General features: G+C 41.3%; 4 protein-coding genes across 6 annotated transcripts; 1 reads left to right on the forward strand and 3 right to left on the reverse strand.

Moving 5' to 3' along the window:
- Nucleotides 1-14,025: 14,025 nt before the first annotated feature.
- Nucleotides 14,026-45,456, reverse strand: LOC140069534 (protein regulator of cytokinesis 1-like). Of its 2 annotated transcripts, XM_072115359.1 has the most exons (14): nucleotides 45,253-45,455; nucleotides 39,812-39,944; nucleotides 38,508-38,630; nucleotides 36,506-36,739; nucleotides 35,138-35,308; nucleotides 30,068-30,217; nucleotides 28,774-28,921; nucleotides 25,636-25,772; nucleotides 19,989-20,084; nucleotides 19,744-19,890; nucleotides 19,539-19,634; nucleotides 18,631-18,726; nucleotides 17,083-17,187; nucleotides 14,026-15,425 (listed from the first exon to the last, which is right to left on the reverse strand). In XM_072115359.1, exons 1-14 carry the CDS (start codon nucleotides 45,273-45,275, stop codon nucleotides 15,360-15,362), a joined length of 1,725 nt encoding a protein of 574 aa, XP_071971460.1. In that variant the 5' UTR covers nucleotides 45,276-45,455; the 3' UTR covers nucleotides 14,026-15,359. The 2 variants fall into 2 exon arrangements, with proteins under 2 accessions (XP_071971460.1, XP_071971469.1); XM_072115368.1 differs by lacking the exon at nucleotides 17,083-17,187 and having other exon boundaries at nucleotides 45,253-45,456.
- Nucleotides 45,457-47,135: 1,679 nt separating this feature from the next.
- IDUA (alpha-L-iduronidase) lies at nucleotides 47,136-110,673 on the forward strand. Its single transcript, XM_072115402.1, has 14 exons — nucleotides 47,136-47,389; nucleotides 53,608-53,745; nucleotides 90,732-90,814; nucleotides 94,128-94,235; nucleotides 96,900-96,995; nucleotides 100,309-100,511; nucleotides 101,228-101,407; nucleotides 103,770-103,986; nucleotides 106,328-106,540; nucleotides 107,661-107,782; nucleotides 108,078-108,203; nucleotides 109,113-109,189; nucleotides 109,429-109,529; nucleotides 110,528-110,673. Exons 1-14 carry the CDS (start codon nucleotides 47,166-47,168, stop codon nucleotides 110,626-110,628), a joined length of 1,989 nt encoding a protein of 662 aa, XP_071971503.1. The 5' UTR covers nucleotides 47,136-47,165; the 3' UTR covers nucleotides 110,629-110,673.
- LOC140069547 (sulfate anion transporter 1-like) lies at nucleotides 59,597-87,368 on the reverse strand. Of its 2 annotated transcripts, none has more exons than XM_072115389.1 (3): nucleotides 87,168-87,368; nucleotides 67,600-68,246; nucleotides 59,597-61,378 (listed from the first exon to the last, which is right to left on the reverse strand). In XM_072115389.1, exons 2-3 carry the CDS (start codon nucleotides 68,218-68,220, stop codon nucleotides 59,861-59,863), a joined length of 2,139 nt encoding a protein of 712 aa, XP_071971490.1. In that variant the 5' UTR covers nucleotides 68,221-68,246; nucleotides 87,168-87,368; the 3' UTR covers nucleotides 59,597-59,860. The 2 variants fall into 2 exon arrangements, with proteins under 2 accessions (XP_071971490.1, XP_071971482.1); XM_072115381.1 differs by lacking the exon at nucleotides 87,168-87,368 and adding an exon at nucleotides 74,693-74,779.
- Nucleotides 110,674-111,475: 802 nt separating the features above from the next.
- On the reverse strand, nucleotides 111,476-118,399 carry LOC140069565 (purpurin-like). The gene is made up of 6 exons (XM_072115412.1): nucleotides 118,250-118,399; nucleotides 117,076-117,193; nucleotides 114,889-115,025; nucleotides 114,616-114,728; nucleotides 112,563-112,775; nucleotides 111,476-111,799 (listed from the first exon to the last, which is right to left on the reverse strand). Exons 2-6 carry the CDS (start codon nucleotides 117,190-117,192, stop codon nucleotides 111,789-111,791), a joined length of 591 nt encoding a protein of 196 aa, XP_071971513.1. The 5' UTR covers nucleotide 117,193; nucleotides 118,250-118,399; the 3' UTR covers nucleotides 111,476-111,788.
- Nucleotides 118,400-137,257: the final 18,858 nt, after the last annotated feature.

Raw genomic sequence — 137,257 nt, forward strand, 5'->3', positions numbered from 1 at the left:
TTCTCCTCCTCTTTGTACAGTAAAGCAGAGGAAAATGGCTATTTTTTGACAGGGCCCACTGGCTCTTGCTATAGTACTTCATGCATTTAATTTTTCTGGAGGGCCACCTACCCGGTCCTCTGTTTGAAACAATTTTTGTGAGTGCCACATACAGGCACTCAATCTATTCCATTTTTCTGGAGGGCCACCTACCCGGTCCTCTGTTTTAAAAAATTTTTGGGACTGCCACATACAGGCACTCAATCTATTCCATTTTACTGCAGGGCCACCTACCTGCTCCTCTGGTTTGAACAATTTTTGGGACTGCCACATACAGGCACTCAATCTATTCCATTTTACTGGAGGGCCACCTACCTGCTCCTCTGGTTTGAAACATTTTTGGGACTGCCACATACAGGCACTCAATCTATTCCATTTTACTGCAGGGCCACCTACCTGCTCCTCTGGTTTGAACAATTTTTGGGACTGCCACATACAGGCACTCAATCTATTCCATTTTACTGGAGGGCCACCTACCTGCTCCTCTGGTTTGAAACATTTTTGGGACTGCCACATACAGGCACTCAATCTATTCCATTTTACTGCAGGGCCACCTACCTGCTCCTCTGGTTTGAACAATTTTTGGGACTGCCACATACAGGCACTCAATCTATTCCATTTTACTGGAGGGCCACCTACCTGCTCCTCTGGTTTGAAACATTTTTGGGACTGCCACATACAGGCACTCAATCTATTCCATTTTACTGCAGGGCCACCTACCTGCTCCTCTGGTTTGAACAATTTTTGGGACTGCCACATACAGGCACTCAATCTATTCCATTTTACTGCAGGGCCACCTACCTGCTCCTCTGGTTTGAACAATTTTTGGGACTGCCACATACAGGCACTCAATCTATTCCATTTTACTGCAGGGCCACCTACCTGCTCCTCTGGTTTGAACAATTTTTGGGACTGCCACATACAGGCACTCAATCTATTCCATTTTACTGCAGGGCCACCTACCTGCTCCTCTGGTTTGAACAATTTTTGGGACTGCCACATACAGGCACTCAATCTATTCCATTTTACTGCAGGGCCACCTACCTGCTCCTCTGGTTTGAACAATTTTTGGGACTGCCACATACAGGCACTCAATCTATTCCATTTTACTGGAGGGCCACCTACCTGCTCCTCTGGTTTGAAACATTTTTGGGACTGCCACATACAGGCACTCAATCTATCCCATTTTACTGGAGGGCCACCTACCTGCTCCTCTGGTTTGAAAAATGTTTGGGACTGCCACATACAGGCACTATCCAAATTAAATTGTCTCCATAGCAGCCTCCACACGTTGTCTCCATTGCTACCTCCAAAAGTCGTCCATATAGCTGCCTCCATACATCGTCCCTTTATCAAACGAGGTGTGTCAGGCAGAAATTTGGGTTGTTTTCATGGATTCCACATCAAAGTTGTTAACTTTGTCACCACCCTGCTGTGTAATCCCCAAAATATACTGGCAAACTTTTACCATTTAGGGATATTATTTCAGCGCTTCTTGCGCATCTGTTTACATTCCCCTCACCCGGCATATCCTAAACTTATAAGAACGCTACTACACTTGATCTTATACAAAAGGTTCTTAGAAGTGCTGTTTGGGGAGTAGCCTAGAGACAGGGGCTTGGATTGGCGAAAGCTCGCCTGGCAGCGGAACGCCAGCTCCATGCGCATCATGCGCTTCTTGCGCATCTGTTTACATTCCCCTCACCCGCCATATCCCAAACTTATAAGAACGCTACTACACTTAACTTGGTGCAGGCTGGGACCGAGTCTGACCCTGGGGCTGGTCATATACTGCCGACGCAGAGAATTGCGGGGCCTACCTCGGTCCAGGTCTCAAAGGCCTACTATACCTCCTCCCACCCCTCCTCCACCTCCTCCTCCTCCGAATTACCATCCGTGGGCATGGCGCCATCAGTCGGTAGCTCTAGGCACAGCAGCAGTGCCGTCGCTAAGCGACAGCAGGCGGTGCTGAAACTGCTGAGCCTAGGCGATAAAAGGCACACCGCCCAAGAGCTATTACAGGGCATTCCACATCAAAGTTGTTAACTTTGTCGCCACCCTGCTGTGTAATCCCCAAAATATACTTGCAAACTTTTACCATTTAGGGATATTATTTCAGCGCTTCTTGCGCATCTGTTTACATTCCCCTCACCCGGCATATCCTAAACTTATAAGAACGCTACTACACTTGATCTTATACAAAAGGTTCTTAGAAGTGCTGTTTGGGGAGTAGCCTAGAGACAGGGGCTTGGATTGGCGAAAGCTCGCCTGGCAGCGGAGCGCCAGCTCCATGCCAAGATCCAACTAACATAGTTTTAACTGCCGCACCTTTAATCTACTACTAGTTCACTGCCTCCATACATGGTCCCCTTATCAAACGAGCTGTGTCAGGCAGAATTTTGGGTTGTTTTCATGGCTTCCATGTTAACTTTGTCGCCACCCTGCTGTGTAATCCACAAAATATACTGGCAAACTTTTATCATGTACCGATATTATTTGAGCGCTTCTTGCTCACCTCCTTTGGTTCCTCTCTGCCACCCATTGGTTTGAAGCCTGAGTCCATTTAGGGTATGTCGCCATGCCACTCTCTAGCCTGCTGCCGCTGCCTCTGCATGCCGTCCCCTATAGTGTCAGGGTCAATTATTGGATGTTTTAGATGCTATCTAGCTTCATTCTGTCACTCTGTCATGGCCATGCTGTTGCCCATAATTTTGGCATAATGGTGCGATTATGCAGCCTCAGAGGCATCCATGCATGCTGCCCCTGCTGTTTCCTGTCCATTTCCGTGGTGTTTCCATCCTTTTCTGAGGTTCCCAGGTGTTTGGCCAAGCTTCCCTGTGCAGAGCCTTGGTCCCCTTGAAAAATGCTCGAGTCTCCCATTGACTTCAATGGGGTTCGTTATTCGAGACGAGCACTCGAGCATCGGGAAAAGTTCGTCTCGAATAACGAGTACCCGAGCATTTTAGTGTTCGCTCATCTCTAGTAATTACATAATATATTGAAATGATAAACGTATGTTCAAAATCACAGTGCATTTCTGCACGCACATTTTAAAAAATTATGTTTAGGGCACCCAGCTGATCCCAAATTGCAAAAAGCAGGACCAACATTCAAATAAGACCTCATCCCCTCAGGTTAGGCATGTGTAAGTGTTCTCTCTAGAATTCCTTTTATGCAAAATCTCAGCTGTTTACCTAAAAGGTATCAGCTCCAAAGTCATATATGCAGGTGAAAAGAGCCAGAAATGAGCAACAGGAGGCTAAAGAGGGTGTTTTTTTTAGCCTCCATAATGCCTAGAACTATGCTTTTGGTGTCATAATAAAGATAAGAAAATTATCTTAATCACTTAAGAGTTGTGTATCTGTGAGCTACATGTAATTTTTCTCTGCAGTTTGCATTTCCAACTATGTATTTAAAATATGAGGTATCATTGAGGAAGATTCACATTATCCTGTTCATCAAGCCACCCATATCCATTAGTTACCCCCAGCCTCAGCTTAATTAGTCTAATGGAGCTGGCTAGAGTTATCCAACACTACAAAGGCTGCAGAGGAACACTGGCTCTGTAGGGGGTAGCTATTAACTAACACCTTTTGCAGCCATAGTGTCACAAAAAAGATTTGAGCAGATTCCCCCTCCCCCTCCCCCAATTTCAAACAAGAGACAGTGGGGCAGATTTACTTACCCGGTCCATTTGCGATCCAGCGGCGCGTTCTCTGCGCTGGATTCGGGTCCGGCCGGGATTTATTAAGGCAGTTCCTCCGACGTCCACCAGGTAGCGCTGCTGCGTTGAAGTTCCCCGGAACGCTCTGGAATACACCGAGCCGGACTGAGTGAAGGTAAGTGCAAGCTCCGCGACACATTTTTTGTTTTAAATGCGGCGTTTTTACCGAATCTGTCGGGTTTTAGTTCGGCCACGCCCCTCCCGATTTCCGTCGTGTGCATGCCAGCGCCGATGCGCCACAATCCCGGTGGGCAATTCAGAGGAAATCGGCGCAAATTGGAAATATTCGGGTAACAGCTCGGGAAAACGCAAATCGGGCCCTTAGTAAATGACCCCCCCAAAAAAAAAAAAAAATCAGACCAATATGTTGGTTAGGGACAGTTGTGGAGTGATGGTCCATCTCAGCCCAAGGGTAAATACATTTTTGGATTCGGTATCAGGGAATCACAGTGCCCCAATTCCCAAGGCTCTAGCACCCTTGGGTCCAGAGATATAACTATCTCAGGATGAGACCATAGCAAATAGGTCAGGTTTGGTATGAATGCAATCAAGGGATTCACCCATATCCAATTATACCAGATCCCTGACCCTATGATTTCCCTTTAAGAAGCCATGGCTTCTCCACGGTTCTGGTGTGGACTATCATGTGTGGGCCTAATGGAACCTAAGGAAACCACCATACGGATTGATGATATATATATATATATATATACACACACACACACACACAAATCTTGTGTGCACCGTTTGTCTAGTATGATCTTTGCAAATAAAAGAGCAACACGGGTTAAATTTTGTATCTCGATACATGAACCCCAGCGTCCGCGTCTGTTATATATATGCTACCAGGTTGGTTCTTCACCCTATATAATCGCGTTACAGACCGGACTTATATTAAAGGACATCTGCCACTAGTCCTGTCACAACTACTTGTTGGAGCAGCTCACAAGGCTCCATTCCAGCCTTTATCTAGTCAATTCATACATTAATCATTAAAAAAAAAAATTATTATGTAAATGAGGCTAGTCACATGGTCAGAGGCAGTGATGTCACCCCTCCCCTCTCTCTGCTCATGTCTGTGTGTAATGTATAGTAAAGCATTGCCAGTGTCTGTGCTTTATCTGCTGACATGTTCTGTTATACACATGTGAGAGACACAGACATCAGCTACACAAGTTCCTGGCATGTTCTGCTATAATATGGCTGCCTGGAGCTGTTGTATCTCTCCTATACACACACAGAAGCTGCAGGGGACAAGGCCGCCAGCACCAGGAAGCACATGGAGGAGCCATTACATCATTATACAGACTGTCAGTCAAGCACTGGGGGGTGTGGCTGTGTCTCCCACTCATGAGTAAGCTGGACAGCTTGAATATGATAATGACTCATTGGACATCTCACAGGTCATTTGCATACAGCTTTAGGACCTATTGTTTAAGTTTACAGGCATGTAGAGGGACAATGAAGGGATACAGGCAATGCTTTAGAATAGCATTTATATGAAAATATATTTAGTTTAGGGGGTTAATTTGCCTGTCGGGTTCTCTTTAAAGGAGAACTAGTGGAAGCTTAATTGGGTTGCTAAGGTTCTGTTTCACCGAGGCTAGCGAAAGGGGTCTTACAGCCACTCGGGGTTGTGATTTATTGTTGTGCCATATCCGGAGGTATTGTAGGCAACTTAATCACTTCCTGCACCTCTCAGAACCTGGGTGTTCTGGGTCTGTCTACAAAGGATAATTTAGTGACCTTTAGGGGTCACGGTTTCCTTTACAATTAGTACATCACAAGTCCATTAACCCCATAGCGCAATAAGACGTACCCTTACGTCTTACTGCGCATGGGGGAGTATGAAGAGGGCTCACGGGCTGAGCCCTCTTCATACTCACAGGGCATTTGCTTCATAATGAAGCAAACGCCCGTCGCTAACACCCGCGATCGGTGCTTGCACCGATCGCGGGTGTTAACCCTTTGATCGCATTAAAGAGCAGGCGGCGCGTGGGCGCCGCCATCTTGGCTCCAATCGTCACTCCCCGTGACGTCACCGGGGAGCGGCGATCCGTTGCCATGACAGCCTGGGATCACACAAAGATCCGAGGCTGTCATGATCGAGGCTATCTATTACAATGTGCGATCTGCACATTGTAATAGATGGTATGCAAAATCCCCATATACTGCCATACTGTAGTATGGCAGTATATGGTAGGATCAATCAGACAACCTAGGGTTAAAGTACCCTAGGGAGTCTGAAAAATAGTAAAAAAAAAGTGAATTAGTCTCACCGGTAATTCTGTTTCCATAAGACCACCATGACGGCACCTGGAGGTTGCACCTTGACCTTTGGTAGGGACAGGATGTTGCGAAGTTTAAAAGGCCCCTCCTCTGCCGCTGTTCCCCAGTGTCTTCCAAATAACCACCGGAGGTTCCGGTAGAGAGCTAGAAGATATTAGCCAGACATCATTAATAACACAGGGCAGGGTATATATAGCCGTCATGGTGGACTTATGGAAACAGAATTACCGGTGAGACTAATTCACTTTTTCCATAGCGTCCCCCATGACGGCACCTGGAGACTTACCAGATAAATAGACTAGGGAGGGACCACGGCCTGGAGAACTTTCCGTCCAAAGCTCAGGTCATGGCTAGAGGGTAGATCCAGGCGGTAGTGTTTTGGGAATGTCGATGTACTTGACCACGTAGCTGCCTTGCAGATCTGGGAGATGGATGCTCCCCGTTTCTCTGCCCAGGAAGTAGACATAGCTCTAGTCGAATGGGCTGTTATGCTTTCTGAAAGACTCACATCTTGTAGCTGGTAGGATTTAGAGATAGTCTGTTTTATCCACCTAGCAATGGTGGAACTTGATGATTTCTCTCCTTTATTTTTTCCTCCAAACTGAATAAATAGGTTTCTGCACTTTCTGAAAGATTTGGTTCTCTCTAGATAAATTATGACAGCTCTTCTGACATCAAGAGTATGCCAGAGTGCTTCCTTCTCATTCCTTGGGTTGTTACAGAAGGATGGTAAAACGATTTCCTGACTTCTATGGAAGTCTGAGACTACCTTTGGAAGAAAAGACGTATCTAATTTCAGAACTATTTTGTCTTCCGAGATGATCAGGAAGGGTTCTTTGGAGGATAGGGCCTGAAGTTCTCCAATTCTCCTGGCGGATGTTATGGCCACAAGGAAGGAGGTTTTGAGAGAAAGGTCCTTCAGGCTGCATTCCGAGAGTGGTTCGAACGGAGGCTTCATAAGGGAGTTTAGGACTAGTGATAAGTTCCACTTAGGTATATCGGATCTGATTGTAGGTCGCAGTCTTAAGACTGCTTTCATGAACATCTTCACCCACTTGTGCTCTGCTAAGGGGAAGTCAAAACAGGCGCTTAGGGCCGATATTTGGACCTTAAGGGTGTTAGGTCTTAACCCCTTAGAAAAACCATCCTGTAAAAAATCAAGAATTCTAACGATATTTGGTTTGCCTGGAATCGGGGGAAGGTCCTCGCACAAAGATATATACTTTTTCCAGATTTTGTAGTATATTTTGTTGGTGATTGGTTTTCTGCTTGCTATTAGGGTCTGTATGACCTGGTGAGAGATTCCCTTAGCTAGGAGCAATTCCCTTTCAGGAGCCAGGCCGCTAGGTTCAGAAACTTCGGGTCTGGGTGAAGAAGAGGGCCCTGGTGTAGCAGATCCCTTCTGCAGGGAAGGAAGATGGGTCCTGAGATTGTTAATTTTAAGAGAAGTGGAAACCATGGTTTTTTCGGCCAGAATGGTGCTACTAGGATCACTGTCGTCTGACTCGATTGAATTTTTTGTAAGATTCTGGAGATTAGGGGAAATGGAGGGAAAGCATATGCTAGATTTGTCCCCCATGACTGGCTTAAGGCATCCAGTCCTAGAGGGTTGTCCTTGGGTGAGATGGAAAAAAATACCTCTATTTGAGTATTCTTTTTTGAGGCAAACAGATCTATTGACGGAGAGCCCCATTTCTGGGTTAGAGAAAGGAAGACTTCCCTGTTCAGGGACCACTCGTGTGGGTCCATCTTTTCTCTGCTCAAGAAGTCCGCCGACTGATTCTCTGACCCTTTTAGGAACACCGCTGTTAAGGAATCTAGGTGATTCTCTGCCCAGGAAAAAATCTTCTTGGTGACCTCCATCAGGTCCGAGGATCTTGTGCCCCCTTGACGGCGTAGATAGGCCACTGTAGTAACATTGTCTGACAGGATCCTGATATTTTTTACCTGGGTTTTGGGTAGCCTTTTTAGTGTTTCCCACACTGCCGATAATTCCCTTAGATTTGAAGATTGTCTTCTCATCCAAGGGGACCATGACCCCTGAAGGTAACGGTCTGGTAGAACGGCTCCCCATCCTGAGGAACTGGCGTCCGTTTGGATGACCAGGACTGGAGTCGGGTTCCATGGTATTCCCTTTTTTAGATGTTGCTGGTGTTTCCACCAGTTTAGAGAATTTTTGACTTCCAGAGGAATGACCTTCTTGAAGTCTAAATGTTCCAAGTTCTTGTCCCAGATTTTTAGTGTCCACGCCTGTAGTGTTCTTACATGGAACTGGCTCCATGATACACAGTTTAGGCAAGCTGTTAAGTGACCTAGCAGTCTCATGGCTGAGCGGACACTGCATGATTTTTTCCTTTGGAATTTGTCTATGAAAGAGGTAAGAGATTCTCTCTTGTCCTGTGGGAGAAAAGAAGTTTGGCGCCTGGAATCTAACATCACCCCTAAGAATCTTGTCTCCCTCTGGGGGTCTAGATGAGACTTTTGGAGATTTATAATCCAGCCCAGATTTTCCAGGGTTCGGATTGTCCGATCTCTGTGGTTAAGAGTCAGGGTCGAGTCTGCCACTATGAGGAGGTCGTCCAGATATGGAATAATGGAGATACCTTCTTTTCTCAAGAATGCCGTCACTTCTGCCATGACCTTTGTGAAGATTCTTGGGGCTGATGAAATTCCAAAAGGCAAGGCTCTGAACTGAAAGTGGCAGACCTTCCCTTGTGGCGATTCTACCGCGAATCTTAGGAATTTCTGATGATTTTTGTGTATGGGGACATGATAGTAGGCGTCCTTTAGGTCGATGGTGCACATTTGTGCGCCTGGAGGAATTAGTGGGGTGGCTGTCTTCACCGATTCCATCTTGAAATATTTGTATTTTATGTTCTTGTTTAGCCGTCTGAGATTTATAATAAGTCGAAGGGTCCCATTTGGCTTTTTCACAAGAAATAAGGGGGAGTAGAAGCCCTTCTTTTCTTCTTCTTTGGGAACTGTAACAATTACCTTCATTGTTAACAGTTCTTGAAGATTTTTCCATAACTGTGTTGTCATTCTCCGAGATGTTAGGTTGGAGACAAGAAATTTTTGTTGTGGAGGGGAGCTGAATTCTATCTGGTAACCTGATTTGATGATACTCAGGATCCACTTGTTTGATGTGATCGTCTTCCATCTGTGGAGGAAGAAAAGAAGACGCCCCCCTACCTGGTAGTCACTGTTTTTTTGATTGATGTGGAAGGTTGGAGAATAGATATCCTCGACCTCTTCCACCTTTGTTGAAGGGCCAGCGGCCCTGTTTTCCTCTGCCTCTGGAGTCTTTAGGATCCTTGGAATTCCGAAAGGAAAAGTTTTTCTGAGGTTTTTTAACTTCCGGGAACCCTTTCTTTTTATCAGAGGCTTTTTCCAGGAGAGTATCTAGTTCAGCGCCGAACATGAAGTCTCCTGTGAATGGGATGTTGCAGAGCTTCGTCTTGGACTTTACATCCCCTCCCCACTGTCTAAGCCAAATAGCTCTGCGGACTGAATTAGATAGCGCCCCTTCTTTTGCTGACAGTCTGATGTTTTCTGCTGAAGCATCAGCAAGAAATCCTGTCGCTGAACGCAGCAGCGGTATCGTCTGTAGAAGGAGATTCCTGTCCGCATCTGTCTTAAGGTGGTCTTCTAATTCTCCCAACCAAAAAAACAGAGTTCCCGCTACCGAAGTAGCGGCTATGTTAGACTTGAGGCTAAGCATGGAAGATTCCCAGACTCTACGGAGTAGGCTATCAGCCTTCCTGTCCATGGGGTCTCTTAATTGGGAAGAGTCCTCAAAAGGCAGGTCCGTTTTTTTCACCACCTTAGACACTTGGATGTCTACCTTGGGGGGGCTGTCCCAGGTTTCTGTCTCTTTGGGGTCAAAGAGTAACCTGTTTCTGAACTCTTTAGTGATGTTTGCCCGCCCCTCAGGATTCTTCCATTCTTCTTGGATGATATCCTTTAGGGTTTGATTTATGGGAAAAACTCTTTTCCTTTTGGATTTTAACCCTCCAAAAAGTTCATCTTGAATGGATTTAGGCTCTACCACCTCTTCCACATTAAGCGTATTGCGTACGGCTTTAAGGAGGTTATCCAGTTCATCATTAGAAAAGAGGTATTTTGAGGTTCCTTTGTCCTCAGATACCAAGGAGACGTCTTCAAGCGAGTCCTTCCAAGAATAGGTAGGAGCCGCAGAGTGTTTATCATAGTCAGAATCAGTATCTAGAGATCTAAGTCTTTTAGGAGCTGGCTCTGGATATAAATCCGGATCCTGGTCTGGTTCAGGATTTGGCTCAGGACCTAGTCCCGGTACCGCCCGGTTTAAATTAGTAAACATCATAAGGGAGGATTGGAATTCCTCCCGCATGGCCACTTTAAGCTCATTTAACTTTGACTCCTTTTCTTGTTGTAAGGCCCTGGCTAGGCATTCAGAGCATAGCGATTTTGGATATAAATCTGATAATCTTATGTTACAAGAAAGGCATCTTTTTGATTTAGTAACACATTTTCCTTTTTTGGGGTCCTTGTCTTTCCTCTCCTTGTCCTTAGGTCTTGAAGGGTCGTCCTAGGACAAGGAGACAGACTATATTAAAATCCACAAAATAATGCACAACAAGATTTTTCCCCTTCAAGAAAAGTTTTTTGGTTGTACTCACGGTACCCAGGACAATGGGGGAAGAACCAAGGTCGTCCGCCATAGTAAAGGATTATTTCCACAGCTTCAGTAGTGCACTCGTTGGTGGTATAGAGGCTGACACTAAGCAGGAAGCACTTTTAAGCTTCCCGCCGCCCCCTAAGCCAATCAGATGGCTTCTCTAGCGATCACGTGGCTCGAACCCGGAAGTCGAGCGTACTGCGCATGCGCGAACCGGCCGGCGATACACGGCCGTCGCGCAGTACACGCCGGCGTTCTGGGGGGAAAAAGCTGTGGGAGGTAGCTCCCGGAGGCCGGGAGGCACCTCATCCAGGGTCCGGAGACCCGTGCCCCCCTCGGCTTTAGCTCTGGGCCGCAGGAGGAAGGGGGCCAGGACCGCGTCCTGCAGGACACCAGGCCAGGAAGGGAGGTAGGACCCCCGCTCGCGACCAGTCCTGGGGGGTTTCTAATTCCATCCCCCCCCCCCCCCCCCAAGGGGAGAGACGAGGTCTCGCAACCCTGACCCTTGGTAGGGACAGGAATACACTGGGGAACAGCGGCAGAGGAGGGGCCTTTTAAACTTCGCAACATCCTGTCCCTACCAAAGGTCAAGGTGCAACCTCCAGGTGCCGTCATGGGGGACGCTATGGAAAAATAAATAAAAAAAAGTAAAAAAAAAAAAAATTATATTAAAAAAACATAAAAATTGAAATCACCCCCCCTTTCCCTAGAACTGATATAAATATAAATAAACCGTAAAAATCATAAACACATTAGGTATCGCCGCGTCCGAAAATGCCCGATCTATCAAAATATAATAACCGGTTTTTCACTGCGTTTAACCCCGTAGCGGAAAATAGCGCCCGAAGTCGCAAATGGCATTTTTTTGCCATTTTGAAAAATAGAAAAAATTCTATAAAAAGTGATCAAAAGGTCGCACAGTCCTAAAAATAGAAGCATTGAAAACGTCATCAGAAGTCGCAAAAAATGACACCACTCACAGCTCCATACACCAAAGTATGAAAAAGTTATTAGCGCAAGAACACGGCAAAATGAAGAATTTTTTTTCTGTACAGGAGGTTTTAATTTTTGTAAATGTATGAAAACATAAAACCTATCCAAATTTGGTATCCTCGTGATCGTATTGACCCAATGAATGAAATAGACCTATCATTTGGGGCGCACAGTGAAAGCTGTAAAAACCAAGCCCACAAGAAATGGCGCAAATGTGTTTTTTTCATCATTTTCACTGCATTTAGAATTTTTTTCCCGCTTCCCAGTACACGGCATGGAATATTTAATACCATCACTACGAAGTGCAATTTGTTACGCAGAAAATAAGCCATCACATAGCTCTGTACACGGAAAAATAAAAAAGTTATAGATTTTTGAAGGTGGGGAGTGAAAAATAAAAACGCAAAAACGAAAAAGGGCCTGGTCCTTAAGGGGTTAAGGGACTAAGGAGAGGGCAAACTGGTTTACTGGCTCAGTTGCTATGACAACTTGGAGTCTTTAGAAGAACACAGAACCAGTCACTGCTGACTGTGGCACACTTTAATAGATCTGTAGCAATTTCCCCATATACAATGCAATTTACAGTAGTTGAAGTAAAAAAAAAAAAAAAAATTAACCTAAGAGTTCAAATCGCCTGCGACTCCATGTCTCAACAGTCCTAGATCCATCAAAGTAAAAAAATTTATCCCCACTGTTGCACCCGGTAACAGAAAATAGCACCCGAAATGTACACTAAAGTATAAAATAGTCAATAGGACCAGATGGTAAAAACATATTTTCTTGTACAAAAGGCTTTAATTAAAACAAAGTCTGTATGCATTTTGTATCCCTCCGATCGTACCAACCCAAAGAATAAAAGGAGGTGTGTAATTTGCATAGCGATGGCCATAAAATCAGAGACCTACGAGAAAATGGACCAAATGAGGCTAACAGATTTCACTGCATTTGGATTTTTTTTTTGCCCCACTTCCCAGTACAAGACATCAAATATTTAAAATTAAAAAAAAAAAAAAAAAAGTCTCCACAGTACAATTACGGAAAAATAAAAAATGAGGAGAAAAAAAATGGAAACTTAAAACTGAAAAAAAAAGGCATCATGGGAAGCAGTTAACTGCCTATATTGCTGGTTCTGTAGCTCATAATCCTGTGATTTGACATAAGAGTTTTTAATTTTTAATATAAAAAAAGCATTGTTCTGAGTATATTGAACCCAAGATAAGAGCATCAAAAGTAATGGTCCGCCTTCAGCACGTAAAAGTAATTCATCAAAAAGACACTCTTCTCTGCTCATTTGGAGCTGATATTTTAAAGGTAAACAGGCGAGATTTCACATAAAAGAACATTTCATAACCTACTTGAGGGGGCAAGAAGTTTAGAAGCTGGTGATCAGTTCCTTTTAAGAAAAAGTACCATTATCGTACCAACTAGATTTTATAGATGTTTGAAGTTGCTTTACCATTATTATTCTAAGATAAAGAGGCTTGTAAGACAACAAGGTGAAGTCTTATGTGTCACAAAAAGCGACGTGCCTCAAGGAGAAAATAATCACAATGGCAACATAAAATCTACTGACTGTGCACAGCGCCTGGATGAAAGGTGTTAATAGCTGTATGAGGCATCTTGTACTTCAACACAATTTAGCCTGAGGCAGACAAGTTTTGTGAATTTAAAATGGATTAAAATATAATAAATTGAGCTAATGAACCACTTTTTTCTACCCAGAAGGATATGAGGTTTGTAAATAATTAAAAAAAAAAAAAAAAGTCTTAGTGAGTTACTCTCATACAAATCCAAAATGTGTTTAAGGGAGAAATAAGACTCTTCACCCCAGTTCTCATAAGATTAGTCATTCCCTAGGCTACTTTTGGCTATTTGCACACATACCCGTATGGCTGCACATTTGAGACCTGTTCACACAGATTGGTGCAGCAGTGCCTATTTATAATGGGGTCCGTTGAGTTTTTGTTAAGGTGGGTGCTGTGAGTGTAGCCCACCTTGTCATTTATACATTTAAAACTTTTCATTCTGGCTTGGAATACCAATGATATACCTCATGTTTTAGTAGGACCTTACTCCAAACAGAGGTTTCAATAAAATGAGAGGTTCTCCACAATCTATTTTGATAGAGAAATATCAGCTCCTCCAGATCCTTCTGACTTGCATATACATTTGGTCTGGGAGACCAAGCAAAATGTACAGACTTAAAAGCACATGCATTGCTTTCTAAAATCTATTTCAGATCTTCAACATGGACACAGCACTTCAGGTAGCAAAAGACCTGGTAACCCAGATAAAATAAGTAGGGATAGACTAGCCGGACATGAATGCAATTGTCTGTTTTCTTTATTTCAGTTAAAATAAATGTAGAAAAACAACGTACATGAGAACAGAGTGAAAAGATCACAAGAGGAAGGAACCATTTATAAGAAAGATTTACAGTTGTATGATTACATCACACAGGGAACAGATAGGTTCACAAAGACACACAGTGGCCTAGTTAAGAGCAGCTTCTTAGAGATGCCCTACCCAGTAACATCACACGCTCAGCTTCTTAATTTAGGACACATTGTGCGTTATCTAGCTGCCATCCATACACGTTAACAAATTCTCAAGAGTGCAAACTCAGCAAAATCCTAAAGGCTATAGACATTACTCAGACACCAGAATTAGCATTAGAGAAGATGGTGAAAACACAGATTTATACAATACTGGACCAAAATGATATTTACTTTATACCTAATGGGCATCATTCCATTTATAATCCTAGTGATTGACAGTAATGAGCTAAAGAATATTATATTTGGGAAGCTGTACAGGGCAAGTGTGATACAACCATCTTATCCTGCATCTTCAAACTCCTTGACCTAGCTCTGCATGTAAATTGTCCAGACAAATTGGATATTTTTATAGTTTCAGGTGAAAAAGCAGTTAGGTTAAGGTAGACATTGTTAATTGGATACTATTATATGTAAAATACACACTAAAACTATAAAAATCCTGAATTTTTTTTTTTTTTAAAAGTTCCCCCCTGTTATTTTCAGATCTCAGTGTTTATTGTTAAATACAATTATCTGAACCATAAAAAGGGTTAAACAGAAAAAAAGAACAGGATAAGGAATGAATTATTCTCTTTATTTACAAACATACGAAATGAACGCTGCACCAGGCATCTAAGAGGATCTGTTCTAAAGTGACCCCAATATATACAGAATTCCCCAGAGCAATAGATATTTGCATAACCGCACATATAAAAATGTATTAGACATTAAAAAAGGGCATATTTACAACAGGGCTGCATAATTTATCACCACAGCTAAAAAAAGTTAAGAATCTGTCACAATGTATTAGCATAGCAGCATAGAATACAGCAGGAGGGGCTGAGTGGATTGCGTATACTGCAATTTATTAATCTGCTCAGCTCCTCCTGTTCTATTACATGCTGCCTGGATAGAAAGCTACATGTACAGAGTGATAGGTTTCTTATAAAGCATAATAGTTGCTAGACACTGAAAAGGCTACAACGTTGCACTTTGGTAACAAATGCCCTTGGAGCACATGGAGAAATATCAGCATTATTCATAAACCATATATTCAATTATATATATGCACTTTAATAAAATAGGCAGAAAAAGCAGCTGAGGGAATCGGAAATGAAGTTTAGAGGTTTTCATTGATGGTGGAATTAAAAATGGTCTCTTTACTGGATTTCTTGGATATTTCCTCCTGTAACAAAATCAAGCAAACATATTTTAGCTGCTACTAATATACCATGTCAGTTTAGAAAACCAAAAAGTGACAAAGGTTACCAGCAATTGAACCCAAGATACAAGTTGATCCAATATGAAGAGTTACTTTCTATAACAATTCTTCAATTACTGATCAATGACAAGAACAGCAGCCAAGGTGCTAGATATGGCATGCCATCCACTTTTCACATACAAAAGGCACTGTAGAGAATCGGGCCAGTGGACAGGCTTTTCCCACATAATGCAACAATTTCCTTATTTACTGCTTTGGGATCTCTGTTTTCGATGTAGTGCGTTACTCCTGGCAATAGGGGTGCTGTTAGGCTTCAGGGTCCCTCAACATGTGGATGCAATGTTGCGCTGATCACTAGGAGGTTCTGCACACAGAGCAACTAAGAGGGTGCTGTCAAGGTCAAATACTTTATATTCATTTTTAACAATTATGCGTGCACATTGTACATGTGATTTAAAACAAGTTCAGGTTGACTTACATTAATAAAATTATTGGAGGGGGGAAATTTCTAACCCGTAAGTTTATTTTATCTTGCATTCTAAAAATGATCATGAAAAGTAAATAGTCCCATCCCCCCAAAAAAAAAATCATCATGAACACTGTAATATAATATTAAAAAATATATAATTATATATAAAATTATAAATATATATTTATTTATTTACTTGTACATTGAGACAAGTTGTAGTCCAATAGTAGTTACTAAATTTACATGTGGGCTTTTTTTGAAGAGATATATATATCTCTTCAAAAAAAAGCCCACATCCAAATATAGTTCCCAATTCGACTACAACTTGTCTCAATGTAACTGATATTAACTGAATTGTGACCGATATTAACTGAAAGCCTAGTCCATCATTTTAAACCATGAAATGCTAATGCTTACAAACACTATGACTTAAGATATGTCCAGTTTACCTTCCATTCATCATGATGCTAGTATGAAATTAGCCTAACTGTGCAAGAGTCAGGAAGCAAGAGCTCTCCTTGTAGGCATGAGGAGGCATATAGCCATTGATGCTCCACTAGGATTCTGGGAAATATGCACATATGCATATGCAATTATTTTCTCATTTCCCACCTTGGGAAATATGCAAATGTTTTCCAAGTTTTAACATTAAAGAGTAAATCCTAGGAAGGATATTTCATACCCTACCTGAGAGGGCCAGATGTTTAGTGGGGGTAAGAGTTGGTGACTGATATACTTAAAGGGAATGTTTAAAGGAAACCAAATTCTGGACATCTTACTTAACATTTCAGCATACTAAGCATTTCAAAACACGCCAGGATGTCTCTCTAATTCAGTGGTTCTCAACCTGTGGGTCGGGACCCCAGCGGGGGTCGAACGACCAAAACCGGGGGTCGCCTAAAGCCATCGGAGCCGCAATTTTACTGTGTTTTTTCTGCGAGTTGCATGGTTTGGGGTCACCACAGCATGAGGAACTATATTGCAGGGTCACAGCATTAGAAAGGTTGAGAACCACTGCTCTAATTACTGTTTAGGAGAACATGTGCTGAATGCGCCCTCTTGTGGTAGTTACTCTATTTTCTAAGGAAGCTGAATATAGGAAGGAAGCTGAATATAGGAAGGAAGCAATGATGTAGAAAAGCATGTATTTACCTTGAACTCTGAATAGCTGCCAGGCTGGCTGGAGAATGCCACTGTTTGTTTGTTATTGTCCTGCAATGGAGTTCTCACAAGGGTATCTCTAGTTTTCAAAGGAGTCTGCAAAGCAAACTACAAGATTACACTTGCTCAAAGACTTAAGAACTGCTGAGAGCAAAGGGCTGCCACATAATACTCAATTTCCTAGAAACCAATGATGGACACAATAAGCGTTTGGAGGCATGTAAATGAAAGCAGACCCAAAGTAACAATTCTTGACTGAACAGGATATAAACCAGTAATACTAACATGGCTGAGAATTTGCACAGTTACTTGTGCATCTGCAAATAAAATTCATTTTCTAGGAAATACAATGGCCTACCTTGATCATCAGGTCACACATTATAGAAGTTACCCAGTACTGCACTTAGACTTCCCCTTCAAGCTTAAAGTTGCTGAAAGGGGAACTCTATAGAAAATAAATTCATGCCTGCCTACTGTTCTTCCCCATAAAGACCAAGGCTGTTGTATAGAAGAAGCTCAAGCATGTATTTAGTAACAGCAAATCTCTAAACACCTCTGTGATTGGTTTTGAAGAGATCCGGCAGGGTAGATTCACAAGAACATGTGCACACGCCAGCGTGCTGGAAGAAAGAGGGATGAGAGCACAGGGCGCCTGCCACAACATGTCAAAATATAGGACATGACTGGTCATGGTGTGGTGGGACAATGTGTCCTCACTGCATGGTAACCGGCACCATAGATGTCAATGGGGACCGACATGCGGCCACATATCGGTTTCCATTACGTTCGTGAGAGTGTGCCCCTTTATACTCATTGCTTAACCAATCACCCAACCTACACCTGAGCACTAAGATGACACTCTTCAATGGCTTCCTACAAAGTGGGTATATTACCTTATTTAAGATGTGATGAGCGAGATAGAGGCCTTAAAGTTAGAGGGCAGAATAGGGATATTTTTAAAAGGTAAAATTTAGGAACAGCAATATTGGCTCAACTTGTATGATCGGTTCTTACACTGGCAACGACAAAAGCCTACAACACAGTAGAATCACACATATTCAAACCAAGTCATACTGAATCATTCAAATTTTACAAAAATAATTAACATATTGTGAGCCCATACTTATTTGTATGAAATTATAGGTCAGTTTTTCCCATTCCACTGCTTGGTAGAGGGCTAGCTGCTGTGACTCAGAAGCTCAGCAAGGCATCCATGACTTAACTCTCCCTCCTACATAGAGGTACTGCTTTTCTTGCTAGTAAGATGGTGAATATTAGTTTAAATAATATCTCATTAGAGTCTCCTTTACTTTTCTGCTTGAGTTTCTTTTATTTACTACTTATACAAAGTTATTATTTTTTTATAAAGTTACTGCCTTTTAAAAATTGAGCAGCCATTTTTAGAACCCAGTAACACAGTGATGCTATTTTGGAGAACAACAAGTGGTTATAGGAAGGCAAGTAAATCCATACTAAAATATTTATATCGACTGTATAGCACTGAAGAAAGTGACACAAATACTACATAACATTTGTTACCTTAATTGTGGCAAGTGGCACTTTTCCTGTGGTCAGACTTGCACTAGAATGTGTTACATTAGTGCGAGACATCGTTGAATTTGTTGTTCCATTTAGCTACAAAGAAAGCGGAAAATACTGAATTGTTAGTAAGTGAAATATTACAACATATTCTAAAGGTGGTGAGAGACAGAGCTTTGTGGTGTACAAGTTATTTTAATGTAGGGCAGGATTTCTGAAGAGCAGAGTTAAATCCTGACAGGATCCCTGAAAACCCCATCCACACAGATTGACAGCTTTTCCTTTATCAGTGTGTGGACAGGTTAAGCAGGTCCTGACTGTCTCTACTAGGACTAGTGAAATCATAAACCTCATATAAAGCAACACAACACCTGAGGGTCCCACTTATAGTAGCCTATGTCAATAACAAAGTCATTTCTCTCCTAGCTGAATTGACACTAGGCCGGGATTAATAGAGCCATTTCTTCTTTTCATGAGATTAGCTCCAGAGAGTTATCGTTAAATTACTTTAGGCTCCTAGATTGATAATGTGTAAGCATATTGTTCCATCAGCACTTCTGTAGTATACAAGGACAACCAGGGCCAAAATACTGGTCATCCTTTCTATAGATCATTTATATAAGATTTGGGTTCATAAACATTTTAGTAATATATTTAATAAAAGGAAAACGAAGTTCATTAACAAGGCCTGGTAGTCAGTCCAAGGCAGTACTTTCTGGATAGTATATGCTCTATAGGTCCGGAAAAGGACGTATGGCACCGTGGGATAACGGGAGCACCGGAGGAGGCAACTAATATTTTTATTGTTTCATAGTCTACTGAGGCATATATCATTTTGTTTTGTAAATCGCCTTTAAGTGATGCTTCTAAAAGCCTACTAAAACAGTATGCATTTCGTGTATACTTGCCTTTCTGCTTTTGCTACTTGGAGTAACCTGTGGACATGGTCCGCCTGGCCTCTTAACTGGTGTTTTAAATGGTGTAGTCTCTTCCTTTTTTTGTGCCTGTAAGAAATAATTATTTAAACTAAATACACAAGTCTTGGGCGAAAAAAAAAAAAAAAAGTGTAATAATCCAGAATAATAATGCAGGTAGTGCTGCAGAGTAACTCACCCTATCTTGTTTCTCACGTTCCTTTTGGTGTTTCAGCAACTCCCACTGAGTCGCAACGTAGTCCATAAATTTACTGCCTTTAATTAAAAATGGACGCCCTTGCTCAGCCTCCCACGTGTCTATCCGAGATTTTAGCTCCTCCTCCAACTGAAATAAAGAAAGAGTATAAAGTGTTTTCTTTATAAACTTACTGAATTACTATGAAATAGTGAATAGTGTATTTTAATATGGCAAGTGCCAATTACCTTCGACAACAACTTTTGAAGTTTTGCTCGCTCTTTCTCCTCCTTAAGTAATGTCCCTCCGCGGTTTGAGAATCTGTTGGGGTCACACGCTTTTTTCTGAATAATTAAAAAAAATATATATAAATAATAATAATGGGACCCATTGCCATAATAGCTAACCTTGTTTAATTCAGCAATACCTATGAAATACTGTAAAAGACCAGAGATGAGTCAGTGCATCTCAGGCAGGATCAGATTATGGCACAAAAGAAAATAAAAAAAAAATAAAAATCTGTTGGGGGGAGGTGGCATAGCTTTATTTACACAATGCAAATGTGCCCACTGCCATTGCAAATATTCCCTGACTCTTCTCTATAAATTATGCTCTTTAACTACACAACGCTACAATAGTAGTACCACAAACAATCAACCAGCAAAGATCTTTTATATAAGCGAGCTGACATTCAGATCTTTTAACCCCTAAAGGGGGTGGTGCTTAGTAGAAATTAAACAATGGTTTAGCTTAGAGGACCTGTCAGATTTTGACCCTGCAAATCATTTCTTAGCCTCTTTGTACTTAGGGACTGTCTGCCAATATTAAACTTCAGATTAAAGGTCTATGTAGAGATGGGAAATAGTGTCAAATTTTTTTTACACTATGCCTTGTGTTACATTCATGACATGTGACCAGTGACATCATCGCATGTCCTTTAGCCCAGTGATTTTCAACCTGTGTGCCGCGACACATGGTTGAGTGTGCCGCGGGGAAAATTCCCCGAACTATGGTGCCCCTGTGTAATGCTGCCGCCGCGCCCCCGTGTTTCTGCCCCATACTTACCTACAAGCCCAGCATCGGCGATCCGCCCATCTTCTGTAGCTCCTGCACCGCGCGGCCCATGTCACGTGACTTACGCGACCTGACGTCACGTGACCAGAGGCGCGCGGTGCAGGAGCTACAGAAGATGGGCGGATCGCCAACGCGGGGTGGGCGGATCGCCATTAGGAGTGAAGGTACGCGGAAGAAGACATCAAGGGTAAGTATATAAGGTTATTATTTGTATAGGGAAGGCAGCTAGGGTCTTTTTTTTATTAGTAAAGGGAGGCCTCTAGGGCCTTTTAATTAGTAAAGGGGGGGGGGGCTCTAGGGCCTTTTAATTAGTAAAGGGGGGGGCTCTAGGGCCTTTTAATTAGTAAAGGGGGGGGGGGCTCTAGGGCCTTTTAATTAGTAAAGGGGGGGGGGCTCTAGGGCCTTTTAATTAGTAAAGGGGGGGGGGGCTCTAGGGCCTTTTAATTAGTAAAGGGGGGGGGGCTCTAGGGCCTTTTAATTAGTAAAGGGAGGCCGCTAGGGCCTTTTAATTAGTAAAGGGGGGGGGGGGGGGGGGGGCTCTAGGGCCTTTTAATTAGTAAAGGGGGGCCGCTAGGGTCTTTTAATTAGTAAAGGGAGGCCGCTAGGGGCTCTTAATTAGTAAAGGGAGGCCGCTAGGGGCTCTTAATTAGTAAAGGGAGGCCGCTAGGGGCTCTTAATTAGTAAAGGGAGGCCGCTAGGGCAGGGGTCGGGAACCTATGGCTCGCGAGCCAGATGTGGCTCTTTTGATGGCCGCATCTGGCTCGCGGCCAGGGCCGCATCCATAGATCGCGTTAAAAAAAATGTACTCATTTAAAAAAGCCCCGAGTGTATATATGAGCTTGGGGCTTCTCTCCTCCCTCAGTCCTGGCAGACACTTACGCCCGAAGGATGGTCATGTGACCGGAGCCAGTAATTGTGTACATAACGTTGTTGCTCCGGTCACATGACCACGAGGTCTGCCGGGATTGAGCCTCGCGCTGCTGGAGCTGTCCCTCACCCTCTACTGCAGCAGCAGCAGCCGACTGTGTGAGGAGGGGGGAGGGGCTGAAGCTCATGTCTGCCGGGATCCAGCTCAGAGAGCAGACACTGAGCTTCCTGTGCAGCCTCTGTACAGACCCCTGCACTGATATCCTGAGGGATTTGGGATCTATTCTGAAGATGTAAGTGTGTAGAAATAACTGTCAGTGTGTATTGTACTGTGTGTGTGTGTGTGTGCAGTGTCAGTGTGTGACATGTATTGTACTGTGTGTGTGTGTGTGTGTGTGTGCGCGCGGTGTGTGACATGTATTGTACTGTGTGTGTGTGTGTGCGCGCGCGGTGTGTGACATGTATTGTACTGTGTGTGTGTGTGTGTGTGCAGTGTCAGTGTGTGACATGTATTGTACTGTGTGTGTGTGTGCAGTGTGTGCGGTGTGTGACATGTATTGTACTGTGTGTGTGTGTGTGCAGTGTGTGACATGTATTGTACTGTGTGTGTGTGTGCAGTGTGTGACATGTATTGTACTGTGTGTGTGTGTGCAGTGTGTGCGGTGTGTGACATGTATTGTACTGTGTGTGTGTGTGTGCAGTGTGTGCGGTGTGTGACATGTATTGTACTGTGTGTGTGTGTGTGCAGTGTGTGACATGTATTGTACTGTGTGTGTGTGTGTGCGGTGTGTGACATGTATTGTACTGTGTGTGTGTGTGTGCAGTGTGTGACATGTATTGTACTGTGTGTGTGTGCCATGTATTGTACTGTGTGTGTGTGTGCAGTGTGTGCCATGTATTGTACTGTGTGTGTGTGTGCAGTGTGTGCGGTGTGTGCCATGTATTGTACTGTGTGTGTGTGTGCAGTGTGTGCGGTGTGTGACATGTATTGTACTGTGTGTGTGTGTGCAGTGTGTGCCATGTATTGTACTGTGTGTGTGTGTGTGCGGTGTGTGACATGTATTGTACTGTGTGTGTGTGTGTGCGGTGTGTGACATGTATTGTACTGTGTGTGTGTGTGTGCAGTGTGTGCGGTGTGTGACATGTATTGTACTGTGTGTGTGTGTGTGCAGTGTGTGCGGTGTGTGACATGTATTGTACTGTGTGTGTGTGTGCAGTGTGTGCGGTGTGTGACATGTATTGTACTGTGTGTGTGTGTGTGCAGTGTGTGCGGTGTGTGACATGTATTGTACTGTGTGTGTGTGTGTGTGTGCAGTGTGTGACATGTATTGTACTGTGTGTGTGTGTGCAGTGTGTGACATGTATTGTACTGTGTGTGTGTGTGCAGTGTGGTGTGTGACATGTATTGTACTGTGTGTGTGTGTGCAGTGTGGTGTGTGACATGTATTGTACTGTGTGTGTGTGTGCAGTGTGGTGTGTGACATGTATTGTACTGTGTGTGTGTGTGCAGTGTGGTGTGTGACATGTATTGTACTGTGTGTGTGTGTGCAGTGTGGTGTGTGACATGTATTGTACTGTGTGTGTGTGTGCAGTGTGGTGTGTGACATGTATTGTACTGTGTGTGTGTGCGCAGTGTGGTGTGTGACATGTATTGTACTGTGTGTGTGTGCGCAGTGTGGTGTGTGACATGTATTGTACTGTGTGTGTGTGTGTGCAGTGTGGTGTGTGACATGTATTGTACTGTGTGTTTATGTGTGTGCGGTGTGACATGTATTGTACTGTGTGTTTATGTGTGTGCGGTGTGACATGTATTGTACTGTGTGTGTATATGTGTGTGCGGTGTGTGACATGTATTGTACTGTGTATTTATGTGTGTGCGGTGTGTGACATGTATTGTACTGTGTGTTTGTGTGTGTGCGGTGTGACATGTATTGTACTGTGTGTTTATGTGTGTGCGGTGTGACATGTATTGTACTGTGTGTTTATGTGTGCGGTGTGACATGTATTGTACTGTGTGTGTGTGCGGTGTGCGGTGTGACATGTATTGTACTGTGTGTTTATGTGTGCAGTATTAGGCCACACGCACATGTGAATTTTGCAGTGGGGTGATAACATCTGATAACAGTGGGGTGAATGGTACTTATCTCGCCACTGTCCATCGTAAGTGACTGTGTGGGATGCAAAGACGACAGGTCTTACTCCTGCCGTCTTTGCATGTATGAGGAGGTTCTGCAGCAGCTGAGGCTTGTGCGTAACAGTGTTCCTCCCTGCTGTGCTAAGCCACCACTGGACAAAAATAATGGTAATTCCCTGTAAAATAAAAACTAGATAATTTACATTGGAGCATGTGATGCTTGACAATTCTTCCAGGACTGTGGCTTCTTCTTTTTAATGGGCATGACTGGATCTGGCTTCTTCCCACCTGATGAGAGATGCAGCTTTCAGGCATGCGCAGAAGAAGGAAGAGTGCTGGGCGAGATGTCATGCATCACAAGCGCGAATGTAAATTATCTGTTTTTTATTTTAAAGGGAATTACCATTGTTTTGCTCCAGTTGTGGCTTAGTACATGGGGGAGGAACACTCCTTGTTCTCCTAATGATTGCTGGAGCGATTGTTCTGTCAGTGTCCCTTTAAACATATTGTACGGCTCTCGCAGAATTATATTTTTAAATATTTGGCGCTTATGGCTCTCTCAGCCAAAAAGGTTCCTGACCCCTGCGCTAGGGGCTCTTAATTAGTATAGGGAGGCCGCTCGGGTCTTTTAATTAGTAAAGGGAGGCCGCTAGAGGTTTTTATTAGTAAAGGGAGGCCGCTAGGGGTTTTTTATTAGTAAAGGGAGGCCGCTAGGGGTTTTTTATTAGTAAAGGGAGGCCGCTAGGGGTTTTTTATTAGTAAAGGGAGGCCGCTAGGGTTTTTTTATTAGTAAAGGGAGGCCGCTAGGGGCTCTTAATTAGTAAAGGGAGGCCGCTCGGGGCTCTTAATTAGTAAAGGGAGGCCGCTAGGGGCTCTTAATTAGTAAAGGGAGGCCGCTCGGGTCTTTTAATTAGTAAAGGGAGGCCGCTCGGGTCTTTTAATTAGTAAAGGGAGGCCACTAGAGGTTTTTATTAGTAAAGGGAGGCCACTAGAGGTTTTTATTAGTAAAGGGAGGCCGCTCGGGTCTTTTAATTAGTAAAGGGAGGCAGCTAGGGTCTTTTAATTAGTAAAGGGAGGCCACTAGAGGTTTTTATTAGTAAAGGGAGGCCACTAGAGGTTTTTATTAGTAAAGGGAGGCCGCTAGGGGTTTTTTTATTAGTAAAGGGAGGCCTTTTATGACTGTTTTAGTGTCATTTTGTGCTATTTTGGTTGGTGGTGTGCCCCAGGATTTTCTAAGTATAAAAAGTGTGCCGCGGCTCAAAAAAGGTTGAAAATCACTGCTTTAGCCTTCTAAGAACAGAAAACTATACACCATTTATGTGATTACATGAGATCACAGCAGCCTCTGATCACATGACCTGAACTTTGACCAGTAAGGAGGCATAAGGCATGGGGAGGATTAGATAGGAGTGGCCAGTTGAGAAGGAAACCCCACCCCCTCTGTTGCCAGGTAATACATCCATATAAATCACATTTTATGTTGTAAGTGAAACAATTTTTTAGCTAAAACAAGGGTGTCAGTCAGTTGATAGGGCTCTATAGAAACCTGTCACTGGCTGTATATGTGCAAAGGTTTCGTTTAATGTCACCTGGACGGAGCTCACGCCTTGTGACCTCACTGGTCCATGAGGTGGTTAAGTGTCGCTAAATACTCTGATAGAATCCCTTTTTATATTTCATCTCTACATTATGAGACTTAATTTATACTATTTATTCTTATTATTCTTTTGAGAGTACAATAAATTGTGGAAATCCACCAGAGCTGCAAAGTTCATAAATAATGGTCACCAAGAACGGTCAACATAACCAAAATATGTCACCTCCAATACTACAAACTGTGTCCAGCTGGATTCCCACTTTGCCACTGCATCCAGAATCAACTTGCATTTTTCATAGAGCAGTTTCATTTTCACCACCTCTTCATCATGCTGGCTTAAAAGATCTTCTGTAAATTCATCTTTAACAGAAAACAGAATATAGGTTGGTCCTTTAACACACTCGCATAGCGGACCTAACCCTTTCAGGACCACAAGAATTTGTTTTCACACTTGTTTTTCCTCCATTGCAAAAGCCAGAAATCACATAACATTTTATCATTTAAAGAGCTGTAAGAAACCAGTGACCTGCGGGACATCATTTAATATTCTGTGCAGCGTACTGGGAAGCTGGAATAAAATTCCAAATGCTAGGATTTACAAATAAATGCAGATGCACCATTTTCTTGCAGGCTTTGTTTTTATGGGTTTCACTTTGCAATGCCACCGACTCATCCCTTTTACATTTTTTATGGTATTAAAACATAACTAAACTATATAAGTTTGTGTGTGGTCATAATGACTAAAAGAATATATGCTTTATTAATTCCTTGTATCACCACAATCTGACATCCTTAACTTCTACATACAGGCAGTCCCTGGGTTACATACAGGATAGGTTCTGTAGGTTTGTTTTTAAGTTGAGTTTGTATGTCGGAACTGTATACTTCATAATTGTAACCCCATTCAAAATTCTTTTTTGTCTCTGACAATTGGATTTTAAAAATGTTGGGTTGTCATAAGAATCAGGATTAACAATACAGTTTTATTGCAGACATCTTTGATAACTGTTATAACTGTTTCTAGTAGCCTAAGGCTAAAATACAGTAAATTACAAACATCCAGAGGACAGTTTGTAACTAGGGGTCGTCTGTAAGTTGGGTGTTCTTAAGTAGGGGACCGCCTGTATTTCAAGAGAGTTGTGTAAGGCCAACAGTTATTTCTTAACGAGTTACATTGAATATTCACAGGTGGAAATATGGCAATTTAGCCATATTTTTCTGTTACATTCTGTTATGCATGAGGCATTCATATTTTACATATGACATTAAGAGGAGGAGGGACAGGGGGTTTGGTCACATTATGATATGCTGCTAGGAGGGAAATTCAGTCACAATAAGAGGAGCAGCTGTTATGGGGGAAGTCACATTAAGGCTGCATGCACACAAACTTGTGTGCTGGAAAATGTTCTATTTTTTTCGCGGCCACAGCACAGCGAATTTCGTTCCAAGCCTGGGCACCATAGACAAATGTGGGGGACATTTAGCCAACCGAAAATTTGTGGCCCTATATACATCCCCCCCATACGTTTGAGTGAAAGTGAGCTGCAGATCTCAGGTGCTACAAAAACCTTGAATTCAAATGTCCACAGCATTCATCACACTTTGCATCTAGAGGGGTTTTTTTTCAGATTCACAGGTCAGAGCTCTAGAACCCAATTGTTAATCAAGTAGAACCGGATGGATGCTAAGCGTTTTCCCAAGCACGCATTAATGGAGTCCAAAAGAACATATTAGGCATCTACATCCCTCCCACTTACTCAAATGCCATGTCAATTTAAATGGGAGATCTGAACTTACTACACCATCAACACCTGGATAGACAATACCCTGGGAGGGCCCCACAGGCTGACTCAACATCCTCTACCTTGATATTATTCTTAGAGGAAATGGGATGGGTGGACTATTGAGGAAAGAAATTTCCTGCAACCCAGGCCTCCATTCACTCCCTCTCTCATATTGACCACATTCTGGGATCTGCATCACTCTTGACTTATATCCAGTCTTTACAATATCTGCTGTGCTTTGTGGGAGGGCCAACTAGGTCAGTGGCACACAAAATTTGGATTCATGTCTTTTGGCTGGGTGTTCTAGGTTCACAAAATAGAATCCCCTCACAATTCAAGCTGTCCAGCTTATTCATGAGTGGGAGGCACAGCCACACCTCCAGTGCTTGACTGACAGTCTGTATAAATGGTGTACTGGCTCCTCCATGTGCTTCCTGGTGCTGGCGCCCCCTGCAGCCTGTGTATAGGAGAGATACAACCGCTTCAGGCAGCCATGTTGCAGCAGAACATGTCAGGTACTAGTGTAGCTGATGTCTGTGTCTCCAACATATGTATAACAGAACATGTCAGCAGATGAAGCACAGACACTAGCAATGCTTTTCTATACATTACACACAGACATGAGCAGGGGGAGGAGAGAAGATGGGTAACATCACTGCCTCTGACCATGTGACCAGCCTCATTTACATAATAAAGAAAATATGATTTTATAATGATTAATGTATGAACTGACTAGATAAAGGCTGGGATGGATCCTTATGAGCTGCTCCAACAGGTAATGATGACAGAAATAGAGACCTGTTGTCAGGTGTCCTTTAAAGCAAACTCAATTTTACTACAAACAAATAGCCTTTGAACTAGGGAACCAATTTGACAAACTTTTAGTGCATATAGTTACACAGAGCTCTGCTTCACCACCTATTCTAGGAATAAGGGTCCTGAGACCCTTCAAGATCAGAGTACTGTGGTCAATAGATTAACTCAACTGTACACAGACCGTTACTACTCTACAGTAGATAAATCACCTGAGGAGATCCAGCTTTACTAAAAAGACATAGAATCCCCTTCTTTACTGAACAGTTGCAGGGCCTAGATGCTCTCATATCCAAGGAGGAGATAGATACGACGCCATTCTACAGGCACTGGCTGCAGACAGCTCTGTGTCCTGATCAATTGTGGGGGAAAGACACCTGGCAGGCAGTTTAAATGCCGCGGTCGCACTGACTCATTTAGCGGGCTAAACACCCGTGATTGGAGCCCACTCCGACCACAGGTGTTACACTGGGATGTCGGCTGTTTGTTACAACAGGCACCCCATGTATCCCGATGCCAGCTCAGCTCCAATCTCGGGCTGAGCTGGCATCAGCTCTGCATCCAATATATCGCACACTCAGTGCTAAGTCACTGCACTCAGCGTCCGATATATCTGACGCAGAACATTAACCGGTTAAAATCTGTATATGCAATATTGGAGGATTTCTTGTTATCACAGTACACAACAATACTGACTATTTGGAACTGATCATTTCATAATACAAAGAAAACCTGAGGCAACACTGCAGATGTGGGTAACTTACCACAATAGTATGGGCCAAATTCTTTTCTTTGCTCAGGGCTATAAAAACATTTATCCCAGTAATCCTTTAGTTCTTCTCTTATCTTTAAGATGACTTGCTTCAAATTGGCCATCTTTAGCTCATCAAGTCGTGCTAGCTCACTTTCCCACTAAAATTCAGAGGAGAACTGGATTAGTTCTATCATAGGAACAGTCTTAAGACAGAAATCAAGTCACAGCAATATTCTGATCTCAGGGTGAAATAGATTTGTTGTCTGGAAACGTTCCAGTCACTTAATTGACTAAATGGGGCCATCAGAACTCTATGTGGTTGCCACCAAAAGAACATTGTATGGCGAATTAAACCGATAGAAACAGACATTCACATAATGCACTAATCAGTCGTTTCTAAGCAAATTTTATATAAACTTTATTATTCTAGCCACAAGTGTCCCTACTCTACTCAATATAGCACCACTTGGTGGACCACTAATATATGCTTTGTTATCTGGTATCTCAATAGATAGACTAAAAAGTTGTGACTGAAGTTGTTAATGGTTTTGCATAGACCAGTGATGGCGAACCTATGGCACGGGTGCCAGAGGTGGCACTCAGAGCCCTTTCTGTGGGCACCCAGGCCATCACCAGAGATGACTCCAGGTATCTTCCTGCAGTCCCAGACAGCCCAGGACTTGCTGTGCACAGAGCTATTTTAAAGTGACAGCTCTACCTGGGACTACTGGAGGTGTGGGAAGGTGTGTACAGATCTGGATTATCATTGTGGTTCCTGCCCCGGCCCTGACAGTTTTTCCTGTTTATGGGACCCTGGAGGGAAGCTACACTGATCATCCAAATTTCTCCTATTTTCTGCTTTATTGGTGTCCTCAGGGGCTGGTATCAATGAAAACTGTGACAGAGAAGGGAGTATAAATCACAAGTTAAATTTCCGTGTTGGCACTTTGCGATAAAAAAGTGGGTCTTGGTTGTAGTGTGGGCACTCGGTCTCTAAAAGGTTCGCCATCGCTGGCATAGACTAACAAGACTCTTTTTTGCTTATAGCAATAGATCATTGTATGACATGAGCATGTGCTCCAATTCTCTTCTAAAGAAATATCCAATGTTATTGCCAGCATGAAAGGCACTGTAAAAAGTGTGGAATGAATGGCTTTTTCCTTAAGACTCTGCTGTATCAACTGGGTTTAGTCTTCTGTACATCTTATTTTGTAACCTACTATTGATCGGAGATAAATGTCATCTTTTAACAAATAGTTGCATCAAAATGTATAAATAAAAAAGTAAATGAATAGAAAACTTACCATTCTTAGTTCTTCAAATATGGACATCCCAGAAATCTTTTGGCATGCTTCTCTCTCCTCCTGTGTAACTTGCAGCAATTCCCACAAAGACTGAACCTTTTCTGAAACGGTTTTCAATGTGGACAGAAGCGCTTCCTTTTTCAGTTCAAGCTGGAAATACATATAGCCAATAGTATGAGATCCAGCTTTGGATGAATGAGATTGTACCATGATTTGATCCGTGCACATCAGGGGCGTGAATAAATTATAAGACCTTCTACAATAAGGATACTCAGGACAGTAATAAACATTATATAAAGCTTAGAAGTCAGCAGTTTGGGATGGAGGAGGATAAGAGGTTGCTTAGTGGAATGTATATTATCAATAAAATCCTTCTCTTTCTCAAAAGTATCTTTAAAGAAAATATAGAAACAAGAAAATATATTCATACCAACTTTGTCAGCGACATTGAAAGACAAGTTCAGAAACAGGCCAAACCAGTAAAACTTTCATAGTCATAGTTTATACGGTTGAAAAAAGACACTTGTCCATCAAGTTCAACCAAGGAAGGGTAGGGATTGGATGAGGAAGGGATTTAGGGGAAACAATCCTATATAGCATAACAATCAATGTTATTTAGGTGTAAAAAGGCATCTAGACCCTTCTTGAAGCTCTCCGCTGTCCCTGCTGTGACCAGCGCCTGAGGCAGGCTATTCCACAGATTGACCGTTCTCATAGTAAAAAAGCCCTGTCGCCTCCGGTGATTAAACCTTGGTTTCTCCAAACGGAGACAGTGCCCCCTCGTCTTTTGATTTGATTTAATCTGGAATAACTTACCACCATATTTTTTGTATGGACCATTCATATATTTATATAAATTAATCATGTCCCCTCGTAGTCGTCTCTTTTCCAGACTAAATAAATTTTGTTGTTTTAATCTTTCCTCATAACTAAGACCCTCCATACCCCTTATCAGTTTTGTGGCTCTACGTTGAACCCTCTCCAGCTCCAGGGCATCCTTTTTATGGACCGGTGCCCAGAACTGCACAGCATATTCCAGGTGTGGCCGAACCAGTGCCTTGTATAGTGGTAATATTACATCCCTATTACGAGAGTCCATTCCACTTTTGATACATGACATGATCCTACTAGCTTTAGAGCCAGCTGATTGACATTGCATGCTGTTATTCAATTTATGATCTACTAGTACCCCCTGGTCCTTCTCAACAAGGGACTCTCCCAGATTTACTCCCCCAAGGACATATTTTGCCTTTGGATTATTAGCCCCCAGGTGCATAACATTACATTTATCCACATTAAACCTCATTTGCCAAGTGGATGACCAAACATTCAGTTTGTCCAAGTCACCCTGCAGCCTATGAACATCCTCCATAGACTGTATTACACTACACAGTTTGGTGTCATCTGCAAAAATAGACACAGTGCTATTAATTCCTACCTCTATATCATTAATAAATATATTAAATAGTAGTGGGCCAAGCACAGAACCCTGAGGTACACCACTCATAACTGGTGACCATTCCGAGTAGGAATCATTGACCACAACTCTCTGGATACGATCCTTCAGCCAGTTTTCAATCCAATTGCAAGTGATTTCTGCCAAACCAATAGCCCTAATTTTACCCATCAGGCGTCTATGAGGGACAGTGTCAAATGCCTTTGCAAAGTCCAAGAACACAATATCCACAGCTGCTCCTCCATCCAGGCACCTGCTCACCTCTTCATAGAAGCAGATAAGGTTAGTTTGACAACTTCTATTCTTAGTAAACCCATGCTGGTTATCACTTATTATTCTATTTGATGTCACATACTCCAGTATGTAGTCTTTTACTAACCCTTCTAGTATTTTCCCCACAATGGAAGTTAAGCTTACAGGCCTGTAATTGCCTGGCGAAGTTCTAGAGCCCTTTTTATATATTGGCACCACATTTGCCTTGCGCCAGTCACTTGGCACCACACCAGACATTATGGAATCCCTGAAGATTATAGACAGTGGTACAGCAATAACAGAACTGAGTTCTATAAGAACTCTGGGGTGTAACCCATCTGGTCCAGGAGCTTTGTACACATTGATTTTATTGAGCTTAGATTGGATAATGCCTACATTCAGCCAGTCTACTATATTACAGGGTGAATGACCCGCACTGGCACCACCCAAGTCAGAAGTTCTCTCTTCTATTGTATAAACGGAGCTAAAAAACCTATTAAGTATCTCCGCCTTCTCTTGGTCTCCAGTCACCGATGCCCCATTTTCAGAATAAAGGGGTCCAACCTGTTGTGACCCATTTTTTTTTTGCATTGATATACTTAAAAAATTTCTTGGGATTTGTTTTGCTATCTTTAGCCACCTGTCTTTCATTTTGTATTTTGGCTGATTTGATTTCCTTTTTACAGATTTTGGTAAGTTTTTTGTAAGTATTGAAAGCCTCAGGTGACCCGTCAGATTTATATTTTTTAAATGCCCTCTTTTTCTCATTAATTGCCCTTTTAACTGTAGCTGTAAGCCACGCGGGGTGTAATCTAGCCCGTCTATACTTGTTGCCTATTGGAATAAATTTAGAAGTATAAAAACCCAGGATAGATTTGAATTTCTCCCATTTAACATTAGTATCACCATGTGACAGTATCTGATCCCAGTCTATATCCTGTATTGCAGCCCTGAATTTTTGGAAATTAGCCCTCTTAAAATTCAAAGTTTTCGATTTTCCCACCTGTTTCGGATTTTTAAAGTTTAAGAGGAAAATAATTATATTATGATCGCTGTTCCCAAGGGGTTCCCGGATACTGACATTTTGGACAATCTCCGCATTGTTAGAAATCACAAGGTCCAACAATGCGTCACCTCTTGTGGGATCTTCTACAAGCTGCACCATAAAATTATCCTGAAGAATGTTCATAAAATGTCTCCCCTTCACAGATGAAGACGAGCCCTGACCCCAATTTATATTTGGAAAGTTAAAGTCTCCCATTATCACTACGGTCCCATTCTGTGCAGCCCGCTCCATCTGTCTATATAGGTGACCCTCTATTTCCTCAGAGATGTTAGGGGGTCTATAAATTACACCAAAAATAATTTTCTCAAAGCTCTCTTGGCTTTGAATTTCAACCCACAAAGTTTCAGCCTCCTCACACTCTGAGACCACTGACTCATTCACAATCGCTTTTAAGTCTCTTCTGACATACAGACATACACCACCTTCCCTCCTATTTGCCCTGTCTTTCCGAAAGAGTGTAAAACCTTGAATATTAACACCCCAATCATGCGATGCATCAAGCCATGTCTCTGCTACACCAACAACATCTAACTGTTCTTCTAATATCAGAGCCTCAAGCTCGCCCATTTTGCCTGTAATACTTCTGGCATTTGTGAACATACAATTTAATTTTCCACAGTTATTTATCTGATTTAAAGTAATTTTACTGGCACATATATCCTCACCACTGTTCTGCAACTTGTGGATCTCCTTATCCACTGCCTTAGGCCCCCATACACCGCCCACCTCACCACCCACCAACATAACCTGCCCCCTCTCTGACCTGTCTACCCCTTCAGTGTCTTCCTTTCCCTCCTCCCCCGATCCTAGTTTAAATACTCCTCCACCCCTGCTAGGATCTTCTCCCCCAGCACAGCAGCCCCCCTTCCATTTAGGTGCAAGTTATCTGCAGAAAACAGCTTGTACCCCAGTGAAAAGTCAGCCCAATGCTCTAGGAACCCAAATCCCTCTGCTCTACACCAGGATCTGAGCCATGCATTTAACTCCCTGAGCTCCCGCTGTCTGCTCTGTGTAGCGCATGGCACAGGTAGGATTCCGGAGAATACTACCTTGGAGGTCCTTTTCTTAAGCTTTGAACCTAATTCTTTAAAATTATTTTTCAGGCTCCTCCACCTACCATCTATTCTGTCATTGGTACCAACATGGACCACGACAGCTGGGTCATCCCCAGCCCCTCCCAGTAATTTATCCACCCTTTCCACCACATGCCGAACCCTGGCACCAGGGAGACAGCAAACCATTCGGTTGAGGCGGTCTTGGCGACAAATTATTCTATCCGTCTTCCTTATTATAGAGTCCCCTACAACCACTAGCTGCCTTGGCTTACCTGCACTCCCATCCACCCTACTACTAGCTGGTCTGCTCCCCCGGCTGTAAGGGAGAGCAGGATCCGCTAGGGCTGCCATTTCTGACACTGACGTCCTTACATCATTGCACAATTTTGCAATTTTGCTTGGATGTTCAGAGTCAGAGTTGGCCTTCCTTTTCTTTGACCCCTTCCTGCCCCCTCTAGTTACAGTAACCCAGCTACCCACCTGGCCCTGCTGGCTTTCCTCTCCACCCTCCACTTCTACCCCGCTTATTGCTTGCTCAGTGAGCAGCATACTCCTCTCAAGATTGTCAATTGCTCGCAGCCGTGCAATATCTTCCTCCAGATCTAACACGAGCTTCTAGTAGAAAAATATGGGCACATCTGTCACAGCGGTATTCACCCTCGAACTCTTGCTCCAGCAGTGTATACATGCGGCAGAGTGTGCACTGGAGCATACCACCAATCTTGCTAGCCATATCCTAGTAACAAAACAGTGATAAGTATATAAATCAAGAGATATGTAGGTTACTTACAGTTCTGTGGACTTCTCTTTTTCAAACTCCGCTTTTTTCAACTCCACTTAAAATCACTAGCCACTTGAAATCACAAGCCAAAACTGAGCGAGCTCAAAAGTGAGTTGCTAGACCTTAACTTATCAGGTGTGAACACTAATCCCTCCTCCCAATTAGCAGACCAGGCAAAGAAAGGAAAAAAAAATCTATTTAAATTGTGACACTCAGAAAAGTGCCTTGCTATTACCTATATACTCAGTCCACAATCACCCAAACAACAGATTCACTCTTAACACACACAAAACTCCGCTTTTTTTCTACTCCACTTAAAATCACTAGCCACTTGAAATCACAAGCCAAAACTGATCGAGCTCAAAAGTGAGTTGCTAGACCTTAACTTATCAGGTGTGAACACTAATCCCTCCTCCCAATTAGCAGAGGGATCAAAATTAACATCAAAATACAGACAAACCTGCGCTTTGAGAACTGTAAGTGCTTTGATATTTTCCGGCGTAAGGAAGAAAGCCTCTTCATCCTCACAAATGGCATCTTGTTCCAGAGAATTCTCTGGTTGGCGCCCCATTTCATTTAGACACTGTCTAATTTCAGCTCTGAGGGTGGAAAAGACCTGAAGACGCTTTCTCTATGAAAGGAAAAGATCACACATTGTGTAAGCTGCAGGTTAAATGGACTCCCCAATAGAAGGAGTAGATAGCCTCATGCTCAAAACAGTCATTCGTAAACCACATTACCTACATAAATCAATGTCCCTCATCCATCAATTTTTCTTTTATCTGTTGGTAAAGTAAATACATACTAGCTGTTGGCCGATTTGTATACAATTTGCATCCAATTTTTTTCTGTTCTTGGGGAACAGACTTCCCAATGGGGTTCTGCAATGAATTCTCGTTCACAAGCCCATGTTCATGGACTGCAATCGGATTGGTAACTTTTATGAAACGTTTATGCTAATTTTATTATGCGGCTACTGGGGCGTGGAGTAGCCGCATCTGAGGTTACACGAGGTGGCTACTCCACGCCCCGGTAGCCTCTTTTCTCCTCCTACTTACCATCTTCGGCGCGCAGCTGCTCTTAGCTGCGCACCCTCGTCCGACGATCCTGCAGTCTGCACTTCGGAGCAGTGACCGCGCAGGCTCGGGCCTGCTGTTCTGCGCATGCGCAGACTGCCGGATCGTTGGACGAGGGCGCGCAGCTACGAGCAGCTGCGCGCCGAAGATGGTGAGAAGGAGGGGTAAAGTGGCTGCCGGGGCGTGGAGTAGCCGCCTCGAGTAACCTCAGATGCGGCTACTCCACGCCCCAGTAGCCGCATAATAAAATTAGCATAAACGTTTCATAAAAGTTACCAAAAAATTGCGGGGACGTGAGGATTAGCCCTTAAAAGGGCTATCCTCACGTCCCATTTATCCACCTACCACCCGATCTACCTTTATAGGTAGATTTGTGGTGGTAGGTGCCCTTTAACGTCTATTGTACACACGGATCAGTGAGAACAGTTCAGACTAGGACATACTCTACTTTTTCTTTCTTTTTACACAGAACAGACACAATACAGCCTGATACTACTGAAAATACCCAATGATCAGCTTATCCAGACATCCACAACATACCACATACAACATACCACCATGAAGGATTGTAAATTAAACACACTGACATACTGGTATGAGCCCCCTCTAGCAGTATCTGCTGGTCTTTAAGCTTCCCATGCCATCTTTTTTAAGAAAAAAAGGCTTTTAAAATTAAGTAAATCAGCCTGAGGTTCTCTGGGCTCCATAGATGTTATTTACATAATTTTAAAAGCCTTTTGTATATTGTATACCTTTTCTTCTGTCTGAACTTTAATGTGCTCTTTGAGTTCTTCTAGCTGTACAAGACTGGGAATGCTTCCCGATGGGATATAATATGGGGTAACACACAGATCAGAACACAGCTCTTGGTCTTTCTGCTGTAGTATTTTTAATTCTTCCAGTCTTTCATTCTTCTGTTTTGCAAGAAGTTCTAATCTCACTCTCAAGTCTCTCTCAATCTGAAGAATAGTCATATTTTCATCTATCTACAAAATAAAAGAAAAGTGTTATCAAATGCATTTAAGGGGGTTGCATTCCCCAAGACAAATTACTTCAATGACAGACAGTACACCAGGAACCTAGCTGTCATGCCAAGACTATTGACTGACTAGCATGTCCCATGGGGCTGTAAAAAAGAAGCAAACAGAAAGCAAAGTAGACCCCACACTTACCGTATATTTTTTTTTATTTCAATAAATCAAGTAATTTTGGGATGGGGAAAACTAACATGTTAATGATTTTATATATTCCTGACAGGTATCCCGAGCAAGAGGCTCTCGGGTGTTTGGCCATCAGCCAGAGCAAATACTGTGCTGCCGCTGTGGCATGGTCAGGAATTTATACACATCATTGTGCATAAAGGGGTTTAATAGCTTATCATTAGATTAGACTACAACTCAATGACATCAATGGTATACAGGGCCAGATTATAAACTGGGTGGGTGCTCCGGAACCCCCATCAAGTGTGGGCAATTTAGACAATTGCATGGCCACACAAATAGCCCCCTATGTGTTTGCGCCAGGACACCGACATCCTGAGGGGGTATACATATATATAACATATACAGTCCCAGGGTTACCTACAAGATAGGTTCCTTAGGTTTGATCTTAAGTTGAATTTGTATGCAAGTCGAGACTGTATATTTTCTAATTGTAGTCCCAGACAAAAATTATTTTTTGCTCCAGTTACAATTGGAGTTAATTTTTTTTTTGCTGTAATGGGACCAAGGAATATCAATAAACCTTCATTACAGACACCTTACAGCTGATCATTTCAGTGGGGGACTAAAGTAAAGCATCCAGAGAGCTTCACCAGAGGTCACAGTGGGCAGAGGGGTCCGTCTGTAAGTTGGCTGTCTTTAAGTAGGGAACTGCATGTATACATACAAATATATATATATATATATACATACATACATACATACATACACACACACAGGTGGTCCCCTACTTAAAGGCACCCAACTTACAGACGGACCCCTCTGCCCGCTGTGACTTCTGGTGAAGCTCTCGAGTATAAGTAGATTCTAAGCAATTTTTGTGCTGAAAATTCCCCTCGGCTTATACTGAGTACTTACCATTTTGATGCCCCGAGCAGCTCATCTTCTGTCTTCATGCGGGCTGCAGGTCCGCAACAGCCCGGCCAGCACACAACTGTGATGTCAGCCACTACTGACATCACAGATGTGCGCCGGCCGGGCCCTGTGAATGGAGCCGTCGCGGACCTGGCACCAGCGCACATGAAGAATTAAGAGGCGATGCCCATGGAACTGCCAGGGGACCTGTCGCACACAAGGAGATAGAAGAGGTGCTGCCCAGGGCTTTGGAGTGGTGAGTACTCAAAGTATTTTTTTGGGGAGGGGAGGGCTGGCAGGCTATATACCGGGGACACTGTGACCAAGGCATTTCCCACCATCGGCTTATACTCGAGTCAATAGGTTTTCTCGGGTCGGCTTATATTCCAGTATATATATTTATATATGCGTGTTACTGCGGTTGTGTTGTATGCTGGAGAGATGGAAATAATCATTACTAAGGGGGGAGGGGGGTGTTATATATTACTAGCAATATTTACTAGGATTAATCCAGCTATTCACAGTCTCTGATTAGCGTACGATATATTGCAACGCACTAGAGCTTCATCATAGATGTGACGAAGGCTAAACTATAAAGCTTCTAAGTTTCCAGAGCCATCGCTGTGGGAGATTACAACATTATAATAGGATGCCCTGGTTTTGAACATACACTGCTCACCTTATACTCATCTATAGATAAATCGTGGCAGAGTGTTTTTAACTGCTTTCTGCAGAACTGAATACTCTTCTCAATTCTGTCTTTCATTTCCCTTTCTTCGTGTATCATTCGGTTAAACAGTTCCTACAAGACAATTGGGAAAACAAAAAAAAAAAGAGTAAAGGTGGCAAACATAAGGGAGCTGTGCTTAGCATATTTATACTAGGGACCCAAGCAAGGAAGGAGGCAGCACCTCCGTAAACATACCCTGCTGCAGTGTGTAACGCTGAAGATATGGAATTTATGCCTACGGTATACAGAGAATTTACGTCTCCTTTTGTATTTTTAAAACGCAGTTGAATAAAAAGGCGTTTTCACATATCAATGAAATGTGGATATAAAGTGTTGGTCGTATACAATGTTGCAATGTCGAGAAAGGAGTGAGAAGTCTCCTAATTGTGCACATGTGCTAAACACAAAGAGCAATTTTTTTGAAAAAGGTTTAACTCTTGTATCCAACCATTTGGGTGGGCAGTCACAAGCTCATATGAACACTGTTTAAAGGGAATCCGTCACCACATTTTTACAAATGGTGAAAGGTTCCTATAGAGCACTATTAACTGACAACTTTCTTAGCTAAAAATTGTTTCCCTTAGAGCCCCATAAAACTTTATCTTATATTCCCTGGCATCAAAGGGGTGAGTCAACCGACCCCTCCCATCTACTCCTCCTCATGTCTCAGGCCTCTTCTAAGTGACTCGGGTATGTCATCTAAGGTCCTTTACCCAGTTACATTTGCAACCATTTACATGGGGTAGCCTGTGCAGATGTGAAAGGACCTGAGACCACGTCACCCTGGTGCGATGATGTAACAAAGCTCTCTCTATGTTGCACATGGCATCCGTTCTGTAGCAGTGAGACCTATCAATCATAAAAAAGTGGCAGGGCAAAGCAAGTAACCAATAAATATGCAGGGCATCACTGGACTCACATCAGGTGAGTTGCATACAAGTTTACAAACTGATTTTTTTTTTTTTTTTTTAACATTGCAGCAATGGAAAGGAACCATTTAGAGATAAGGGCAATGTTTTTAATCATAGTTTTTAATGAAGTATTTATTTTGGGTGGGTTAATTTGCACGTCAGGTTCTCTTTAACGCTACTTCATGCCTTGACCAAGAATTGCATAGATTCAAGTACCTTTCAATGAAGCGCTATAATGGTTTTTAATTATGTAGAATAAAGATTGTACTTTTGCTTTGCGCTGGATCTTGCCTTTGGATTTTTTGCACTTTTTATACCACAAAGCATTGAAAACCCATTTACCTCAATGTGTTTTTTCACTTCTTCAATTCTCTGCAAACGCATCTCTTCTTTGATTCCCAGGCCATCCCAAATGTCCATAAGAGTTGCTAGGGCTTGGTTTGTGCTGGAGATGACTGACGAAGCCAAAACCTCGCTATATTGGAAAGAATCAATATTGTTTTCAGATTGAAACGAAATTTAACAATATCCTAGAGTTCTGATCCAGAGGAAGACAAAAAAAAAAAAAAAAAAAAAACCTAAAAACAAAACTCATAAGGCTACATTTGTGAAAACACTCATCTGCCCTCTGTTAGGCAACACACCTGTAACCCCAGCAGTACTCCTACTAGGAGATAAAAGAGCAAAGGTTAAAGTTTAGAGTTTAGGAATAATTTTGGGCCAGGCTGGGACGGGCTATTTAAAAATAATAAACGTGTACTTACCTCCTCCGGTGAGTTTTGTTTTCAAGGGCGCACAGGGAGCTTCCGGCCAGCCAGAAGCTCCCATCCAATACCATCTCCGCAAACAAAGGCACGGATCAGATGGTCCGTGCCAGACATCTGTGGCGCCGGAGGACGTAAGTACTTGTTTATTATTTTTAAATAGCCCGCCCGGCCCCAAGTAACTTCTTAAACTCAGATAACCCCTTTAAAACCATTGTTTAGTCCAATTTATAGCTTTAGCGACTAGAATTCACTTAGCAGCTAAATGGAAGAACAGAATCAACCTACTGATGCTATTTGAGAGAATTGAGGCAACTAGGACAGACACCTTACCACTGTTTGGAGGGATCTGGAACCCCTGGATCGCTTCACAAGGCTCCCCCACCTTCAAGAGAGCTCTATCCCTATCCCCTTGAAGGAAACCTACCACCACGGATCTACCTATAGAGATATAGGTAGGTGCATCTGTTGGACGTGAGGATTAGCCCTTAAAAGCCCTTTCCACAATGTTTTTAAAAGTTTTATTTCCCTAATATGCAGATTTTCTAAAGAGGCTACTGGGGCATGGAGTAGTTGGAGCTGAGGCTACATGACGCAGCTACTCCACGCTCCATTAGCCTCTTTGATCCTCCTACCAGATATCTTTGGCGCACAGCTATGAGGATCTCCGCACCCTTGTCTGCGATAAACAATTACACAACGGTAACCCAAATAATAAACTATATATCCATAAACCAAGCTAATGAGATAACTAAAATCACTTTTAGATCTGCACCATTATCACGTTATAGCCACACAACAGAAACTTTGGCGGTTCATAAGAAAAGAGTAGAACGCCACAACATTGGTATAAATAATGGAGGATGCTGTAAAATAAAAACATTCAGGAATGTGTGCGATTTTCATGTTAAGCATAACTTTTTGGACAAGTTCTGGGTCACAGTTCCAATACATAGTCACATTAGGCGAGCAGGATAATATATTACCATATATACTCGAGTATAAGCCGACCCGAGTAGAAGCCGAGACCCCTAATTTTACCACCAAACTGGGAAAAACTACTGACTCGAGTATAAGCCGAGGGTGGGAAATGCATTGGTCAAACGCCCCCCAGCGGCAGCATACAGCCAGCCCCCCAGCGGCAGCATACAGCCAGCCAGCCCCCCAGCGGCAGCATACAGCCAGCCAGCCCCCCAGCGGCAGCATACAGCCAGCCAGCCCCCCAGCGGCAGCATACAGCCAGCCAGCCCCCCAGCGGCAGCAACATACAACAAGCCCCTAGCAGCAACATACAACAAGCCCCTAGCAGCATACAACAAGCCCCTAGCAGCATACAACAAGCCCCTAGCAGCATACAACAAGCCCCTAGCAGCATACAACAAGCCCCTAGCAGCATACAACAAGCCCCTAGCAGCATACAACAAGCCCCTAGCAGCATACAACAAGCCCCTAGCAGCATACAACAAGCCTGCCCCCATGGCCCTTAAAAAAAAGAAACTTATATACTCACCCTCCGATGTCAGCGCGGCTCCCCGATGTCCCTGATTTCAGAGTGTCCTGTCTTCTTTCTTCTCCGCGGCTCGTCTTCTCTTCTTTCTTCCGGCATGGACACGGCCATGTTTTCTTCTAGCATGCACATACTATGACGCGGCCGCTGCTGACGTCATAGTATGCGTGGCCACGAAGAAAACATGGCCGCATCCATGACAGAAGAAAGAAGAGAGAAGGGGAGCCGCGCCGACATCGGAGGGTGAGTATTTAAGTTTATTTTTTTTTAAGTGGGTAATTTTTTTTTGCAATAGACTCGTGTATAAGCCGAGGGGATGTTTTTCAGCACATTTTTTTGTGCTGAAAAACTCGCCTTATACACGAGTATATACGGTAATTGTTTCACTCAATTTAAGTAAAAAATAGATCACCCAATAGAGTAAGTGTGCTCTGGGAATGTTCTAGGTAGGAGAGGGTTAATGACAGTAACAGTTAATATTATCTATTATCAAAATTTGACATATCAAGTCAATATTTACTTTATCGGCCCCCTCCTCCAAACTCACCCTGCTGGCTAGTATTCTGGAGGGGGTACACACTTCAGAGACCGATAACTTCGGCGCCTAGAATCTCACTTTTTTCTTCTAAAAGAGAGTAACCTACTCTTTAATATGAACCTAACCTTTCCAGGTGCCAGGGGACCAGAGATATTTACTTTTGGTGTGTCTTGGGGAGTGATATATACTGAAATTCTCAATTTAAACAAATATCTCTGGATCCCTACATGTCAGAAAAAAAAATTGAGAATCTAGGTACCATGGATCCAAAGTTATTACTCTCTGAAGGCCTCTCAGGCCTCCTTGTCCTAAATGGGTCCCTGCATGTTTACTTTTGTGAGCAGAGGATGCATTGCTCCTTTAATACCCTTGGTTGAATGCCCGGGTGAAGATACTTATCACCCATCTACTGTCTATATATCTAGCATCTGTCTAGTAATCCATCTCCTATATATTTGTATATTTTCTATCTAGCTTTTGTCTATCTATTTACCCATCTTGAGGCAGTCCCCAGGTTACATGATAAGGTCTTTAAGCTTTCTCTTAAGTTGTATTTGTACATTTTAGAATTGTAACTCCAGAACATTTTGTGCTGTCATGGGACCAAGGATTATCAATAAAGCTTCATTACGGACATCTTACAGCTGATCATTGCAGCCCGAAACTTCAACAGAGGTCACAGTGGGCAGAGGGGTCGTCGATATTACCTATCCATGTATCAATAGATTTTCTAGCTCGCTTACTGTACCTATATATAGATCGATAAGAAATAGATAATCTACTTTATGTTTCTGCATATATAACTCTTATCCATCTATGAACTTCTATTTCATATTTATCTTCTATCAATTTACCTATCATCTGTCTATCTGCTATAAAATTCTCCTACAGTCCCATATTACAACCTCACCATACTACTGTCGATTACATAATGTTACTGTTGTGCGAAAGGGAGCAGGTTACTGACTGTAAATGTTCATAATAGTTTTAGTTTGGAGCCCCACTTTGTCTAAAAGCAGCCCTGTTCAACATTCTACAAAACTCCACTTTTATTCTGCCTCACTCATAGCAAAGTCATGGAGGAGAGGATCTCAACTGCAGTAATGCGCCATCCACAGGGGCTGTGTAACACCCACAGGTGCAATGCGCCTGATTATAGCACTGACATTGCTCGTCTTCTGCTGATGTCACAGGTGCACTGCACGAGATCTCAGAACATGGAGAGCGTGATGGTAGACAAGGCAAGCGCCCAATGCAAGAGTCAGGGGTTCCAGGTGTCGGGAGATTTTTTAGATTCTGGTTATTGATGACCAGTAGAGGTCCAACATACTGCATTCCACCATCTCTATGTCAGATGCAGAAAAGGAGGTAAACAGAAGAGATCCACCTTCTGTGTAGTGGCTGAGTAATGTTACTGCAGCCCAGGATTCACTTAAAGGAAATCTACAATCAAAATTCATCATGATAAACAAGGGGCACTTACTCATAGATCGAGGCAATCTTATATTTGTTATACAAGGCCTCCTTCCTTCTAAAGTAAGCTTTTAAAATTATGCCAGACTAAAGGGCTCATAGGGGTTTTGCAAGAGCACCTCCATGTTGCATATTCAGCTGTAACACAAGTTCACACTACCAAGTTCACTCTATTCTTTGCTTTTAATAAAAGCAAAGAATAGAGGTTTAACGTATCAATTAAAAATCCCATTAACATCAATATAAATTTGATGTCATCGGTTATGTTCAGTTTAGGCAGGTATCTTATGCAATAGTTTTTTGCATAGATAAAATGACGTTGGCTGCAGTACCTTTTCTCCGTTTGAATAAAAGGCATGGATCACAGATACTTACCAAACTGACCATGACGGATGGTATAAACGTCAGATTTATGTCGCCCCACGGCAATGAGCGGATAGTGCTGTATGGAGTGGTGTGCGACACCGGATCGTTTTGTAGCCGGGAAAAGATAGGGACATGTCCTATCGTCCACCAGAAAGGATGCACGGATGTTTTCATACAAATATTATTTTGGTAGTGCCTGGTCGTATCCAGTTTTGCAGAAAGATGCGCCATATTTCCATATGGAGAGCGCCACTCACCCTTTTCTCTTCCTGGTGCCACCGCGTGCCCGCCATTCTACTGTACGTCAGGAACACGTTCGTCTGCATACAGCCTTAGGCTACATTCACACACGTGCGGCACCGTACCGCTCCGTAGCCCGGGAAAAGATAGGACATGTCCTATCTTTTCCTGTATTACGGCGGCGTGGCTCATATGTTCCTATGGAGAGGGGCGGGGGTGAGCGGCGTCCTCACCTCCTCCTGCTCCTCTCTCCGCGCTGCCGTGTGCCCGCCGTGCTACGTTGCCTTAGCCTACATTCACACGGACGTATGAAAACGGCCGTATCCGTACAGTTTTTTTTACGGAATACATACGGCCACATTGATTTCAATGGACAATACGTCTGACCATTTATATTGCCGTTGTTAACTCCGTACCGTGCTGTATACTAGCCGTATAAAAATATAGAGCATGTCCTATTTTCTCCCGTATTTCAGTTCCACATGCCCTAGAAGTCTATGGGGACGTATAAAATACGGATGAAAAACGTCACGTATATACGGCCCGTAAATACGGGAGTGGAGAAATCATACGTCCATGTGAATGTAGCCTTTGGGTGCTTTCACACGAAGGTATTGTTGGTGTGTTACAGCACCAGCCCTGCTCTATGCAGAGGGGGGAGCACTTCTCCTCCCAGTGTGCTGGAGCATTACAAGCCCTGAATACAGGACGTACTCAGTAGCAGGGCTAATAATACACACCCCGTTCACACATAACCTGGCCCAGTGGAGCCGTCATACTGTACACAAAGCCTTTATTACTGGGCGGTGCAGATAAAGCTCCTCTATCACATTCCTGGCATAGTACTGTACGTACAGCTACGTGCTGTCCTGTAACGGCCGGCGCACGCGCTCACCTTTTCCTCGTGTAACGTGACATGGTCTGCTTCCTCCTCGCCCCGCGTGTGAGCTGAAGCGGCCGGCGCTCTCGCTGGAGCAGGGATAAAGGGCACCTGAGGCTGACGGGGAACCGTAATTTTCAAACTTCGCTCCGGCGTCTCAGCTAAGACTGTGATTGGACGAGCAAAGGAAGAGGCGGGGTCTTCCAGTTGGCAGTCGCTAGATGTCGCGATCACATGACTGCCGCTCTGTGAAACGGAGGGGGTTGGTCACGTGGTGAATGTAGAGGGAAGGCATGCTGTGACTTGTGGTGCCACATCTGGTGATGTACACAGCACATCCATTAGAAGACAACTAAACAGATGCAATGTTTAAATTTGCACAACACTGCTGACACCATTTTCGGAGAGAAAAAGCATGAAGTATGTAGAGAGGCAGAGGTTCCGAACCGGGGTCCATACTATACCAAGTCTGCCATCTTCCTTTATTGTTTTTTTACGACTTAAAAAAAGTAAAACATTTTTGATCAACCCATTATAATCCCTTTCTTCCACCATCAGGGGATTGGGGTTTTCTACACAAAAAATGCAGCTTTTTGCCACCATTGTGGAAAAATGTGTGACTTTTTTATATAAACTTTAACATTTGGATTCCAAAGATAAGGTCAGGTGTCACAATGGAAAACATGGTGAACTTTGTGCTTCAAAATGCTAAAAAAAGAATGTGATAAATCCCCTGTTGTAGTTATATTTTCATTAGTTATGTAACGTTAACCCCAAAATTGCTCATGTGAATGAGGTCCAAGCCATATGGTAAGCTGTCCACATTTACATTAAAGCAGTGGTCCCCAACCTGTTTTTTCCCAGGGAGCGGCTGTAAACATACATTTTCTCGAGGGACCGGTGGGTGAAGGGGGATGTTGTCTGGTCTCATAGTTTCATAGCCAAAAAGGTAATTTTGCATGCCCCACAATAACTCCCTGGGTGCCCAGCTTATATTGTCCCATTTCCTGAAGAAGCACCCTCCCCCACACACACTTAGGGTCCATTCACACGCGGTATGCCCGCCGTGTGCTGGAGAGGAGGACGCTATTGCCATCTATGGGGACGTACATGCGGCCGCATGTACGTCCCCGCAGACGGCCATGTGAATGTGCCCTTATATTGTCCCCTTTCTTTGTCCTTGCACTCTGGGCTGCTTTTTATAACTTTTTCTAGGTGATCCCGGTGTGTCAGGATTAGTGTAGACCACCGCCGGGATCAAGATGAAGAGGAGAGTAGGTGAGTGTGTAGGTGTTTTTTACTTTGGTAAGTGGAATATTTCCTTTAACCCCTGTGTGCTCTGTGTCCCATATATCGGACTCAGATCTGATACCGGTTCAGCTCAAGATCTGAGCTAAATCGGCATCGGGATACACAGGGTGTCAGCTGTTAGTTACAGTGTAACAACAGTGTTTGTACGATGGCAAACTTGCAGCCCTTCATATATCCCCAATATGGTTGTGTGAATGTAGCCTTATGCTATGACATATGTGCTGCATAAGACTGTCTTCTCTAACTCTGCAGTCTAACCTCACAACACTTTTTATGAATCTACCCCAAGGTTTTCCGTATCCCGTATGCATATTTCCCAGAATCCCTTAACGGAGTATCAATGGCTGTAAGTCTCCACACGCCTGTAAGGCGTCCTTAATTGACATTCTCTGTCAGAACTTTTACTTCCCGACCATTTCCCTAACTGTGTTCTTCATGTAACAAGGCATAAAGTCGTTATTCTTGTGTGTCTACATTTCCTGAACTCCCGGAGCAAACCACTGCTGAAGACAGGGGGAGCTTACTGCTATGCTGCCTTGTTATTGGTTGCAGGTTGTAAACTTCTCTGGCTCCCCCCCCTGTGAGTAGCATAGGAAGTAGTTTCCTTAGAGGCCAGCATGCACAGCTCCTTAGCATGGGGAGCGCTTGTTATCACAAGATTTGCTTGCTTATTACAGCTCTGTGAAGTAGATTATGTTCAGTCATTGGACATGAGTTTATACAATTTCATTCTGGCCGTGGGCCTAGTGCCTGGCATTATGGCTGCAAGTTATATCATTAATGTAGATCCCACAAAAGATAGAAAGGAAATGAAACATTTCTGGAAGAGTACAGGATTTTGGTAAGTGCAGAATACATCTTCATGTGAATGATATAATGAATGCGTCTAGGAACATTCTCAGCGCGAATAAATGAATTAATAAAATCCATCATCAGTCCTTTTATTTGGCCCATTTCTTCACTGTATCTGCTCCTGGGAAAGATGGGTGACAAGGAAGTTTTTCCCACTGTTTCAGAACTGTTTCTCTTTGTGTTGTGATTACCAGTTCATCTCACTGTTTTTTATTTCTGATTCTCTCCTGTTATCATTATCATTTCCATTGACTTTAATGGATTTTTTAATGGCCTGTCTTTGCTATTCTTCCTTTATTTTCACAGTAATAACCTTAACTGCTGTGCTATTTCCTCTTTAGAAGGGAGGCTTCCGTATTTTACATTAATAGCCAAGGATAACAGAAGAAGGTGGCTGCTTTTTAATGTATCACTCATTCCTTATTTCAAAATAAAATGGACACAACATGAATTACAAAAGCAATGTGTCAGTAATTTTAGTAGATAAATATATATAGTTAGGATGCTTCGTTTCCAGGTGCAGGGGGCCATGTTTCGAGCAAAACGCATGCTTGGTAAACAATCACATGCATTTCACTGCAAAATCAAATGCATTCACCCGAAGCATATCCCCATTGTGCTAGTACTGCACTTGCAAGAGCAGTGCTAGCACAGTGTGTGACCGCACCTTAAGTATCCATGCACACTCCTATGTTTATAGTCATGTTTAGAATCTGTAACATGTCAATTATTGTTGGGGTTTTTGTTTGCCCCCTGCAGTTGGAAAATGATTGAAGGCCATGGCAGATACCATGGTGGGAATTTATCATACGCTGGCACCAGTGGGCTGGCGTTTGATAAAGGCCATTCATAGACCTCATGTATCCATGGGGCGGCCACACTACTGGGCAAAACTATGCCAGATCCAACCAGGTATAGTTTTTTGTAAAAACCTGCGGAACACTCCGCCGGCAGCCGTGCCCCTCCACACCTTTATGGCGGGGAGGTGCATAGCCACAGGAACTGGCGTAGAAGCACTGACAGGTTTCCTCCCCCCATCAGTTTCACTGGTTTTTTGTTTTTTTACACCTGTGACTTGACCATGGTTTATTTGGGTATTGCAGCACACCATAAATACGAATGGAGCTTAGTTTCAATATCACACCCTATCCATGGCCAGGAGAGGAGCTGTTGTCTAATTGCATTGCTGTCAAATTACATAATGCAAAGCATTAACAAATGCATTTGGTAAACGCAATGTTGACAACAATGTAAATAGACAAATCTCCTCTTTAGCTGTTTCAAAACACAAATGCAAACAAAACGTAACATGTGACCGCAGCCTAAAGGACACCTGTCATCAGGTCTGTGTCACTAGTCCTGTCACTACTACCTGTTGGAGCAGCTCACAAGGATTCCATCCCAGCCTTTATTTAGTCAATTCATACATTAATCATTATAAAATAATCTTCTCTTTATTAAGTAAATGAGGCTGGTCACATGGTCAGAGGCAGTGATGCCACCCCTGTTACCCCTCCCCTCTCTTCCCCCTGCTCATGTCTCTGTGTAGTGTATAGTAAAGCATTGCTAGTGTCTGTGCTTTATCTGCTGACATGCTCTCTCCTATACACATGTGAGAGACACAGACATCAGCTATACAAGTACCTGACATGCTCTCTCCTCCTATACACAGGGCTGCATCCTGGAGCTGTTGTATCTCTCATACACACACACAGGCTGCAGGGGGCATCAAGAACCAGGAAGCCCATAGAGGCAGCCAGAACCAGGAGTGTCACATCATTATACAGGCTGTCAGTCACGCACTGGGGGTGTGTGGCTGTGGCTCCCACTCATGAATAAGCTGGGTAGATGAATTGATTCATTGGACTCTCAGGTCATTTGCATAAAACTTTAGGAACTGATTATTTAAGTTTACAGGCACATAGAATGATTATGTAGGGATAGGGGCAATGCTTTCTAATGGCAGTTTATGAAAATATATTTAGTATTAGGGGTTAATTTGCCTGATGGGTTCTGGTGGTGTTAAGCAAAGACTCTGGTTCATTCCTGTAGAGTTGTACCTGATAGTCAGGTTTTTTCACTGGTGTAAGGTTATGCACTTTATAATTTTTCTATAACAAGCTGTAAGGGCTGATTTTGCAAAAGTTACTCAAAGTACAGCATAACATTAGAGATATCAGTCTTATGCTGCACCAGATTGAATATGGCATAATCTAACTTTGTCTAGTATAAAATATGGCTAGTCTAACTTTGCACCTTTTATAAGTGGCTTATGCATGTGCATAATTTTAGTGCTAACCTCTGTTTCTAGTGTGAAAGCTGTTTTAAAGTGTGAAAACTTGAGATGTTGGGAAATGCATTTAAGACATTCTGGCGCAAATTACATCAGAATTCAGTGATTAATAAACCTGCCCTAGTTAATATAGCCTTTCAGGTGTAACTCTTTGTGGCCCTACATTGCTTCGTAGGGTGATGTGTGTCAACATAATCTGCCCTACATCTAATACCCCTGTGGGTAAAATGTAGTAATTTCATTAGTTGGATTTGTTGACAGGCAAATTTATAAAAAATTTCCTTGTTCTACAACACCCCCAAAATAGCCCATCCGTATGTGATTGCAGAGAACAACAACATTTGGCTGTTAGCGTACTTGGAGCCAATCCCCAAAGCTTAGGGCAGAGATGTATTCTATTTTGTTACATGTTTCAATTTTAGGATGTGTGGAGCGTTGGTAACACAATACCAGACTTCCCTTCTGAATAGCAATCTTTTGTTTTAACCCCTTCGCTCACTAGGACCTAAAAGTACGTCCCTGCAGGACTCAGCATGTCAGTTCACTCCCGCGGTGCAGCGTTCGAGCCGTGCGTTCCCGGCAGCATGCGTTGCGAGTGTGATGCGAGTTCATCGCATCACACTCGCAAGTGCGGAACGGGCCTAACACTAGCGGTTGGAGACGGCTCCGATTGCGAATGTGTTAACCTCTTACACGCATGCAAGGGTGTTCCCCCTAAGGATCGGACCCTTCATGGCGCTTACCGGGGTATCTGATCCTCTTCTGGGCAGCCCCAAGGTTTGCAGATTGTCTGCCGGGTCTGACTGTAAACTGCGCATGCGTGAACTCTACTATACAATTGCATTAGTATTGTACAGCAGTCTATTGGACTTGAACCAGCAATGCGCTGATCGCTGGTTCACAAGTTCAAGTTTAAAACATTAAAATAAAGAAATAAATGTCACTTTCCCATACAAACACTTAATAAAGTATAAAAAATACAAATGCACAACCCCCCTCCCCCAACATATTTGATATCTGCGCGTCCGTAACAATCTGTGTATTAAAACAAAATAGTTACTGAAGCCCTTAACCAGATTTGTCAGCCTAAAAATAAAAAAGTTATGCATTTAAATTAACAACATTTTCTCCAAAATAGATATAGCCTGTACAATTTGACAATGCAAATCTGCTCTGGATGGTGCTGCTTCCATTCTATGCCCTGTCATGTGCCTATAAAGCAAGTTACCACCACGTATGGGGTATCAGTGTACTCAGGAGAAATTGGGTATCAAACTTTGTGTAACTTTTTTTCATTTAATCCAGTGCGAATGTTTCATTTTCTGGCCGAAATGAATGTATTGTCCAAAAATATTGCAATTTGTAGATTGCACCTCCATTTTGTTTTAACCCCTACGAAACACCTAAAGTGTTAATGAACTTCTTAAAAGTCCTTTTTCATACTTTGAGGTGTGTAGCTTCCATAATGGGATAATTTTACGAGTCTTGGTTTTTTTTAGGCCTCTCATAGTCATTTGAAGATTTTCCAAACAATTTGAAAAATGCCACCTAGATTCTAAACCTTATAACATTCTATTAAAATATGTGTAATGTTAAAAAAAAAAACATGTCAACATAAAGCAGACATTTGTGAATTGTAAGTTATAAAATAATTTGGGTGCTATGACTAACTGCATCAAAAGTAGAGAATTTAGAACTTTGAAAATAAAGAAATTTTCAAAATTTTGGTCAAATAATCTTTTTTTTTAATAACTAAACACAAAAGATATCATCCACATTTTTTAACTAATTTGAAGTACAATGTGTCACTAGAAAACAATCTCAATATCCCCTGGATATCTCATAGTGTTCCAAAGCTATAACCACTTATAGTGACACAGGGCAGATTTGAAAAATGGGGCCACATCCTAGAGGCGGCCAAAAAAGGGGTTTTTAACTTACAACATAATGACCTAGACAGAACAACAAAGGAAGAAACCACATCCACATAAGGTTTTTTTTTTGTATGTTTAATGGGACAATTAAGAAATTGTAATCATTTGTATTTATATTGCTCCATCATATTCTGTATTGCTTTACGGGTTAAAAAGTAGTCACATAAAACAATAGGAGTGAGCTCCCTGTTTACTTCTACTCCACACCATTCTCCTCACTCCCCTACCTGCTTAACACACTTGATAGGAAGTGGGAAGAGAGCTAGATGAGTGTGGAGAAGACAGAGACTCTAGGGCTCTCCAAATGCAAGTAAAAGATTTCTGTCAAATTTGACTTCTAAAAGGCAAACATCCCTCTTTCCCTTTACTGTGCCCCCATACAACATTTTATAGGCATATGTGGGGTATTTTTACACCCGGGAGAAATAGTTTTACACTTTATTTTTCATCTTTTATCCCTTGTGGCTTATAAAAATTAGGGGTAAAAGTGATCTTTAGAGGAAAATATTCACCTTTTTCCTTATTACATTTTTTATCTCTTGTGGCTATAACAAATGAGGGGTAATTGTGACTATTTTGGGAAAATTTTCATCTTTTTCTTTTTTTGGGGCATAATTAAATCAAACACCTGTAAGGGCAAATACACATATTGGGGCAGATTTATCAAGTGTCTGAAAGTCAGAATATTTCCAGTCGCCCATGGCAACCAATCACAGCTCAGCTTTCATTTTAACAGTGCTCATGAATATTTTAAAGGGGAGCTGTGATTGGTTGCCATGGGCAACTAGAAATATTCTGACTTTTAGACACTTGATAAATCTGCCCCATTATACCTTGCTCAATTCTCCAAGGCGTGTACTTTCCAAAATGGTGACACTTAGGGGTTCTATGTTTTGATACCACTAGGGATCTCCAAATGCATCCTGACACATGTAAAGGATTTCTGTCAAATTTGGCTTCTAAAAGGCCAACGTCCCTCTTTCCCTTCTGAGCCCTACTGGTACCTATACAATATTTTACATGCACATGTGGGCAATTCTAGGCTTAGAAGAAATAGTTTTACACATTTTTGGGGGTTATTCTATATTTTATTTCTTGTGGCTTACAAACATTTCGGGTAAAGGTAACTTTTTGGAGAACATTTTATCATTCTTTTTTGGGGCCCAATTGAAGATTTTGATGATTTTTGTGAAAACCAAAAAAATCGCACCTAAAGTTATAAGCCTCCTAACATCCTAGGATGTTTAAAAAATGATACCAAGTTAAAGCAGACATGTGAAAAATGTTAGTTATCAAGTTATTTTAGTGATATGACTAACTTTCCACAAAGTAGAAAATGTTGAATTTGTAAAACATAATTTTTTTCTAATTTTTGCCAAATTTACATTTATTTCATAAATAAATACTAAATATATTGCTCAAATTTCAAGTACAATGTGTCACAAAACTATCTCAAAACCACCGGGATATGTTAAAGCATTCCTAAGTTATGACCACTCATATTGTCACATGTCAGATTTTTAAAAAAGGGCCGTGTCAGGAAGGTGCTCAATGGTTAAGTCCTTAAGGGGTTAAAAGTCCTTTTTCACAAATAAAAAGCCATCAGAGGAAATATACCGTCAAAATTACGCATTAATAAACCAGGGACACTTACTCATAGATCCAAGCACTGTGAAAACTGGTTAAGTCCTACTCTGCACTGGTCTAATGTTGATTCCCCTGGTCTAATGTTGATTAACATTGATCTCCCCCGCAGACCGCACAGCAGATTGCAGATCTACTATTCGCAGCCCATAAACAGCACATGTTCCTATGCCGGTAGCTTGATGTAGTATTTTGATCATTATTTTTTTGTTTACATTTCTTTAATCAAATGTGTCACTTTTTAGCTTCTACTTGTGGTTTTGGATAGCTGATATAAAAATGTTTTACTAAATTGTAATCACTAACTGTGTCTTGAACATTCATTGTATTTTTCAGCCCCCCTCTACCACACGACAAGGTAGAATATTTCTTGGGTGAAGATCAAAGATTGAACCTGGCATACATATCGTCTGTCCCCCACGGTGGCATTCTACAAATTAGAATTCATTGGTTATTTGAGCTTATTAAAGTTTCGTAAGTATTTGGCAACAAAATACTCACATACACACATGCCATGTAGCATTAAGGAAGAACAAGTGACATTTTCGTAACAATGAATGTTCACAATGGACCAGAAAAAGAACATTAAAGTATGATCTTAGGGGAAATCTGTTACTTTATAGCTAAATTTACCCTTCATGCAGCTGGGTAGCTCCTGGTGACTACAGCTATAAGTTTATCAGAAGCTCTGATCCTGCCCTTTATCTGTGTATTTATGTGAAGCACAAGTGATATAGTTCCTCCAGTGCTCTGGCTATTACACACCCACCCCCTTATGACCTGCCTCCCTGCTCCCTCAGCACTCCACCTTGCCCAGTTTCATGTAGAACACATAAGTAAAGATAAAAAGGAGTGGGGAGGGGAAAGAGACATCAACAGGAGATAGAGCTTTCTACTTCTAAACCAACAGTGACAGTGAAGAAGGTAATTGTATCTTATGGCTGGAGTTTTAATACTTGGATGTATATGTAAATGTGCTTTCATTTTCTTTCTAAGTTTTTCCTAAGACATAAGGGGAGGGATGTTTTTTGCTCAAAAATGTGTTACTTTTTGCAGCTGTTGCTCAGCAATTTGCTCAGCAATGTCAACATCTGAATTCCAAAGATAAATCAGGTGCCACACTGTAAAACTAGGACAAGGCGAACTTTGCTTTGCCCCAATAAAGTAAAAAATATCAGAAAAAAGAGAGAAATAATTCAGATAAATGACCTCCACTATATTTCATTTATTGACTTAAAGATCATAAGAGAAGAGAATAAAAGTGAGGCAAAGGTGCGAATTTAAGTAAACTATATACATATCTCTTACTGTCCTCAGCTTGCATTTTATAAACTGCTATGGGAAAATGAAACCTGAGCTCTGATTGGCTGCCATGAGCAACTAAAACAGTTTTGTTCCTGGACCCTTCTGATAAATCTCCCCCTATGTAAATATGAATGAGTGGCAGACATCAGTTTTTCAGTTCTGAAGATTCTTTTATAAGCATTAATGTATTGTACATTCAAAACATTTCAAAACTGTTTTTCATTTACTATGACTACAGAATTCAACCAGCTACAGCCTTTATGTTGCAAACATTGTCACAAGATTACAGTAATGATAAAAAATTACCTATAAAAATGTAATAACCTGCATCAGGTAGTCATGGGTGAAGACTGTAATTCTGCAGCACTACATTCTTCTAACAGGGTAAAATAAGAATTGCAGAATGACAGACCTACCAGTAGGAGAGGCTTCCAGCTCTGGTGGAAACTAATCTTTATCTGTGGCGAGCACAATTTAAAGGAAAGCTACTATCAGGAATCTACCTATTAAGATAGGATGCTACTGGGAACCTACCATCAGATCTAAGTCCTAAATTACTAAGTCCTAACCCTATAATGCTTTCTAATCTGATCTACAGTTTATTTAATATGCTAATTTTCCACAGAAGATACCTGGGTGCAAAGTAGCCTCGCCGGGGAGCAGCTGCAAAGGCTACTTAACGCCCCAGTAGCCTCTGGTATTGTGACGGTGTGTGCATGCACACCTATTACTAACGTTTCAGCTACCGAGCACGCCCAGAGTTTCGGGAGCTGGCGACAAAAGACACGACTTGGCTGCGTGCAGGTACACGACTTGGCTGCGTGCAGGTAGGGAGAGATTGTAGGGGCTACTGGGGTATAGAGTAGCCTTTGCTCCTGTTTTTCCCTCCCCAGTGGCTAATATACAAAAGGTATAATTTTGAACGCACAGTAAAAGACATGTAAACAGAGCCCACAAGATAATGGTGCAAATGCTTTTTTTTTTCATCGATTTCACCACATTGGAATTTTTTTCCAGCTTCTCAATACATGGAATGGAAAATCAAATATATAAAATATAGAAAACAAGCCCTCACAAAGCTCTGTTAACGGAAAAATTTAAAATGTGTGTGAGCAGCAAAGCGTGACTAACCGTGATATTACAGTGCTAAACCCTCATGTGTGAGGTTTGCTTGTGGGGTGAGCCTAGGTCAAGAGTGGGAGGGGGATTAGAGGAAGCATGTGGGAGGGGATTGGGGTAACTAATAATGAGCAAAGGAACGAGCCTGTGGTGGATTCAAACTAGCAGGTGGGCGTAACCTACGTGTCTTTGCTGTGTGAACTGGCAGGGAGCCAGGTAAAGTTTCCAAACAAAGTAATGTGTGGAATATTTAACCCCACTGAGCTGATGCCGGTTCGGCTCTGGATTGAAGCCGAAGCGGCATCAGGAAACATCGGGTGCTGGCTGTAACTAATAGCCGACACCCCAGTGTAACACCCGCAGTCGGAGTGGGCTCCGATCGCGGTGTTTAACTCGTTAAATGTTTATCCCGTTAAATCAGTACCAGTACCAGTACAGAATTGAAGCTTTTTCGGAAAATATGGAAAATCGCTATTCGATTTGTAAGGCGTGCGACATCAAAATAAATTATCCAGACATTACAAAAATTATGAAAATGTAAAGTAGACATATGGGAAATGTTATTCAGCAATCTATTTAGGTGGTAAATCTATCTGCCTGAAAATGTAATGATTTTGAATTTCAAAAAAGTGAAATTTTTAAGAAAAAATCATGATTTTTTTCTTTTTATGGAAAATAAACGCAAAACTTATCAGCCAACATTTACCACTAAAATGAAGTACAACATGTGGGGGAAAAACAGTCTCAGAATCGCTTTGATAAGCAACAGTATTCAAAAGTTATAACCATATAAAGCGACGCAAGTCAGAATCCAAAAAATGGGACTGAGCCTTAAAGGAAACCTACCACTGCCCGCATGATGAAATCATGCGAGCAGACCACACGGTAGGCTACTTAATGCTGATGCCGGCACATAGTTTTGTTAGAATCGGCAAACTTTACTTTAGCTAAAAAAACTATTTTCTTACATATTTAAATGAGCCCTACGGTGCTACCCTGCGCCATCTTCGGGCTGGCGGTGGCTTCCGATGTTTAGGTGCCGAGAGCCGTGACGTCACGGCTCCCGGCACCTGAAGGAGGAATAATTAAACATCGAAAGCCACCGCCAGCCCGAAGATGGCGCAGGGTAGCACCGGAGGGCTCATTTAAATATGTAAGAAAATAGCTTTTTTAGCTAAAGTAAAGTTTGCCGAGCCTAACAAAACTATGTGCCGGCATCAGCATTAAGTAGCCTACCGTGTGGTCTGCTCGCATGATTTCATCATGCGGGCAGTGGTAGGTTTCCTTTAAGCTAAAAAATGACTGCGTCCTTAAGGGGTTAAAAACATCTGAGCTAAGTACTGTTCAGTCTCTATGGTCAGCTGTCCCTATTGAAATAGAGCACTATGATGACGGGTCCCCTTTAACCATTTTGGGAACAGAATATAATTATTCTACATAAAAGCAATAGCACTAAAAAGGCTTTGCTTACATGTACTTTTTAATTTTTTCTTGTCAAATTCTGATTTGCATATTTAACAGGGCTGTGATAGAAACTCCTAGTAGAGCACAGATGTGAACAAACCCTGACATGTGTCAACAGTGGTTCACTTTCTTGGTGACCGTTTCTTGATAGTAGAATTTTCTTTCTAATCAGCACCAAATAAAAACCAACGTAACAAATAAGAATACTACTGTAATTCTTATTAATTGAGTTTAACCCTGTATGTTATTCCAACATATTTACACTGGCTATGATGTTAAGCTTTTTTCCCATGCAGGCTTAGATTAATGATACCTGTACTACCATAAAAAATGTATTTTTATAAGGTTATTTTCATCACAGTTTTTTCTGCCATGTCTACAGGATTTGTCATCTTGAGATCGCCACATGTCTTGAGAACAATGAATTTTTAAATATCATTCTTTCTGAGGATTGCCTAACTGCTTCTGCATCCCCTATAACGGTTTTTGGTTTCAACCTCTTCATTTATTTTTCAGCTGTAGTGGCTATCACTCTAGGGCTTAGGTTCTCACCTGAGTTTGGACCTTTTCTTATTATTTTCTGTTACTAAATCGATAATAACTGAAGTCAAGGGTTCCATTGTTTCAATGGACTTTTAATGGGTTCTGTTAGTGACCAGTTGCACCACTTCTATAAATGCTTCTGTTATTTGAGCAGAAAAGTGGACGGGAGCTGCCTAGGTATTTTCTAACGTACAATGGACAGTGGTGCAAACTGAACATTATACGTCCCTGGACATTTTAACAGATCTGTTTGACTTTATTACAGAGGTGTGAACTGGGACTTAGTGGACTAACTTTTATGACGTGTTTTTAATTCCCAGTGGTGGGACTCGTATCTGTCAGGCATTTATGGTTTATACTGTGAATATGCCTTAAATATCTTTGACCATAATATCCCTTTAAGGGATCTACTAAATTGCTGATTTACCTTTACTCATCCAAATTCTGCAGTCACTGTCAAAGAGCCAGAGGATGGATCTTAAAAATTGTGTTCACACTTGTATGTGATATAGGCCTCCAGATGCTTGGGACTTTTCTTTAACTGAAGTGTAAATACCTTTTATTAACTATGGTTTTCTATAATATAGAATGAACTTGTGATATTACCCTGGCTTAAAGTTATCTTTAGGGAGTTTTGTCATTCTGTCAACCAATTTGAGAAACTTTTGCTTCACTGAAATTTCCCATTTAACAGCTCCCCTTAAATTTCAGATAGATGTAATTTAGCTATTTTCCTTTTACAAATTCTGGAGTATTTACGTGGTCGTTATGTTTCCCAATCAGAATGAATGTTTATTAATTTATTGTAAATTAATTTTCATTAATTTATTGTATATTTTTCTCTAATGTTTTTTCTACTTTCTGCCTGTCTCATCCCCTTTTCCCTCATCCATGCATTCTGGTCGCTAAGAACAATACGTCAAGTGCAACTGGATACGGACAAAGGGTGAAGGGGAGGGCCTATGCAGTGCGCTTCTATGTTTAGTGATTACAGAAAGCAGCTTCTTCATGTATGTTATGTTTTGGCTACAGTCTGCCCATCATGTTCCTACATACTGTGCACAATCGAACTGCAGCTGCTCATAGGCCTGCTCAACAAACCACCTTTAAATCTCTAAAGGCCTATAGTTGGGTCAGTGAAGAAAAAGGGAAAGACTCAGCATGATAATACAGGCGGTCCCCTACTTAAGGACACCCGACTTACAGACAACCCATAGTTACAGACGGACCCCTCTGCCCACTGTGACCTCTGGTGAAGCTCTCTGAAAGCTTTACTATAGTCCCAGACTGCAATGATCAGCTGTAAGATGTCTGTAATGAAGCTTTATTGATAATTCTTGGTCCAATTACACCAAAAATTGTGAAACTCCAATTGTCACTGGGGCAAAAGAAAAAAAATTGTCTAGAACTTCCATTATAAAATATACAGTTTCGACTTACATACAAATTCAACTTAAGAACAAACCTCCAGACCCTATCTTGTATGTAACCCGGGGACTGCCTGTACACAGAATGAAAACTATTTACTTATGTGTGTGCTATGTCTCCGCCGTTCTCTTTATTTCCCCTCCCCCATTGTCCTGGGATGGTGGGAGAGTGATACCATCTGCTGAACAGCCTAGTTGACACATCCATCTTAGCAGGTAGTGTGTTTAGTAGTCATTATGCTATTACATTTCACAACCAGTAAGTGCCCACCTTCATCACAAGAAGCTGAAGATAATTTTACAAAAAAAGTTAGATATACAAGGAAGAAGTCAGCAACATGATGTGGTTATTGTTGGAATTGTTGTCAAAGGTTTTTTCCAGCTGTGTTACAGCTATTTTTGGCCTGGTAACATTGGAGCTATGCCTTAAAATAATAATGATAATAATAATACTAGCATACATAAAATGTAGCAATATTAAAGGATTTTATTTTTTTGAAAAAGTCCAAGAAGTTCAGTGCAGTTTGATTTCAACTTTGTAACGATTGCATAGTTTATAAGTCAAGTGAAAATGGAAATCCTAAAAATTATTTTACTTGTATTATCTATATTGGAGTGTAACACTTGTGGTTTACTCTATAAAACACTATTGAAATGGTCAGTTGTCTCTAAATTAATAGTAAGGTTGGTCTTGGCCCAATAGTGTGGAACGAACCCTAAGGTATCATTACTTATACAGTAGAGTCTGTTATCGACAACTCTTTTTGTCTTGCAAATTGTACTGCATCATGGATGTTGTAAAAGAGCATCTTATGGATATCCTTGTCTTGTTTGCCAAAATATCCTCCCCTGCAGAGAGCATCAATGACTGATGTATTGCAACATGCTAAGAGAACGTTGATTTGTACCTCTTTGTAGTCTTTCAGTAATCCCTTGATAGTGTTGATACCAGGTGAATCTAGAAATGCTATGCAAGAAAAATCCAGAATAATTGTTTCCAGGTCATTTTTCTTACTCACAAGCTCTATATGTATGTCATTGTTAACCGTGTTTGTCATTTCCTCTTTTTTTCCATTCTGCTTTGTAAGTTTTTTCTCCATTTTGGTCCGTCTGATTACTTCAAGGCCAGGGTTCATGCCCACCTTCTTGTACAGAGACTGAAGAAAATAGTCTTTATTTGCATAGTGAAGAGGAGATTCAAAGCGAAATATCTTGATTTTGGGAAGTGGGAGAAGATTTTCATATCTTTCACCATCTTCATAAAAGACAGTATCCTGTATATGACTAAGCACAGCAGTGTGAGGTATCTGAGTACGCACAATAAGGCATAGCATAGAAAAGACCAATCCTACCATGAGGCCCATTTCTGTACTAATCAATGCAGAAGAACACACAGTGACACTCCAGACGACTGCGTCTATTTTGTTCAGACGCCATTGTGCTGGCAAGTCTTTAAATTTCCTGAGAGCCCCTCGTAAACTCACAATTATTATACAGGCCAAGACGCATTTTTGTAGTGAATAAAAGAGTGGTGCAAAGAAAAGTAGGACTAATAGCACCACAATTGCACTTACAACACTAGAAACCTGTGTCTTGCAACCTGTTGAGGTTTTCACTAGAGTCTTGGCCAGAGCAGCACTGGTGGCAAAACAGTGGAAAAATGATGGAATAATATTACAAAATCCAATGGCAAACATCTCTTGGTTGGCTTCCACAGTGTACCCATACTTCTTGGCAAACATTTCTGACAAAGAAATAGTAAATGCAAAGCTGACAATGGCAAGAGGAATAGCATCAACAGCAATTTTACCCATGAGGCTAAAATCGGGCACTTTTGGTGGGATGAAGCCTGTTGGAATAACACCAGAGACACTTGAGTTGTATACTTCATTTAGGTTGCAGTAGTGTGATACAAGTGTAGCCACTACAATCACAACCAGTTCTGTTGGAAGAGGGATCTTAATTTTGTCTTTGTAGCGATCTCCAAGTTCTTTGGCAGCAACTAGCACGGCGATACATATGGCACTTGTCACCACATCACAGAAATTTGTGTTGTGAATATTTTTAAATATATTTATCCATGTTGTGACCAGCATTCCTATACCTGGACTACGGGGGATCTTTATTCCCAGAAGATATTTTACTTGGGCCGTTAAGATGGTCAGTGAAGCACCTGTAGCAAATCCATCCAACATAGGTTCCGATAAATATATAGACAGAAACCCCAAGCGGAAAATGCCCATGAGAACCTGTGGAGGAACAAACAGATATATTACTGTAGATTTTTGTCTGTTACCCATTAGATACCTATTCCTTTTTCTATATAGAGGTAAATGAAAAATCTGCTAGTATTACCAGTCATCCTCTTATTAAAGGGGGATTCCCAAGAAGACAAGTTTCTTATATGTACTCAGGATAACAAAATAACACATTCTATAATTCACTGTTATTAACAAAATTACAGCATTTCACAGATATAATTCCAACCTGACTCTATCATTCCTGTTGTACACAATCTCAGTTGCCCCTAGACATGACCTTGTAACTTTTGACTTTAAGGTCAAGCCGCTATCTTGGATTTCTGTTTGTCGGCCGTGGAGCTGAGATTTCTGTTTCTCTGCTCCTTATATTCTAGCACCTCCCCCCTGCAGTCCAGGATGGCGTTCACAGACACTCACTCACTTCCTACCAGGGAACATTACATCGTGAGGAGAGAGAAGCTTCGAGCTACAGGCAGATAACATCTGTATTTGGTTGGTAGGGGTGTTGTCGCTGCGGCGCACTCTGGTTGTTAAAGTAATTCCGGATACTTATCACAAACAACTTTTTATGTCTTGGTTACACAAAGCGTTTTGGAATCTCTAAGGATTCCTTTTTCAAGTGAGAGAAGACTGAGAGCTAAGAGATTTCACAAACGACTTTTTATTAATATCTTGATCACACAACGCTATCGTAGCCTAGGACAATCCACAAACCTCCTAGCTCTCAGTTTACTCTCACTTGAAAAAGGAATCCTTAGAGATTCCTAAATGTGTTGTGTAACCAAGACATTAATAAAAAGTTGTTTGTGATAAGTATCCGGAATTACTTCAACTACCAAATTGTGCCGCAGCAACAACTCCCCTACCACCCAACATACTTGATCCTGGCCAGTGTGGCTACTGAGTTTTAAGGATCCTGTCAATACCCAATTTTTTGTAATCTGACATGTGTCTCTTTCATATGGGTATAACTTTTGAACACTTTTACTTATCAAAGAGATTACAAGATTTTTATTTTTTTTGGCACATGTTGTACTTCACTTTAGTGGTAAAATTTGGTAGATAAGTTTTGCATTTATTTATAAAAAAAATAAAAACCGATACATTTTTTGAAAAATTCTGCATTTTTAAAATTCTCGTTTTCAGGCATATGGTTTTACCACCTAAATTAGTTGCTATATAACATTTCCCATATGTCTGCTTTACATTTACATAATTTTTGAAATGTCTGGATAATTTATTTTGATGTTACATGGCTTACAAATCAAACATCAGTTCTCCGTATTTTCAAGGAGATTTCAGAATTTACTTTTTTTGTGGATAATTATTGTTTTTAATGAAAATTTAAATATATAATATTAGAAATCCCCTTTATATAAACCCATTTTCATATCTGCACCCCTCAAACTATCAGAAACCGCTTTTAAGAAGATTGTTAACCCCTTGAGATCTTCATAGTAATCAAAATGGAGGTGAAATTTGGAATGGTCCGATTTTGTCGGTAATTTTGCAAAACATAAAAAGAAAAAACACATCTTAAAATTAAATTTGTTATGCAATTTCTCCTGAGTCCAGAGACACACTACATGTGGCCGTTACTTGTTTTACAGGTCACAGCGATGCGCAGAAGGGTAGGAGCGTCCTGCAACTGCCAAGATTTTGGTTTCCCCATTGGTGCCCTTTTGTAGGCTGTAAAATTTTTTTTTTTTTTTTAATTGGGGCCATGTGTATTTTCCAGTGTTACCATTTTGGGGTTACTATGCGCTATTGTTGAAAATGTATTAACTTTTTTTTGAGGGTAGGACTAAAAGCATCAATTCTGTACTGGATTTTTACTTTTTTTCTTGTTCTCCATATAGCCAAATAAACATGTTATCCTTATTCTGTGGGTCAATACAATTACAGGTATAACATACTTAGATATTTTTTTTTCTAACGTTTTAATAAATTTGCCAAATAAAACCTAATGTGGGGAAAAAAAATCTATTATTTTTGCATCGTTGTCTTCAAAATGGCATAACATTTAAATTTTTTGGGGTACAGAACTGGTTGATGGTTTTCTTTTTGTGGGACATGTTGTACTTTGCAACAGTATCACTATATCATGGAGTACATATTTTTTTTGATCACTTTTTATTGTATTTTTTGGGGGATGAAATGGGTAAAAATCATAATGTGGAGTTTTACGGTTTTTTAACAGTGTTCATCGAGTGGATTCAATAATAATCTTTTAATTCTATGGGTCGTTACGGACGCTGTGATGCTATTTATGTGGGGTTTGTGTTATGATTTGACTTTTTTCACATACTGTATATACTCGAGTATAAGCTGAGTTTTTCAGTACAGAAAATGTGCTGAAAAACCGCTTATACTCAAGTCTATAAAAATAAAAAGTGTACTCACCTTCTGAGGCCCCCCGGGAGGTCCTCTTCTGTCCAACAATGTTTCGGATCCCTCTCTCCGTGTGGTGCTGTTGCTCGAGCTGTGACATCACAGAAGAGGACCTCCCATGGGGGCGTCGGAAGGTGAGTATACTTGTTTTTGTTTTTCTTATAGGCTGGGCAGGGGCTGTATACTGGGGGCTGCAGGCTGTATACTAGGGACAGGGGGCAGCAGGCTGTATACTGGGGACAGGGGGCTGCAGGCTGTATACTAGGGACAGGGGGCTGCAGGCTGTATACTAGGGACAGGGGGCTGCAGGCTGTATACTAGGGACAGGGGGTTGCAGGCTGTATACTAGGGACAGGGGGCTGCTGGCTGTATACTAGGGACAGGGGGTTGCTGGCTGTGTACTAGGGACAGGGGGCTGCTGGCTGTATACTAGGGACAGGGGGCTGCTGGCTGTTTACTAGGGACAGGGGGCTGCTGGCTGTATACTGGGGGACGGGGGCTGTTTCTTGGAGGGGAGGGGCTGCAGGTTGTATACTGGGGGGCATGCACTGGCTGGCTGGGACCAATGCATTTCCTACCCTTGGCTTATACTTGAGTAAATATGTTTTTCCAGGTTTTTGTGACATACTGTATACTCGAGTGTATACAGTATGTCTCTTAATATGTTTCTGGGGCTTATGGGCATTTTTATGAATTTATTTTAATTTAAGAACATTTTTTTACATGCATAGACTGACACTGTGCCTTTAAGATCCTGCCACAGATGGATCGGACCTCAGGGCTGCCATTATAGTGTGGGAGAGAACCCCTGCAGGCTGTGTAAATGCAGTTACAGCGCTCAGAATCTGATATATCGGACGCAGATCGTTGAGAGGTTAAACTGATCTGCAAATACGGATGACAGTTGTGAGTCATTCCAGTGCCATCCCATAGATTTCTATGGGAGGGCGCAGGCAGCAACCGAGTTGTAATAGGACCCGCTTTGATCTTTCTACAGCCTATGCTTGGATACATGAAAAACACTTTTGTATGCATGGGTCGATTGAATGTATCAGTGTGCCATCATTGTGAAGCTGTGCTAACTTATATATAGGTTTTTGGAAAGACTGTATACAGGGCCGGCGCAAGCACTGGGCATACCCAGAGCTGCTGAGAGGGCTGCATAAGGAATCCATAGGGGTGAGAGGGGCTGTATATAATGAATCCATTGGTTGTGAGGGGGGCTTATATAAAATAACAATGAGGGGGATGTATATAGACTGTTTTAGTTTCAGAATTTTTAATATGGCCACATGAGGGACCCACTGAGTCTGTCACCCAGGGGCCTACTGAAACCTTCAGCCTGACCCTGACTGTATAACTTGTCATTTATCCATACAGGCGGTCCCCTACTTAAGGACACCCGACTTACAGACAACCCATAGTTACAGACAGACCCCTCTGACCTCTGGTTACCTCTCTGGATGTTACTATAGTCCCAGGCTGCAATAATCAGCTGTAAGGTGTCTGTAATGAAGCTTTATTGATAATCCTTGGTCCCATTACAGCAGAAAATGTTTAAACTCCAATTGTCACTGGGGCCAAAAATTTATTTTCTGGATCTACAATTATAAAATATACAGTTTCGACTTACATACAAATTCAACTTAAGAACAAACCTCCGGACCCTATCTTGTATGTAACCCGGGGACTGTCTGTATATATTTTAGTTTTATTATATGCTGAGATGTCTGGAAGCTGTCCTATCAATGATTGACAGCTATCTTTGCTTTATCAGTCATAAAGGAAAGGCTGCCAATAATTTGAGTATCAAACATACGCTAAAATATATTAAAGGGAATCTACCGTCTGGAATCTACTTTTTTCAGTAGTCCCAGAGGTAGATATCGTGTGTAGCTCTTCTGTGGACATCTTTTTTTAACCTCTGAGCTAGCTGCCTATTGTGTTTTTATACAAATTATCTTCAGAGGCTATTCGGGCATGGAGTAACCTCTGTGAAATCCAGAGCCTCCGGGCGCGTTCACACGTTCTGCTAGTGTCGCGTTCATAACTTGACGCCAGCGCACAGGGGGCGATCGCATATGCGTTTTCAGAGAAACGCATGCAATCTGGTTATCAATCACATGCGTTTCCCAGGAAACGCATATGTGATCGGCCCGGACCCAGCCCCCTGTGCACTAGCATTGTGTTATGAATGCACCGCTAGCGGAGCATGTGAATGTGCCCTAAGCGTTCATACACATGGCCGTCTGCGGGGACGTACATGCGGCTGAAAATTTGCGGCCGCATGTACGTCCTCATAGACAGCAATAGTGGCATGTCGGGGATCCGGGCCGCACACCGCAAAAAGATAGAGTCTGCTCTATCTGTTTTTTATGGAGGGAGGAGGGGCCACCTCCTCTCCAGCACACGGCGGTATGCTAGCACGGCGGGCATACCGCATGTGAATGTGCCCTAAGGCTACTGTACTGTATGCACTGAGTAGCCTCTGCAATTCCACCCCCTGCGAGTCCATGCACAAGGGCACGGACTGCACAAGTGCAAGGGACCAGGAGCATATGCAGACGCCAGGGACCAAGAGCACCACAGAGGCTCTCTGGGCCCCAACCCTTGCTGAAGCCACTGCGATTGTGCAATCCGAGCATTCACAGGCGGCACTAAGTTCAGAGCTGGAGTTCACAGAAGCTACTCCACACCCGAGCAGCAGCTGAAGGTAATTTGCAGCTAGCTCAGAAATGATAAAAGATGTCCACAGTTGAGCCACACATGGGCTATCTACCTTTGGAACTACTGAAAAAAGTTGTTTCCAGATTGTAGATTTCCTTTAAATCAGGGCCGGTTTAAGGGTGATGAGGGCCCCTGTGTGAGAAAGCTGGGGGCCACCAGTTAATTCACAGGGTGCGGTCACATGGTGTGTTCTTGGTTTGTTCTTGATGCATTTTTAAACACTTGTTTTTCTTCATTTGTGGAAGTTTCAGCAGCTGAGAAAATGTTAATAAAGCTGCTAACACTTCCAGAAATTATTTAGAAACCGCTTCAAACCTTTCAAACGCATGGTAAACATGCAAAAATGCATGCGCTTCTAAATGGACCAAGAACGCACTGTGTGACCGCACAACGGGTAAGGCTTTTTTCACACTGTTGTATGTTCACCCGGCTGTTTAACGCACGCCTCAGCTGTTGCAGAGCATCTTGACGTACACCTCAGCTGTTGCAGAGCATCTTGACGTACACCTCAGCTGTTGCAGAGCATCTTGACGTACACCTCAGCTGTTGCAGAGCATCACGACGCTCGAATTCTGTCTCTTCTTAGTGAGCTGAATCTATAGGCTCAGCTCACTAAAGGGGGGCATGGTCAGGTGCTAGGGGTATGGCTAAATTAGCTTCAGACTCTTTGGGAAAAGCTGACTCCTCTGGTTCACCTGAAAGAGGCAACTTGTTTGTGAAAGATGAACCACTAATATACACCTAAGGTGCTTTAGAACATCATAAAACACGCCTCATTTGCTGGAAAGCATTACAATATACATCCCAGCGGCTGGAGAACATCACAATACATGCCTTGGCTGGTGGAGAACCTCATAATACATACTGAAAAACATAACGCACACCTCGGCTGCCGCAGAACATTATAACTCATACCTCAACTTCTGCAGAACCTCTTGATTCAAACCTTGCTGCTTCAGAACAGTGATATTGCTAATAATGCGCAGGATTAGATGCAGGCAGGATGGCGGGTGCCCTCTCTATAATCCCGCCCTGTATATGCAGCCAATGGGTTAAAGTAATAAGAGGTGCTGAGAAATAGTGAATCTTACCTGGTAAATTCCTGCCATAAATGTTAGAGCTGCTGCAATACTGATAGCATAGCATTCCTTTCCACACTCAATGTTTAAGGGGCCAAGGGTAATGTTGACTGCTGTTATGTTCATGATGATATTTGTTGCATTTTCATCTTTTATACCCTTGAAAACATCATCATCCAAGTCGAAACCTGCCAGCTGCACTTCTCTATCAACAACCTGACCAACCATCAAGCTGAGCAAGCTGAAAATGCCCACAGACACGTGTCGAGAGGTCCCCATTATAAAATAAATTAAGTTGGCAAAGAAGGAAGTATATAAGCTGTATATGGGCTTCAGACCTGCCAGGAGGGAGTAAGCAATAGCCTGGGGCACCAGTATAATGCCTATTATTAAACCTGACATTATATCTCCCCATGTATTCTCCTTGAAGTTGTATTTCGGAAGCCATCGTATTACAGGGAAAAAACCTGTGAAAGTCTTCTTGGCTTTTCTGGTACTACAAGTACAGTTTTTTCTTAATTTATTTTTCACAGACTTTGAGATGTTCACACGGATATTTGCTTTTCTTTCCAGATGTATATGGTTGTATGTAACTTGTTCTTCTGCTTGATTTTCTTCAGTCTTGCTTTTCATTTTAGTTTACTTTGTATCATTGAAAACTAAATAAAAAAAAAGAGAAGCACAGATGTGAGATTATACCATTTAATACTTCTAAATATTATTATGAAGAAATCATAAGCAATCATAGGTTAGGTTAGATTTAGTTATTTATTTTTGTTCTTAAATTATTTATCAATATTTGTCTTGCTGACAGCTATACCCTTTAAACTATGTGATAGTCTGAAATGTAAAGCTACATGACAGACATGTTGATAGGGGGTTTGCTATGTTTGTGTATTTACGACATTATCCACAAGATGGGTAATATAATATTTCATAAATGCATGATAGTTGGGAATCCCACCACTGGGTGTTACACCCAACTAGAGAATGAATGACTGTAGAGTTTATATAAGAGTCGGCTCTTCTTAGTGAGTGGAGCCTAATGAGCCAGCTCACTAGGAAGAACCGGAATTCTCATCACTACTGTAGACCTCAACAAAGAATTGCTGACTATGGCCATAAGACTGCTGTAAAGCATATTGCTACATGCTGTTACTACAATAGATTTTGTTATCCAGTTTCACTTGGTTACAAAGAATATTGGTTACATATAAAGATGTGAGTAACATTTTGTTGCACAGTATTTAACAGGGAACTTTTTTGGGTCCTTCAAGCTGTACACTTTTGTAATGCAAATAACAAAGGATAGGAACAGGCTAAGTAGGGGAAAAGGGGGTGGGGACGGAGAAGATGTGTATCTTCTATTGGTACTTTGTCCCACCCGTGCCCTAATGATGACATGCGCACCCGAGTATCGTATCTCAAAAATTACAATATGGAACCGATTTTACCCCTTCAAAGGAGAGGAAAGGAGGATGACAGCTGAATAGCAACATTAAAATACAAAAAATTGTCAGCAATAATGTTGAAAATACAGGTATTGGTGGTACACAGAGGAAAAGCAGTCAGTCTGGACCTGGAAGGGGAGGGTTAATATATTTTGGATGTAATAAGAACTTGATCATAGATCTCCGGATGTGTTAGTTGTCTGTTAGTCACACAGTGGTGAATGTTTATGCCAAAACATTGCCCATACCATAATAACATTAATCGGACAGATCAAATAAGGTGTAACAGTTCTTTCCCAAATGGGGAAAGTAATGACCTCCAGGAGTCCAGAGTGGCCGCGTCCCCGCGTCTCCTCTGTGTACCACCAATACCTGTATTTTCAACATGATTGCTGTCAATTTTTTTGTATTTTAATGTTGCTATTAATGAAATTAGACTTTTTATTCTATTCAGCTGTCATCCTCCTTTCCTCTCCTTTGAAGGGGTAAAATCGGTTCCACACTTTTGTAATGCTACAAAGATTTTGCTGAGGTAGTCATCTGTAGCTGCTGCTGCCTGATGGCATAAATGAGACTGATATACCTTAACATTGAATTTACCATGTCATTGTACATCTCACATTGATTTTGCTTGAATGTCTTTAGAGTATATAACTTGATCCATAAAAGGCTGAGGCATACGTGTCAAAGGTGCTTGCTGATTCATGCTGATACTGTATAACAGCACAACTATATGACGATAAGAATATGACAATAAGCTTTTTAATGTCTATTCGGATTACCTGGTTGGTCTTACCTTACTATTCAGTATTCAACAAGATAAAAGAATTAAGCTGAGGATTAGCTAGAGACCTCCAAAGGGGAAACCATAAACAGAGATCCTAAATATATCTCTGGTTGTCGTAACTTACGATGGCAGTTTGTCTAGCACTATAAATTTGGACATGTAGTCTGAATATATATCAGATCTGTATAAGTTCTTGGAAAGCTGGTTGTTGTGTAGAGCTGTTAGCAGTCATTGAATGGAAGCTTTAATCAGAATCTGTAATGGGCATGTAATGCTATCATATCTCCTCAGCTCATTACAGTACAGTTTGGACTTCTGTCTTGTAAAAAGCTTCACAGGTTCTTAATATCAAAGTGAACAATATATTAGAAAATTACCTGGGCTTTTATTTTACATATAAATAAGCTTTCAACAAATGAAACTGGAACCCTGTTTATTTTGTTACCATTCAGCTATAGCTAATTGGAGATTTTGTGTTTATAATCTATGTGGGTTTCCTCCGGGTCCTCCGGTTTCCACCCACACTCCAAAACATAGTGGTAGGTTGATTAGATTGTGAGCTCCATTGGGGACAGTCACTGATTACAAAGCGCTGCACAGAGCTTGCCAAATCTGTGTGCAATATATAAATAAAGGAATTATTATTATGTCCCGAGGAAGCAAATGCAAAACACGTGTTGGGTCTAGTCTGTCAAGGTGTGTATGTTATTGCACTTTTAGTCGGTAATGTGTTGTCCTTTATGTATAGTTCCCTATTTCGATCTGTGGTTCAATTATTTCAATAATTACTATAAGATGTTCATTACATACAGTCGGTATGGAGTATTCAGACCCTTTTAAATGTTTCACTCTTTGTTTCATTGCAGCCAAGTGTTAAGATCAAAAAAGGTTCTTTTATTGCTCATTATTGTACTCTTAGTACAGACAAACAAATGTAGATATTTTTGCTAAGTTATTAAACAAGAAAAGCTGAAACATCAAATGGTCATAAGTATTCGCACCCTTTGCTGTGACACTCTGATTTAACTCACATGCTGTCCATTTCCTTCTGAGCCTCTTTGAGATGGTTCTTCTCTTTTATTGTCCAGCTGTGTTTAATGAAACTGATTGGACTTGATTAAAAAAAGACACACACCTGTCTATATAAGACCTCACAGTGCATGTCGGAGCACATGAGAATCATGATGTCTAAGAAACTGCCCAAGGAGCTCAGCGACAGAATCCTGGCAAGGCACAGATCTGGCCAAGGTTGCAAAAGAGTTTGTGCATAACTCAATAGTTCCTATGAGCTCAGTGTCCTCCATAATCCTTAAATGAAAGAAGTGTGGGATGACCACAACTCATCCCAAAGATAACTGTGGCCGAGTGTACCGACGGAAGCCTATTTTCATTGCAAGACAGATAACAACCTCCATACAGTTTGCAAAAAAACACACGAAGGACTCCCACACTATGAGAAATAAGATTCTCTGGTCTGTTGAGACAAGCTTTTGGTGTTAATTCTAAGAGGTATGTGTGGAGAAAACCAGACACAGCACATTACCTGCCAAATACAATCCTAACAGTGACACGTGGTGGCAGTATAATGCTATTGGGCTGCAGGGGCAGGACAACTGGTTGCATCTAAAGGAAAGATGAATGCGGCCAACTACTGCGATATCCTGGATGAAAACCTCTACATTTCTGTTTTTTTCTGTCAAGACTGGGTGCAGAGTGCATATTAATGAGCAAAAAAGTAACTTTATTGATCCTACCAATTGGCTGCAAAGAAACAGAGTGAAAAATTTAAAGGAGTCTGAATACTTTCCGCACCAACTGTACTAACTGTATCCTGTATGTTTGCAACGACTATGAGCTATTATTGGTGTAATTTGGGTGGACTCTTTTTTTATTTTCTTCGATTTTTGGTGGTATAAAAAACTAAGAACCCAATTAAAGAACTAGGAAAGGTTCTCAATGTCAAAGTGAACAAAGTTGCATCTAAATTGCAGAAAATTGCTAAAGCGTTCATATTACATATAAATAAGCTTCCAAGAAATGAAATCTGTTTTATTCTACTATTGCAAAGCTATAGCTAAGTGGGGATGTTGTGTTAAAGTCTATGGGTGCCTGTTTGTTTTATGTTTCAACATGAGGTTGACCTTTTCCTATATGACATTTCTTTAGCCTCTAGTGAACCTGTTAAATAAGATAGGTCAGTGAGCTTGACCATTAGCCTTAGGGAGGGTCCCTAAGGAAACACATGCAGTGAAGGAGTGCAAGTCCAGAAAGGTACGCCATGCGGACCAGATAGTAAAAAATAGCCAAAGTCTGTTATCTATTGCTTTCAGTTCTTCCATCCTGATTAAGAGCAGAGACCCAATCAGCCCTGGAGGAGGGAATCTGAAGATCGCCATTTATGAATAATGATCTGACTACTGGCTTTGAGAAAATGTCACAAAAGGCTCTTTTGATTTTTTGAGATAGATCCTGGAAGAACGGAAAGAAAGGCCTGCTCCGGAGTTAAAATTATAGAAGAATTGCCAAGAGCATTGTATAACTTGTTAATGTCATGCCAAAAGGGAGCATAGAGGGACAGATCCACCAAATGTGTAACATTGTTCCTGTATCAATGCAATTCAAAGGGGAGAGAAAATAAGAGATCCAGTAGCTGGCACTGCTCACACCATAATTAGCAAACACATTTGGCAGACAAATAACAGGAGACTAGGGGCTAGGGAAGTCCAACCAGCCGGGGTGCACATCCAGTATACACAGTCCAATGAAGCTGAAAAAAGAAAAAAAATGCGGCACTCACCGGTGAGTGGCGCATTTTTTTTCTATTGTTCGTGTATCACCCTCACATCTCCAGCATTAAACTGGAAAGACCTGGCCATTGATTTGGTGCAATTTTGCGGTACCACTGGAATAAGAGAGTGCATGAGTCAGACTGAACTCCGTAGACCATTGATCTGAGAGAGTTCCTTATTGAGAGCATTCTCCCAGGCTCTAGCATAATAAGGTTTTTGGTGATTATACTTTTTTCTGTACATTTTTATAGCAAATCTTTCTTATAAATCTGCAATAACAAACCAGTAATTGAAATCTTTACACTACAAGTTTGGTTTTGTTCACCTGTGTTGAGACAGATCACTGAGAACTGCCGTTATATAGGCCATAAAGACAAATATCAAGACTCTTTATCTAAAAGACGGATCATACAGGACATTCCTTTTACAGGAGGGTTTGTGTAAATCCTGTTTTTCCCTTTTATGATTACTGACTGCTTGCTTTGAAAATAAAGGAAGCTCTGACAAAGTCAAAGACAACTAGACAATGTCCTTCTGCATTTTTGAATTGGTATCTATAATTTTCAGAGCACATGCCTTAGGGGACATGGTAAAATGCACAATCCACGGTTGCGATGAATAACTGTTCTCTATAGTAGCAGAGTTTAGGTATAGGGGTATGATAAACTCTTATCCTAGAAGCACATCTCTTGAATGTGTCTTTATTAACCAAGTCCTAGAACTTCAGAATACGCCCTATACAGTGTGTATAGATATATTAATTTTTTTTACAAACACACAAAAGATAATGAAATGGCTGTACATTTGCTAGGTAGTTTACTAGGGAACCTGTCATCTCAAAACTCCAAGCTAAAACCATTAACAGTACATTGTAGATGACTATAAACCCGTTGGCATGGTTCCAGTGTGTATTCTCTGCCCTTGTGCTCCAGCCCAAAAAAAGAGTTTTATTCCCTCTGTTTTCTTTTCCTACTCTAGTCAAGGAGGCGGGAGAACTCTTGGATGCAGTCAGTGTCCCCCGCCTCCTCATGGCTACTTAGGCTGCTAGAATATGCCCTTCTGCACTCCCCTCCAAGCCATACCGGAACTGTGCAAACTCATTTACAACCCTCTACAAGGTACTGTTAGTGGTTTAGTTTGTGGTTTTGAGGTGACAGATTCCCTTTAAAAATGCAGCTACAGAATGGTTTAGTTGAATATATATTAAAATCCGACTATTGCTGCAGGAAATCGAGATTGTACTGTGCAGGTGCTAAATTCACAACCAGGACGCATTTGTAGGATCTTAGAGTGGCTGGTGGTGGGGATATTTTTCTATATAAAAGGGGCAGAGAGCAAACAGCAGAGGACACTTATGGACTCACATTGTTATAAAGGATAGTTTCTTAATATTTGGGCAGTTAATTGCTATAATGATGCTAATTCTAAAATCCGTGATGGTAAACATTCAAAGACTGTTTCCTTTGCCAAAAGTTGTTTTGTGCCCAGTAATATAAAAAACAAATAAACAAAATGTTGCCATACTGTAAGGCTGCTTTCACATAGTCGTCTTGGGGAACTTGCGGATGGATATATGTTCCCATAGATGGCTATGGCGCCTGGTGGCGGTACAGTGACTACACACGTGTACAGGAAAAAGAGCATGCTCCACCTTTTTCTCTGTTGATGGGCAGGCGCTGCAATGCGCTGCTGTATGCTTGCCCGGACTACATTTGGGTGAGCATACGTTAGTGTCAAAGTAACGTTGAATTGGAGGTGCAATAATGGTGTGTGTATGTTTTTCCTAGCTGTTTCCAGTGAAGAGTATTATTGCGGCAGCCTACAAAGACTTTTTGGATTACTTTATGCTTCTAATATTATGGCTGCAATTTGGGGTAAACGCGGTCCTGTCTCACCATGTGCTCTTTTACAAGATACAAAGTCCTTATATAAATTATCTTATCTGGAGGAACTTAAGTGGCCCACATAGATCTTCATCCTCAACCACATTAATAGATGAATACATTGAATGGAAGCTATGCATTCTAATTTAACAACAGAGAGATCTGTGTATGTGCTAATATTCTAAGTCATCTTACCTAGTACTGTAGTCACCTTTTCTCCCGAAGGATGTCTCCTGTTCTCTAAGCTTTACTACATAAGAGTTAGCTTTTATTGTGACTTAACTTGTGGGCAGGTCTGACTGTAGACACAGAATGCTTTCACAAATTGTCTTAGGTTACCTGTAAACATGTCACAATAGGAATGTTATTGTATTTGTACATAACAGTTTCTCTATGTTTGTTGATGCAAGTTTTACTTGCTTATGGTTAAATTATAGAGACTGCCTTCATTGTGTTATCCTCAAAATGAATGTATTAACATTGGTTTATGCATTTCATCACTGTGAGCCGCAGCCCTTCTATTTTCAGGATCATTTAGGGTCCCAGAGGTCTCCACCAGGATCATACTATTATGGAATATTGTAGTTAATGATCCAGGCATTAGCACCCAGCAGGCCATTAAGAGATTTGTATTCATTTGTGATTGGCTGGGACTGGGAAAGTAGAGATGAGGTGCAGTTTCCGTGGAGTGAGAGAAAGTTTAGAGATTATTAGTTAGTGTGGAGTACAGTGCAGAGGCTACAGTAGATGCCTGAGTGTATCTATGTCTAGAATTGGCCTTGAGTGAATCAACTTATGAATATGACAAGAGATCACAAGATGCAAGTGTCTCCTGACTGAATATACGTATGCCAGAAGCAGGCCTGCAGTGACTGAGGCCTGGGGAACTGGAGTTTGTGCGTACTAAGAATTCTTTTTTTAAGTCATTGCAGTTTGTGCAATATAAAGAGAATCAATATAAATTATGAATGTGGTGGTACCACACTCCCACTCTACTGCATAGAATATATCCTGAAATGAGAGAAGCCTGTTGGCACTGTGGCTCCCATGGAGCAGACGTTTCCCACATTTTTTGGACGTGCCCCCATATCCAAGGGTTTTGGAAGTCACTGACCTCAATAATAGAGTCGGTGCTGGGACAAAAGGTACCTCTAGACCCTAGTGTCTACCTCCTGAATGCCACCCCACAAACATAGGTAAACATCACTCGAAGCTACTGCTATACATTCTTACAGCAGCAAAATGCCTTATTCCCACAAGGTGGAAGCAGGCAACCCCCCCTCACAGGCAGACTTGGGTGCTAGAGTACATAATGTCCATAGTATGGAACATTTGACAGCTCTACTAAACAATAAGTTAGAACAGTTTGACCGAATTTGGGCCGCATGGGACGACTTTTGGAGGAGTAAGAATGATTGATGACACACATGGTGTCTTATTCATCCAAGAACCAGGTGTAGGAAATGTGCCAGTGGTGCCTCTACCCAGGGCCGCATCTGCCATGAGTCGAGATGAAAATCTTGCCTCAGACGGCAGAATGCGGATCCCTGTAAAGGGCGGCGAAATTCGCCGCTCTAAAGTGGGCGATTCGGGCGCCGTTAACGCCCGAATCACCCACCTAAATAAATCGCGCCTGTCTCTTTAAGACACAGGCGCGATTTATATGCGGAGCGACGCAGCGCCTTTCTGGCAGCTGCGTCGCTCCGTTCCAATCAGCGACACAGGCGTCATGACGAAACGCCGCCTGTGTCGCTGTGCGGAGCCGCGGCTCACAGGAGAGCCGCGTGAAGACCGGAGCTGCGCACCGAGGGAGCAGCTGCCTGCAGGTGAGTATGATTATTATTATTTTTCATGTATTTTCATTAATTAAATGTGGCCAATAAGGGGGAGTGGGGAGGTGTCATTATCGTGGGAGGGGGGGAGTACTGTATACATTCTATGTGGCCATATTTGTTGCATACTGTGTGTGTGTGTGTGGGGGGGGTGCTGTATACATTATATGGATATTATGGGGCCAGAATTGTGTTATACTTGGGGGGGGTACTGTATATATTTTATGGGGCCAGAATTGTTTTATACTGGGGGAGGGGGGACTGTATATATTTTATGGGGCCAGAATTGTTTTATACTGGGGGGGGGGGTACTGTATATATTTTATGGGGCCAGAATTGTTTTATACTGGGGGGGGGTACTGTATATATTTTATTGGGCCAGAATTGTTTTATACTGGGGGGGGGGGGTGCAGTATATATTATATGGGGCCAGATTTCAGCTGGGGGGGCTGTATATGGGATACAGTATATTACTAAGCTGGGAGGGCTGTATATGGGATACAGTATATTACTAAGCTGGGGGGCTGTATATGGGGTACAGTATAGGATACCATAAATTACTTTGCATCATTTAAACCAAATGTTAGGGGGTCTGTATTAATAAATTGGGGGTATTGTATATTGATTGGTGTTGTGCATGCTATAATTCCAGTAGAAATATATATGAATTTATATTTTATATGTGGGGAGAGTGCGGTCAGTTGTGCTGTGAGGGGTATATAATATTTAGGAGCGCAGTGTTGTTATCCAGGAGACTTTATACTGTAAGTGACTGTGGTATTTTTAGGGATGCCGGGTGGAGATGCTGCACGGAGCTGAAGATATCTGGCAGTGAATTCAGCAGTGATACGTCATGGATTGAAGAACCAGGAATAAAGTTCTCCTGATGGAAGAGATTGTGATCCATAAGGTACTAGATGCCACTTATGCCTCTCAGATCCTGTAGTCAGTCACACAGTGTCAGGGAGCTGCCTGTGGCGATGTTAGTTGTTTTCAACATTTACTTAACAGGGAGCGGGGGGGGGGGGGTGGCAGCATTTTAATATTCGCCTCAGGCAGCAAATATGCTAGAATCGGCCCTGCCTCTACCCTCACCCCTCTCTTCCCTTTTGTGTCTTACCCCTGTCCAATGTTGAAATAATGGTTTAGTTTGGAATTGTATTACCCCTGAGGGTAATAAAATGCTTAGGGGAGATGATGCTTAGAAAAAGATAAAAAAAAAAGATGTAAATGGATTAACAAAGTTAAGTTCCTTGACTAAATTCAGGAAGATGTTTGTTACTTTACCTGCAAGACTATATCAAATATTATAATGGTTTGTGTGTTGATTAATTAAAAAAAAACAATAAATAGACAAAAAATTCTTTTTTGGGTATATACTGCTTGTAGAGATCTAAAATATGGTGCCTCTGCAAGAAGAAGAAATTTGAGGGTGTTTAATCTTGTATTCCTCACCCCCATGTAACAATTGTCCTTTGTGCTGTCATCTAAATTTGCATCCTTCATAGAATATGTATTTCTATAGGGCCAAATAGAACAGTTATTTTATATATTTTTCTAGTGTGGCACTTTTGTTTTCTTGGTTACATTCCAATATGTGGCATTGGTGCTCTTTCCCCTTTTAATACTAAAGGATTAAGGTAATATGTCTGATCTTTAGGTGTCCAACTACAAGAACTAAGGATCCCTGTATATGAAGATGTGGTGTGCATGCATGACATGCACAACATCCACTTTGGTAAATAAAGGGGTATTCCCATTTCAGCAAATCAATGTTATAGATTGAATAATGAAAAGTTATACAATTTTCCAATATACTTTCTGTATCAATTTCTCAGTTTTCTAGAGCTCTGCTTGCTGTCATTGTATAAAAAGCTTCTATGTTTACTAGCAGTAGACAGAAATCTGACCATGGTCACGCAGATGCACAGCTTGGTATGACCCACATGTGTGACCATGGTCAAATTTCTGTCAGATGGAAAATAAAAATGGAAGCTTTCTATAGAATGGCAACAAGGAGAGCTTTAGTAAACTTAGGAATTGATACAGAAAGTATATTAGAAAAATTGTACAAACTTTCAAGTAATAAAATTAATTTGCTGAAATGGGAATACCCCTTAAAGTTATCCATGGAAATTACCGTACATATTCATGTATAAGCACAAGAAATGTGCTGAAAAACCCCACCTCGGCTTATACATGAGTCAATAAAAAAATAAACTTACATACTCACCTTCCGGCGTTCCCCATGCTCGGCGTGGCTCACTAATGCTCCATGCAGTTCCATGTGGCTCCTCTTTCTTCTCTCTGCTGTATTAGAAGCACACACTATGATGCAGCGGTGTCGCCGCTGATTACATCATAGTGTGCGCCTGTTGGCAGAGAGCATGGAAGCGCCTCTGCCGGCTATTACAGCAGAGAGAAGAAAAAAGAGGACCCGCGGGCGCGGGGAGCATTGGGGTGCTGGGCCAAGCATTGGGACTGCGGGAAAGTGATTATGTAAGTTTAATTTTTTTAAATGCTGGGCAAACTGGGGGCTGGCTATATACTAAAGGGGGCAGGGTGGCTATATACTAAAGGGGGCTGCCTATATACTAAAGGGGGCTGGCTGGCTATATACTAAAGGGGGCTGGCTGGCTATATACTACAGGGGGAAAGGCTAGCTATATACTGCAGGGGGCTGGCTATATACTACTGGGGGGTTGCTGACAGGCTGTGTCCAATGCATTTCCACCCTTGGCTTATACTCAAGTCAATAGGTTTTCCCAGTTTTTTGTGGTAAAATTAGGGGCCTCAGCTTATACTCGAGTATTTGTGGTAATGGAGCTGTGGTCATTCATGCATTGACACGTTTTTGCTTGCAATAGTTGAGTGCCAAATCAGATGGCAGGTATTCAGAAAGTTTTTTTTTTTTATTGTTACTGTTTACTCTGCACCCCATTTTGAAAAGTTTTGCTAATTTATTAAACAAGAAAAGCTGAAATATGACATGGTCATAAGTATTCAGACCCTTTGCTGTGATCCTCTTTGAGATGGTTCTAATCCTTCATTGGAGTCCAGCTGTGTTTAATTAAACTGATTGGACTTGTCTATATGAGACCCCTATATGAGATGCAGTCTCCAGTTTGACCTTCAGAGTGTGCCGACCGAAGCCTCTCCTTAGTTCAAGACATATGAAAACCTACATGAAGTTTGCAAAAAAAAAAACACACGAAGGACTCCCAGACTATGAGAAATAAGATTCTCTGGTCTGATGAGATAAAGATTGAACTTTTTGGTGTTATTTCTAAGTGGTATATGTGGAGAAAACCAGTCATTGCTCATCACCTTCCAAACACAATCCCAACAGTGACACATTGTGGTGGCAGCATCATGCTATGGGGGTGTTTTTTAGATGCAGGGACTGGACGACTGGTTACAATTAAAGGAAAGATGAATGCAGCCATGTACAGAGATATCCTGGATGAAAACCTCTTCCAGAGTGCTCTGGAACTGTGGTAACAGTTAACCTTCCAACAAGATACTGACTACATAGCTAAAATAACAAAGCAATGGCTTCGGAACAACTCTGTGACCATTCTTGACTGGCCCAGCCAGAGCCCTTACATAAACCCAATTGAGCATCTCTAGAGACTTAAACATGTCTGTCCACCAATGTTCAAAATTCCTCTACAAGGAAGAGGCAAAGGATCCCCAAATCCAGGTGTGAAAAACTTGTTGCATCATTCCCAAAAAAACTCATGGCTGTACTAGCTTCAAAGGTGTTTCTACTTAATAATGAGCAAAGGGTCTGAATACTTAGCAAAATATCTACATTTCAGGTTTTTTTCTGTCAAGATGGGGTGCAGTGTGTACATTAAAGAGCAAAAAATAACTTTTTTGATCTTACCAATTGGCTGCAATGATACAAAGAGAGAAAAATGAAAGGGGTCTGAATACTTTATATTAACTTTATTGTGTGAATTATAGGAATTGTATAAAAGGTTCAGAGGTTAAACATACAGTAATAACTGATAGACTGCCATGTGGTGATGTGTAAACAGCACATAGATTACAGTTAAAATGAAGTTGTTTTGCCTGTGTTGTTATACAAAATATTACAGAAAATTACGTTTTGGAACAAGGTCCCTTTTTCACTTCTAAGCTATGAATACCTTTATTATATTAGAACAGGTGTGTTTATATAAAAACTGTATCCGAAGAATATTGTTTTTCTCTTTTTCAGCAGTGACCCATTGCCACACTTCAATAATGGTAGCTCACTAAAGATAATCTAATAGCAACATAATGTGAGAATAGCATGTCTTTTCAATATTACTTGACTATAATCCAGGGAGAGTTTAGGTAACAGGCTGCCCTCTAAAGTCTGTGCAAACACTTATATCTGGAGTATGTATTTCTGGGTCAATGAACTCCACTCAGTGTAGAGTTGAGGAGATAGTTTATGTTAATATTTGATAAAGTATACCCGCAACATAGTGAGAGTGCTTTTATAAGGATAATCATTGCTTAAATGGTTTCATGAAATTGGTGCCAAAACAGATAAGACTAATGCTCTGTGCTCAGTGCAGCATTGTAAGTCCTTTACCCTGTTTTGGCAGATATCCCATGTCTAGGGACTCTATCATGGGTTGGACATTGATAATACAGAGTTACTAACTATGAGTGGCAAAAGAGAGGACATTTTCTTCCTTGAAACAGCACTATTTTGCATAGTGTACATTATACTTTGAGGGGGGCCAATATGGGATGCATTATATAACATGAGGGCCAGTAAGGGGGTACGGTGAGGTACTTGTTAAGGGTAGGGCTTGATCCCACTAGTCTTTGGGAACATTTTTTTTTTTAGTGCAGCCTTTCCCGGAATCAAAAAAACTGGTTTGGCAAGGTGCGAGGCCATAGATGTGGATTAGAAAGGAGATATCGTTTAAAGGCCACCTTTGGGCTGCATTTACACGAACGTATGCCCGCCTGGGAGGAGGAGGGGTGAACTCTCCACAGAGATGCACATGTCCTATCTTTTACTGTGTATGGAGCGATACATGTACCCCCCATATGTTAGTGTGAATTCGGCCTTGAAGGAGATTTAAAGTCCATGCATGCTTTGCTGCTTATCCTTCAAAAGAAATATGCTAATAAGTTTTTGAGGGGGGTAAAAATAAAAAATATGCAGCCATTGCTACTTTAAAGATAAAGTTTGTATAGACTAGAGGATAATACTCTGGTTGGTGGGGGTCCCACTCAGGGCCGGTGCCAGAACTGGGCATACCAGTGCACGTGCCCGGGGCCCAGAGCTGCTGAAGGGCCCACATAAGGCTGTACATAAGGAATCCATGGGGATGAGGGGGGCTGTATCTAAGGAATCCATTGGTGGTGAGGGGACTGTATATAAAATAACCATGAGGGGCTGTTTGGTATGATTAACTAGGGAATATTTTGGGGAACAGGAGACTGTTTTTTTAGTTTCTGAATTTTTATTGCTGTCACGTGAGTTCCCTGCCCAGGGACCTACTGAAACTTGGAGCCAACCCTGGACCCGCTGCTGGGTCGCCCACCAGTCACATAAACCTGTTCTAGCTAATCAATGGTACTCAAACAAGAGCATATGTCCTCCCACTTCAATCATCACAATGGGAGCATCAGAAATTTCCTAGCATAGTGCTTGACCATAACCGGCATTTCCATCCATAGTCTGAGAGTGCCAGCGATAGCCAATGTGCTTTGCATCAGTATTGCAGGGAATTATAATGCATGTTCATGTCCCATAGTAAAAAAATGTTTTAAGTTAATAATATTAAGTTAGTAATAAATTAATTAAAAAATAAAATATCATGATCCGTAATGACCCGTACAATAACAAAATCATTATTAAACACACATGAACAGCTTAAAATACATTTTTAAAACACCCACCAATAATTATGATTTCTACCTTCTTGTGCCACATAAAATGCTATAAAAAAGTGATTTAAAAAAAACCTATTTATACAAAAAAGCTACTGTCATAACGTACAACATGTCCCACGAAAAAAACAAGCTCTCAAACCGCTTTATAGACCAAAATTTAAAAGTGTTATGCCACCTGGTAAAATGGTGATGCAACAATTATAGATTTTTTCCACACAAAAGGTTTTATTCTACAAAATTAGAAAACGTAAGCAAAAATATAGAAATGTGGTATTGCCATAATCATATTGACCCATAGAATAGAGATAAAATGTTACTTAGGGTAAGGAAAAAATCTGTTAGGGAATTTTTTTTTTTTCTACAGCCCCATCCCACAAAAAAGCAATTTTCATAAATATTAATGGAAAATGCATCTAATCCCACAAAAAATAAGTCCTCACATGGCAACATGAAATATTTTGTAGCTCACAAAAGTGTGCCCAATAACGGACTATAAACCACTAAATTCTGTTGGGCAAAACAGGCTAATGAATGGCCCTCCTTCCCTTCTGTGCCTTGCTGTACGCCCCTACAACAAGTAACATCCACATGTGGGGTGTCTCTGTACTCAGAAGAAATAGCATAACAAATTTTAAGATAGTTTTTTCCTCACAAGATAAAAAGAGAAAACCAGTCTCAAAACCTCTTTTGTAAGTTAAAGTCTTCAAAAAGATGGTTACAAAATGGCTAAAGGGGTTAATATACTGCATGAATTAAAAAACGACCATTACTACTATGTGGTTGTGTGGATTTCTTTTACCGCCAAAGAAATGTATAGATAGAATAAATGAAAACAGTATATTAATATTGGTCCAGCTCTTAAATATATTTCCACCCAGTATCTTTATATTTTGTACATTGGAACCAATCTACAATTCTTTGGTTACTTATCTAACCCATTTTTTAATGTTTTGGTTTCTTGTTAACTTTCTATCATTGTTAATATCCATGATGGTTTAGTAGCATGGTAATGGTTTACCACACTACTAGTGTCTACATTGGCACCTAGATAACTTCCAACATACACTCTGTCTGAAGTATGTATACAGTACTATTATGTGTTTGTGTAGTTTCACCTTACGGTCTGCATGTGTATGTGTGGATTATCTTTTACACTCTCTTACCAATTTATAACCAGAGTTGACAGTCTGACTATACATTGTAGTTTATATGACTTGAGGATGGATTGATGATTGTACTATGCTCCCTCCCCTGACCATTCATCTAAATATAGCATTCCATAGTTTAACAGGTTTCCTCATTGGGTATAAAGATGTAGCATATGTCTCCCTGAAGTGCAGATCCTAATCTGGAGGATTTGATGCAACTGTGATGCCAATCTATTCATTATAATTCGTAGCATTTATTACTAGATGCTACCACTTAGAACTTGACAGGGATTGGACAGGTGGTATCAGTAGCTACTATATGTGCCATAGCTTTATATTGAGAAATCGGAATATTTTTAATATCTGAATGATATATGCACTTTGTAATATTATTTGGATTTCTATATATTGATGACAGCCAGATGTCTATCCATAGTAATATTTTGTTCTGAAGGATAACAGTGGTTGCAATTCTCTACCATTTCACCCCTTAAGTATTTTAATGAACTATGATATGAGGATTTGCTAGAAAATTTATCATGAGCCATAATACAGGTTGCCATGAGCATATTGAACAGTTTTGGAGTAGGTTTTTTTATTATTATAATTATTATTATTATTAGTATTATATGGCCCGTCAGTAAAAAAAAAAGTTTGATAAAATATTAATGATTGACATATATATCTAAATTCTATGAATGAGATCAATACCCTGACCTCTGCGGTATTGACTGGGTAAAGAACAGATCTCACAATGTATTTAAAATTCATAATATCAGTTTTGCAATTGGACTCAATGCGGGTAATTCACAGTCAAATCCATTTTGCTAGAGACTGCATTGACTTTAAAGATACCCAATTTACTAACAGTTCAATAAAGCTTTAAAGGGGGTTTCCACTTTCCGAAAAATAACTGATATTGTTTGTGTCTTTAAAAGTTATAACATTTTCTAATATACTATCTGTATCAATTATAGATCTCTGCTTACTGTCCTTCTATAGAAAGCTTTTATGTTTACTTCCAATGGATTAAGACAAATCCATGGACGAAACATACAGGTGCACCATATATTATACTGTACTTTATAACTCACAGCTTTGATTAAACTCTCTGTTATTATAATTGTGACCCTTTGTGACAATGTATAGTGATAATGTATAAATTATCACTACACAATATCAATTATTCGCTGAAAGTTTAGAGCCCCTTTAAGTGTGTTGTTATGTGTTACTCTATATTACTGGAGTGAGATTTAAATGATTTTTGAGTCTTTTTTTAAATTTTTTCAGTCTTGCCTAATAGAAGTGAGTTGCACAGACATGCAAAAAAGTTCAAAGTTGCTGAGCAAAGGAACCTTAAATGTCACAAATGCTAGAATTTTGGTGGGCAGGAATGAGAAAACAACCCTCACACAAACTCTGCATTGTATATGCCTCTAATTCCAGAATGAAAAAAGATGAATCTGCAAGTCTGCAATACAATACTAGTGCTTATTATTAGTACTATTATTACTTGGAACCATTTACTGCTCCATTCTTGTATGTGTATGTATGTCATGTGTAAAACATTTGGTTAATGATGCTGTTTATCTTATAAGGCTTGTTGAAGTCAAACCCAAAAGGTGCTCTAATGCAGCTTTGTATTAAAAATGAATTGGACCGTGACAGTATTCATTGTAGAAGCTCCAGTGCTTCTGTTTTCCTGTGAAAGCCGATTGAGGTCCCCATTAGTGACCTCTACTCCCACAACATGTCCCTCATTGACCTCATCAGTAACATTATTTTTTGTAGAGGTCACCTCTGTGACTGAAGCAGTGACATGCCCCCAAACAACACTTAGCCAGATAATAACCTAAATAGGAGCTGCAGCAACTGGAACTGGGTGGCTTGTGCTGGAACAGTGGGACCAGGTAAGGTGGTTGAACAGTAAAAACAATAAATCACTAGTCATCATTAATGCAGCATACAACCCTTGTAATTTATTTACACGTTTAGTCTTGTCAAATCTTACCACTGGTCTTAAAGGGAACCTACCACCACAAATCTACCTATAAAGGTAGATCGGGTGGTAGGTGGATTAATGGGACGTGAGGTTAGCCCTTTTAAGGGCTAATCCTCACGTCCCCGCACTTTTTTAAGTAACTTTTATTTGACTTTTATGCTAATTTTCTTATGCGGCTACTGGGGCGTGGAGTAGCCGCATCTGAGGATACACGAGGCGGCTACTCCACGCCCCGGTAGCCACTTTACCCCTCCTACTCACCATCTTCGCCCTCGTCCGACAATCCTGCAGTCTGCGCATGCGCAGAACAGCAGGCCCGCGCCTGTGCAGCCCCGGCTTCGGAACAGTGACCGCGAAGGCGCGGCGAAGATGGTGAGTAGGAGGGGTAAAGTGGCTACCGGGGCGTGGAGTAGCCGCCTCGTGTAACCTCAGATGCGGCTACTCCACGCCCCAGTAGTCGCATAAGAAAATTAGCATAAAAGTCAAATAAGAGTGACTAAAAAAGTGCGGGGACTATCCTGACTTAAAAGGGCTATCCTCACGTCCCATTGATCCACCTACCACCTGATCTACCTTTATAGGTAGATTTGTGGTGGTAGGTTCCCTTTAAGCTACAACATGTCTTACAGCCTAAAGATGTACTAATGTTTGCTGGTTTGTCAGTGCTTCCCTTATTACAGTATTCACCTGTGTATAATGGTGCATGGCCCGTGCCTTATTCAAGTGAATTCTGTTCCCAACTAGTCGGCTGAACACACAGCTGTGCGAAAATAACTCCGACACAGCACAAAATCATCTTCATTAGGACTGGTGGAGGTGTTATAGATTGTGAACCCCCACAGATCATAAATGAATGTGGTGGAGGCTTTAGAGGATAGAAACCCCACAGATCATAAAGTAATACTATGGAGGTCTCAGAAAATGGAAATCCCCACAGACAATAAAGTAATATGGTGAAGGTCTAAAAAGTTGGGAACCCCCACAGATCATAAAGTAATATGGTGGAGTTCTCAGAGGATGGAAACCCCACATGCCATAAAGTTATATTGCGCTGGTCTCATTGGATGGAACCCCTCCACAGACTATAAAGTAATATGCTGGAGGTCTGAGAGGTTGTGAATTCCCACTGATCATAAAGTAATATGGTGGGGTTCTCAGAGGTCCCATTACAGCAAAAAAAAAAAAATTAGAAAATCCAGTTGTCACTGGGACAAAAAAAATATTTGTCTGGAGCTAAAATTATAAAATATACAGTTTTGCCTTACATACAAATTCAACTTAAGTACAAACCCAAAGAACCTATCTTGTACATAAACTGTAAGACTGTGTGTACAAAGCTTAACTTCAGTACAGACTAGGTGTAGTAGAAGTTGAATAATACAGTGTATATTTATAGGAGTAATGTATTTTTATGTAGACTTGTAAGCTATGAAATGTGGTGAAAAGGTTATGCTTGTGTCATATAAACATGTACCATATACCATGTACAAATCTACAAATATGAAGATAAGCTTCATTTTGAGCTTCATTTATAAAAAAAAAAACAAAACACAGTGTGTAAATGAAGCAGTGATTTGACAATTTAGGGAACAGTTTAGTTGTAATGTACAATTGCAAGTTCCAAAAATCATATTCTACTGCCTTCATGTTTTCTCTTAGCCTCCAATAATATTTGAGTGCTTTGATCACCCAAATTTGGCAGCCATTTTATGCAAATCTTATTGAAAAATTAATTATCTTAAAATAGTTTTCATGTCGCTTGATATGCTTGATGCGCTTACCTTATGGAATTTCTTCTTGGTGGCAATACTATTGAAGTGTGTAACCTATTACGGCAAGATACACCTTCTTGTTTCTAATGGGTTTGTTCAGGCAAAGTTTCTGCATTTGACATACATGATAAACTATGAAGATGAAGTTCAAAGTACACAAAGTGATTTAGGTCTGTTTCTATTACAGGAAGTGCACAAGAATGTGTGCACTGTCCAAAGGAGCTGCATTTAAATAGGGCATGAGATTGCATATTAACTGTTCACAGGATGAGAATTGTGCTGAGACAAACTCATAATTTTACTGAACTTTGAGTTCCTTCGGTAGGCGCTGTTTTTTTGTTGTGTTGGACGTCAGGGGATAAGATTTGTGTCCTGAAATGTCAGACTATTGAATTTATTTGGTGTATGCGTATGTTAATGAACCCAAATTAAGTAATAAAAGCTAGAGAAACATTTCCTAATCTTTTATTAAGATAAAGGTTTTGCAACAAACAACAACGCACAGTAAGAAGTTTGCTTTTAAAGTGTAACTAGCTGTAGTATCCAGCATTACCTGGGATAGTAAGTAACTACTTTAAGATATTACAAAATAGAATGGGTTAGCAAAAAATATTTTGCACATAAAAATCACATACCAAAACGGGAATTTTATTATGAAAAATCCAAAAATAAATAATAGAAGCATTTCTCATCATACAGTGCCTTGCGAAAGTATCCAGCCCCCTTAAATGTTTCAACCTCTTGCTACATTTCCATGGTCACACAGGTGCACAGCTCATTATAACACACTGCTCTGATTTATTCTGTGTTATAAATAGCCTTGCACCTGTTTATTATGTTTTATATAAATTCTATGGAAAGGGGGTGATTTTAATTCAACACTAGATGGTCTGATCGTTCCTACAATATTAGGCAATACTACTGTATTGCAGTATATGGCATTTTTACATAGTATTGATTACAATCAGCAACTGGCTTCAGAAGCCATGCAGTCTTGGGTCTGACGGAGACCCGAGGCTGTCATGGCATCCAAGAGCCGCTTCCTGATGACATCTGGGGACAGCTGTACTCTTCGATTATGAAAGACACATGACTGCAAACGTCGACCTAAAAACAGGTGATATGCATCAGGTGTTACTATGCAAACATGGCTTGCCCTTATGAATGTTTTATAGGTATAGAACCTGTCAATCAATTGAAAATGGTTCATTAGCACTAGTAGCTTAGTTAGATCCAGCCTACTTTAAATGTGTTGTCCAGGATTAAAAAAACTTTTTATATATGGCTCTAGAGCAGTGGTTCTCAACCTTTCTAATGCTGTGACCCCGCAATACAGTTCATCATGCTGTGGTGACCCCAAACCATGCAACTCGCAGTAAAAACACAGTAAAATTGCAGCTCTGATGGCTTTAGGTGACCCCCGCTGGGGTCCCGACCCACAGGTTGAGAACCACTGCTCTAGAGTGTAAGAAAATAAGAAAGATCTTTTATTCACCTCCACTGGTGCTCCCGTTCAGGAACTGTGTTGTGTATTACCGCCAACCTCATTGATACCGATTTTACAGCCATGTACCTACTAATACAGGAATTTTTGGAAATGGCAGAAGTGCTGCTGACAATGTAACGTCACCACCAGCCTCTGTATACAGAAATTAGCAGTGTTTGCCGGCGCTGCGGCTGAATGGGAGCAACTGAGAAGTTATAAGCTCTTTATTATTTTCTTACAGGTGGAGCAACATATTAAAAGTTCATTTTGTTTTTTTTTTAACTTCTGGACAGCCCCTTTAAATAAATATTGTATTTGGGCTTGGAAGCCTTGTATCATACTAGACCTATAGATGACCATAGCTTTATAGCTTTCCTCTGTTAGTTATTAACATAATCTAACTCTCCATAATTCAGTGCAATAAAACGCTAATGTAAGGTTTGCAGAGTTTCATATGGAAAATAATCAATATTGTTAATGTCTTAAATTATTAGAAGTACTATAAACATGTACCATTCCGGAACACGATAAGCTAATACAAATTATACTTTCTACTGCTATTCTTATCTTTCTTTGTTACCATTGGAAAATGTATTAATGGCACTTATAGATAAGGGAAGAAACTAAATTCCTTATGGAGATTTTACCTGTGCAGGCCACATTTACAGGTGTCTGAATATTTCTTCCCAAGAATCCTCAGCAAAGTTTGCAAGGCTTTTAAGACTCCAAACAAGTTTTCCAGGGTTTGCAATAAAACTATGCATCAGGCCTTCTTCAAATAAGGCAGCTCCCTCTATGTCTGACTTTCAAGAAGTCTTGTGACATGATGTGGGATAATAGGCAAACCAATTACTGTAGTCTTTAGCACAAATAATAAACTCCCAACAGTAGACACTGTTTTGTTGTCGTTGCATCTAGGCAGTACAGTGTAGGGAACTTGTTTTGGATAGGGCAGACCCTATCAATGAGAAGAAATTAAACTTATGGAGAGTTTGCATTTGCGGGCCACCTTTACAGGCCTATGAGCCCATAGAAATGAATGTGTACTTGTGCTATCCGTTTAATCCACTGATACACAGAAAAAGACACAGAAAAGGCTGTAGCAACAACATGCCACAGATGCTAAGCAAACTGTTGCCAAAAAATAGCTACTTTTTGACAGTAGTCTCAAATGATCTACAAGAAGCATCCTGGGGGATAGTTAGTAACTATAGAAAACTTGCATGTAAAAATTGTGTGTCCTGTATGAGGGTGCGGTCACACGTTGCGTTTACTGCATGCATATAAAACGCATTGCTACAGCTGAAGGAAGATTTGCCTAATTAAACAGCTGTTAACACTTGCGTTTACAAAACGCATGTGTTAACCGCAATGTTAACGCGCATGTTAACAATGTGTTTACACTTGCGTTTTGTAAACGCAAGTGTTAACAGCTGTTTAATTAGGCAACTCTCCCTTCAGCTGTAGCAATGCGTTTTTAAACGCATGCAGTAAACGCAACGTGTGACTGCACCCTCAAATGTTCTCTTTATTTTGTTGCTGGATTTAGCCATCCAGGTAAGAATGGACCTTAATTTCTTTTCTTTATTTTAGATGTTCTGGTCATCTAGTAATAAAGGGTATAAGGGTATTTCTTTTATTTTATATTTTGAAAACATTTCCATGATGGTAAATAGTAATTTCTTTTTGGTTTTTTTTTTATCTATACAAATTGATTTAAAGGAACCTTTATTATACATTAGGAAGTTGTCCTTCCAACAGTTCCATAATATACTGTTATGTTTAACTCACCACTTCACAACCTGCAGCAATTTGGATTTCATTAAGTTTTTTATTGGTTGTATTTCTGTTTTGCTTTACCTGTGGTGTTTTTAGTTTTCTTTTCTCTATTTCCTTAGTTCAACAGTCATTCCTATTATTGAATTATTCTCTTACCTTTCTGAACCTAGTCCGTACCTCATCCCATTCCTATTTCCATGTTCTTGTCACGTTATACTTTCTAGAATGTTCATTCCGGTCAAATAGCAGATAACACTTAATAAATGACAGAATTTTAAAAAATAATGCAGATGTTTTTATTTCCTCAGAGTAATAAATGGAGAACCACATTACAACTTCACCAAATTGGATGAACTAATGGATCTCCTAATGGAAAATGGATTGGTGCCAGGTCAGAAAAATATAATTTTTTATCTACTATTTCTCTATATTAACCTTTGGAAGGTGAGGGAAGCTGACACATGTTTAGTAGGTAAGGATGAGGTATACATTTGCTTTTCACCAATTTCCGATAACTTGCAGGTTAAAACATCTAATTTGGATACTTTAGGCATAGCTACCAAAAGTTACGGTCCCCAGCCCTCAAAGTGTCCTAAGATAGTATAATACACCTTCTTCTCATTACCTCCATATTAAAAAGTCTCCAATGGAAGGCAAATCCGGTATGTTACACCCATTGTACAGTCATGGCCATAAGTTTTGAGAATGACACAAATATTATATTTTCACATGATCTGTTGCCCTCTGGTTTTTATGTGTTTGTCAGATGTTTTTATCACATACAGAAATACAAGTGCAATCATATTATGAGTAACAAAAGCTTTTACTGACAGTTAGAATGAGTTACTGCAGCAAGTCAATATTTGCTGTGTTGACCCTTCTTCTTCAATATCTCTGCAATTCTCCCTGGCAGCTCTCAATCAGCTTCTGGACCAAATCCTGACTGATAGCAGTCCATTCTTGCACAATCAATGCTTGCATTTTGTCACAATTTGTTGGTTTTTGTTTGTCCACCCGTCTCTTGATGATTGACCACAAGTTCTCAATGGGATTAAGACTTGGAGAGTTTCCAGGCCATGGACCCAAAATCTCTATATTTTGTTCCCTGAGCCATTTAGTTATCACCTTTGCTTTATGGCAAGGTGCTCCATCATGCTGAAAGAGGCTTTGTTGATCACCAAACTGCTCTTAGACGTTGGGAAAAGTTGCTCTTGGAGGACATTCCGGTATCATTCTTTATTCATGGATGTGTTTTTAGGCAAGACTGTGAGAGAGCCGATTCCATTGGCTGAGAAGCAACCCCACACATGAATGGTTGCAGGATGCTTTACAGTTGGCATGAGACAAGACTGGTGGTATCGCTCACTTTGTCTCCTCCGAACAAGGTGTTTTCCAGATGTTCCAAACAATCCGAAAGGGGATTCTTCAGAGAAAATGACTCTACCCCAGTCCTCAGCAGTCCACTCCATGTACCTTTTGCAGAATATCAGTCTGTCCCTGATGTTTTTTTTGGAGAGAAGTGGCTTCTTTGCTGCCCTCCTTGACACCAGACCTTGCTCCAAGAGTCTCTGCAGATGCACTCACACCTGCCTGCTGCCATTCCTGAGCAGGCTCTGCACTGCTGGTAGCCCGATCCCAAAGCTGAAACACTTTTAAGAGACATCCTGGTGCTTTCTGGTCCTTCTTGGGTGCCTTGGAGCCTTTTTGGTAACAATTAAACCTCTCTCCTTGAATTCCTTGATGATGCGATAGAATAGATTGTTGATTGAGGTGCAATCTTCCTAGCTGCAATACTCTTCCCTGTTAGGCCAGTTTTGTGCAGTACTATGATGACTGCACGTGTTCCTTTAGAGATAACCATGGTTAACAGAAGAGAAACAATGATGCCAAGCACCAGCTTCCTTTTAAAGTGTCCAGTGGTGTGATTCTTAATCATGACAGATTGATCTCCAGCCCTGTCCTCATCAACACCCACACCTGTGTTACTGGAGCAATCACTGAAACGATGTTAGCTGCTCCTTTTAAGGCAGGCCGGCAATGAAGTTGAAATGTGTTTTGGGGGAAAAAGTTCATTTTCTAGGCAAATATTGACTTTGCAATTATTTGCTGTTAAGCTGCTTACTCTTTATAACATTCTGGACTATATGTAAATGGCCATTATAAAACCTGATGCAGTAGACTTTGTCAAAATTAACATTTGTATCATTCTCAAAACTTTTGGCCATGACTGTATGATGCCTTTTCCTATGGCCCTCCTGCTATAGGCAGACTTCATGTGTCCTACTTCTATTGCGGCCCCAAAAAAATATATAATCTTTCCCCTATAGTGGACCTCAAATTTATAATCTCCCTTCTGTTTTGCACCCTTTGCCACATGTGTCCATCTCAAACATAACCCCCCCCCCCCATTGTGGCCCTCAAATTTATACCCACCTCACTTTGGCCCTACATACTCCATCTATTAAATTGTCATCAGATAAAATTAAAAACAGAGAATCAGACAAACCCAAAAGTCCAAGACTGTCCCACTAAATCTGAGACAGTAGACTTTAGGCATTTAAAGGGATAAAGAGATAGGTAGCAACATCCACATTACATAACCCCCCCCAAGATAATAATAAAAATTAACAACGGCATTAACAAGCCTGTGGGGCGTGGGCGCCGTCATCTTGACTTGGATCGTTGCTTCCTGTGACGTCATCAGGGAGTGGCGATCTGTTGCTATGACAGCCTCAGGTCACACAAAGACCCGAGGCTGTTATGTTTTAGGCTATGTGTGACAATGTGTGATTTGCACATTGTAATAGATGATGCTCAAAATCACCATATACTGCCCTACTGTAGTATGGCAGTATATGGTAGGATCAATCAGTTATCCTCGGGTTAAAGTACCCTAGGGGGTCTGAAAAAGAAATAAAAAAAGTTGAAAAAATATTAAATTAAAAAAAAAAAAAAAAATTGAAATCACCCCCGTTTCCCTAGAACTGATATAAATATAAATAAACAGTAAATAAACAGTAAAAATCATAAACATATTATGAATCTCCACGTCCCAAATTGTCTGATCAATAAAAATATTATAAGGCTTTTTTTTTTACAGTTGTTTAACCCTGAAACCGAAAATAGTGAAATAGTTGAAAATGCTATTTTGTAAAATATAAGAAAGGCCGTACAGTCCTCAAAATGGTAGCATTGAAAACATCATCAAAAGTCGCAAAAAATGACACCATGCACAGCTCCGTACACCAAAGTATGAAAAAGTTATTAGTGCCAGAAGATGGCAATATGAAGAATTTTAAAAGAGTTATAAAACCTTAATTTGGTATCTCCATGATAGTACCGACCCAAAAAATGAAGTAGACCTGTCATTTGCGGCGCTCATTGAAAGCTGTAAAATCCAAGCCCACAAAAATGGTGCAAATGCGGTTTTTAATCATTTTCACGGCATTCATAATTTTTTTCCCGCTTCCCAGTACACAGCATGGAATATAAAATACCATCACTATAAAGTGCAATTTGTTACACAGAAAACAAGCCGTCATACAGCTCTTTACAAGGAAAAATAAAAATAGTTATAGATTTTTGAAGGTGGGGAGGGAAAAATGCAAAAACGAAAAAGGGTCTCGTCGTTAAGGGGTTAATAAACACAAGCCCCCACCCCCCATTATTTATTGGTAAATAAAAGCTTTTTTTTATTTTAAAAGGTTTTGAGTTGATGGGAAATCCTTCAGGATACTTTACCAATTTTGAAGCTAAAATGCAAGTGTTTGAATGGAGGGAACTGATCTTCCTTACAGCAAAACGGTACATCGGTAAGTTGCTGTTTACTATGTGTACATCAGCTGCCATCTTATATACACGGGTTGAGTGATAGACCGATATGAGACATGAGAGGTAGGGAGGTGTAGCATCATGCAAAGTTATGTGGATGAAGGTTATGATTTTACCCAGTATTCGGAAACTGGAGGCATCTGTGTAGCATTTGATCTGAAATACAATCCTAGCTGCTGCATTAAGAATAGATTGGAGAGGAGAAAGTTTAGTGAGTTACACTACAGTTACAGTAGTCTAGGCGAGAGTGAATGACAGCAATAGTTAGTATTTTAAAGGTTTGAATTGTAAGGAATGGATGGATTCAAGAGATGTTTCCAAGATACGGTGAAAGGAGAGGACGGCGTCCAGCATGACCCCAAGACAGCGGGCCTGCTGCCTTGGGATTATTGTTATTCCACAGACAGAGATGGAGAGGTCAGGATAGACTAGATTAGTAGATGAAAAGAATGTAAGGATACATAGGAAAGAATGTAAGGATAGATATATAATTTATGAAAAAAATGTTTCATTTGTCTGTCAAGTTGTAATTGAAAATGGGGTAGTAAAAATAGTCATCAAACATCACGACTTCCAAAATACCATCTGTATCAATACACTGGTATTTTGTAAGCTGTATGAAATTATCAGTAAAAATATTTTCCAGACTTTGGAGCCTGGCAGCAGCTGACCGTTTGTAGTCACTGTCTACCTTGGTGCACTGTGTGCCCGTGCCTTAGGCAAATGTCAAAGACACCTGCTCAGTAGGCACACTGTATTACTTTTTGGTCAAGAACAAATAATACTTTCAGCCAGTGTTAACGGAACTGTATTGAAACCAGTCTTTGTTGTTGGAAAACAGGCGCTTCCTCTATCCCCTGCTTCATGCTGATTGACCTAACATCACACCATATGTTGTCAGTGACTTGGGATGTGTATATTGTGAAAATATTTTATTGTCACTGTGCTTCAGTATTGTTTCCATTTATATGTGAGCTGTTTACAGTAGCTAGATGTGTTAACATTAGAAATTAAACCAAGTTCATTTCCAAGGCACACTTTTATGTCAGAGGCTCAGTTCTGAAGTGTAGATGTGAAAAGTATCTATGACAATAGTTTGCAGTGTAAGGCTACATTCACACAAATGTGTGTGCACCCGTCCGTAACCGGTGGTGGGCTGTAGAGAAGAAAAGCTTACCCCTCCCTTCTCCATAAGGAATAGCTACGCACGGCCGTACACACAGGGAAAGATAGATCATGCTCGTGCGCATGTGTGTTGGACTGCCACCGGGTCGTCATAGCCGTATATGGGGACGTATATATACGTATGAATGGGGCCTGACTGGTGCGGCCGTTTTAAGGCTCCCAAAGAGGTCAATGCACTCAGTGTCTTATTGCACTGTGACCTATAGGAAAGGAGAGGAGCGCTCACTTCACTTTCCTTCTCCACACAGCCATGTGCTATGCCCAGTTACTGCCTAGATAGCATACAGCCATGTGTAAGGGACTTAGAACTATATTCTCAGTGCACTGAACAAGACTCTTAACATTTGACATTGTCCAAACGTTATCTTAGGCCTCATGGACACGTCTGGGAGAGGCGGCTGTGAGCTAGCCGCCATAGGCGTGCATTATTGATTGCTTACTTTTTCCTCTGCATACAGTGGCACATTTTAGCATCCACAAACCATTCATTCCCTGTCATATGCAGCTGCTGTGTTGCTTGAAAAGTAGTCATTAGCATAACCTACTTAATATTTAGATCTTTACTGTATTATTTGTGAATGTTTAGTCGACATTAAATAATGTTATAAATGGAGGAATATAAGACAGGACTTCTGTCCTGCTACCTAAAGATCTATTTGTCTGAAGCATTTTGTTACTAAGCCATCTGAACATGTGGTTGTTGAAAAAGGATAAATGTCCATTGTGCTTGTGGTGGTCCCAACTTTCCTGTAATGGCAAATGTCATTTTGTTCTTATGAAAGATAAGTTGCTGACTGAAGTGAAGTGGGGGTAGCTAGTTAAAGTTTATGGAGAGTTTAACTCTGCACTACATTTTTCTCTTTAACATATATTGAAGAGGACCTCGTACAGATACCCTATGTTTCCTGGGAGTCATTGCTTTGTCAGCAAAATGTCATCAGGTTTTCTGGTCATTGAGATGAGAAAAACAAAGTCCTACACTCCCACCCACAAAGGTGCTCATGAGTGAAAATTGACTTTTGTATACATTGTCCTCTGTGCAGGAGGAGTTAAAATGTTAAAGCATGTGCTACAGGATTATGGCAGTGTGCACATCCATGACGGATGTCCTTTTAATAACATCTAGCCCCTGTTTATAGACATTTATTCTATCGCTGGGGGATAAGTGTAGAAAGGGGAAAAAACACTTAAAAGTAATCACTAAAGCAATATTCTCACTTAGGGATAACTTTCTGATGAGAGCGTGTCTGACTGTTTGGTCCTTCTACATACACTTACTGGGGCTCCCATTCCCTTGTTTAAAGTAAGCAGCAGGCCTTACATGGACATTGCTGCCCCAATCATTCTATTTTATCATCAGTAAAATAAAATAAGTCAAGTGGAGACTCCTAGGCAACCAGGTGGTACAAAAGGCAACAATTCTTTATTTTCCTTAACATGATTGTTCTTGTGTGTTACAGAAAAGTATGGTTTAGAACATGTTTCAACGTGGAACTTTGAAACTTGGAATGAACCAGATCATCATGATTTTGACAATATCTCCATCACTGTGACAGGTAATTTGTCCTTTCTCAAAAATGCTTATTAGTAGTACTTTAGGATATCACTTTGCAAGTCTCTTTTATGGAATTCTGACAATTCTAAGTTCAGGTTTAGCAAAAACCAGCACTACTGCATCAAAAACCACAAGCTTAAAGGGGTATTCTCATCTCTCTATATATATTTATATATATAAAAAAAAAATAATAGTTTTTCAAAACAATTAACCATTGTGAAGATGATTTGCCCTAAATGTAGTAATGTGGTCCCTTAGAACCAAGATAGGTGTCCTTGGACACAACCAACCCTGCAGCCTGGCAGTGGTAGACAGACATGTGCCTGACAACTTGGACTCAACATACATTACCACAGGATGTCTGTGTGACATGCAGTAACTCCTGAGCATTTCATATGTTAAAACTATTTGTTTCTTTCTGCAATCTCTTCAGCAGAGGTGATCCTATCCAAGGACAACAATCTTGTTTCTAAGCCAACATGGCAACATTTATGGGAAATTATCACGGGTCAAAAATTTTTTTAATGCCATCCAATTAAAGAAATATATCTATATGGCAGATTAATTAAATGTCAGTGCCCAGACGGGAATACTCCTGTTTGTGTATATATGTAATATATATATATATATATATATATATATATATATATATATATATATATATATATATATATATAATATGTAGAAATGGGCAAATTGTGGTTATATTTACTTAACAGTATAATTGGGGTAAAATACAATGCAAGAACTATTACAAAAAGCATATAATAAATAATGTACCAAATAAAGTATAGTAAAAAAAAATTGCCTTTCCCAAATAACCTCACCACCGAAAAAAAGGCAGAATTTTGGCCCACTCCCCTTTTCAACATTTATGCTTGTTCAGATATTCCGTTGAAGATTTGCTTGTGTGCATGGAAGTTATGGTCCTGTCGCATTACCCTCTTGTTGGTCGAGTATTACGCAAGGGGGTTCATCACCCCTCTGCAAATAAGTTGGACAGTTGGTATGAGATGCTTGTAAGATATGCACAGTCAAACATGCCACTGTGCATCATGGACAGACAAATTCACTCTGGTTGTGTCTATCTAAACAACATTGCTACACAAGTGCTTCTTGTCTATTCAGATTAAACGTTCCAAACTTAAAATTCTTTAGCTTTATTCTTAATAGAAAAAAAGAATAAGGCTAATTCTATCAAATTGGTCATACTTCTTCAATCTTTTTCTTATTGTAATGTCATGAACTTGAACATTTAACATGTTAACTGTGGCCTGTATGGTTTGAAATGTATCTCTTGGGATTTTGACAATTTCACTGATCATTGCGCGGTCTGTCCTTGGGATGAATTTGCTAGGATGTCCACTCCTGGGGGATTGTAAACTTCCTTTCACATAGTTATTCTCACTTTTAAGTAAGTACTAAATTATGCACAAATGGCCTCTGCTTTTTGGCTTACTTTGTGTTTTAACTAAGTGACAGTGTAATTTATCATTATTATTGTTCAGGCAATATTCCATTAAATGAGACTATAGTACTAGTTAGTGTTGAAATGTAACTAAACTTTTAACACATTTGCATAAAACAATAGTGCAGATAATAATAGTAGGCTTTGTAATATCAACATTTTTCCCCCTGGCTTTCTTCTTTAATTAAGCAGTGTTTGTAAAGCTGCTGTGTCTCTCTATACTCCCCTGACAGCTGATATATAAAGGAAGCTGATAAAGTGTCTAATGACAACTCTTTACAGATATTCTTCCCTTATTCTCCCTAGATATTCTCTTTCCTTATATCTGTGCTCTGTGCAAGACCTTAGACACACTGCTCACTTTAGAAGAAAGAGGAGTAGAAAAAAGGCACACGTAATAAGGTACTGTATATACTCGAGTTTAAGCCGACCCGAGTATAAAGGGAGGTACCTCATTTTATCACAAAAAACTGGTAAAACCTATTTACTCCAATATATTCCTAGAGTGGGAAATTAGTCACAGCCTCCAGCCAGTATATAGCCTGCCAGCCCCTGCCCCCCAGTATATAGCCTGCCTGACCTTGCCCCCCAATATATAGCCTGCCAGACCTTGCCCCCTAGTATATAGCCTGTCAGCCCCTGCCTCCCCTGTATATAGCCTGACAAAGTCCCCAGTATATATCCAGCCAGCCCCTGTCCCCAGTATATAGTCTGCCAGCCCCCCCAATATATATGCTTCCCATGCCCCGAGTATGCCAAACCTTTAGTTAAAAAAAATTAACACTGTACTCACCTTTCCGATGCCCCCCGCAGGTCCTCTTCTTGCTTCGGATGCTCCGGTGCCTCTTCGGCTCCTCTTCGGGTCTTTGGCTCCCCTCGGGTACCTGCGTACAGCAGGCACACACAATGACGTCAGCTGCTTGCAGACGTCATTGTTTGTGAGCAGCCAGCATCGCAAGGGAACACGAAGAGGAGCCGAAGAAGCATCGGAGCATCCAAAGGAAGAAGAGGACCTGCGGGGGTTTCGGAATGGTGAGTACAGTGTTAATTTTTTTTTTAATAGACTCGAGTATAAGCCACGTTCGTTTTTTTTTCAGCACAATTTTTATACGTATGAGTATATACGGAAAATGGTTTCATTTCTAAAATATAAAAATAAATGTTATGTATAGCTGTATTCCAAGCCCTCTGCGATTATGCCGATTTCCTGTTGTTACCTTGATTCCGATCCTGACTCTGATTTTGTCCTGCCTGTCCCGACCTACCACATCCCCCCCTCCCCCCGACTCAGGTCCTGTGCTGCCTGTCTCGACCTCCTGCCTGTCCCACCCCCCGAGTTTGCCTTACGTTTCTGTACTACGCCTTGGACGCCACTGCTGACAAAGTCCCACCTGTGGAACAACCTGTTGGTGCCACACCGCAACAAGTCCAACCTGCTTTGCGGCGCGATCTGGTGAAAACCGGATACTACTTCGGTCCCAACAATTGCTTTATATATGAAAAGATTTAGCCTGGGATCCTTATCTTTATGCTATGTATGGCACTTCAAATACACTGCTCATGACAGGGGAAAGGAGCAGAAAAAGGCACAGAGAAGCTCTTTCACTTGATGACAAATCTACTATCATCCCTTGTTCTATTAATTTATGAAAGGAAAAAAAATGCTTCAACGGTTTAGTTATGCTTTAAGACTTCAATTAAATACACTTAGGTTGCTAACATATTAATAAAAATACAATCTACTTTTAGAGAAAATAAAATATTACATATCTTTATTTTTATACACCAAGATGTGTCATGCCTATTTTTCTGAGAGTAACCACTTCAAAAATATTAAATTACGCAGGCTTTCAGAACTACTATGATGCTTGCTCTGAAGGACTGAAAAAAGCAAGCCCACAATTGAGATTTGGTGGCCCCGGAGATTCATGTCATTCACCACCAAGCTCCCCTATCTGTTGGGGTCTACTGAGTCATTGCTACAATGGTACCAATATCTTTACTGGGGAGACAGGAGTGAGGCTGGACTACATTGCTCTGCATAAAAAGGTTTGCCCTATAGGTTAAAAATCCTTAATATGTTGCTTTTGTGTTTCTTCAAAGGTAGAAATGTAGAAGATGTATAAAATCTGGATTTGTATGTTTATTTTCATATCTTCTCCAAAGCTCTTTTCTCGGGTGGAATTACCTTCACCACTCCTAGATCTAACTTCCAACAAGCGGTCATCTCCGCTTTTTATACACTTCTCCCCCCTGCAATCCGTGTCTGGTGACGGTCTTGGTTAAGACCGAAACGTTACATGTATTTTCACTTAATAAACTCTCGCACTATATTCTACCGAAGGAGTGCCAAGTTTTCTTTTATTGTTATTTACCTATGGACTGGTTGTCCTACTTGAGCATACTGTTAGTGGAGTAAAGTGCAGTACTACTATTAGTATTTTCATATCTTCATCTGCTCTGTTTTATTGTTATAAGTATATTTTGCATCTGTTGGAATTTTTAACTTCACTCAAGGACATCATATTCATGATTCGTAATTTCATAATTTTGTTTTACTTTTCTTTGCTCCATTGATAAATTGCCCCTGACATCAGTGTGAATATAATTTCTCTTATGGGCTGCTCAGTGTGATTAAATTCACCTCCTATACCATTTGCTTCCCACAATGAATAGCCATACTCCTCTATCCCTTTATTTCATTGCCCTCGTGTGGTTGAACTATGACACTACATTGCCCCTGTTTTTTTTCTCTAATGTAATAGGGTGGAGGAAGCTCCTATCGAATTTTGGAGCAAGAAATAGATACCGTTAGCGAAATTCAACAGCGGTTTCCGCAATTCAAATTTGTTCCTATATACAATGATGAGGCAGACCCCCTAGTAGGTTGGTCTTCACCACAGTCATGGAGAGGTGACGTCACTTATGCAGCTATGGTAATAAAGGTATGACTTTTTTTAAATGTTGTTTTTTATGTTTGTATCACCATCTGTAATAGAAATAGTAGCCCTCATTCTTAAAGTGAGCACACTGTTCTAGAGGATTGGTTACCACTACTTAGTGCTTGGTATTTCTAATAGATGGTCTAAATCATTGCTGTGAAATAATACCATGTGTTAAAAGGGTGTTTCAGCTATTCTATATTGATGACTGATAGATAGGAAAGATTTTCATTATGACATGTGGGGTCCAACTCCCACTGATCTGCTGAGCCCCCTCTATACATTCCTCAGATGAGCCTGATTAATACCCCAGTGCTATGATAGCAAGTGCTCCAGGCTATGAGTACTGAATGTTTCCCAACTTATCCCTTCTTCTGTGATGGCTTTATTGGTCTTTTGATTGGATATGTCACACAAAGGCGATTGGTCCTGATAATGATCAATGTAATAATCCTGGAACCCTGCATAGAACAGGATTATCTCATTATGCACTTATTAAATATGCATTTCCTGTTTAGGTAGCCTATATGAACTTCACCCAAGATGTATGTATTTGTGCTGCTCCCCTTGTCCTTTTATATAGAGCTTGAAGTGCAGCCAAGCATGTCACAGGTAGTTTGGACTAGGTGAATAGACTTCTTCCACGCTGGGCAGGGCCAGCAAGGGAATGCAAGGAGAGGGAGAGGCTGCAGCACAATGGATGGTTCCCCCTGGGGCACTCCCATTATACCCATGGGGAAGGGGAGGCCTGTGATGTTAGCAGAACCCAGGGATTACACATACGGACATAGTTATGGACATCAAACTCACAGCTTCTATATTCCAAGACTCCACACAGCAACAGTAACAGTCTGAAATAATAGGTTCTTTCTGCCAGGCCCGAGGTGGCTGGTGGTTTGATGCAGTACAGTGTAGCTCACAGCCCTGCACCTATGGCTTGGGGCTGGAGAAGGAAGTTGGTTGCTTGGGCAGCAGTTTAGGCAAGCTCTGATTAGAGAGGCAGAGCTGCAGATCTGATGGAAGGGAAGCCCTTCTGGGGAGACAGCAGCAGCAGGCCTAGCAATCTCTGTAGAAACTCTGAAAGAAGACTAGACTGGACCCAGAACCTTTCACAAAACTCCCTTAAATAAATTTCAGCAGGAGCTTCTTGCAATGTAGTCTGGGCTTCCAACCAATGAGAACCTTGGTTGTCAGGGAAGGATAAACAGGTTAGATAGAATAATCACAACATTAGAAACATTAACCCTTTCTTCAAGGCAGATTGGAAATACAGCCTCAATACAGAAAGTGTGCAGTAGATGGCAACAAATATTTAGGAAAGAACCCTGGAAATAACTAGTTATCCTGTAGATAAGGAACAGAGATAACCAGACTCGGCAGACAGAGCAGGTTAAGTTCGTAATCCTGACCAGTGGGCTATTACATGAGTAGTGACCACAAGACCGCTGTGTGAGTACAACTGTATCTACACATGTGGCTTATTATTTGATTTGTGGCATGACATGTTTTAAAAGGTCACATCTTGGTTAAGTGGTTAGAACTGTTACCTTGCAATGTTGGAGTCCTGGCCTTTTATCAGATGAAAGACAACATCTAATATGTTCCATGTATGTTTGTATGCATGGAGTTGGCATTTTCTGAGTATGATGGTTCCTTCCCACACTTCAAAGATGCTAATAAGATCTTTTGAAATGTAGAATGTTTGCCCCGGTGGGGTACAATGTAAGTGATGATTAACTGCATACAGTTCTGTGGAATATGTTGTTACAATATTGAGCATTTACAAATAAAAGCATCCGAAAACATTGCATAAACATGTGAGACCTACAGTATTTGAACATGTGAGTATGAAAAGCGTGTATGCATTGACTCTCAAAAGGTGTGAACCATAGGGAACAAGTTTATCCCCTTAAGGAGAAGGCCTCTACCGTACTATTGTTAAGATTCTTTTCATCATCTGATTAGCCAAGAACTAATCTTACTAAAGGATTACTATCAGTAGAGTTTGCTGCTTGCGGATGACATCAGTTCATAGAATTCAGCAATACAAATGGTTCCTTAATCTTGCTTTGGTATTCTAAAATTGAGAATTTTAATGTGCGAAACATGTATAAGATATAATCTGAGATTGTAACATTTTGTGAGCAGCATGAGCTATTTCATGTGACAACATTGCCACTCTGTAATGTCTTATATTATTTGTATATGTTACACATATAAGGCACTGCAGAATATGATGGCGCTATATAAATATTTATTACAGTGGAATAGTGGTTTATTAATTAACTAGATTAGTTTTAATATTAAGATATTGTAATGTTTCGCCTTTTCTTTGTATTTACCTTACTGTAAATTTTGTATCTAGGTAATAGATCAGCACTTAGACTTAATTCATGCAGAAGGAAACCCCAGCATGAACTACAGCTTGCTAAGTAACGATAATGCTTTCATGAACTATTACCCTCACTACTTCACTCAGAGGACACTGACGGCAAGATTCCAGATGAACAACACTAAGCCCCCTCATGTCCAGATGGTGAGAAAACCAGTGCTAACTGTAATGGGCTTGCTGGCTTTACTAGGTATGTTTGTGGGTGATTACTGAAAAGATGCTGTCACTAGTGTACTGCCAACCTATTATTGACTGTATGTTCAGGAAATGGACCCTATTGCTAGTCAATAAGTTAATGGGAAAATACATAGGTTGTTATGTGAGCTCAGGATTGAGTTAGTTATTATATTCAAATATAAACCCATTGGGGTTATTAATCATATGCCGGCGCTTGCTTCAACCTCTTGATGTATTTGAAGGGCTCCTGCCCAGCACTTATCTTTACGCCAGGCATTGAATAAATGCAGCCGGCGACTTTTCACATGAAAACTGTAATGTCCCGCACTGGTCCACTCCCTGCCGGCCTTGCCCATTACTCGTCTAGCCACGCCCCACTGGCGTGAAGGTGGTGCCGCAGAGGCCCTGGTAAATATCCCCCATTGTTCTTGTAAAGGAAGCTTGGTGGTTCTCTTGCAGTTCTGTACTGTACAATGTTTAACCCTTCAGCTGCCTGGGAGTTTCATAGTTGTTGAAATAAACTTGTTTCCAAACATGTAGACAATAATGGAGGCACTGCAAAAATAACACACAAAAAGTAAATTTACATCAAATTTACATGCTGCCTACATGTAAAATAAAATCTCTAAACCAAAGTACAGAAGACACAGCAAGAAATTGAGCGCATATCCAAGGGAAAAATACTAAATTGAAATATATCATTTACTATACAAAAAAAAGACTCATCCAGAAGGTGGAACCTTTTTTTGTATTGTAAAGTTGGTGTTCCAGTTTAATAAAGCATTTGGTATTTTTTTTCTTGATTGTTTATTTCTTCTTGTTTATTCGGTCATTTTCTTGCTGTGACTTTGAACCTTGGTTAACAGAGAAACAACATAAGGAATCATCAACAGTCACATGACCACTACAGCCAGTAACTTAAAGGTTACTGCTATAAGGTTGTAATAAATAACCTCCTGATTTGTTTCTGTTTATCACAACTTGCAAGGTCTCTGCTTACTTTTAGTGAATAGGGAACATTGTTGTTGACAAGCTGAAAACCAGCAACCATGAAAACTTCTTAAATCAGACATTATGGGGGAGATTTATTGTACGTATAGAGAAACCCTGCCCCTCCTGCGCCACCTCTGGAGACTTTGGCCCCGTGATATATCTGCTGGTCAGGGTGTAATTCGGGACAAATGCCTGTTTTCTTGCTGCCTGTATTTCAGAAGCCCAAGTTGTCCTCAACTTTATTTTTGTTGCATGGTGATAACTAAACACCTTAATCCTTGCATTCACCATCATGTCCCATAAACTACAGCAGCATATACAGTACTAGCCTGTGTTATAATAATTTTTTGGTAATAATGGAAGCTTGACGGTAGCTACTTTCCATTCAAGAACTGAAATTGACCTGCTTTGATTAACCAATAAAAATCAGGATATTTATTTCTATTTTTTATATATATTCACAAGGCCGGATTAAAGGAGGGGCTCCTGGGGCTTGAGCCCCGGGGCCCCCAACACTTTTACTTTTTAAGGGGCCCCCACCAGTTTCCAACAGTCACCGACTCAGCTCAGCACATGGCCGCCCGCATCGCACATAGCGGTCTAGGATGTCAGCTGTTTCAGTGAGACACAGCTGTCATCGCTGGGGGAGATCACCAGTGCACTGTTTTTGCGGCAGCAGGTTGTGATGTGATGCTGGTGGCAAGTGATTATGCCACACTGTCGGCGTCCGATCACTACATGGGGCCGCTAAAACAGTGCATCGGCGATCTCCCCCAGTGATGGCAGCTGTGTCTTCAGTGGCCGGCAGCTGCCTGAAGAGCGAAGAAAAGTTTGCAGCGTCGCGGGATCTCTGGAAGGGAAGGTGAGGTAAGTATGAAGTTTATTATTTTGTGGCCATTTTCTACAGGGGACTGGCGGCTAAATTTTACAGGGGGCTGGTGGCTGTATACTAAAGGGGGCTGGTGGTTGTATACTAAAGGTGGCTGGTGGCTGTATACTACAGGGGCTGGTGGCTGTATTCTACAGGGGTCTGGTTGCTGTATTCTACAGGGTCTGGAAGGCTATATACTACAGGGTCTGGCAGGCTATATACTACAGGGGGCTGGCAGGCTATATACTACAGGGGGCTGGCAGGCTATATTCTTCCAAAAACATTGTTGGAAGGGCCCTCACCAGTTTGCGCCCAGGGTCCCCCACCACCCTTAATCCGGCCCTGTATATTCATATTTCTTCAGTGAGTTAAGTAACTTGTTATTAAGGTTGTCATTCATGTACTTTTTAAACGAGGTACCACCACAGTGCAAGAACTGTAAACATATTAACAATTTCACTATATAATAAAAATGTTGTGTGTTTTGCAGGAGAAACACAGATTTCCAGTGACATATTGAACGTGGGTGCATCCAGCAACTATAGTACTGTCGGAGTCTTAGCAAGTGTACATGAACCAAAGAATGGAGATGAGGCTGATAGCTGGCAGTCCACCATAGTCCTTTATGCCTCAGATGACAATAGAACTTCAACTAACGTCAATTTTGTAACATTAAATCTTACTAATTTTCCAAAGTCAAAAGGTGACAAACCTTAGTTTATATCCACCCATACTAATTTTTATGGGGATTTATTGTATACATCAAAGGGCACCTGTTAGCAGAAATTGACTACCGCTATGTTGTCAGGCAGTTGAAGACCATGTAAATTGAATGTATAAAGTCAAGAAAGGGGAGAGCTTAGCACTGCAGTCAAGTTCTCCCCACCTCAGAGCATCCCCTCTGCAGATATTGACATCATTCATTTGTGTAAACATGAAGCTATGAAAAAGACATAATCTGAAGGTATTTAGATGTTTGATAACCTACTCGTAGGAGTATATTAGGTATATTTTTACTGACAGGTTCCCTTTAATTCTGTATTGTGAGACTTATTTAAATGCCACATAGGGAAACGTACAAGAATGAAGAGTGGGCTATCTAAGCTATGAGACATGTAGTCTTCAGCTCTTGCTCTGTTGGTGATTTTACTGTTTTCTCAATGCTGCTGGGTAGAGACTTTGCTCCTCTGACTCACTGCTGCCCCTCCCACCCTGCATAGAGCTGTAATATAACATCTCTGTAAACTTAGATATTTCTCCTGAGTTCTGTCATGTTGGCAACAGTGACAGAATTCAGGAGAAATATCTAAATTTAAAAGTAGATTAGTAGACTAAAATAAATGGACAAAGAAGCACCTTCTCTTTATATATTCCTAAGTTTCTTGAATTCATTTGTATTACTTTTTTATGCAAAGTTTGTTGAGAAGTTAGGGACCATTCCTAAACTATAGGCGGTCCCCTACTTAAGAACACTCGACTTACATATGACCCATAGTTACAAACGGACCTCTGAATATTGGTAATTTATTGTACTTTAGTCCCAGCCTACAAAAATCAGCTGAAACAGTTATGAAATGTGTCTGTAATGAAGCTTCAGTGTTAATATTGATTCTTATGACAACCAAACATTTTTAAAATCAAATTGTCACAGAGACCAAAAAAGTTCTGTCTGGGATTACAATGATAAAATATACAGTTCTGACTTACATACAAACTCAACTTAAGAACAAACCTACAGACCCTATCTTGTATGTAACCCGGGGACTGCCTGTATTTGCATTTTTTTCTGCTGGAAATGCTTTATTTTGTTTGCTCTGTTTTAGATCTTGTGTACGTAACATATTATATGGATAACATTTTAACAAATCCCTTTTTGGAATGGCAAAAGGCAGGAAGTCCAGATTTCCCTTCTGTTGAAGAATTTAAACAGATTCGTCATACAGAGGTAAAACTTTATATTACAACATTGAGCATTTATGTTTCTACTTATGGCCTTAAATAGAATCACCCAAGGTACTATATCATATACCCATAAATTGGCTAAATATAATCAGCATTGTCATGTGTAGGGGACATATCAGAAGAAACAGCAATTCCAGGGTTCTTACAGGTAAGACCACAACATATGGTAGTGATGCAAAATTTGCTGTAAAGTTTAGAATACAATTAGATAAATAATGATACTTATTAAATAACTTAAATTGGGATTTTCAGTCTAGTCTTTTAACATTTGTTTGAAGGACCCAGTCATGAAAGGACCTATAAAATTCCCAGGAGATGGCCATGCTGTTCTGAAAGTACAACTCCCAGTTCCTTCAGTGCTTCTTGTTCATATTTGTGAACAGCCCTCTTCTCCTCCTGGAAAGGTGAGATTGACAGATGTAACTCTGCAAATATATGTTTGAATTTTTAAATGAGCCTTTCACCAGAACCAGAACCCCCCCCACCACCACCACCCACACACAACACACAGCGTAGCTTTCAGATGTCTTTATACATGTTACACTGATGCCTCTATATGTGGGATTAGAAGCAGCATTCTTCTTAAAAATACTTTTAGTGATTCCTCTATTCCAGTCATGCAAGTGGGGAGCTGAAATACACAGTCCAGCTACTCTACCCTCTTTATTGCCACTGCTAACCTGGCTGAAGAGAATTCCTGGGGGTGGGGGAGCGGGTGAGCTAGAGACAGTGGATCCGTTTTCAGGCTATGCTATATCATAAAACACTCCCTCAGAAAGATGGGGGCTATAAGCAGACTCTGCCTGATTGAAGAGAAATCTACAGTTTTAGTATCAGGAGGGATAGCTTTACTGTATACTGTAGCTCCCCGCCTTTATGACTAGAACAGAGGAATCAATAAAAGTAGAATGTTGGCTCTAATTCCTTGAATAGAGAAATCCGTAGAACATGTATAAAGACATCTAACAAGTTCTGTGTGCGGATTGAAGGGGTTTCCTGTTTACAGGTTCTCTTTCATTTAAAACATTTGGTTTGGCTGTGTTCACATTACATTTTTATCGATACGTTTTTCATTGTTTGTGCTTTTGTTCTGTTTATTTCTGCTCAAGCTTCATACACATATAAAGATATCATATACACAGCACACACCACATTGTTGATGTGTGGTTGCATCTCCCATATGTGGTATGTGTGCATAAGGCTTGTAGATTTGTTTTATTATGCCAACCTATTAAAAACAATGCTGTACTTCGACTGGAAGATTGGAAGGAGGGAATGTCCTATTAATTAGACTATTGTTTTCTTCTTCTTAGGTCACTGGACTTCGTATTATTCCTCTTTTTAGAGGACAAGTAGCAGTGGTGTGGAGTGATACATATGTAGTATCACGGTAAGTACACTTTACAGATCTTCAAAAGATAGTTTTTCATTATTTATATTTATAATATTTTTTGCAGAATAACCCACATTACTAGTTGTAGGATTATGTCATAAGTGTCACATGTATGTTATTAATTTGACAAACTTTACACACAGATTTTATATTGCAGTGGTTAATTATTTCATATTTATTTGTGGGAAAGACAATTTTAACATTCAGTTGATTACTGTTTTGTTTTGTTTTTACAGATGTTTAAAGACCTATGAAGTGGAGTTTTCCTATGATGGCTTTAGCTTTAGAAGAATAAACACAAATAAGATATTTTTTACTTTATTCCCCTATAGTCCTGGTATGTCTTTTTAAGTTCTTGATAGCTATTTATGTATTTGTAATAGGTTACAGGTTTATATCATAGAAGCCTTGGTAGACTTTATTTTTCTGATAAATATCAGTCTTGGTTGGTTGGGTCCCAGGATAGGAGACATATATCTCTCCATGAGGAGGGAGCATCCCCCTGCTGTTTTCAGACTTGTGATCAGAAGGCCTCCATCTACATAAACCACTGGATCGACTTGTTCTGTTAGCTGTAACATGGAAGTCCCAAAAAAATTGGTGGGACAAGACGGTCACAACACTACTGATGGAGCTATCTGCTACCTATTTCTTTTTATTATTGATATTCCAGGATTGTGTCTGGACTTGGTGCATTCCTGTGTGAGATATCTTCGCTACACATTCCCACTACCCTGAATAAGAGGCAGGCTTTTGGTTAGATGTTACAGCAGAGGAGAGGGGCTGTGGAGTAGATAGAACACATAGATTAAAGAACACAGCATTTGATGAGACCCCCCCCCCCCCCAGTGCTACAAGTCCAGCTACAATACTGCTGCAGCAACAACACGCACAAAGGTGTGGTTACATATATCTCTGGGACTTCTACCTAACTCTTTCTGCAGCTTTCTATGGTCAAAACGGCTGGTAGAGTCCCTTTAATGATCTCTCCTGTGGATAGGTCATTAATAACTGAAGCATTGGAAACTTGTTTTTATTTATAGATTATTTCTTCAAAATTGCTTTCCATTGGTGCTGCCACCTTAACAGGCTCATGGTCATAGGCAAAAAAAAAGTCTGGAGTACCAGTTAAAAAATAGTTGATTTTTTGGTTATACCTTTCTTTTTAAAAGTTCAAGTGCAGCGCTTTTAGAAAAATTTTAACCGTCTCACCATATGTATTTATGTGGAGGAACACCAGAGCCTTTCCTAAATGGCGTTACAGCATACAGAGCAAAAATACAGACCTTTGGTATAGTGTCATGTCACTAATATAATTTTCCTTTCTCTTTTCAGAAAGTGCCAAAGTGACTGGATCTTATAGAGTTAGAGCTGTTAACTATTGGGATGTTCCAGGACCCTATAGTGTTCTGGCAAAGTATATAGAACTACTGTGAAGATTTATAAACCATAAATAAAGTCTTAGAAACACTTTTGAAAAATGTGTACATTTTTTTTTTGAGTCTACTTTATTTCTAATTCTTAGGTACCCCAGAGCTGGCAGATGGAGACTAGCTGCTATGATGTCATGCTTATGACCTGTGTAGAAGTCAATAATGCTCTTGGAGCTTGCTAGAAACATATTGGGTCTTATTTACCAAGGGTCCTGCAGCTGCATTTCTGTTGGGTTTTCCAAAGTTTTTTGGGATCGCGCTGCTGAGACAGGGATTTAGAAGGGGATTGTGTCACACGGGATCCGATTTTGGCGTATCGGCACTGGCTTTCATGCGACAGAAATTGGGGGCCGGGCCGTTGAACGATCCGACCAATTCAGATTGAGTGCGGGATTTAACTTTAAAATTGTGTCGCAACCCATGCACTTACATGCACTAGGAAGAAGAAGGTAAACTCGAGCGGGGAAGCGGCACATGCAGGATATCGGACACATGATGTAAGTGAATCGCGGCACAGTGCATTCTCGTCGGATGCTCGGAATTGCGGAACTCGCAGGACCGGGTAAGTAAATGTGCCCCATTATCTAGCTCCAGCAGTCTCTGTCTGTACCCATGTCTCTCCTTTTTTACTTGTTCCTGATCATTCCTCCAACCTCCCCTTCCATAGACTTCTGCTGTGAGTTGCAGCAGACAAGTTGAGAAATTTATAATGTACAGAACACATTTTAAATTTGCATTACAGGTATAGTGAAGAAGTACCAGATCTGCATTTTGCAATAAAGGTGCTGTATGGTAATTAGATGGAGTAAGGTCATTCATTCATTAATAGAATGAAAGCATGAAAGGAACATTATTTTGAAATATTTTATTAACACTTGAAAAATATCAATGTAAAATTGACACAACAAGATTACAAAAATGATAGGTTTAGAGTTTGATCTAGAGGTTAACAAAGTTAACTGATATTTTATAACTTATGAACATCGTGAATGATGCCCTGGAGCTTGGTTACATTGACCCATAATTTAAAATTTCCTAGAGAGATAACATTTGAAACATTTAATTGCACCAATAGATTAAAAAAACAAAAACAAGGATAGGAAAATTTGTGCATTTCTTTAAACTGTGTTTACTCAGGATCCACCCTTGAAGAAGTAGGATATTTAGCAAGCTCCTGCAGAATGAAAAGAAATTTAAATTTAATATATGAAGAATGAAAGAACAAAGACTGTATGTAAACAATTACAGTTTCCTGTAAATGAAACCTAAAAAATTTACTTAAATTGCTCTTTCTTATACTAAATCAGGTATGCATGTTTTCAAGCTCTTCATCCCAATGGTGGGAAGAAACTCCAAAAGAAAGTGTCTGCCAAGTAGTCATGATTCTACCACTGGTTGTCTTTTTGTCCATCACTGCAACGTGTGATACACTGTGTGATATAAAGTATGTTGTGTTTCACTTAAAACTTTTTGTGTACAACAAAGCTTTTCAAAAACCCAAATAAGCACTGCCTACTGCCTTGGATCCTCCAGATAAAATATAATGAGTCCTTAATTGCTAGATAAAATATCGGGTAAGACAATACATAAGGATCTTAATGGCTGTAAGGGGTGAAGGTGCACTTAAAAGTTTAGGTACACACAAAGATGCTGGTGATTTTGGGCCTCCAGCTAAGGCAACATATCGAAATTAAACTAAAAAAGCTTCTGTGTTGAACAATAAATGTGGCTGTGACATTAAATGGTACTGTGTAATTTACAGTTGCAAAGTTTAGATAACAAAAAGCATAGCCAACATTTACGGTTTAAAACAAACCTACATTCCACTTCATTGTTTAGCGTAGAAAACATTTAATCAAAATGTTTCTCTTTCACCCATTGGACTTCCCACATTATAGTTCACAAATTATAGTTTTCATATGACAACATCTACATACCAGATTGAAGTACTGGTTGAAATTGTCCAGCCATGCAGATTTCTTCTTGTTTTTGTCTCACAATCCTTGTAATGGCTGGTGAAAATCCACGTGGATTGCGTGAAAATACAATGGCATAACCATCATGACATGTTCCATCTTCTTTAAGAGCACGGCAAGCATAAGTAATAGCATAGTTATCATAGTCTGTGTCAATGACCCAGTAGTTGTCACCTGTGAAAATAAAAAATCATTAAAATGTATTTCTCTTTTATAAAAAAATAAAACTGTGGCCCCCATATATTAATAATGATATTTTAAGAATCAGTATTATATATAGAGATTACAAAAAAATTCCACAACTGGCATAAATTTCCACTTTTCTAATTTTAATATTATAAGACTCTAGGATCTGTCACTGCTAAATATCTGTAGCAGTGTGCCAGATGCACACTTTTACATATCTACAGCAAATTCTCTATATCTCCAGTAGTATTGTAGTACATGGTAGGAGCATTCAGACTCCTTAGGGGGTCTGAAAATTGTTAAGAAAAAAATAAATTAAAAAACCCCTAAAAGTTCAAATCACCCCCTTTCCCTAGAACTGATATCAAAATCATAAAATGAAAACATAAACATGTCAGGTATCGCTGCTACCCAACAGTCCCAATCTATCAAAAATGGTTATTCCCGTTGTTGAACCCTGTAATAATTGTATAAAAATGATAAATAGGTCATATAATCCTCTAAATGGTAGCAATGAAAAAATCAGCTCATCTTGAAAAAACTTACACAGCTCTGTACCCAAAAGTATGAAAAAGTTACTAGCTAGAAGATGGAGAAATTAAAGCATTGTTTATGGTACAGATGTTTTACAATTTTAACAATGTGTTAAAGCACAATAAAAACTTGATTCTTTATGATCACAGGGATACCGTATTTATAAAGGTTTTATTGTGATTTAATACATTTAAAAATATGTACCGGTAATCCTTCTGTAGCAAAAACAATGTCTTGCCATTTCGCCATCTTCTGACGCTTTTATTCATTGGGATGATGCGATCACATTGATACCAAATTTATAAAGGAAATGTGTCATTAGGAGCAAAGCAGCGTGTGAAAAATTAAGTAATCCCTTACTACTTCTATAAAAAATAAGATGGTAAATTGCAGCCAGGTGATGCTTATCGCATGAGCATAATACCCTTCATTCCCTATTAATCATCAGCAAGTGTAACCATGGCTATGCAAACATTAGTTTTGGCACTTTGCAAGACTGGAGTATTCAGATGGATGTTAACTTAAAGGGGTATTCTCATTTCTTCACATTAATGTTATTGTTTGCATGATGAAAAATATTATTTCTGTATCCATTCCTCACCATTTCAAGATCCCTGCTTGCTGTCCTTCTATAGAAAGCTTCTATGTTTACTTCCAGTGGACAGAGATCTGACTGTGGTCACACAGGTCTGCAGCTTGTTAGTATCAGAGGGAGCAATCAGGGCTGTGTGATATAACAAGTCGTGCACATGTGTGACCATGGTCAGATTTCTGCCCACCAGAAATAAACAATAAAGCTTTGTAGAGAAGGACAGCAAGCAGAGATCTAGAAATCAAGGAATTGATACAGAAAGTATATTGGAAAACTTTATAACTTTTTCACTATACAAACCATAACATTTATTTAAATGGGAATACCCCTTTCATTCTAATTAGAAGATACATTGTTTGATATTGGCCTTATAAAAGCCTTATAAAAGTCCCTCATGCTACAATAAATTGATTCACTAGTAGAAAACTCCATAACAGGGCACATGTACAGGCGGTCCCCTACTTAAGAAAACCTGACTTACACACGACCTCTAGTTACAAATGGACCTCTGGATGTTGGTAACTTACTGTACTTTAGCCTTGGGCTACAATGATCAGCTGTAACAGTTATCAAAGATGTCTGCGATTAAGCTTTATTTTTAATCCTGGCATGATGCAGGCCACAAGTGGGGGTTTTATCCTAGTGGTAAAATTAGTTAATTGTAACATTTAAATAATTCAGCACACAAGGATTTCCACTTACCTCCACTTGATAGGTAGCTAGCCAGGCCCTGGTAGGTCATGTACATTTTAGCTGGTGTGGCTGGATCGGGTACTGAATACTGAGCTGCCATGTCTGCACAGATGAGCCAGAACCTAGAAATTAAATAATTGTCGTCAATTCCAAGATTCCACATTGTAAATAAATTTTTGCCAAAATGTTCTTATTCCTATTATTTATTTTTATTTCTTATATACGGTAGATAAACAATATATCTTAATTTTTATGTGTTGGCTTTGCTTAGCTTTCACTTACCCAAATAGTTTAACTCTTCCCTTTGATGATGCAGTCATTGTGCCATCTTCATCCACTGTGTATTCAGCAGAAATATTATCTTGAAGGAAGAGGCCTTCTGGGTCTTTTTTTCCAACCGCGTACCATTTTCCCCCGTACTGAATAAAAGTATACCAAAAATATCCATGAACCAAAAGATTACTGTACAGTCTACATCTACCACATGATTTGTATGTCTTATTATTTTTAATTTAAGTATATTTTCGTACCGTATACACTCGTGTATAAGCCAAGACCCCTAATTTTAACACAAAAAAATGGAAAAACCTATTGACTCTAGTATAAGTCGAGGGTGGGAAATACATTAGTCACAGCCCCCTGTAGTAGCCAGCCAGCCCCCTGTAGTAGCCAGCCAGCCTGCCTGCCAGCCCCCTGTAGTAGCCAGCCTTCCTTCCAGCCCCCTGTAGTGGCCAGCCTGCCAGCCCCCTGTAGTAGCCAGCCTGCCTGCCAGTCCCCTGAAGAAGCCAGCCAGCCTGCCTGCCCGCCCCCTGTAGTAGCCAGCCAGGCTGCCTGCCAGCCCCCTGTAATAGCCAGCCTGCCTGCCAGCCCCCTGTAGTAGCCAGCCTGCCAGCCCCCTGTAGTAGCCAGCCTGCCTGCCAGCCCCTGTAGTCGCCAGCCAGCCTGCCAGGCCCCTGTAGTAGGTAGTCTGCCCGTAAAAAAAAAATGAACTCTGTACTCACCATTCTGACGTTCTAGCTTCACGTGCGCGGTGGGTCCGTGGCAGCTCCATGGTAAGCGTCTATTTTCTCTTCAAGCTGGCGCCAGGTCCACGATGGCACCGTGCGCGTGGCCCGTTCGTCGCACAACTATGATGTATGCCGCTGCTGACATCACAGAGTGCGCTGGCCTGGCCGTGTGCAGGGAGCCGTTGCGGCCTTGGCGCCGGCTTGAAGAAAGAAGAGGCGCTGACCACAGAGCTACCGCGGACCTGCCACTACCCGGCCCATCGAAATTTTGAGTACTGAGTTTATAAATTTTTTTAAATATATCCGAGTGTAAGCGGAGTGGTGAATTTTCAGCACAAAATACTTGAGTATATACGGTATATTAGTTATATATACTTTATTTATTTTTTGCAGTTGCAATGCTGCGTTCATCTGGCATGACTACACTAATTTCCTTTTCTTAAAGGAAATCTACCACCAGTATGAAGGGATGTAAACCAATCACACTTGCATGCTGGTGTGTGCCCCCTATTTCAGAATCTGCTCTTCTTTTAGCTTTTTAAGCCATTGCTTTTATGGAAAAAAAAGCTTTTAGAAATTATGCAAATGAACCTTTGATTTGTAAAAGAAAAGGATTAAGAAGTTAAGAAAAGAGCAGATCCTGCCAGAGAGGGGATACACACCAGCATTTAAGTGTGCTTGGTTTGCATTCCTTCTTCCTGGTGGTAGATTTCTTTTAAGTATTTACCATGATATCATATAGAATATAACACACTAACAATTTTTTTATGTCATTTTTGTCAATTGTGTGATTTTGAATAATTTATCAACAGATTGAATCACAGATAAATGACCACCACCAGTAGACAATGGAGGGAGATTTACTAAGAAACATTTGTTATAATTCTGGTGTAATTTGCACCAAAAAACTGTTCAAAATTGCCTTGTGCCAAATTGAATTCGTTTTACAAACTTTCATGACGAAAATGGTTCTTCATCTGGAAGTCAGTGTTACCAAGTTGGGATACCACATGCACCAAAAATGTGCCAATTTTAATGGTAGAACAATTTTTACATTTTATACATTTCCCAAAGCATAAAATTCTATTCATATGATCAAAAGTACATATATTTTATGTATATGTACCGTAGCCAGAAAGCACAAAAGGGCAAGAGAGATTTAGGAAGTGCTCTGGCTCCCTTTTGAAAGTGCTGCCCAGCACCATCCACCTCCTTTGTTATAACTTGCATTTGCAAACTTTGGACAACACAATGTTTCAGGATGATAGATGGAGCTTTTTTGCATTGCAGCATCACTTTGTGAAAACAAAGCCTGTGCCTGAAATAGTACTGTTATTAGTTTGGGATACATCCTGGCACAGGTTGCTTTTAAGTTGCTGTTGCCTCCTACTCATTTTAGGGCTCTTGTATGAAAATTCCATCTTAATAATAACCCTCAATATGTCTAGTCCCTTAAACTTACCCTTTTTATGTCAAAGTCCTGCTTCACTTTCAAAGTGTCAACCACACAGGATTGGGCTTTGCATTGAAGAATAATTGTGAGAAGTGCTGCAAGAAAGATGCACTTGAAATGGTTCATTCTGAAAGAAAACAAAATGTGTTATTTCTTTTAGCAGTACTTATGAAATTAGTAGTGAATTATGAACTACTATTATGAACTAGCTCACATAGCTATGAGTGATGTAGTGGTTATATCCCCCCTGGACTCTAGTGTTTGTACAAAATAGTAGAGGATGGATAAATCACTTATAGACTTAGACATTCTTCTCATTAGTAGGAAGGAAGAACAGGACAACCACCAACATGATGGATGGATGCATAAATGCGTCATAATAATAAAAAAAAAAGGAAATTGCTAGTGAATGATGAATACTTTCTAAATACTTTAGGGTTTTCCACATCCGTTGTGTACCAGTAAACTAATTTGCATAAGCCAAATGTATGCTTTGTTGTATGTAATTCAGAAACGTTCTGTCCAAATTGTCAGGTTCTCCATCAAAAGTTCTGGTGATATCTTGACCAACTGTATTTAAATCAATCAGGTCCTTTAACAATGCCTTTAACGCCTTTAACTACCTAAAACTAGACTTTTTGTTCAGCTGTGTAAGCCTGGCTGCCACTCGCCACAATTTAGATGTCGAGGTCATAGGACCTGAAGTATCTGAAATATTGTTCTAATGGAGCTACCTCTGTGGTAGTAATAAAACAAGCACAGGACACAGCAAAAAATAACAATAATGAATGATGAATTTGCATGTTTTGTACAAAAAAAAAAAAAAAAAAACCCTCATCAATAAATATTACATTCCCACACCTTTGTGGCATTCAAAAATGTAACTTGGCTCATAAAAAACAGGCCCATATATGACAATGGAAAAACAATATTAAGGTAATTATAATTTTAATATAATAATTAAGGTAATTATAATTATAATATTTTACTTGTGTGTAGCCTTAAATGGAGACTACTAAACAGCCAGCCATCTATAGACACGGTCCTTTAGTGCATGCTAGAAATCCCAGTCCTAGCTAATATACTAACTATTTCCAACAAATTAAAAGGCATATAAGAAAGAGAAAAGTTGTAGCAGTTATAGAAGACGATGCATACAATTCAGCATTATATCAGTACTTACCTGCTTTTCTATAGAATAAAAGGATGAGAAGTGAAGACTTTAGTGAGATTCAAACGAACATCACTTTCTGTCTAAGTATTTCTGCTTTAAATAATAAGTCCCTGGTCTACCTAAGTAGTTATTTTGGTCGATAGGACCCACTAAGGAGCTTAGCATTAGTTAATCCATTACATAAATCTATGTGTAATCCTTTTCCCTGATGTGTGCCTGTCTAATTGTGAGAGAACACACACTTCAATTGGATGAGAGAAGAGTGTCCTCGAAAATGCAACACGTGTGTTGTCTCTACATGTGGACTGCCAGTAGCTGCCATAGGGGTAGAGGCCAAAAGTTCAATTACATGAACTCAAGTTTACCTAATATATATCAATCATAGTTAGCGACAGGCTCAGACTGGCCCACAGGTGAAAAGGTGGGTCCACAGTTGGGGGGCACTTTATGGAGGGGTAGGAGGGGGGGCACATTATGGGGGGTATGAGAGGGGGCCCACAATATGGGGGATATGAGAGGGGCCTACAGTATGGGGGATATGAGAAGGGGTTTACAAGATGGGGATATATGAAAAGGGGCTCAAAATATAAGTGTATGAGAGGGGGCCTGCAATATTGGGGTATGCATGGGGGCTACAATATAAGGGATAGAAAAGCGGGTCCACAATATGAGGAGATAAAAAAGGCCACAATATCAGGAGGAGTTGAGAGACCATAATATGAGAGGGGAGATGATAAAAGGGGGAGACGAGAGAAGCGACGATATGAAAAAATGTGGGGTCACAATATGAGGGGGAGATGAGTGGCCACAATACAAGGAGGAGATGAAAGGGGCCACAATGCGAGGAGGAGAGGGGCCACACTATGAGAGGTAGAGGAGAGAAGCCACAATATTAGGAGATGAGGGGGTCCACAATATGAGGGGGAGATGAAAGGCCACAATGTGAGCGGGAGGTTAGGGGCCACAATAGGAGCTGGCAGAGGCACTGATTACTTTTAATTAGTCCTACCTAATGCTGGACATCCATGTTTACAAGATTGAATTACATTTTAGGTGCACCTGGAGAATCTCCTCCCTGAATACAGACTCCTCCCAAAACGCAGACGTGTGTAGACTTAAATGCTTGTGCTGTGCAAGTAGCAACAAAGGACGTTAATACTTAGCGAACACAAGCATTTACTTCAAAACACATCTGATTTTAAAACACAATTCAATCTTGTGCATATGGTCTTAGGCTTCATTCACATTATGGGGGTCATTTACTAAGGGCCCGATTCGCGTTTTCCCGACGTGTTACCCGAATATTTCCGATTTGCGCCGCTTGTACATGAATTGCCCCGGGTTTTTGGCGCACGCGATCGGATTGTGGCGCATCGGGGCCGGCATGCGCGCGACAGAAATCGGGGGGGCGTGGCCGAACGAAAACCCGACGTATTCGGAAAAACCGCCGCATTTAAAAACCGCAAATGTGTCGCTTGGGGAGCGCTCACCTTCACCTTCTATGGGATGGTGCATTCCGGGGCGTTAAGATTATTTTCGGCGCTGCAGCGCCACCTGGTGGACGGCGGAGGAACTACCATCTTAAATCCCAGCCGGACCCGAATCCTGTGCAGAGAACGCGCCGCTGGATCGCGAATGGGCCGGGTAAGTAAATGTGCCCCTATGTGTTTGCATTGCATTTTAAAACACGTGGCAAACACATGGGAAAAAAACATTCCTCAAAATATATTTGTGTTTTTAATATCATTAATACTGATGTGTTTTGGGATGCTTTTTGACTGATGCATTTGCTGTGCCATTGGGACTCAATGAAAATGCATTCTGTAAACGCGTCCTAAGAATATAAAAGTAATATTTTCATATAACAATAGGTGTGTCCCCAGAATTTATTTCACTGGTGGGCCCTAGGCCCCCCAGTCAAACCCTGCTTAGCGACCTTTCTGTAAAACCATTACCTTGTAGATATTAATAGGGTTCCATTTACACACCAGAGAACAAATCAGTGAAGCAGATTGAAGTCTTTGAAAGTTTGGAACTCATTTGGTGTTTTTTTTCTTTTTAATTGACTATAGTACCTTATCTTGTTAAATATGGTTTATTTTTGGCACAATCATCTGATAAATCTGAAATAAAGTGACCGAAGTCAACGGTGAAGTGGGTTTGCAAAAAATAAAATCTTAATTGGCAGACTTCATTTCAGATGATTTTTGATATTGTGTTTTGGGAAGTGTTGTGAACATTTTTCTTATATACTTCATCAACAAATTCTTCTTAGTTTGTAAAGAAAAAAGTCCACAAAATGCCCCTTTGTTACAATGTGACTTCTACATTGCTGTAGCAAATCTGTCTACAGAATTGAAGACAGGTCTCTTTCTCCTCTCCTGTTTGTTACACAGCTGTGAGTGTTAACCCTTTCTGCTTTTTCTCTGGCTGTAGTATGCTATGAGCAGTATAATCAAAGATCAATATGAAAGTGAAGGGGGTAATCTTCATTTCTCATAGATGTTTAACCAAATACAGGGAGATTAAGATGTGAGCTCATGCTGCCTCCATTGACACACACTATACAGGATGGAGTGCACATCTCTATGGGTGGTAGTCATTTGTTTTTTCTACAAACTAAGCAGAATTTGATTATGAAGTATATTATAAAGATGTTCATCCCCCCACATAAAATCCCAAATGAAATCCCAAATGAAATTTATACTTCAACCCATTACTGACGTGTGACATATCTGTATGTCACACGTCAGCTGTGGATGTATGTATCATGGCTTGAGCCCTCTCCATACAAGATGGGTGTTTGCTGCATATTGGCACCATACCACTCCATACACGGGGAAAAACATAGGACAAGTCCTATCTTTCCCTGTGTGCATGACTCGTACTTCGTGCAATTCTCTATGGAGAGCGGTTTGCCCACCGTCTACGTTCATGTAAATGCTGCCTAATTCAAATCATCCCCCAAAATGTCCTAAATTGTTAATGTGATCTCTATCTGACTATGACAAAATGGTCCTGGCAGGGTGATTGGTCATGGACAGTTCGAGATCCCATGACCCTCCATCTGTAGTCATTTTATGGGCAGGAATGTCTGGCTGATCAGGTAAAAGACAGGAGGTTTCACTCTACATATCAAGAAAGCAGTGCAGAACTTTTAATATATGTATATTGTTAAATTATCTAATATCCTGCCCCACACTTACACACACATTACAAAAAGCATGAGTGAAAGTGGCCCTGCAACTTCAGTGATGCACCCCTCACTCTCTTTTGGTCTTATTTGGGGCTGTGCACCTGAACATGCTGAATTATCTCATGAAAATAAAACGGCTACCTTTCCTTTAAATTTGCTATCTCTTAAACCGACTATCTTGTTGAGAACATCCACTCTCTCCTCCTTTTGCTCATTTCTATGCTCAAGACATTTTAAGTCAACATGTTTAACCTCTTTATGTACCAGGGCATAACTGTATGGGGGTCATTTACTAAGGGCCCGATTCGCGGTTTCCCGACGTGTTACCCGACTATTTCCGATTTGCGCCGATTTTCCCTGAATTGCCCCAGGATTTTGGCGCGCGCGATCGGATTGTGGTGCATCGGTGCTGGCATGCACGCGACAGAAATCGGGGGGGGTGGACGAACGAAAACCCGACGGATTCGGAAAAACCGCCGCATTTAAAAAAAAAATCTGTTGCGGAGCTTGCACTTACCTTCACTCAGCCCGGCTCGGTGAACTCCAGCGCGGTGCTGGTGGACGGCGGAGGAACTACCTTAAAGAATCCCGGCCGGACCCGAATCCAGCGCAGAGAACGCACCGCTGGATCGCGAATGCACCGGGTAAGCAGGGCCGGCGCTATGGGTAGGCAAAGGCGGCAATTGCTCAGGGCCCCCAGGGAGAAAGGGGAGAATCTTGAATTTTGTTTCTAGGTGCTATGGATCCAGAGATATTCAGGTTTAAAGTGAGGATATCAGGTGCCATATTTATATATAAATATCTCCGTTTTCCTACATTTTAGAAACACAAATTTATATTCATATAAAAGAGGAGACTCTCTTCTTTCACAGGAAAAAAGGAGTGAGGTTCTATGAGTCACAGAACCAGAGATACAGCCCCCTGAAGTGTCTCCCCCATCTCCAGATTCTTAGCCATCAGGCGGCGGGAGCATTTGCTGCACACAGGAGCTACTGCACCTCACAGATAATGGAAATATTCACTTTATATGTTACTAGTACTACATTTTGAGAAGGGATTATATCAACTAATATTCATGTTTTTAACCCTTCTCTATGCAAATCTAAGAACACACTTTGGGCCACATGTATCAATCGTTTTTTTCTGTTGTTTTTGCGCCTTTTCATTCAGGCGCACCGTTTTTGTGCCATTTTTGCGACTAAATGCCAAACTAGCTGCGCAGCAAAAATAACCAGCTTTCCCTCATTTATCCTAGCAATCCAGATGTTTTGATGCGCCTAATGATATTCATCACTTGCGACTTTTCATTTAGGCGCAAAAACACTCCAGCCCGAAGGTGGCGTTAACTGAGAAGAAAGCACTGACCCCCTTTGCAGAACAGCTCATTTCTAGCAGCAAAGCTCATCCAGACACTGCAGACACTAGAACAGATCATACAGACATGAGATACTCTGCAGACACTAGAACAGTGGTGGCGAACCTATGGCACTGGTGCCAGAGGCGGCACTCAGAGCCCTTTCTGTGGGCACCCGGGCCAACGCCCCAGCACACCAGACAAGACTCACAGAATCTTCCTGCAGTTCCAAGCAACCTAAAAGATGCTGCTTTCAGTAATACTTTGATACTTACTTCACTTTTTGGGACTGTAGGGAGAGGGAGAATGAATAGACAGGGCCGAATTATCTTAGGAGGACCTCTTGCTGGTCCTGTTCACAGAGGGACACTGGAAAGAAGCTAAAATGATGCAAATTTTCCATCTTTCTTCTGTGTTGCTGTCCTCAGGTGGCCAATATGATTGAAAGTTGTTGAACAGGGAGCAATAAGTTACTGCTTTAATTTTTGGTTGGCACCTCGCGATAAATAAGGGGGGGTTTGGGTTGCTTTTTGGGCACTCGGCTGCTAAAAGGTTCGCCATCACTGCACTAGAACATATAATACAGTCATTAGATACTCTGCAGATAGGAGCTGCAGACTCTATTTACAGTTCATCACCTTCTATTTACAAAACATTCTGCAGAATCCTGAGCTCACAGCAAGAGAGAAGAGAACGTTACAGAATGTTGCACATAGTACTGACAAGTGTCCCCCATGTAATTCTGCACAGTATCACCAGTGTGTCTGAGGGGGATCCTGTGCAGAATTACAGGGGTGCAGCAGGAGACCAGCACTGGGGGATCCCCTCCAGGAGAAGCCCCTGCTGAGGAGGTCACTGGGTGCTGGGTGTCACACACCTGGGTGCTGCTGTGAGTGTTATCTTCATTCTGGGCTGTGGGAGAAGCAGAGAGGAGCTTGTAGCAGGATCACATGTAAGTCTAACATTGCGCCTAAACTGTGTTAAAGTAAAGTGATTAATAAGAGGCAGGAAATTACCTTATCACAGATGGTTGTAGCTTGTGATAATTCTGGAAAACAGTGCGCCAGAATTTTTACGCGCAACTACTACACTTAGGCGCACAAAAGTGATAAATGTGGCCCTTTCTCTCTTATTCCCTTTTATTTTGTGATAGTTATTTTCTGTTGTGAAAATTGACTGATACGATGAACATTCAATCCTCTTCGCTTAATGTTACTACACCGCGACCAGAACATGTCCATAAAGTTATATGTAACACCAAAAACACACACAGGTTCTGGAATAAAGTTTGTATGTTATGACGTTCTCACTTTCATTCTTATGAAGTGCGGAGGGTTCTGTTATTGTGCAGTTAATACAATGGCGACATCTAAATGTGACTTTTATTATCTCATTAGAGAGGTTTATGGATATATAGTTATTTATTTGGGTTACCATTGTGTAAGGAACAGACAATGATACATCTGTGTGAATTTTCTGCAGTTCCCTTTGCTGCATATTTTGGTGAATATACACATGTGGGGTATGTATGATCTCCTCACATCTTACTGTTTTAGGAAAGTAGATTTTCTTTATATAAGTATCTGGATTTGTACATATTGTAGAGGAAAATTTGAATGTTAATTGCCAAATGCATCGCCTGGTTGTCTGCTTTCAAAATTATATCGGGTTTATGGCGCCTTTACTTTTTATTCTGTTTTATTGATATATTTTGCAGGTTGTGACTGTCTAAAAATGTCTAGCTGAAAAGCAGATATCTAGTTATTACAGTTTTAGTGATATTATGTGGATTTATTCATGTGAACATATCAATAGGGCACATTTGTGAACTCTACAAATGTCCATGTTTGTATCAAATTTTTTGCCATCAAAGTCAAATTTTAAGTATTTTTAATAAAATGTTTCAATTTGAATCAAAATTGCATGAAGGCGCCTATGTCTATAAAATCTTTGATGCAATTTTGAAAATGGGGCAAGTGTCTGCTTTCAGAAAATATCGGTCCCTCTCCCCAATGGGCCTCACAGTCTAATCAACCTACCAGTAATTTTTTGGAGTGTGGGAGGAAACCGGAGGACCCGGAGGAAACCCACGCAGACACAGAGAGAACATACAAAATCTTTGCAGATGTTGACCAGCGCTGCAAGGCTGTAGTGCTAATCGCGGAGCCACCATGCTGCCCATAAATCTCCCTATCATTTATCTATCTCCTATAAAATTCTCATATTACAGTTTGTTTTACCATACTAAAGGAGCCTCTTGCTGACTGCGACTGGTCATAAAATAGTTTTATTTTGGGGCCCCACTTTTAGTTTTGCCCAGGGCCCCACTTTGTCTAGAACCGGCCCTGCGGGTAAGTAAATCTGCCCCTATATCTTAGAATGCACATTATTAGCCCACCTTAGTCTACAGTTAGAACAGGCATAGATGCAGAGCCTATGCGATTCTTGTGGGAGCCTGGTTGTAATATGACAGCCAGGCCTCTACACTAATTTACCTCTCAGTGATGACCCATATGTATCTCTCTGTAGGTCACTAGGGGGCCTTGGGGTAGGCTGACATTTTTTCCATCAGCCTAGCCCAAGGTCATGCAGAAGAACAATGACCCGGCTGTCATTTGACAGCTGGGGCCCTGCTCTAACAGTACGGATTGGAATAGGTTCAGATCCGGACTGTTTAACCCATTAGATGCAGTTTTATCCATTAAATCTACACACCTGCTGAGGGAGGGGTCTCCCTCCCTCGTCCTCCTGTCGCCCCGCAATTGATGCCCTCTTCTTTGCCAGACAGACATTAGGCTTCATTAGGTCCCCTAGTGTGTCGGATGCAACGCCTGCTCAGTCCAGCCCCTGGCAGGACTGAATAGTATGCCTGTCGGCCTAAGCACATGCATAGTTTGACACTTATTATGCACTGCAATACATGGTTATTCACATCATTAATAGTTCATATGCTAGTAATGTTAAAATAAAACACAAAACATAAAAGTAAAATTTTCAAAATGTCCCTAACGACCCCAAAACATAAAAAACAATATCTAATTTTTAAAGTGGAAAAACACAACATATTAGGTGTCACTGCATATCTATATATTTGCCGTTTTGCAACACATAAAAAAATTTCTAAAAAGTGATCAAAAGGTTGCACAGTTCCCAAAATGGTAGCAATGAAAACATCAGCTTGTCATAGAAAAAAAGACACCTTGGCCAACTCCTAAGTACTTCTAAGTATGAAAAAGTTGAAAAAGAGTAGGAATATGGCAAAATGAAGAGATTTTTTTTTCATACAAAAGGTTTTATTTTTTTTAAGCTATTAACACCTAATACAACCATTATAAATTTGGTATCCTAGTATTTGTACCTAACCAAAGAATATATAAGAGATGCCATTTGGAATGTACAGCGAAAGACGTAAAAACAGAGCCCACAAGAAAATGGCTAAAGGCAGTTTCTTGTCAATTTTACTGCATTTTGAATTGTCCAGTACAAGGAATGAAATATAAAATACCGTCAGTAGTAAGCACAATTTGTTACGCAGAAAAAAAGCCCTCATACAGCTCTGTACATGAAAAAAAAAAGTTTGACTTTTGAAAGTGGGGAGCGATAAACAGAAAGTAAAATGGGAAAAGCCCATCAGTGGCAAGGGGTTAAAATACACCCTATACCACATGATAAAAAGTTTACAAATTCTCTGGAATAAGGATTTGTGGTACCTGAGGCCACATTCACACGTTTTGAAACGCAATCCCAAGGCTCCACTCATTCTCACACGTTTTGGTAGCATTGCGTTTCCAACATGTTAACTAAAAGCAAAGTAAATGCAATCTTACCTCAAGCTGTGATCGCAGGTGGAGCCTTTGGATTGCGTTTCAAAACTCAACCAAAATGTCACTCGTGAGCGCAACCTCAGGGGCTCTGCAAACATGTCATGCAACCTGAAAACTATTCTGCCCTTCAATGGCTCAATGGCGCTTCTTCCATTCTGCGCCCTGCCATGAGCCCAGAAAGCATGTGCCCAGTATCTTCTTACTTGTTAGAAACTGCACAATATATTCTTAAATGCATTTTTTACTTTTATTCATTTTATGTGGGTAAATTTTAGGGCTAAATGAATGTATTGATAATAAATATTAGTGAATTCCAAATCAAACCTTCATTTTGTTAGATACTCTGTAAAATACTTAACAAGCTTCCTACCTGCTGTTTTGAATAGTTTGAGGGCTAAGTAGAACATGGTAATATGTGGGGGTTTCTATTAACCCCTTAACGACTTGGCCTTTTTTAGTTTTTTCACTTCCATTTTTCACTCACCAACTTCAAAAATCTATAACTTTTTTATTTTTCCACATAAAGAGCTGTGTTATGGCTTATTTTCTGCGTAACAAATTGCACTTCATAGTGACGGTATTTAATATTTTATGGCGTGTACTGGGAAGCGGGAAAAAAATTCCAAATGCAGTGAAAATGGTGAAAAACCACATTTGTGACGTTTTCTTGTGGGCTTGGATTTTACAGCTTTCACTCTGCGTCCCAAATGACATGTCTACTTTATTCTTTGGGTCGGTACGATCACGTGGATACCAAATTTGTATAGGTTTTATAATGTTTTCATACATTTAAAAAAATTAAAACCTCATGTACAAAATATTTTTTTTTTATTTTGCCATCTTCTGGGGCCAATAACTTTTTCATACTTTGGTGTATGGAGCTGTGGATAGTGTCATTTTTTGCGAATTTTGATGCCGTTTTCATTACTATAATTTTTGGGACTGTTTATTAATTTTTTTATATTTTTCAAAATGGCAAAAAAATGCCATTTTCAACTTTGGACGCCATTTTCCGTTACGTGGTTAAACATAGTGAAAAAACATTATCATATTTTGATAGATCGGGCATTTTCGGACGCGGCGATACCTAATGTGTTTATGATTTTTACTGTTTATTTATTTTTATATCAGTTCTAGGGAAAGGGGGGTGATTTGAATTTTTAGATTTTTTTATTATAATTTTTTTTTTTAAACTTTTTTTTATTTTTACTTTTACTATTTTTCAGACTCCCTAGGGTACTGTAACCCTATGTAGTCTGATCGATCCTATCATATACTGCCATACTACAGTATGGCAGTATATGTGGATTTTACTCCCCATGCATTACAATGTGCAATTAGCACATTGTAATGCATGGGTTAAAACGAAGTAGCCTCGGGTGTTCGGAACACCCGAGGTTACCATGGCGACGGATCGCCGCTCCCCGTGACGTCATCGGGGAGCAGCGAACCACAACAAGATGGCGGCGCCCATGCGGCGCCATCTCTTTGAAGCCGCCGGCAGCATTGCCGGCGGCGATCGCGGAGAAAACACCCGCGATCGGTGCTAGCACCGATCGCGGGTGTTACCAGTAAGCCTTTGCTGCAATATGCAGCAAAGTCTTACCGGCTATGGAGAGGGCTCGGCCCGCGAGCCCTCTCCATGCACCGGGACCCGGCGCGCGCCGTACTAGTACGGCGCGCGTCGGGAAGGGGTTAACAGAACTTCCAAAACTGGAAATGGAAAACTGGAAATGAAATGGTCCCTAAAATAATTGATTCTAAAATTTTCTTGAAAATTTGTAAGAGAATGGTGTTCGATTTGTGATCTTTCTATCATGGTAATAACAAAACAAAAGGACACTTTCGTGACATCAACACAAAGCTGAGATATGGTAAATGTTAATTGCCAACTAATTTGGGTAGTAAGACTATCAGTTTAAAAAGCAGAGCATTTTGAATTTTGGAAATAACTATTTTTACTAAATTTTTATCAAATTATTTTATAAATGCTGAATATAGCAACCAAAATTTCCCACTAACTTAAAGTACTAAATGTCACGAAAAAACAAACTCAAAAACTTGGGCAAATTGTTCTCAAGTTATTACCGGATAAAGTGAAAAATTTTTGAAAAATAGGTCTTGGTCATAAAGGCATAAATGAGCTTGGCCACTAAGGGTTTAAACCGGTTGACCATCAAAATATACACCAGCAGTGTCAATATATGTAATATAAGGAGCTTGAGAACTTCAAGCATCAATGTTCCTACAATGCTTCAAACTGTTCCACTACAAAAATATGGTACTCTCCACTGTTATGTCTTGGGTGTGAAATGTATGGCAAAAATTACCTCTACAGTGAAACAAGTAGTGGAAGCTTCAAGGCAGGAGGCAGTTCACTGGTCTAGATCCTCAGTGAGTAGCAGGTCTTGCTGCAATTATCTGGTGGTTTTTCATGGGAAGGGTCCTCTAGAAACTTATGTCTGACTCCCAAAGTTCTTCTCTCTAAGCTTACTGGCTCAATCCTACTACTCATTCAAAGTGATAAGCAACCAAATATAGTGTAAGACTCTCTCCAAGTAATTCAATAAAGAGATTTTATTATACTCACCAAGGAGATTAAAAAAGGCCTTGCACATAAAACCACTGAAAGTGTCCTGGAATGTCCTGGATTCTAGTGAGTAAATCTCTCCCTTTTCATCTACACGCTGTGCACCTAGATCCATCAGGGAACTTTGTGGTTATCCAGGCTTCACTACGGGGTATCCCCTATGTGATTATAGGAGTTTATATACACCCTCCCTTTGAGATGTCAGTGAAATTGATGGCCAAAATTTTATCCCCAGACTTCATAAATCGTTCTTGGCAATTGTAACGCAACTGTAGACTCGCTACGAGATTGCTTTCATCCCCCTCGCTGGCATGATAAATCCCTATTTCTCTGGACACAGGCCCTTAATTTGACTGAAGTTCGGTGGTGGCGACACCCAGAAGCTTCCCAATTTTCCTGTTATTCCACTGCGACTCAGTCACTATCCAGGATTGATCTGTTTTTTGCAAGCTCGGATCTCCTGACTCAAAAGCTGAAGTGAGATACCTTCTTTGTGGTATCTCAGACCATGCCCCCCTTCTGTTGTCGCTTTCACAGCCCCTCAGTAGCCCTGGGTGGTCCTGGAGACTGAACCCCTATTGGTTAGACGTCATACCAGTGAGAGAGAGAGATGCCAGAAAGAGAATGACTCATACTGAACTAGCAATGTCGGGTCCTTTAACCTGTTAATGGAGTGGGATGCATACAAAGCTGTCCTTAGGGGTGTACACATTGGACCAACGCATAGAGTTGTGGCTCACTCATACTAAGCTTGAAACCGACTTGTTTGAGGCAGTTGACTCAGTCCGATGCTGCCAGGGACAAGTGGTTGGGGATACAGAGGCAGTATAATTTGCACTTGACGGAGTATACCACTAAATAAATGCTGAGCCAGCAACAACAGTGATTATGCAGACAGTGATAATGGATGTGCTCAGTTTGTTCTGTTCTACTCAGGACTCCAAGGTCGATCTCTCAATTGATGATACTCGAGCCTATTTAAATACCATGCCTCTACCGAGACTAGCAATGGCTTAGAGGGATTTTCTTGGTGCTCCTCTGGCGGTTCAGGAGATCTCACATGCAATTTCCTCTCTGGCTTCTAGCAAAGCTCCAGATCCTGATGGATTCCTGGTGGAGTAGTACGACAAACAGGTAGAGAAGAAGCCCTAGACTGCTTGCGACCTTTACATATGCTTGGGAAGTGTGTGAGCAGGCTTATAACTTCTATAACTTCTATATACCGGCCTATATCTTTGATAAACCTAGACGCAAAGATATTGGATAAGGTACTCGCGATACGCCTACACACAGTCATACTAGCTGTTATCTCTGTGGGCTAGTCTGGCTTTATGTACAAAAATGTCTGGTAAATGTACTGATTAACTTGGAGAGATTATTCACCAACCTTTAGATACCCCACGATAATAGGGGACAGAAGGTTGTTGCTTCCCTGGATAATGAAAACGTATTTGAATCGGTTGAGTGGGTGTTTATGTGGGAGGTGCTTGTTAGACTAGGCTTTCCATTTGGATTTGTCAAGTGGCTCTAGATTCTCTACTACACGTCCATAGCATGGGGTCAATCGGTACTTCTCTGATTCCTTTCACCTGGGGAGGGGAATTAGGCAAGGATGTCCGCTCTCTCCCTTGCTTTTTGCTCAAGTGCCGCTGTCTGTCATGATCAATAGTAGCACAGCGATTGAAGGGTGGCATATTACTGGTATTCCTGAAAAATTATCTTTCTATGCAGATAATCTGTTGACCTAGCTGACCCAGGCCCTTCCCTTGAGGCCCTTCTTGCAGTGGTGGTGGTTTAAGGTCAACTGGCCCAAATCAGCTCTCCTTATGGTGGATGATTTTGACCCTGCTCTAATTTCACAGACTTTGGGTCTGATGACGGTTGGCCAATTTGTCTAACTGGGGATAGTCATTCATAAAGATGTCTCCCAATTTGAGTCCCTTAATTGGACTCCTGTCATTCAGTATGTGGCCCCAGAGCTTAAAGCATGAGAGAGCCTGCCTCTGTTTCTAGTAGGGAGAGTTAATATTTTTAAGATGGTCTTCCTGACCAAACTCATTTATCTGTACCGTGCTGCTCTGTTGCTGGTATTTAGAGCTCATTTCCTCTCTATTGATAAACTCCTGACCCCATTTTTGTAGGTGAATGGTCCATCAAGAATTGCAAGATATACTCTGAAGGCCCTGACTGACATAGGACAGAGGCTTTACGCCATACGCAGAACTATCACCAGGCAGTACAGTTGACATATGCAATGTGGTGGATTAAGGCAGACTCCAACTATCCAGCTATAGTCCTAGAGGCGGTACTTATGGGCTCGTATGAAGCATTGACTAACTTTGTCTACAGGGGAGGGAACATTTGTGGGTTATTTTACACATCTAACATGGTGGCCAGCGTGACAATATGGCATAGAGTGGTGGACTGTCGGGGGGATGACTCTAGGGCCTGGTGTCCTGTTACCCCCTTGTGGTGCAACACCTTCCTACCTGAGTTGAAATCCCTTTGAGTTCTGGGCATGTAGGGGGATTAAATACCTGGTACCAGAATCGGATTCTCAGGACCTTTGCATCCACAAGTTTAATCGAGCTCCTACATCTGTCTATATGTACCTACAATTGTGCCATGCACTGGGGGTTCAGTTTGGGCAAGTGCCGGGGCCCCGGGGTACTGGATCCATTGTACCAGTGTCGCTATAAGACACTGGTACAATTGATCACCATCCGGATCAATCACTTTTCTACCTCTATGCTGCGCTGGTCGGGAGCGCAGCTTAGAGGCAGAATCTAAAACTCACCTGTCCCGGTTCCTCACCTGATGCGGCTCTGAAGCCGGCGCACATGATGACGTCATCGGATCACGTGTGTCGGCTTCAGAGCCGGCGCGTACGGGAGGCCCAGGCCGAAGACAGAAGACAGCTGCAGGCACTGCTCCGGGGAAACCAGGAAAGGTGAATTCTTTTTTCTTTCCCGGAGGGGGCGGGGGGGGGGAGTCAGTGTGTCCACAGGGGGAGGGAGGGGGTCAGAATATCAGCGGGTGGAGGGGGGAGGGAGGGATTCAGTGTTTCCGCAAGGGGAGGGGGGAGGCGGGAGGGAGGGGGTCAGTGTGTATACAGGGGAAGATGGGGGGGTCAGTGTGTCAGCAGGGGGAGGGGGGGGTTCAGTATGTCTGCAGGGAGAGGGGGGAGGGAGGGAGTCAGTGTTTCCGCAAGAGGAGGGGGGAGAGAGGGGGTTAATGTGTATACAGGGGGAGAGGGGGGGTGGTCAGTGTGTCCGCAGGGGAGGGAGGGTGGTCAGTGTGTCCGCAGGGGTGGGGGGGTGGTCAGTGTGTCCGTAGGTGGAAGGGGGGGTGGTCAGTGTGTCCACATGGGAGGGGGGGTGGTCAGTGTGTCCGCAGGTGGAAAGGGGGGGGTCAGTGTGTCCGCTGGGGGAGGGAGGGGGTCAGTATATCCGCGGGTGGAGGGGGGAGGGAGGGATTCAGTGTTTCCACAAGGGGAGGGGGGAGGCGGGAGGGAGGGGGTCAGTGTGTATACAGGGGAAGAGGGGGGGGTCAGTGTGTCAGCAGGGGGAGGGGGGGGTTCAGTATGTCTGCAGGGAGAGGGGGGAGGGAGGGAGTCAGTGTGTCCGCAAGGGGAGGGGGGAGGGAGGGGGTCAGTGTGTATACAGGGGAAGAGGGGGGTGGTCAGTGTGTCCGTAGGTGGAAGGGGGGGTGGTCAGTGTGTCCGCAGGTGGAAAGGGGGGTGGTCATTGTGTCCGCAGGTGGAAGAGGGGTGGTCAGTGTGTCTGCAGGGTGAGGGGAGGCAGTTTGGCCACTGGAGGGTGGCCCACAGAGGGGCCCACTAAGGCTCTGTCGCCCAGGGGCCCACTAAAACCTGGAGCCGGCACTGGATAGAGCACAGCCCATGGAAGCCATTTCCAGAACCAAAGACATTGGGAAACATACATCCACCTTTTATAAGCAATTGATGGACTCCCAGCCCTCACCTGCTGTGAAAAGCTTTCATATATGGCAACGAGATATCCCTGAACTAGAGGACCATCAACGATTTCTCAAGGAAATCACACATACCTGGAGCTCAACAGTTATCGGTGCTCGGGACCAGCTGATACAGGTCAAGTGGCTGCATCGAATATACCTGACCCCTTTGCGCCTGCGTCTTATGCATAGACTCTTAGATGTAGAGAGGGTACGGGTACCTTCTTTCACATAGTATGGGAATGCCCATCGATTCAGGACTATTGGATGGACATTCATTCCTACATTAACGATTCCTACATCCCTGAGGTAGATGTTTGCATTTTGTACACTTTTATATTTTTGAAAAATGAAAATAAAGACTTAAAGACTAAAAAAAAAACACTGAAGATTGCTCCAGTTCATTGGGGAATATTTTAACTAGGGTGTGTCACCCAACCTGAGTTTTGATGCTCTGGCTTCTTCTGATAAAAATTAATTAAAAAAATTAAAATAAAACATAAAACATTTTTAACAAGCTTCATAAAATCTTATATCATTAGCCTATAGTTTTATTGCCCTCATAACCCTCATACTCAGACCTTTTATTAATGGATAAGAAATGACCTTATATCTTTAATAGACTTTAATTCAAAGTCTGCAATCAACCCTTGAGGGGTTAATGAATTTAGGTTGAACATCCAATAACTTTCTCTTCCCCTCTCCAGTGTTTTTAAATTTTCTTTAATATATAGTAGACTGTACCTATCAAGTCTTTCTTATGTTTAAGATGATGGGGCTCATTTACTGAGGGACGCGCTGCTCATTTTCGTCAGACTGTGCGCCTTTTTTAGGGATTACACGGCTTGTACAAGTATTTAACTAGTGCCTGTACTGGGATTTTGGCGCACGCTGCACTGGCTTCCATACAACACAAATTGGGGGGCATGCCGTTGGACTGTCTGACTGTTTCAGACTGAGCGTGGGATTTAGCTTTAAAATTGTGTCACAAGCCCATGCACTTACATGCACCACTAAAAATATGGTGAACTCTGTCGGACCTGAGTGGACAAGAAACACATCCAGGATATCGAGCACACGATCTTAGTGAATCGTGGCACAGTGCATTATCGTCGGACAATGCACTTTCGGTGAACTCTAGAGGATGGCTAAGTAAATGTGCTCCAGTGTGCAGACAACTAATGGACCACCTTACCTTTTCTAATGTTATTAAAATGTTCACATATATGTTTCTTCATTTGTCAGATTTTACTGAGAGCAGAATCTTTACATGGTTTACATTGCAGTCATGCAAAGAAACCTTTATGCATATGGCCACCCTCATATTCTTCTCTAGATGGTTGAGGCTGGGTACCACTTCATCTTTAAATTAACAATTTTGTCCTTGCATGACAGCGGCCAGTTGCCAGCAGCACTAGTAGGCTGCAGAGTGGCACAATGACAAATTATGGAAGTGGCGGAAACATGGTGAGCCACAAAGTGGCAGAATGACAAAGTGTGGAGGTGGCGGCAGCAGCAGCAGGAGGCCACAGAATGGCACAATGACAGAGTGTGGAAGTGGCAGCAACCTGGTAGGCCACAAAGTGGCACAATGACAGTATGGAGGTGGCGGTGACATGGTAGGCCACAGAGTGGCAAAATGAATGTGGCACAATGACACAGAGTGGAGGCGGCATTAGCAGCATCAGCAGGAGCCCACAGAGTGGCACAATGATAACGTGTGGAGGTGGCGGCAACATGGAAGGCCACAGAGTAGCACAATGACAGATTGTGGAGGTGGCGGACAATTCCAGTCCTTGGTAAAGATGGTGGGAGGCAGATTGAGCAACTGGCAGAAGACGTGTGGCATCAGGCGGATGGCAGCATCACAATAGTGGCTGAGGCAGGTAGTTAGAATCCAGACTAATTTCTCAACATTTGGGGGAAGCGTAATGGTTGATCTAATCTTATGCATAAGGCATTGGTGTGTTCAAATCCTGGCCAATCCAATCGTGATTCATCTTGGCAAAGGTCAGTCTCTCCACATTACAGGTGGACAAGCGGGTAGTTATAGCTCCACATGTCCGCACTGCCGTGCACCTTGGAAGGAACCGATAAGCTCAAAGACTGACCCACCTTCTGTTCTACATATTTGTGAAGGGCTGGCACTGCCTTTTTGGAAAACAAATTTTGGCTTGGAACTCTCCACCTCGGTTTGGCACAAGCCATTAGTTCTCTCAAAAGTGCAGAGTCCACGACTTGGAAAGGTAGGGTCTGCAGTACCAACAACTTGGACAGGAGCATGGTCAGCTTCTGCACCTTAGGATGGCTGGACGAATGCAGTGGTCTCTTCGTAATCGCCTCGTGCAACGACTGCTGCCACCATGCGTAGCGAGGAGCAGGAGCATCTGCACCGGGAGATGTTGTCAAAAACAGCCTTTACTGGCTGAAATGGCAGGTGTGCCACTAGGTGCTGCTGCTATTGCTGCAGCAGCAGGATGGACCTCCACATCTGTTCCACATTTCTCCCAGGCTATTGGATGGGGACGCTGCATATGTTGACACAGGGAATGTGCCAATGTTAGCATCTTGGCCACGCTTCACTTTCTGCCCGCAGATTCTACATATGCACACGCTCGGCTCCTCTGGTGTTGATTTTACTGCCAATACTCTGCACTGAGTGACTACTAATGCCGCTGCCTCGCTGAGCCCCTGTGCCACTGCTTACTTGGACCTGCGAAGTGGGGTTTGTACCCCACGGCCTTTTGGCTCCCGTCCTCGCACTGCTGACTCACAACCACAGTAGTGACTTGCTGCCTGCTTTGCTCTGATGACACCCTCTTCTCCTGACGATGATGATAAATCCCTGGCTTCACCCGGCTCCCAAGTCCGACCGTCTACATCATCATCGATTTTGTGTTTCCCTGTCACTGCTATTATCCTCAACGGCCTCAGTATGCACAGCCCGACTACTTGCAAGTGCAACATAACCTCCTTTGCCACTCTCCACATGTCTACTTTCCCGCCTACTGCACAAAGCAGTGGATGTCTGCCCCACCTCTTCACTGCCAAGCAGCTGCTGACTTTCCTCAAGGAGTTCATCCTCGCTGTATAGTGGTGCTGAGCCCAGACCACCTAGTAGATCTCTGGCTGAGGGAAATGAACAGGACAGAGGCTGGTTGAGGACAGGTGAGCGCCGCTGACCTGCTCCTTGGCCATGCCAACTAAGTGTTGTAGCTGACGGACCCACGGACTCTTGGCTGGGGTTGTCAGATGTCATCTGGGAAGAAATGGATTACCGAGTCAACCAATCGACAACCTTTGGGTTTTTTATCAACACACTGCCGCTAGATAACATGGCAATTCTGGCCTCACAGAGTCACCCCTGCCGCGACCTCCCCTTACAGTGCTGCGACTTGTGCCTGCTCCATCTGCCACCTCTCTGTGTGACATATTGATTAATCAACTATGTTGATTTGACACGGATCTACTTTATCTACCAGAAAAACTTGAAATTTGGGGTATACAGAAGCACAAGAATTAACACCCTGGGATATGAGCAGAAATCATTACAGAAAGTATGTGGATTTTACACAGATTTCTTCCTATTCACTTCAGCAACAAAAAATAACTGCTATTTGGGGTATACAGATCTCCCAAAACAAACACCCTGGGATTGAAGCAGAAATCACTACAGACTGTATGTGGATTTTACACTGATTTCTTCTTATTCACTTCAGCAACAAAATAGAACTGCTATTTGGGGTATACAGATCCCCCAAAACGGACACCCTGGGATTGAAGCAGAAATCACTACAGAAAGTATGTGGATTTTACTCAGATTTCTTCCTATTCATTTCAGAAACAAAAAAGAACTGTTTGGAGTATACAGATCCCCAAAACAGACACCCTTGGAGCAAAAATCACTACAGCACAGTACAGTAGAAGCAGCATGGCGTTACAGACAGCACATGCAGTGTGAAGTGCCGAGATTGAAAATGGCTGCCTGTTTTTATAGGACTGTGTGATATCACATAAGCCTGCCGGTCACTGATTGGCTTACAGGTCTGCACATGTGATCAAAGTCATTCCTTTCTCC

Source organism: Engystomops pustulosus, chromosome 1, assembly GCF_040894005.1.
Source record: "Engystomops pustulosus chromosome 1, aEngPut4.maternal, whole genome shotgun sequence".
Classification (NCBI taxonomy): Eukaryota; Metazoa; Chordata; class Amphibia; order Anura; family Leptodactylidae; genus Engystomops; species Engystomops pustulosus.

Bases quoted from the DNA above. Each gene is read 5' to 3' on its own strand.
- LOC140069534 (XM_072115359.1), bottom strand. From the start codon at position 45,275: ATGTCACGTTACACGAGGAAAAG. The intron at 38,631-39,811 runs GTAAATGGGTTT...ATTGTCTTGTAG, and splicing joins AAGTGAAAAAACACATTGAG to GAACTGTTTAACCGAATGAT. The intron at 19,635-19,743 runs GTGAGTTACTCT...TATTTCTTACAG, and splicing joins AACGTGAGAAACAAGATAGG to GCACAAAAAAAGGAAGAGAC.
- IDUA (XM_072115402.1), top strand. From the start codon at position 47,166: ATGCACAGCTCCTTAGCATGGGGAGCGCTTGTTATCACAAGATTTGCT. The intron at 96,996-100,308 runs GTAATTTGTCCT...TAAATTACGCAG, and splicing joins TATCTCCATCACTGTGACAG to GCTTTCAGAACTACTATGAT. The intron at 103,987-106,327 runs GTATGTTTGTGG...TGTGTTTTGCAG, and splicing joins GGGCTTGCTGGCTTTACTAG to GAGAAACACAGATTTCCAGT.
- LOC140069547 (XM_072115389.1), bottom strand. From the start codon at position 68,220: ATGAAAAGCAAGACTGAAGAAAATCAAGCAGAAGAACAAGTTACATAC. The intron at 61,379-67,599 runs GTAAGATTCACT...GTTCCTCCACAG, and splicing joins TTATGGCAGGAATTTACCAG to GTTCTCATGGGCATTTTCCG.
- LOC140069565 (XM_072115412.1), bottom strand. From the start codon at position 117,192: ATGAACCATTTCAAGTGCATCTTTCTTGCAGCACTTCTCACAATTATT. The intron at 115,026-117,075 runs GTAAGTTTAAGG...ACTTTTATTCAG, and splicing joins AGGACTTTGACATAAAAAGG to TACGGGGGAAAATGGTACGC. The intron at 112,776-114,615 runs GTAAGTGGAAAT...TTATTTTCACAG, and splicing joins TAGCTACCTATCAAGTGGAG to GTGACAACTACTGGGTCATT.